Raw genomic sequence first — 144,179 nt, forward strand, 5'->3', positions numbered from 1 at the left:
CCTAACTTGGTACATACTTCGGAAATGTTTCTAGCGCTTGCTTTGGGGGTGGTGTGAGGGGCAGAACTTGAAAAAAAGCACTAGAATTCTTTTTTTAAAAAATCGTTTTATTAGGGGCCCATACAACTCTTATCACAATCCATACAGACATCAAATGTGTAAAGCACATCTGTACATTCATTGCCCTCATCATTCTCAAAACATTTGCTCTTCATATAAGCCCCTGACATCAGCTCCTCATATTCCCCCTCCCTCCCTGCTCCTCCCTCCCTGATGAGCCCTTGATAATTTATAAATTATTATTTTGTCATATCTTGCCCTCTTTAATGTCTCCCTTCACCCACTTTTCTGTTGTCCGTCCCCCAGGGAGGAGGTCACACGTAGATCCCTGTAATCGGTTCCCCCTATCCAACCTACCCTCCCTCTACCATGCCAGTATCGCGACTCAGATCACTGCCCTGGATTCCGTTTCCAGTTCCTATCTGTACCAGTACATCCTCTGGTCTAGCCAGACTTGCAAGGTAGAATTGGGAACGTCAACCATGGCTCATAACGGGTGACCTACGTGAGGTTGAAGCTGGGATCCTGGAGCCCCCAGTTGGCTTCCGCCACTGCTGAGAACCTGGGGGTGGGGAGCCTGTCTGTCAGCACAGGTAGCTGCATGCTTTACGGGCATCCACAGGGGCTGCTGGGTCCACACCTTCAGAGTGGGCCCTCTGTGCGGGGCTCCCATCCAGTGTTCACGTCATGGGACGGGGGTCCAGAGGGCGATCTGGAGCCCTCCCCCCACAAAGGGAGGTGTGTCAAGGACCTGTTCCCTCTGAAGGTTGCTACCAGGGGCCTTCCTCTCTCAGGGCGTGCTCCCTGAAGCTGTCATATTCTCACCAGGCACGCACTGTCCCTCCCCTTTGCCCTGCTCAAAGTCACCACCACCAAGAACCCAAGCAAAGACCCCGGCTCAGAGGCACCACGGTGCGCTTCCAGGATCTGGGAGGAAATGTCTAGTCTGGTGGCGCGTAATCCTTCAGCATGGACCTGTCTATCTTGGAAGAAGCAGAGCTCCTTAGAAGTGAGGATAGCCAGACTTCCTCTCACTTTGGACATGTTATCCAAAACCCACAAACAAACAAACAAACAAACAAACAAACAAACATGTCATCCAAACCCCAAAACAAACTCACTGCCACCAAGTCAATTCTAACTCACAGCGACCCCGACAGGACAGGACAGTGAAGCATTAGCCTGGTGGGTTTCCGAGACTCCAACTCTTGACTGGGAGTAGCAAACCTCACCTTTGCCCCCTTGGAGGGGCTGGTGGTTTCCAATTGCTGAGGGCTCCTTTGGATATGCTATCAGAAGGGACCAATCCCTGGAGAGGGATCAGCTGCAACGCAGGGATTGTGAGGATGCTGCAGGAACTGCAGGAACAGGGTTTTGTTCGGCTGCACACAGGGTCGTTATGAGTCAGAACCGACTTGCTGGCCCCTAACCCTCCCCAGCCAAACCCTCTAGAGGGGCTGCGACCCTGTTGTTTTCCCAGGAAAAGCCGGGTCACACTGCTTACTCCAAAGGAAGCAAACACTGCCTGGCCTGGGTTTTTCCTCCACACGGTCTGTGCCGAGGGTTGGGGAGAGAATGGACAGCAGTCTCAGGCTGTCTGCGGGGAGGACGGGGTGTCCCAGGAGGCCTGCTGGGCAACTTCTGCGGCCATGCAGAGCAGGGGGTGGTGTCCTGGCCGGGTCCTGGAGTCTGGAGCAGTAGCCTGGGGTGGGGTGTGACCCTGGTGTTGTGAAGTAGCCGTTTTCTGATTGGTCACGGCCTGATTCACAACACCAGCTGCCCCACCGCACCATGCCTGGAGGTCGAAGGTCATCTCAGCTTCCCGCTGCCTCTGCCAAGTGTGGGGAGAGGGAGGGGAGTGGGAGCAGGAGGGGGATGTCCGGAGAAGGAGAGAGAGCAGGAAAGGGTTAGAACCAGCGTGTAAGCCTGATCAATCATCTCGTTGCCCTCCCTTCCCATCCAGTAGAATTTGTCTCTTTAAAAAATTGTTTATTTAAAAAAAATTGTTTATTTAATATATATATACATACATACATATATGGGTGTGTGTATATATATATATATATGACATCTGCTGACTCAGCATCTGTCAAATGTACAATTTAGCAACGCCAAGTAAACTCCTCATGCTGCACAACCTCCCCCATCTTTGGTGCCAAATTTCCCATCATCAGAGACAGAAACCACCACGCAGGGAGCTCTCCTCTCCCCTCTCACTTGCGTGGGGCTAAGACAAAAGCTCCTCTGGGGATCTCTGTCCCTGTTGCCACTGTCCCTTGGCTCAGACCACCCCAAGCATTCACTTCTAGCTTCACCAGTGCAGGTGCTGTCCTGGCTCCACCCCAGGGAACTTTCTTCTGCCTCTGCTTCCATTCCCGCCCCCCACCCCCACTCCACCTGCCTCTGTAAAGCTGGGGCAACAATGCTGACCTCACGGAGTGACCCTTAGGATCCAGGGGACATACCTGATATCTCACAGCCAGAAAACAACAAGGCTGGCCCTAGTCTCTCTGATTTGAAGGCCCCTCTGTCCCCAACCAGTCACCCCCACCCCGCCCTGCCTGTAGAAGGGGCTCTGAGGCAGCTGGCTGGAGCAGGACATGCAATGGTCTTTGACCCCTGGAACCCTGAGCTGCCACCTGCTGACGGCACTCCCGGGAGCAGCCAGGAGAGATGCTTGCAGAAGGGGGTTCACATTCATCCAGGAGGAGAAAGGGCCCCCCACCTCACAGCCTTCCTCGCCTGGCTCAGATAAGAGAGGTGACTCAGGAAACGTGGACCTTAGGTGGCCAGAAGTGGAGAGTGTGATTTGGTGGCTGTTGGTGCTAGGTGCCATCGAGTTGGTTCCGATCCATGGCTACCCCGATGCACCACAGAACAAAAACACTGCCCGGTCCTGCGCCATCTCCACAGTGGTTCCTGTGCCCAAGCTCACTGCTGCAGCCACTGTGCTGCCCCATCTCCTGGATTTGTCTGGTAGCTAGGAATTGGGGAGATGTCCTCTTGGGAGCAGGGGTGTGTGTCGAATCTTGGGGTCACCTCTGGGAGAAAGCCTGCACCCAGCATGCACTGTATGCCCAACACCACGGGGTGTAGGGCAAGGGGTCATTGCAGTTGTCCTGGTAACACAGTTTTCCCTCCTGTCTGCAAACCAAGGATGCTCCACCACAGGGTCCTGGTGCTCCAAGCATTGTCATAGGGAGGCTTCCATGGTGCACTCTCCACAGGAATCTCAGTGTCATGGCCCTGAACTTGAAGAGGAGGGCAGGGCTTGGTCACATGGTGAAGGGGTGCTTGGAGTTAGGCAGGGTCTAGATTCAAGTCCCACCCCAGCATGTAAGTGACGCCAGGGCTTTGTCTAACCTCCAGGGGGCTGAGAATGAACTAGGGGAAGGGGCAGAGGAAGCTGCAGGGGTCACTGTCACAGTCCCTTTAAGGCTTAAAGGGGAAGGAAGGCCCTGGCTACTTTAAACATGCCTAGGACAAATATATTCATGGATTAAACCCAATCCCTCTGACTTGGGTCCCTATAGGATGCAAACACATCCCGGGCACACACTATGGCCGACCATCAAAGACTCAGTGGAGAGGGTGCATTACTTCTGCAAGTTAATGAAACCAACCAGCCCAGAGGCACCCCCCGTCCCCCCCACCCTCTCAGCTGTCCAGCATGGCCAGTCTGGAGTAGCCAACCCCAGCGGGAAAGCGACTATGGTTTCCCTTTCGGCATCTGCCTGGATGGTATCCCTGCGATGGGACCGAGTCGCCCATTTACATGAAAGTAGCATTTGGAGTTGAACCCCAGGTTTCAGGGGTGCCACCACTTTCAAATGAACTGAGTTTTCTGACCCCAATGGCTCCTACTGGCTGCAGAGTTCCCAGCCAGCCCAGCAAAGCGTCCTCTCCACTTTCCGCCAGTGGGAACGGCTTTACTTCAAGGACACCAGGGGGTGACGTCCCAGGCCTAGCCTGCCTGCCTGCGGGCTTGCAGGATCCAGGGGAGGAGGGGACCTTTGAGCAAGTCAGAGATTACACATTAGCAGTGTGCCCGGGAGACAGAACAGGCCTGGATTTTCCTATTTGCCATTAGCGGAGCCCTGCTGGGATGTTGGACCAAGTCTCCACACCGGGGCATCTGCAGTGAGCCAGAGAATTGCTATGCAGTAGGGGGTCTTTCTGCTCTGTCTTGGCCTCCCATCCCACGGAGCTGATGAAAGGTGCCCTCTGGGGTGGCATAGGCCAGTTAACAGCTGCTAGGTGCTGGGCCAAGACCTCACCCACTCCTTAAATCCTCATCCTCCCCACAAGCGGGGGTTTGCACAGAAGCAGGCACATGCCCTGTGCTAAGAGGGCTGACTGTGTCACTGGGTGGCAGAGTGGGGGGAGGTGAGGAGGCAGGCCAGAAAAGGAGCTGGAGGGGCAGCGAGGGGCCCCGGAAGGCAGAAGGGTGCAGGATGACTGGACAGTATATGGCAGAGCCGTACGCTGTGGCCCTACCTTTGGGATGAGGGGCCAAGGAAGGAGCAGTCCTGCCGGGGTCTGAGGGATGAGCTGATGCCCCGCCTTGTCCGGTAGCGGGAGCGGCTCCTGCAAGGCCTGTGGGAAGGAGGGATGGTGCGCCCTGGAGAAGTGTTCAGAGCATGGAGCATGGAGGGGGGCAGTCAAGGGTGAGGGGGCAGGCTGCTTCTCCCGGCAAACACTGTACACAAAAACAGAAAGGTCATTGGTTCCTCTTGAAACAATCATTCCTGCACTGGTGGGGTTGACGCAGAGCCAAGGAGCAGAATGGGCAATGCTGATAGGTTTGTGTGTGTGTGTGTGTGTGCATGTGTGTGTGCGTGCATGTGTGTGTGTGTGTGTGCGTGTTCATGGCCCCAGCCCCTCACCTGCTGCCCACGGGAGCACCAGTACACAGGCATGTGCTGGCTCAGCGTCCTCAGCTGGCGTGCCCCAGGCACCTTATGGACCTTCATTCTCTCCAGTTGAAGGGTGGATGGTCCTCTAGACAGTCCGAGGAATGCTCAGGCTTATGGGAAGAAGAAGAGAAATGTTGAGGCCGCTGTCTACCTGAGGTCACAGGAGCCCTGGTGGCATAGCGTGGGCTACACAGGAGGCTGCTAACCGCAAGGTCAGCTCTTCAAACCCACCAGCCACTCCTCCGAGGACAGATGAAGTCGTAGGCTCCCATAGACAGTGATCGTCTTGGAAACCCACCATAGCGCACAGCTGTCCTATAGGGTCGCTGTGAGTCGGAACAGCCTGGAGGCGTAGTGGTTCACACAACAGGCTGCTAACTTCAAGGTCGGCAGGTCAAGCCCACCAGCCACTCCTCAGAAGAGAGGTGAAGCTCTTGGACCCCGTAAAGATTTACAGTCTCAGAAACCCCGTGAAGCCATCCTACTCTGTCCTGCAGTGTCACTTTGAGGAAATCTGCTCTAGGGTCATGGGTGGGGGGGGGCGGGGTTTGGGGTTTTCTGTGTGCAGGGCACTGAGCAGAGTGGTCACATTCACTCTGCCACGATCAGCTCTCTGAGCCACTCCTCATTATCAGCACTGGCCACAGCTGTTCTGCTTTGACTGTTCTGGTTTGCAGGTGACAACCAGGTGGCAGCCTTGATGATCTCATTTGGAGGCACGATGGAGATAAATAGCTCACTTGAGGCCAGACCCACTCTCCCTGTTACACATTCCTGATGACAAGCCACATGGAGCTACACTGATGCAGCCAGTGCCCTGGAGCTGGAGGAGCCACGTGGAGACCCACGTCAGGACCGGGGTGCTTCCACCACCACTGGATCCACAAGACTTTCCACCCACTGGCCTGTGATCTTCCTGCATTTGGCATCATTGCATGGTTGTGTGAGTCTGAAGAGGATTTATGGACTAGTATTGATATATGGCTAATATCGGACTTATGGACTTCATCTGGGCTGGGCTTGTATATGTTTTCTCAATATACAATTGCTCTTTTATATAAAACCCTTATGCACATAGGTCTCCCTGGATTTGTTTCTGTAGTCCACCAGGACTAACACAATTATGTTTCCTGCTTCTTCTGAAAGAAGATGCCTGAGTCAGAAACACAGGGGAGGTGGTGGGGGGGGATGTCCCTCACCTGTCCCCCTCCTTCTCAGCCAGACTCATTGTGGGTCCTTCCCCACCCTCTCTAATGTCTGACATCATGTGGGGAGTCATGGTCCATGATCCCCCACAGCAGGTGGGTTAAGTGGCTTGGGAAAGCACAGATTCAGGGCCCCCACCCCACACTAAGGCCCTGACCGGTCAGTCTGGGAGTGGAACCCTCCCAGGCCTGGGCATGGCTGCTCTGAATCTGGAGCTCTGAGCAGGCTGCGGCACTGGGGGGTGATCCGAGAGCTTGTGAACATCTGCCAAGGAGACTGGAGCCGGACCAGGGCAGGTGCTGTTGATGCTGCCACCCAGGTTCCTACACTCAGGTGTGACTTTCACTTCAGGGGCTTCCTGGTCGGCAGCAGGAACAGGGGACTGGATATCAGGGAGTTCACACCCAACCAGTGAGGGGTGGGCGCTGCTGATCAGATAGCCTGGCTCTCTCCATGCTTGGGGCAGGGAGCACCCCCTCCCCCCACAATGGGTTGTACCCCTACACTCACTTTCCCCTGGCTGGAATCTCATCAGCAATGATCTGTATTGGCTCTCTCACCCACCTCACCTCCTCAGTCCCTGCTTCCGGGACCTCCTCCCACATAAACCACTGTTTCGTGCCATGGTGTCGCAGACTCAGTGACCCTCTAGGACTGAGGACAATGGCCCCTGAAGGTTTCCAAGGCTGCCAGTCTCTACAGAGGCAGACTGCCACAGCTTCACGGCCCCCCAGAGCAGCGGGTGATCTGTACCGCTAACCTTGAAGTCAGCAGCCAAGTGCTCAACCTCTGTGTTACCAAGGCCCCTTCCACAGGAAGTGACCTGAAATATTTTCTGTGGGAGCACCCACACAAAGCTGCCTGTTGGGGTGCATCAAATGAGGAGGACTTTCAGCAGGACAGGGCCAGGGGAAGGGGAGCCTGAGCTGGACAGGGACACCTGCTGAGATTTTACATCTGGAGTGTTTTGATTCCTAGGAAGGCCTGACTTTCAGGGACCCACCACCCCAAAACTCACACCGATGGCCATCGAGTCGATTCCAGTTCAGAGACCCTGTATGGGTTTCTGGGGCTGTAAGTTTTTCCAGGAGCTGGTGGATCCCAACCACTTGATCTTGCGGCTAACCCACAGCAGTCTAACCCACGGCACCACCAGGGGCTCCTTCCAGGGAACCAGAATACACAAATCCGGCAAAACCACCCCACCCACTCGGGGTTGGTATCTTCGGGAATGTGGATTTGTTGTGGGCTGGGCCTGCATTTCTTCATTGCTTTTCCAGAGGCAATGACACTCTGCAGGGGACCCTCTTGGCTCCACCATCCCGGGGCATTCAGTAGGCTCAGGAAGTCACTGCACGTCTGTGTGTGTTTGTGTGTGTGTGTGTGTGGGGGGCATTAAAGGTAGTCTTTCATGTTAAGAAGGCTGCAATCACCGGGGTGATTTGCGGCAATTTGTGAGCACCTTGGAGGGGCCTTTAAAAGAAACTTTGATGGCTGGCCCTGGGTGGATTCACATGGTTAATACATTTCCTGCTTTGGTCAGGGGGCCCATCAATTCAGTCACCTGTCAGCCACATCTCTATCCCTGGCAGGTAAATCCTGCCACACGCCTCTGCTGTGTGCATGCCATGCTGCGGCTCTGCCTGACAATGCACACTTTCTAATCTGGTTGTAGCAGCTTTGGGGGCCTGTCTGGTTCTTCCAATAGTGGAAAGACGGTGTCAAAGGGGTTCTGCCAAGACCTCTCTTCTCTCCTATTCTGCCACCTGCTTCCTTCCTTTTCAAACAAACAAACAAACAAACAAACAAACAAACAAACAAACAAACAAACAAAGTATCTAATCAATGAGGTGGTTTAAAAAGCAACCCATGTCTGAATACCTGCCATTGTCCTTGGAAAAAACTGCCAAGGAAGGGTCTCAGCAGTCCTGAATGCTCCCCTGCAGCCCCACCCAGCTGTCCCCGGAACATGCTGCGTGGAAAGGGGAGGACAGGGAGATCAGTCAGCGGCTCTTTCCCCAGTCTCCCTGCACTCAGAGGGCTTCGAGAAGACTGGACGGTGGACTCTCAGATCACCCTCGAGCTCTGGGGCCCTCTTCCGGGCTGTGGTTGGAGGGAGGGTGGAGGGGGTGCAAGTTGCTACAACTCCCCGGGTGCACTTTCTTCATCTGTGAAATGGACGAAAGCTCCACATGGCCCCAGAGGCTTGCTGTGGGAGGATTCGGTGAGCGACTGTCTGGCTGGCGCTCAGAAAGGGTGGGCACACACGGAGCAGGCTCTGGGCAGATGCGAGTGGATCTCAGGAGGGCTTAGCCCAAACCGCCACTGTTGGCAGATTACTGGGGTGTGTCGTACAATCCCACGTGTATCTTCCAGGGCCGTCAGGAGCAGACCCCACGGTCCTGCCTGCTAACTGCAGAGCTTTGGAGAGGGGCAGCCTCTTTCAGTTTTCTGCCCACTGGTCTCCCTGTTACCCTGGGCCACCCTGGGTGACTGTGAGCAACACCAGGGGTGGTTGGGGAGAGAGCGGCTGGGGCCTGGTGGCTGGGTGATGGGATGGGAGCAGAGTTGTGGGTACTGTGTGACTCAGGGCACTTCTCCGACCTCCCTTGAGATCCTGCGGGCCTGCGTGGGTGCTGGGAGAGGCGATTCTGCAGGGCATGGTTCTTGTGAGGACTCATTGCCAAGGTGCCTGGGCTTCCTGGTGCCACCCGCCTCTTCCCCCCCATCCCCCCCACCCCGCAGCCTGCAGAGAGCCCTGCGACAGTCATGGGCACAGGGCCTGGCTCCTAGTACAGGTGCTAACCCCGGGGGCTGCAGTGGTTCAGCGCGCTGCGTGTGCAGGGCTCGTGGGTCACGCAGAGAGCCTGGCCCTCGCTCCCTCCCCGGCCTCTCTGCGCAGCTCCAGGAGGCAGCCTGGGGAGACCTGTCAGTGGGTTCTAAGGGGCGATGCCCATGTGCAGATCTGAGTTAGTACCCAGCTGATTTGAGCACCTGGAAAGGCAGCCCTGGAAACGCAGCGGATGAGCCGTTTGGACCCACGAGCCGCCTGTGGGGAATCACTGTGCATTTCTGGAAAAAGCGGCAGCCTGGGAAATCCTATGGGGTGGGTCTACTGTGACCTTTGGCATCGTTAGGGGGCAGTGGGTTTGGTGTGGGGTCGAGGGCGAAAGGTTGGACTTCTTTAGTACTGGATGTATCGAGGTGTAATTGTTCGTTCTCCACGCAGAAGGTCTTTTGCTTCCTGGACAAGCAATGGGCTTGTCTGGGCCACCCACCCACCCTCTTCCTCGGACTTTTCCTGGATCATCATCAGGTGGGCCTACTTGATAGGCCCACTGTGTTGACATGAGATGATGTAACCACCACAGTTGCTATGAATCAGCATCAACTCTATAGCAGAGTGTGGCTTTTAATGGCAAAAACCCAAAAAACTTTTCAGTTGCGACTTAGGTAGGACACTAAGCATTTCTAAACTAACAATGCACCAGTGATTAGAAAAACCCCGTATCCTGAAGTCTTAAGAGCCTGTGTTTATCTGCAACAGAATCAGTTTGCAATGCTTCATGCGAATGAAGCACGACAGAATCGAGCTACCTGAGCAACGAGCAGTTCTGACCCGAGGCCTCTGAGCTCCAGCCAAGGACACGGAGGCACGCCTGGGGTGCTGCCTGGTGTCATGCTGGCTGCACAGGCCGTCCATCTCCTCGTCTTGAGAGAGCCAGGTTCACCCAGCAAAAGGTAAACATCTCTGAACTCTGCTTACTGGATGGAAGGCAGCATGAGCCCCCCAGTGCACTTCCTCCTGCAGAATCGATCACACATCTGAGGCTCCCTGAGGGTAATTAATCTGGGAAGGTGGAGCTCCTTGCCAAGGGCAGGCAGGGGAGAATAGAGGCTGGAAGCAGAGCCACCAGTGCCTGCTGGGAGCTTTCCAGGAGGCTGTGCTGAGCCACGGGGGCCCAGGGAGCTTGCTGGAGTGGTTGACTCCCAGTCAGATAATTCACTTTGGCCGCGACTGAGCACCAGGGAGCAAGTTTTCGGTTTCTTCTTTATCTGCTGTGTGGTCGTCTGCCTTCTTGGCCCCGTGCGTTTTTCTGAAGCCTTTGAAAGCTAGATCACAGTTAGCTCCGGCCCCAAGTCTACGGCAGTCCTGGGGATGCACTGGCCTCCATGGTCCTGCCCCAGGGCAGCTCGCTTGGGTCTGAACACCCAAAAGAGATCCACTTTGGGCTTTGCTTTCAGAAGCTCGGCTTTTTCCCCGTTCAATGTTGGAGTTGAGAGTGCTTTGAGGGGTGTTGCGTTTTCTTTCTGGACCCCCTTCCCTTCCGTGTGTGTGTGTGTGTGTGTGTGTGTCTGGTTGGGGTGGGATGGCTGGGAGTGACAAGAAGGAAGTGAAGGCCCTGAGGTAATTAGTTTAATGTGACAACCTGGCCGATAAACACATGTGGGGTTAATTGAAGTGGGGAGGGATAAATGGATCGCCTTTCGAGTTCTCAGGTCTCTTGCTTTGTGATGGTTGGACCAGGGTGCACCTGCCTTACCCAGTCCCCTGCAAGACATCCCCAAGGAAAAGCTACATGGACCTATCCTAATGCAGCCCTAGGTGCTGGAACAGCTGTGTGGAGACCCCTGCCAGCGCTGAGATGCTTACACACTCACTGATTCGACTTTCCTCCTGCAGTCGGCGTCATAGTGTGTTTTGTGAGATGGGGGAGGACTTTGTGGATTGGTGTTGGACACATGGGTTAATATTGGACTCGTGGGCTCGGGCAGCACTGGGTTGGGATCTTTTCTTGCTGTGCACTTCAGCTTTATCTAAAACTCTCTCTTATACATGAGTTTCTCTGAAGTACCAGACTAACAACAGACCCCACCGCATTCAGAGAGGGTGGAGTCATGAGGAGCTGAGAGCTTCCACAAGGATGCCAGCTCCCTGCCCTTCTGGAGTCATGCTGTTCCCCACCCACTGTTTTAAGAGCGGAGCCAAAGCCAGGTTTGCTTTCAGGAAATCCAGCTCAGGAGGCGACTTCTTCCTGGGGCTTCCCGGAGGAGAGCTGCTTTAAAGAGCAGGGTTCCCTGAATGGCAGCCAAAGTTGTCTTAGGGCAGTGGTTCTCAGCCCTCCTCGTGCCGTGACCCTTTCATACAGTGCCTCATGTGGTGGTGACCCCCAACCATACATTATTTTCGTTGCTAATTCATCACTGTCATTTTGCTACTGTTATGAATTGGGTGACCCCTGTGGAAGGGTCGTTAGACCCCCCCCCCAAGGGGTCTCGACCCACAGATGGAGAACTGCTGTCTTGGGGGATGGGCATGCTGTACAGAGAGGGTGTCTGCCTTCCTCCCTGAGAGGGGATTTCTGCGTCTTCATTTTCTCTCCAACACATAAAAGCCCTGTCAGGGCCGGGGCACCCCTAGGGTGACTGACTTCCTTGTCACACCACTGCTCAGGCTCTGGGGGCCACTTCTGGGCTAGCTGGGACTCCCCATTGGGGATCACAGGACTGGAGACAGTGGGGATGGGGCAGCGCAGACCAGCTGAACTATTCGTCTTTACCCCCTCCTGCCTGGGCTCCTGGGGGACAAGCTTTTGGTCAGAGGAACTGTGTCAGGGCGCCCTTGGTGGAGCAGGGTTTCTGATGGAGGAGGGGAAGGCGTAGTGCGCCAGGCCTGAGCAGCACTGAGACCTCAAAGGGCAGACTGAACTCTCCTGGTCCCGACAGCAGTACCCAGCCTGGCAGGTCCCCCGCCATCCTTACTGGCACAGAAGCTGTGGAATTCCCAGGGTATGTGTCTGGTCTCTGTGACCGGTCTGCATTGTCCAATCTAGGAAAGGGTCTTTTTACAAAATGGCTGTCAATCCAGGATGTCACCTTGCAGGGGAAGGAAAACCTTTACTGCGGCACGGTGGAACAGCGTCCCAAGGGCAGGGTGGGTCTGCTTTCTGAGCAGAATGTGTTCACCCCAGAACAACACAGAGAGCCCCGGGGATGCCGAGGGGCATGCACAGGGTCCGAGAACACGTGGGTCACGCCCATTGTACTGTGCCACACACTGGTACACACGTGCTCCTCTGTGAGGACTGGCTGCAGCCTCATGTTCCGTCTGTTAGCGGGACACCCGGCCATTATGCAGTGAAGTCACCATCAAAGCCAAGGGTGGCAAATCCCGGGGTCATCAGCTGGCTTCTTGGGGGTTGGGAGCAGTCACACACTGTGGGGGTCAGGGGAGCGCTCCCTACACTCTAGGTCTGGGCACATCCATTGACAGGGCTCTGTCCGTTATTACTGAAGCCGCCCCAGGGCCCACCACAGCTGGCAGCTGATGGACACACAGGTCAGCCGGGTGGGTGGGCTCCTCTGGAAGCCCGGCCCATGAACATGCTTCTGGGAGTCTTGGGAGGTGCCGTGGGGTCAGGGAGTGTCAAGCCTGGGGTATGTGTCTGTGTGTGTCTGTGTGTGTCTGTATGTACATGTACGGTGCTACTGGGAGGGATGAATGGGAAGAACAGGATGTTGGGGTTGGTCCAGGGAGAAGGCAGAATTCAGGGATCCCTGTGGTTTCCTTGGTGACACCAGATAATAAAAAACAAAACAAAAACACACCACCAATGGATGCTGCAGTTACTTGCCGTGGCAATGGAAGGAGGGAGGCTCAGAAAAATACTCCCAAGACTTTGCTCAGAACAAGAGACACGGTCGTCACCCCAGCACTGGGAGACAGGGCGCACGAAGCGGGTCCCAGGCCCCTCCCTGTGTGTGCGGAGCGGAGAGCCGTGTGGACACAGACAACAGCTTCACAGTCCAGAAGGACGCTCCTTCTCACGAGCTGCTTCTGCAGCCTCCACGCTGCCGCCCGCAGGCCCACCTGGAGCCGTGCCACCTGGCTTTCCTGGTGGCCGCAGCGGACACAGCGGCACCCCCGGGGGTTTCCAACTCAGACAGCATGCACCTGGCTCCATGGTCCCAAACATGGGCTTGGCGTGGTTTCATTTGCCTGGGAGTAGAAGTCAAACCCCGGCAGTCCCCAAGGTCAGAGCCCCATCACGGGGTGGCACAGAATAAAGTCTACTGACCTGTCTATGCTGCCAGCCTCTTCACGGTCCTTGTTCTGGGTGCCGAGGGGGCAGTCTGGCCTCCTCCTTCCTCCTGCAAGATATTTCCGGGAATTGGTCATCCTCGCCATCACCCCGAAGTCATCCAACGTTTTCAGGTTCAGCCAGGACCAGCCCGGGTCTCCGTGGAGACTCACGGACCTGTTCTCTTGGCGCTGGGCTGGGAGACTGCAGGTGCGGGTGGGTGGCCACAGGGAGGGCAGGATGGGAGGTGGGGAATTCTGCCAGCCTGGGCACCCGCTGCTGGAGGCTTCGTGGCACTTGCGCACGCGTTGACAAAGTGACAGGGCATGGGCTAACATTATCACAGCACCCGAAGTGCCTCTCAGCTCTCGTTTGACGCAATGCTCCCAGTGGGAACGGGTTTCTGCGGGCCTCTCAGCATGGGTGGGGAGAGAAGACCAAGTTTCCTGTTTTAGGGTCTGGGGTGCTCTGAAACTGGGTGGTCATGATACCAGCCCTCCTCACCTCCACCCCCACTCCTAGAAGGAAAACCACAGGCAGGGGCATGATTCAATACTCTTTAGACAAAGGATGGAGCCCACGATCTACCTGCTGTTTGTCCTTGAACCTCAGCACCCCTAGCTGCAGACCTGCAAAGGCAGCGAGGCCAAGGGCAGAGAGGGCTTTCCAGGTGGGCTACAGGGGAGTGTGGGCGGATAAGACACTCCACACTAAGTCTGCCTTCCCGGCTATGGCAGTGACATCATCTCCTGTCAACTTGTGAAGGGGTGGAGTCTAGCCTGTCAATCAGGCCATAGCCAATGAGGCCTCCGTGTGGGCATGGCCTTCTCCTGAGGATTCTGGGAACTCCTGCCTTTCTCCACACACTCTCTGTGTGAGACATTCCTGCTGTAAAGCTACATGGACCCATGCTGATGGAGCCAGAGCCCTGGAGCTGGAGGAGCCACCTGGAGACCTTCTACCGCCACTGGATCCACAAGACTTTCCACCCACTGGTCTGTGATCTTCCTGCATTTGGTGTCATTGCATGTGCTGCATGAGTCTGAAGAAGAATTTACAGACTAGTATCAGACACATGGGCTGATACTGGACCTACGTGCTTGAACTAGACTGGGCTGGGATATTTTCTCAATATACAGTTTCTCTTTGATATAAAGTTCTCTCTTACACATGAGTATCTCTGAATTTGTTTCTCTTGTCCACCTGGATTAACACACCCGCAGACGGCAGCTCTGACCTCCACAGGCGGGCAGGGACCACATGTGTTCGGGAAAAGTCATTAGCTTCCATTTAAAGCATAACGCTCTCTGTCTCACCGTGATGAACACTCTGTCTTTTCCTTATTCCTGATGTGGATTCAGAAAAGCAATGTGAAGGGGGACCAACAAGGCAGCTTCCCCATAGCATGGATTCACGGGGCAGGCAGGGATGTGCTGGTGGTGGCTGCCTGCACCTGCCAGGGCTTGGAGAGGAGGTGCCTCCCAGGACCACTAGGAAGACATTCCCGAGCACTGCTGTCTTGTTCCGTTGGAGCTTGGGTCACCTGTTAGTGGGCTCACAGGCCAGTTGAGGATGCATGTGAGGTTATAAATAAATAACCTTGCTTCTTCAAGAGGAAGCACTGGGCTCAGGAGGCAAAGCTTATTGTCCCTCCTCCAGCCAGAGCTTCAGCTGCATCACAGAGCCCAGGGAGCAGGGTCGTCATTCAACACAACAGCACGTGTGTGTGTGTGTGCGTGTGTATGTGTGAAGCTCTGCCAACTCCAAAGAGCTCCTCTCCTCCAAGCCTTGCCCACTGTGACACACTGCAGGGCCTAGATCTAAGAGTCACACCAAAAAGGGACATGGGGGGCTAGAGGCCGGAGGGGATGCTGACACAGACACCCCAGATGCCTGGGAGGAAAAAGGGCAGGCTCGGTGCAGCAAACTGCCAATAACAAACTGCAAGCTTCCTCCGCTGCCCAATGGGGATGATCACAGCACACATCCTCCCTGCTGGTTATGTATGAAAGTCGCTGCCACCATGTCGATTCTGCCGACTCACAGGGACCCTCCAGGGCACAGGAGAAGCACCACCCCTGCTGTTTGCTGAGCCTCTGAACGATCTCAGGAACAGAAAGCTTCATCATTCTCCAGTGAATGGCTGGGGTGGTTTGAACTGCTGACCTAAGGGCTAGTAGCCTACCAGGACTCCTCTCCTGCAGAATGGGGAAACCCTACAGAGCGCCTGGCACAGTGAGCACCGGGCACAGAAAAGGGGCGCAGCCAGTATTCACCGTCATCACCACCATCATCCGCTCACCAGCAGGTACCCCTCATACCCAGAAGGCACCCAAGTCAAGTCCAGAAGTAGGCAGTTCCCACGGCTCTCAGATGCGGGGAGCCCAGGGCACCCTGGGAACAGCCATTCTCAATGGGCTCAGGACAACATGTGCGTGGAATGCAGTTACCCACCCACCTCGCCCCCCAATGATCCAACACCAGAAAGGAAGGAAGAAACAACGAATGGGTCAAATTAGAGGTATCCGGTTGACCCACAGCCACGTGCTTAGACCCTTCGAGTAAACTCCAAGAAGTAGGATGGAGAAGAAATAGGTAACAAATGCAGCACTGAGAGAAGCATTCTGAAGCCATTAAAGAGACGTGAGGGAGTCTTACTGCCCCCGTGGGTCAGGCATCGGGTGCCAATCATGAAACCCACCAGTGACACATACACACACACACACACACACACACACACACACGACCACCACCACCACCACCAGGAGGCAGATGAAGCTCTCTGCTCTAGAGACTCTCTGTGAGCTGGGGTTGATCTGACAGCAGCGGGTAAGTGACTTGAAGGGTTAAATGTTGGCACCTGGCTGCCGTGCGGTGACTCCATCATCCCACTGAAATCAGAGAGTCCGTCTCCATGGCTGCTTCTCCTGCCCTCAAGCCCAGCCTACCGAGTTTGAGCCCCACAAAGGTTCCTGAACTTCTAGTAAGGCTTGTACTTCTCGGGGACTCAGTCAGGGAAGTGTTCTCCGGACCTCCCCGGGGTCAGGGTCAGGGTCAGGGTGTGAGTGTGCAGAACACGCGTGATACAGCCCGTGGTAGTAACACAATCTAGTGTCAATTTGCGGAAGGGTGGAGTCGAGCCTGTCAATCAGGTTGCAGCATGATAACCCCATTTGGAGGCGCCATGGAGATAAATAGCTCTCTGGAGGCTAGCTACACACAGACTCTCTGCTTCATCTTCCTGGTGACAAGACACATGGAGCTGCACTAGAGACCTGGAGCTGGAGGAGCCACATGGAAACCCACACCAGCACGGAGATGCTTCCACCACCACTGGGTCCACAAGACTTCCCACCTACCGGCCTGTGATCTTCCTGCATTTGATGGCATTGCATGTGTTCCGTGAGTCTGAAGAGGAATTTATGGATTTGTATTGGACGAATGGGCTAATATCGGATTTATGGATTTAATATGAACTGGGTTGGGATGTTTTCTCAATATGCAATTGCTTTTTGATATAAAACTCTTATACACATGAGTGCTTCTGAATTTGTTTCTCCAGTCAACCCAGACTAACCCCACTGCCCCACTCCAACATCCCTACCTCCCTAAACCTCTCATTCCCTCTGCATCACGATAAGGGAGTTCTAGAATCTACTTCAATGAATATAGAACATTGAATCCAACTGTCAGTCACCAATCATGCCAACTCGGAGAGTAGCTTTTAGCTCCTCAAGTTAACACATTACATTCAGACCCTCTCAGGCTGTCCTCTGTAGCATAATATCCTGGATCCATTCCCACACCCATTTCCCTGGCTTCTGCCAACTTAATCAGAAAGCGCATCTAATCTTTTGAGAGCAGGAGTCATCTCCTCTGGGACTAGACCTGGCCTCTCTGGAGTGGCTTAGAGTATGAACTACCTCCTCTTGGGTCAGACCTTGCGCTGGCCTACCTGAAGCAGCCTGAGCTGGAATTCCGATGATGGCTCTCGAGACAACGAGATCTGGCAGGAGAAGTCGACGCATCCGCTGTGAGGGCAGCAGTCCCAGGGGGCTTGTTTAGGGAGGGTCACGTCAGACGTGTGAGCCTCAGGGAGATCTGGGCGTTCAGGGTTTCCAGATTGATCCTATTTCTACTAGAAGTGCTCATCCCAAGAGCCAGGGTTCCATGCTCCCTCCAATCACAGGCTCGGCTATCCAATAAAACACTTGGGAAACCTATGAATCCCATGGTAGTGCATTCCCCACACCCCAATTCTGGTCTGATTTTCAGCTGGTTAAGCCCCACCGCTGTAAGAACTACTCTCTGTTTCTCTGTGCCAGTCAGCTCGGAGGTCAGAATTAGTTCATCTTTCTTTCTAGACATCTTCCAGTGAGTCAGAAGTGTCCACTCCGGACACGCCATCCTGGCCACCCCCAAGGGATGATGTGAGGAACCACGGTGTCAGCGTGTCACACGGATTCCGTGTCATGAGTTTCCTATTGGCCAGAGGCTCAGCACAGTGTCGCAGGTCACAAGACAATCAGACCAGTGTGCCAGGATCCCATCTTCGGGGTGAGTTTCCGGGGGAAACTTTTGGTACCCCCAGAACAGATGTTGAGCATTGCGTTTTCAGAACCTGGATGCTCAGAGGCAGGGCCTGTGTAGTGGGGGCTGAGACCTCTAGGGACCAGGTACCACCTGGGTAGTGAGGTCACTCCTTCAGGCCACTCTCAGGAGGCAGTTTTTCCCTAAGAGGGTGAGGCTGCCCCTCGGGGGCGCTAGAACAACTGAAGGACAGTGCTGCCAAAGCAGATACCTACACCTTATCCTGGACTAAGGGCAACAGTACAAAAGCATTTAATTGCCAGGGCAAGCGTTGAGCTTTTTAATTTTCTTCTTCCCCCAAAAGGGGGCTACAGTCGGCCCAATATGTTTGGGAACCTCCATCCTAAAGGAAGGCAGAGGCTGGAACCCACCACAGGTGCCGGGACAAAGCACAGTTGCTGGGTTCATGCGGACCACAGAAAGAAGGCCCCTCTCTCCTCACTCTGCTGGCGGGGCCCGGCAGGAAGCCCAGCATTCAGAAGACAGTTTGCTGCTCAGTGAGGTCAGGTTGGGGCTCACCCACAGAAGTGGTGCAGGGCTTGGATTCAGAGCAGGGGGGCTTTTATTGGCTCTTCAAACCGATGACTGTGGGGGCGGTTCCTGGTCACAGTGGCGGGCGGCACCCCCAGGTCAGGTCCGCTGCTCCCGGGGTTCGGCCTACAGGCTGTTCACGACCACCAAGAGGGCAGCCACTGCTCTTCGACCTTGAGTGCAGCCTCTGCACTGAGACCCCCCGACCATCTCACTGGGGTGGGGGCGGGGGCTGGCAAGGCAGGCAGGATGGCAGGAGAACAGCCCTGGAGATGGACTCTCTGAAATCTGTGAGGCTGATGGAGCCACAGCGTAGCCAGGTGCACGCAGGTAACCACCCAGCCAGGCTTCCAGGCCGAGTGCATTTGCTGCAAAGGCGCTTCCCCACGAAGCCACTCTGCCCAGAGAGTCACCTGAGAACGACAGGGAACAAAAACCCAGAGGTCTACACTCACTCACACCGAGCCAATGCCAACTCAGGTGGCCCAACGACACAGGGTCGATCTGCCCAGGGAGTTTCCGAGATGGCCCTTTCTTCACAGTAGAAAGCCCCATATTTTCCCCGAGGAGCAGTTGTGCTGGTAGTTTTGAACTGCTGACTTGGCAGTCAGTGCCCAACGTGAAACCACACGACACTACAGAGAGGTTAAGACCACCATCACAGCTTCCTGTTTACTGGGCAAAAGACACAGCTGATGAGTCAGGACAGAAAGGCAATAAAAGTTACTTAAAGTGGAGGGTAGAGAGGGTGTGTGCCCAATCGTATTAACAAACCAAGCCACCTACGGCACAACCAGGTATCATTTTGCACCGATCTCACTAGGAAAAAATAAAAATCAAGATTAAAAAAACCAAATGCGGATACGATTTAACAGAAGCAAGGCCGTCATTCGTTCTGGAAAGAGTGCACTGGGATGATTCAAGGGAGAAAACCACCTGACTGTTTCCATGTAGCAACAGAAAAATGGTCACCTCCCCTTGGACCCAATAACCAAACCCTTTAGAATTCATCAAGCCCCCAGACCCCAAATGCTATACAGAGCAAACTACTAGTAAGGAACCTGATGACTTAAAAAAAAATTTGGGTGGTGGAGTCGAGGAAACACAGCTGCCTGAAGAAAGGTGCTAATAGTCACTTCTAACTTGCCTTCTGGTTTGGAGAAATGTATGACGTGAAACCGAGAATCCCGGCCTCTTAGATCGGAGTTGATGCAGGTCTGTGCTTGTACCTGTGAAAGTGCTTGCCTCGATGTCTCTCCCTGCGAGTTAGCCCTTACTTAAGTCTTCCCCAAGCACTTTGCTCAAGCGCTGCACCAACAAACAACACCCCCCCCCCCCACGGCCATCCCGTCCATTCTGACTCACACGACTGCTCCCATGGTTTCTGGAGATGAGAGCGGTGAGAGGGCTGCCAGCACTTTCGTTGTCCCCCGCTGTGGCTTTCTCCTGGGGTCTCAGCAGGTGGGTTTGCAACACTGACCCGAGGTGAGCACCCCGATGCTTAACCCACTGCTCCACCAGCGCTGGCGATGCCAGTGTTGTCTGTTTCACCCTGCAAACCACTGCATCTCCACTCCCGCTCCCCCACCACGCTGGATGATAGGCTCCGGGGTCGGAAGGCCCCGCTCAGCAGTGGCGACCACGGGCTGAAACACGCCCACGATTGTGAAGATGGCCCAGGACCGGGCCGAAGTAGACACGCTCACATCACCCCATTTAAGCAGAACTGTCCTCAGAACACATTTCCCTGAGGGCATTTGCTCCGCCCCCTCTGACCAGCCTCTGCCTGACCGGAGGTCACCTGTTTTAACAAGAGATGCTGCAAGTCTTTCTCTCAGGGACAGGTGTGTTCATGTCCTTCCCCAGACTAGGAGGACAGGCTAGTGGTGAAATCCAGGATTGAGGATCATAAACCAAGGCGCCTGAAACTTTACCTAAATATGCTGTTGGTTTACTTCTGTCAATACCTCTTAGTGATCTATGCATTTTAACTGGCTTTCCTTCTGCTTTCTGTAGTCCACCTTCCCTGAATAATAGAAGAGAGGCTTGGCCAGGGAAGAGGGGCCTGCAGTCTGGAGGAAGTTCCCCTTGAGCATTTCTGCTGCAGCCCAGGCGCGCCTGATATTACAGACCTCGATAGTCTAATGGAACATTGCAGTGGTTTTCTTTCATCCGAACCAGCAACATGGACCCTCTTTCACGGTGTTGCATGCGATGTCACCTCGACTCAAGGCAGCTGATGGCGTCTTGTCCCAAAGGCTGAGCACACAGACCTCCCCCGGCTCTAAGTAGCTGCTCCTCGGCTTCCTATGGCGAGTTTTGCCTGCGCAGACAGCGCTTGGGAAACCCACATCACCGACAGAGGAGGCCAGTGCTTTGATTTTACTTTAACACCGAAAGCAAAGTCACTCACTGCCATCAAGTCGGTGCCAGTGCATAGTGACCCCCCTTATGGGACAGGGTCGAACTGCCCTTGAGAGTTTCCAAGGCGGGAGTAGGAAGGCCTGTCTCTTGGCGAGCTTTCCTCTGGCTTCCTTTGGACATGTCAGTGGGAAGCACTAGCTGATTGGCCATCATGTTTGGAACTGTGGAGGGTCCGCGAAGATGCCGGGGAGGGGGCCCTCGATGAGATGCAGTGACACCATGACGACACAGTTGTGAGGGTGACCCAGCATGGGGGGAGGCAGTCTTCCTCCCCCTACACTTACAGTTTCCCTGGATCGGAACCCACAGGAGAGCAACATACACCCCAAGACACAGCCAAGCAGGTCTCAGGATCTGACAACAGGGTGGTGGGTAGGGAGGGGGATCGAGTTCCAGGCTCAGTCCTGGGGGGTGAAGGCAGGTGCCCTCCGGCTACAGACAGCCATCTGGCCCCCTGCAACCCCCCCGGCAGGGCTTGTTGGGAAGCAGAGCCTACAGTCCTCAGCCCCCTTCCTGGTCTCTGCTGCTTTCCCAGCTTCCCCGCAGGTAGAGGGAGCCCTCCCACTGCAGTCTTGCTTTTGAAGCACCTGCTCACACCTTGCTTTCAGAGTCAGAAGGGTAACTGCTGGAGAGAGGCTGCAGAATTCCCGCTGAGCAGAGGCTTAGACCCCAGCAGGGCAGCTGCCTCCTAAACTGCCCTGAGCTCAAATACATGCTCCTCCAGGGGAACCTGGTTCTGGGAAATAATTTCTCTCTCTCTAATGCTTTGAGCCTATTCGCAACCAGATGGCAACTCCTGGTGGCTCCTTGCTTCCCAGAGTGATCCAGGGGCTTCCTCAGGCCATTTCAGCTGTTATCTGTTAGGGAAGCAGACCGCCAGCCCTTTCTTCAGCAGCCCAGTTGGGTAGATCCTGAATCACCACCTCCCTGTGGGGCCCAAAGGCATGACCATTGACTCTCACCCACAGCCACCCCATAGGACCAGGTAGGACTGTGAGTTTCCAACACTGTAACCCTTTCCGGGAGCAGATTCAGCTCCCATCCCTGCCCCGACCCTGCTTCTCTCCCGTGGAGCAGCGGATGGCTTCAGTCTGCTGACCTTGCAGTTGGCAGCCAGGCCAGGGCCCCTTTGCAGTGGGGTGGAGAGCCATACATACGTTGTTTGTGCCACGCAGGGGTCCTCTTAATGAACAACAAAGGGTCACTTATCCGCTTGGCACTCTGGTTTTGTTTAGGGTCCGCTTTCACAGTGGATGCTCATCTGTCTGTCACAAAGGGATGGCAAACAATCTCCCCCTCCCCCCTCCCCCTTCATTTCTCAGTCTCGCAGCTGAGATGGGATCAGGAAGCATGAGTGTGCCCTTACCCGGCATTCATCAAAACACTAGCCATTGTTCTCAGGCCAAGAGGTGGACATTACGTGGCATTTCATTGTCAGCTGTAGTGAAGACCCGCCTGACAAAACACATTAGGCCTAAGAGCCGCTACTGGCTGGGGAGGGGAGCTCTGCTTCCGGCTTTGCCCGTCTTCTCCGTTTCTTAAGCATAGGGAATGACACTTGCCCTCCCCTTCTCAGTCTCCCCGAGCTCACCAGCCCACCCTCACCGCACCACCACCCCAGAGACCTTCGTATTCCATTTCCCTTGGCGAGCACTGCCTGCACTATGACCACAGACATCTGGGCCAGCTGCACCCGGGCCCAAGAGCACAACAACAGGCCACTCCAACAACCTGTGCTTTCTTGTGGCGTGACCTATCTGGCTGGGGGATGGGTGGGCGGGATCTCCCTTGGGTAGGTGTGACTCAGCCTTCTAATCGAAAGCAGCCTGACCCCAATCGAGACCACCAGGTTCTCCTTCGCAGGAGTGAAGGGTGAGGAGGTTGTTCATGGCAGGGACACTGGGTGGGGACAAGAGAGTGATGTGCCCAGCCTATCAGTAAAAGGCTGGAGGTTTGGATCCACTCTGAGGACCCAAGCTCCAGGATCGAGCCTCCTCTCGGATGAGAGCCCTGGTGACCCACGTGGGGAAAACCAGCCGTTGAAGACGCCATTGAGCCCAGTTCCACTCGGCTGTGCGGTGGAGACAGACTCAGTCACTGGGTTGGCTTGGCTTTCTTGAGATAAAGCCTGGTGTGAGGGGATCACACCTTGTCCACTGAATAGGGACCCGGGGAGGAGAAACGGAGCAGACTTGTAAGGCTCCCAAGGAAGAGGGTGGGAAGGAAGCAGGTGGACATTAGGCACCTGTGAACACCTTAACTGGGCATGCTCAAATTCAGGGCCCCAGCCAGGTGGGCGTTACACATGGGTGGCCCAAACTAGGCCCAGGTGGACTTAATTCAGCCAATGGGGTCAACCAATACCTTCGACCATGCCTTCCCTGCCAGAGGGTTGAAATACACTGGTGGCAGCGGCGGGAAGGTCGGCCTCTTTTTACGCTGTTCCTGTGCCCATCTCACTGTGCCGCAGTCTCTCTGGCCCCAGGTCACCACGTGTGGGCACGCAGTCCCACAAGGTTGCCCTTGACCTGTGGTGAACCCCAATGCGGCTTCCGTGCGGTTCGGCACGCTTCCCTGAAGTAGTGTGCATTCTTCTGAGACTGTAAACCTGAAACTCCCTCCCGTCCATCATAAAAACTCATTTGGCCCACAAGCCAGGATTTGGGTGAATGCCTTCTCATGTGAAGCCAAGAACCGAGGTGTTACCCACCAGAGAAACCTCACCCGGTTGGCCAGTGCTGCCTTAGAAGGCGCTCTTCTGCCCGTCCCAACCGGAGGTCCTGGCATCCCCACTGCCCCCCAAGTCAAGGTCCTCACACTGGGCAAAGGAGGCAGAGTCCAGAGCTCCGGGGGAAGGGCCCACAGGAACCTCTTCACAGCTCAGCGAGCTTCACCAGCCTCCAAGAGCCTGTGGGCTCGGGGCCTGCTTGGGTGTCCTACTTCTGCCTCCCAGCCCTCCCCTAACGAGGGCCTTCAGTCAAGTTTCAGTGAAGACACATTTGGGTGGGTGATGGTTCAAAGGTGGTTGGTTGGAACCCAGCCACAGGCTCCTTGGAAGGCAAGTCTGCTTCTGCGATTTTCTTTTCCCCCATCATGCAGGATATGAAACCGACCAGACACTCTCCAGGAGCGAGGAAGGGGCCCATTTCAATAGCTGAGAGCAAGCGTCCTCAAGCTATGGCCCGAGGGCCACATGCGGCCCGCTGAGGACATTTATCCGGCCCTCCGGGTGTTTTTGCCCCATTTGGTTTTGTAACTTCAAAATAAGATATGTGCAGTGTGCATAGGAATTTGTTCATAGCTTTTTTTTTTAAAATATAGTCCGGCCCTTCAACGGGTCTGAGGGACAGTGAACTGGCCCCCTGTTTAAAAAGTTTGAGGACCCCTGGCTTAGAACCATTCCTCCTTCTCAAGCCGAATCCTGGGCTACCCGTAGGCACTGGGAATACTCACACTGAGCAGTCAAACTTCACTCCCACTGAGACTATTCCAAGGCTCAGCAATCCTATAGGACTGGGGTGTCTGAGACTGTCAGTCTTTACAGGAATAGTCTCATCACAGCATCTCCAGCTGGCCATCAGGAAGGAGCTCCTGGGGCCCTGAGGGCACCCTCTCCCCCAACACACACACACATACACTCATTCACTCACTCACTCACTCACTCACTCACTCACTCACTCACTCCCCCTAGATTCAGCCAGGGAGGAAAGAGGGCCAGGCCGACAGCTGGGCAGAGAAGAGGACATCCAGGCGAGACAGTGGACTGAGGATGCCAGGGGGAAGGCCCTGACCACTGTCCACTACCTTTCACCTTTGCCCCTCGGATTCTCATAGAAGCATCCTGGCTGCCTGGAATTAGGGTCTTCCTGGCCTGGCAGACTAGTTTATCACCGGACTCCCACTGGACACGTACTTCACGAGCTTGTCTGTCCTGTTCACTGAGGTTGTCTCTAGCAACAAGTGCCGAGCCTGGGACACAGGCGCTGCTCAATAACGGCTCGATGAATGAACGAGGGAATGCATGGGAAGCAACATCTCCCATCCACAGCACTGCCCTCTTTCCTCCCACTTCCAGTCCTGGAATGCGCACGGTCCCATGGCTTGGCACCCGTCCAAGAGAATAAGGATGCGGCTGAGGAGGTTCTCATGGAAGCCGCAGGAACCAGACTGAGAAGCCGGGCTCAGAATTATGGGAGGAATGAAAGGTACCAATCAGAGGTAAATGCCATGCATCCGGGTCAAAGAGCCCCTGGGACCTGGCATTGCAACTTGGAGACAGCAGCTATGTTTACTGTCTCCCCCTAATCCCCGGTCTGCATTTTCAAGATGGGAAATAATTTTCAAGAAGATGGGAAGGAGTGGGGGAGAAAGGAAAGCAAACATTGTATGCTTGCAGTACAAATCTGCAGGCTTGGAAATGGGCTGTGCAGAGGGGCTGAGATGGAGCATTGCATGGCAGGTACTCATTTTCAGAGGAGACCGGTGATTTCTTTAAGGACTCCCTCAGGGGCATGTGCAGTGAAGCACTCAGCTACCAACCCAAAGGCTGGCAGTTCAAACCCACCCAGGATGCGTGTGCGTGTGCATGCACGTGAGGGAGCATGTCCAGACTGGCAGAAAACCTCCAATGGTGAACCACTCAGGCCCTACGCAGCCTCTTCAGCTGAAGGACAGGACTTTATCTGAATAATTTTCTCTCTAGTTCCAATAGCTAGACAAACTTACCTACATGTACACACACTGCCCACAGAAACCTTCCCTACTGTGGCAGTTACATAATCTGTTGTCCACTTGAGACCTAAGAGTGAAGGGGTGGAGTCTAGCCTGTCAATCAGGTTGTGGCTTGATGACCTCATTTGGAGGCACTAAGGAGATAAATAGCTTTGTGGAGGTGGGGCACAGACACACTCCCTGCAAGATGTTCCTGCTGACAAGACACATGGAGCTACTTTAGAGCTGGAGGAGCCACATGGAGACCGCTGACGGCTCTGAGATGCTTACAACACCACTGGATCCACAAGACTTCCCACCCACTGACCTGTGATCTTCCTGTAGTCAGCATCATTGCATGTAATGCATGAATCTGAAGAGGAATTTATAGACTGGTTATCAGATATATGGGCTAGTATTGGACTTATGGACTTCATCTGGACTGGGCTAGGATGTTTTCTCAATATAGAATTGCTCTTTTATATAAAAGTCTTTCTTATACATGTATGAGTGTCTATGGTTTTTTTTTCTAGTTTGCATGGTTTAACACATCTAGTCTAACCTATCATTTAAAACCTGACGGGGGCGGGGGTGGATGAGCAAGAGCAGTGAACAGGCTACCCCTTGCGTTCACTAGACATTGAAACTAGATTCTCCTTTCAATTCACTTACTGATCTCTATAGACTGCTCGTGAAGCTTTCTTGCAATGACTGGTCCTTTCATGAACTGGCCAACTCTCCATGATTGCCAGCCAGTGCTATTCCTGGTCAACAACCACAAAACCAACCCGCTAACTTGCCACCGGTAATGGAAGGACACAGGTAGTCGGCACAGATATTCTTTGGCGGATAGATGGGGCTTTCTATCTCACGAGCCTTTACATCTCCAAAGAAGTGCTTCTATAAGGGAGCGAAAACCCAGGCTTCGACAACACAAAAGATGGCTCGTCTCATTCTGGAACGAGTCTCTTGCTGAATGTCACACCAGAGAGCGAGGCTAAAGTGCTCTCTCGCCACCCGGCACCTGGCCTGGCTGGATTGCCGACCACACCCACCAGGAGCCAGGCCTGGCCCAGCCACAGTGTGTGTGTGTGTGTGTGTGTATTAGGTAACTTCTAAGATGGTTGCTAATGACCCCCATCTCCTGGTGTTTACGCTTTTATGTCTGTCTAGGTCAGCGGTTCTCAATCTTTGGGGGCTGAATGACCTTTTCACGGGGTTCGTCGGAGACATAACAGTAGCAAAATGACAGTGATGAAGTAGCAATGAAAATAATTTGATGGTGGGGGGGTCACCACAACATGAGGGACTGTATGAAATGGTTGCGGCATGAGGAAGGTTGAGAACCACTGGTTCAGATCATTTCAAGTTACTTGCCTCTCATCAAGGGAAACTCAGCGGGCATGGTGGGCTGTCCCTGTGAGATCAGGCTACCAGGAGACTGGGCCTTCCATCGCTCCTGCTCCCTTGTTCAAAGAGAAGCCAGGATCCGTGTTGGGAGTGTGCCTGCACAGTAGCCCAGGGGGCGGGGTCAGAAGACGGGGCTTGAATCTGTTACCCAGCAAGGACCTGAGGTCGGCCAAGGTCATGTGGGTTGAGAGTGGATTTCCCCCCTGGCTGAGCCTTAAGATGATGATGGTCCTGTGGACATGTTAATTGGAGCTTGTGAGAGACTGAGACAAAGGACCCGGTTAAGTGACTATGGATTTCTGAGCAGCAGGCACCGGAGAAGGCTTACTTTAAGTTCAAAGTAATTTGGCAGTAATTTGTTACACAGCCATAGGCAACTAATAGAGAGAGAGAGAGACAGAGAAAAGAGAGTATATGGAGAACACCTGAGTACAATGTATATGAAAATTCACCATAATGTTGCAACTCCTCTATAAATTTTAATTATTTTATGTTTAAGATTTCATTTCTCTTTTGCATTTTTACATATTATTTGGAAATATTTCACCTACCAATATATGTAATCCTGCCCTCTCCCTTTCACCACCCCCCATTTTTTTAAAGGAGGCAGAAAAAAATTATTAAAATGAACTGCCATTAATGTGAACTTACTTGTCGTGTTATTTCTGGAGATGGCGCTATTATCTGTCCCCAGGAATCACTTTGTGTGCCACATCAGCTTAAAAGTGCTTCTTAATTTTCTCTGTGTGTGTGTGTTGGAAAAGCTGCCTGGGTGGGAAACCAGTATTTTCATTTTATATGAAATTGGTAAAATGGATGGGTTTGTACCTTTCTTCTAATAGTATCAAGTGGCATAAATTACACAAGGCCCTTCGGGCTTTTCAATGAAATCTGAACCAACGTTCCTAGAAGTTAGTTGGTTTTTCCCTTCTCTCGCCCTCGTTTGGTGAGTTTGGGGTCCCTAGAAAGCCTGCCTCTCTCTCCTACATGCTTAGCCACCATGTTCTTTAACCTTTCACCAGAAATGGGAACAGGAAATGCTGCTCGTTTGACATGAAAATGCCGGCTTCCATTCACATCGTAGACGATCTAAAGCCTATAAGCAAGCATATTTTGCTTGGCACTTGGCCTAAAAGTTCTAAAATTGTGTCATCTATTTTTGCTTCTTTCTCAGATTGGATTAGTTACTAGGCAACGGAAGTATTTAATTTCATTTGCTAATAGTGACAGTCTAATAGAAGCAGCTAGTGAGTGTGTGTGTGTGTGTGACCAGCGCTGTCCATGCAAACAAAGCCTGACCCCTAAATTCTGTCTGCTACTGCATACTCCTTGCTTACCCCCCTTACCTTTCATTGATTTGACTTGACATTTACAGGAAAAGGTACATCTCTTTTAGAATTATTGATAGAGCAAGTATTTTAGTAATTTGCTTTCCTCACCCCAAGAGCTACATTCTCCCCCCACTCTTCCCCCGCTCCCGGTAATATCTTAAATCCTTTTTTAGATTTCTGGTTCAAGATGGTAGACCAAACATATATGTATGTTTTATTCCCTGCCTTAAAAGACAAAAATAAATCCTTAGTCGCATTGCCAGGGCACCCTCGTGCCCCAGATATATTGATGAGTTTCTGGAGGACAGAAAGGAAGTGGGTCAGGCGGTAGAATCATGAGACCGGTGCAAACAGCTATCTAAAATAAAGGCCAGCAGTCAGCTCTGAGGATGTCACGCTGTCTTTCCAATAGCATGCCGACCAGACCACAACTGTGGGGAGAGAGGACAGACCACAGAGGCACTTGGCAGGGAAATTAGCTAAAAGATTTGTCTACAGACATCGGGGCCAATCTTCCCACAGGTGTGTCTAGACACAGTATGGGGTGCGTGTGCGTCCTATACAAAGGCTGGGGCTGGTCCAGGATGCTGAGTCTACAGCACCAGTCAGAGGATACTACAGCAGACAAAGTCAAGGGTCGGGAAAGGAAAAGAGAAACAATGTGTCCCCATAGAAGTAAGGGACCCTGCTCCACCGCAGGGCAGAGTCCCTTTGGGGCCACCTTGGGTGTCCCTAGTTAACTGAGCTGCTCTCTGCCTAGACACCCCAAAGGGGCATCTATTGTCATACCACCCAGCCACCAACTGACTATGGTTCTTAGTCATTTCTCCCACCTAGATGCAAGATCTGCAGTGGAAGCCAAGGGCACCGAGAGAACATTTAGGAGACGCATGACCGCTACCACGCCATCCCATACAGTGCTGCACTTACCAACATGGCCCGACCAGCGAGGATTACGTGCGAGGAAACCATTGGCACAAGGAACAGCACTGGATACCAAGGAAAGAGAAAGAGCAGAGAGCAACACACACACACACACACACACACACACACAGTTGCAATCTTCAGAGAGGGGTGCCATTGGTGAAACAAGACAAGGATCTTGTGAAAAGAGAGCAGGAGGAGGTGTGAAAGCCTTTTACGTAGAGGCTCAAAACATAAAAACATGCAAAGCTTTTGTCTTACGATGAAGATAGTTTACAGGTTCTCATTAAAATGATATTTTCCTGTCGATGACGAGAGTTTAATACTGCTTTAAACCACTCCGAGAAGACTAAGACACACAACTTCTAATGAATCCTAGGAAATTAAAGAAAAAGAAAATGTTTGGGGGTAGAGCAATAAAGAAAAGGGAACCAGAGAAAAGTCATCCTATACAAATATCAACAATCATTCACACACAGTCGCATCACATCAAATCTCATTCACATTCTCCTAGGAAAAGATAGACTTTCAAAAAAGACTTCACAGAGGAACAACATGAAAGAGAATGGATGTCAGAGAGCCGAAATGCAGGATTTGTATCAGGCTCATCATGAACTGAGGGCCAAAGCCAGGGGGAACATTTTATATCGAGTAAAGACACACACAGAACATAATAAAAGCATAAGTATAGTTCACATGCATGAACCCACAAAGCAAGTAACTATGTGGAAGTGTTAGAGATGAAAGGAGAAACTGATAAAATCTCAATCGCAGTGGGAAACTGTGCCAAATCTCTCTCATCAATTGACATGTCAAGTGTATTGTTTTTAAAAAATTAGGAATATAGATGATGTTAGCACAATCATCAAGTTGGATGAATTATATATTTAAATGCTCCCAAATAAAGCAGAAAACACACACGATTAAATGTCCTGGGAACAGTTATAAAAAGTGGCCAAGTATAAAGTCTATAAAATCCTCAAAGGAGGAATGGAATAGGCCTCTGGTAACTCTAACACTGGAGTTATTTGTAAGAGAAATTCGAAGCCGAAATTCACTTAGCAATGAACGACCATGAGACTCCTCAATTCAAAACGTGCAAGATGCATCCGGGAGGGGCCCTGGATTTCAAATGCGCTGGGGAAACAAGAATGACGGAGGAGCCCCTGAGCAACGAACACACACACACACACACACACACACACACACACACACACACACACACACCAGTTCACTCCATGGGGGGAAAATGTGAAAGGTATTCAAAGATCCTGGCTGTCTCTACCCCCATCCTACAAACAACCAGGTCCTAGGCCCAGATGGTTACACTACTTAGCACTTAAAAAAAATTAACAACCTTTAAAGTTTAAAGCATATATAATTCCTGTGCTAGACAGTTATAGAATATAGAAAAAAATGTAAAAGTTCTCGATTCTAGTATAACCTTGATTCCAAAAGTCGACAGGATGGCACGTGAGTAGCAAAGATGCTCAAGATGCCTACGGAAGTCAGGGAAGATAGTTCGTAGAAAGAAATAAGGAATTAAATACTAAATGGAAAATGTATCATGGATTTATTACAGTGCTCAGAAGGCAGAGTGGAGAATGGATAGCCCATCAGACTGAACTCAGTCAGGGCTTCCTGGGTATCAACTCCATTTCATTGAGAAACCGGAATTTCACTTCTGTTATATGGCAACGATGATGGTACCCACCCTAACCTCGAACCCCTAATTCCTACTGGAGTGATGACACAGAAGCTAGACAAACCAGATAGATGCACTCCATAAGATTCTGAGTCTCAAAACATAATAACCCCCCACACGTCCAGGTTTCAAACAAAATCAGTTTTCATATGAAGAACCAGGAAATATCTTGGGTTAATCAAGACCATTAATAGATGTCAGTCCCCAAATGATAGAGAGGGTAGAAGTACCTGGCCAGGATTTTAATGTGGCCATCATGAAAATGCATCAACAAGCAATTATAAACATGCTTTAAAACAAATGAGAAACATAGGCCAAGAAACAGAAAACATCAAGAGGAATCAAATGAAAATATTAGAGCTGCAAAATAACTGAGCTGAAAAACAAAAACTCTGCAAGAGACTGACAGCAGAATGGAAACAGAAGAGTCGAATTTGAAGTGAGAGCAAGAAAAATTGCTCAATATGAACCACAATAAAAATAGAAACAATTAACGAGATTTTTGTAATCTGTGGGATTATAACAAAAGATTTAACATTCACTTCATCAGAGTTCTGGAAGGAGAGGAGAAATAAGGCAGGGATGAAAAAATACTCAGAAGTAATGCTGGAAACGTCCCCAAATTTGGTCAGAGATTTAAACTCACAGTCAAGAGGCTGAGAAAATCCCTAATATGATATCTCCACAGTCATCCATGCTAAGCCACATTGCCATCAAATTCATGAAAACTACAGAAAACAACAAACCTTTAAAGTAGCAAGGGAGAAACAAACCTTTCTTAGGAAAAACTATTAGGATAGAAGGAAATAGCAATGGATTGACCATCAGAAATCATGGAGGCTAAAAGGAAACCACATCATTTCCCATGTTTTCCGAAGAAAAGAACAGCCACTTTCCGAATTTTATACCTATTACAAAGACTCTTCAGGAATGAAGGGAAAATGAAAGCATTCTCAGATGAAGAGAATTCGTTGGCAGTAAACCTGGCTCTAAGAGTTTCTCTGAACACAAGGGAAACGAATAAGGAAGAAACCCGAGACCATGAAGAAAAGAAGACTGAATGATGAAAGAATAGCAATATAGGCCCACACCTTTTATATCTCCTCTTGAATTTTCCAACTACTTGTCGTTGCGGAAGCAAAAACGATCACATGGTGTGACTCAGCTCAAGATGTATCCGTGGCCATGATAAGCAGGGGAGGATGAGCAGATAAAGCAGGTAAAGCTTCTAAACTCCTCAGATGGGGAAGGGGTCAGTACCAGTGGACCGATGCTTCATGTAAACATGTAATGTAATAACCTGGAGAAACCAGCACACACACGCACACACGCACACACACACACACACGCACGCCCTATACAAAGAGAGTCACTCGAAACGCTGTAGATAAATCAAAATGGACTTCTACACGCAAGTGATCCACCGAAAACCAAACTCACTGTTATCAAGCCATTCTGACTCACAGTGACTGAGATAGTTTAATGTGAATTAATTGAAGGGCGGAGAGATAAATGGCTCCACGAGCCTCACCTCTCTTGTCTCTTGCTCTTTGATCATCCGACCAGTGTGCGGCTGCCTTGCTTGTTCTGTGCCTCAGTTTGCAAGCTACACTACCTGTGGGGCACCTAACCCGTGGACTGTGTCACTGTGATTTGAGGTTCCTTCAAGACTTGCTTTGCCACACCATTAGAATTTACATCGCTTGAGCTGGGGACTGTCAGACCCTGTCATTGGGCTCACTGTTGGTGACCTGCCTTGCTGTTTGCTGCCTGTGCCCGGATAGCCTGAATTTCTCTACAGAGGACTGACTACCAGGCGGCCCTCAAGACTTGAATGACTGCCAGTGTTTTACGACTGTCTCACAGGAATGAGTTGCACTGAGCCATTTGTACTACTATATAATTTAACTGTTTATTTCTTATGTTATATATCTATCTGTATAAATATATAAAAAATTATTAGCATTCTGGTTTTGTTTCTCTAGAGAACCCTGTCTAACACAGTGATCCTATCTTATAGCGTAGAATTGGCCCTGCAGGCTTCCAAGGCTGTCACTCTTTGAGGAGGTGGACAGTCTTGTCCAATGCATATCCACGACCCCGCACGAAGGTGGACCAAAGACAGCAGCGAGGCGGTAGGCATTGGCAGCGGTGCCAACCAAGAAACCAAGCCAGCTGATGTTGAATCTACTGTGACTCACGGTGACCGTCCTGGAGTCAGAACAGAAGGGTGTCCCGCAGGACTTTCAGTGGCTGGTTTCCGGAAAGAAAGTTGTCGGGTCACTCCTGGGTAGATGAAAACCATCAGCTTTTCAGTTAGTAGTGAGTGTGGTAACTGTTTGCACCACCCCCAGGACCCCTCTGGCAGACTCAGGCTTCAACAGATCAGTAATTACATTAAATGTAAAAGGTAATGAAAAGACGTACCAATGAAAAGCCAGGTCGGTTAAGTGGATTATAACAAATCATGACCCAGGTAGATGCTGTCTATTATAAACACCCATCAAACACAAAGATGTAGATACATTCAAAGTAAAATGATAGCAATATATAAGTAGTATATAGGTCTATGTATGCATGTGTGTGTAAGTATATATATGTGTGTGTTTTTATATATATGCATACTACGTAATCATTAATCAGAATACAGCAGGATAGTTTTACTGATAGGAAATAAAGTAGATTTCATAGTAAAGAAAATTACTAGTGGTAAAAATGGGACATTACACAATGATAGAAAGGTCAGCCACCATAAACACCTAGTGATCCTAAATGTGTATGTACTAACTATAAGTCTATGTACTAAGTATAAGAGCTAGAAAATACGTAAACCCAAAATTGATAAAACTGAACAAATGAAATAGACAGATCTATTATAGTTAGCTCATCAGTATCACTATATATGAAAATTGATAGATCTAGACAGAAAATCAGCAAGGAGACAGAAGAACTCAATAATCTAATCAAGGAACAAACTCTGACATTTATAGAATGTTCCACCAAAATAGGAGAGTACACATTCCTTCCCGCCTTATAGCAAGTATCAAGAAAGACAAATCCTGAGCCATAAAATAAACCTCCACAACCTGAAAATTATTGAAGCCATATATAACATGCTGCCTGGGCCCCCAAGGGATTATACCAGAAATCAGTAATGGAAACAGAACAGACGATTCTTTTATGATGAAGAAACGAAACAGTAGATTTCTAAGTAATCCACAGGTCAAAGTGGAATTCTCCAGGAAAGCAAGAGAATGTGCAGAAATTAAATAAACAGGAAAATAAAATATATCAAAAGTGACGAGAAACAACCAGAGCAGTGGCCAGACCTTAGAAGAAAGGCTCAGGGAGGCAGAGTGGAGAGCCAGAGCCCATCCGTGGACAAGTGGACACCCTCACAGAAGGGTCACAAGGAAGGGATGAGCCAGCCAGGGTGCAGTACAGCACTGAGGAAACAACAACTTTCCTCTAGTTCAGCAGTTCTCAACCTGTGGGTCCTGATTCCTTTGGGGGTCAAACAACCCTTTCACAGGGGTCACCCGATTTATCACAGTAACAAAACGACAGTCAACAAAAATCATTTTATGGTTGGGGTCTTCACAACACGAGGAACTGTATGAAAGGGTTGTGGTGTTAGGAAGGTTGAAAACCACTGCTCCAGTTTTTTAATGCTTCCTCCCACCCCCCACTATCATGACTCCAATTCTTCCTTACAAATCAGATCAGACCAGAACATGCACGCTGCTACAGAAAAGAACCCACACACAGGGAATCCAGGACAGATAAACTACTCAGGACTAATAATGAGAGTAGTGAAACCAGGAGGGTAAAGGTAAGGTGGGGGGAGAAATGGGGAAGTGATCACATATAACCTCCTCCCAGGGGAACAGTCAACAGAAAAGTGGGTGAAGGGAGACATCGGTCAATGTAAGACATGAAAAAAAAAATATCAAGGGTTCGTGAGGGAGGGAGGGGGGGAATGAACAGCTGATACCAAGGGCTCAAGTAGAAAGCAAATGTTTTGAGAATGATGATGGTAACAAATGTACAAATGTGCTTGACACAATGGATGCATGTATGGATTGTGATAAGAGATGTATAAACCCCCAATAGAATGATTTAAAGAAAAAGGAAAAAAGAAAAAAAGTTTTCAATCAATAATCTAAGCGCTCACCTCAAGAATCGAGAGAAAGAAGAGCAAAATAAATCCAAAACAAGTAGAAGCAAGTAAGTTATAAAGAGTAGAAAGTGGTAAAATTGAGAGCAGAAAGACAAATAAAAGAAAAATAGATTCTTTGAAAAGAGATCAAGGAAAATTGTCAGTTCTCTAGAAAGGTGGGTAAAGAAAAAAAGGTTGGAGGGAGCGACACAAAGGACCAGTATTGGTAATTAAACAAAGCCTATCGTTGCAGGTCTTGTAGATTAAAAGGATAAAGCTGTGAGGGACACCATGGGTGGCGGTACACATGCAAATTTGGCAACTTAGATCGTCTGGATGCATCCCACAACACACTTACTATGACACAGGTGATCTAAAAACTCTGTAACTATTCAGGAAATAGAACCTAGGGAGAGAAATCTCCCCCCAAAAGAGAAGTCTTCCAGCCCAAACAGTCCTCTAGAGCTCTACCAAAGTAGTAACTTTTTCAGTAAATTGGAGAATACTTCCCTATTTCTTTAATGAAACTCATAGGACCCTAAGGGCTCAAACAGATGCAGCTAGTACCCCCACCTCAAAACACAAAACAAACAAACAAAACCTCACACCAATGTCTCTCAAAAACAAAAGCACAAAACCCCAGAAATTCAGCAATCTAGAGAAACAATTATACATATGACCAAATGAAGTTTATTCTGGTGAGCAAGGCTGATCTAATATTTAAAAAAATCATGCAAACCTATCATATGGCCAGGCTAGCTCAGAAAAATTATGATTATATTGGCTGGTGCAAAGGGAATGTCTGATAAAACTCAACAGTCATTTATGATAAACACTGAGAGAAATAGGAATAGAGGGAAACTGTACTTCAGTTGGATTTCCAAAACATACAGACATGTCTACAGTGGACATTGTGGTAAATGATGAAAGATGGCATGGTTTCTCCTGCTCCTGGGACAATTGGAGGATGCTGGCTGTCACCGCTCTTCTGCAGGACAGCACTGGGTGCTCAAGCCCGTGCAATACGCCAAGGAAACGGAATGAAAGGCATGCAGATCAGAAAGGCAGACACAAAACTCACCGTTGCCAGAGATTCAGAATCGACTTGTGCAGGCAATGAGCTCTCTGCAGATGATGTAATTATCGATGCAGAAAATCTATAAAAAAAACACAAACAAAAACTTCAAACCAACCAATCCAACAAACAAGACATCTAGAACTCATGAATTCATCAAGATTAAAGGCACAAGATAAACATACCAAAGTCAATTGCATTTTTTATATGTAAGCAATGGACCACGGGCATAAAATTGAAAAGTATGCGATACAATTTACAATTGCTCAAGAATAGCTGCAAACCTAACACAATTTGTACAGGACCTGGATGCTGAAAGCTATGAAACGGTGCTGAACAAAGTCAAAGAAGTAAATAAATAGTAACATACCACGTTCGTTAATTGGAAGGCTCAGCCTAGTACAGATGCCAGCATTCCCTAGGCTAACATATAGGTTTAAGGCATTTTGTTAAAATTCCAACAGGATATTTCATATAGACGTGACAGTTCTAGGATTTTTATGCAAAGAAACTAGGAGAGTGAAAGCAATTTAGTAGAAGAATAAAGCGGGAGGAATCACTTTACCAGATATTAAAGCTTATTGTGTAGCCACTGTCATCAAGATAGTGTGATATTCTGGCAGGAGATCAAACATATCTGTCTTGGGAAAAGTACAGTCAAATGCTCCTTGAAATTGAAGATGAGATGAGAAGGCTTCATCCCACGTACTTCAGACATGCTACCAGGAGATTCAAGTTCCCGTCAAAGGATACCCAGGATACAGGAGAGGGTCAGTGAAAAAGGAGGGAGGTGGGGCGGATGCTCCTTGACTCGATGGATTGGCAGTGGCTGTAGCAATGGGTGCAAACCTAGAAACAACCGGAGAATGGCTCAGGGCCGGGAAGAGTTTTCTTCTTATAGAGGGTTGCTATGAATCAGAACCGACACGACAGGACAAAAACAGTAAGAACAACAATGTAATTTTATTCATGTCTAGTCTTGGAGACGTCTTATGATACCGTGTTGTTTTGAGGAGTGTGTCATGTATTCTATCAGGCATGACACTGGCAAAAATCATAGTGCTGCACCTGATAGCATTTGTGGGTAGTTGACTATTTCTAGCTGAGGGGGAATTGCTAGACTGTATCGTGTGGTACTGGTTGACTATAAACCAGGCAGCAGAAAGAGCCGGGTGAACCGAGAATATCTGTTCTCTATTTGGAGGGATTTTGTTCTCTGCGTTCTGGTTTGTAAACTTGGGCTTGTGCCTGCACATTTCAGTTCTCCTGTGTGTGAATGACTATATGTATTTCACCAATGAGATCTATGAGAAGAATCAGAGAAGAAACAAATGTGAACATGGTTTGAAAACTACACACTGGATATTCTCTAACAGAAGCAGGTGAGGGACTAGCACCATAACTAGTCTCAATAACACTTTGCTAAAAGTGACATTTTCTGCTCAGCTACATATGCATGGTGAAATGAAACTGCTTTTTATTTTTCTTAGAAAACAGCAACAACAACAACAACTTATTTTTAAAAGATATCTGGTATTGGTGATCTACGTGATAGATCCATGGAACACAATGAAGAATCATACAAAGACTGACATAAATACAGCCAACAGTGTGTCATGGAAGGACGCTCTTTGGGAAATTTCTACATTTCTGAATAATTTAAGTATGAAACTATTCTAAAATAGTCTACCAAAATATTATTTTCTTAAAAATAAATCCTCATGACTTTTGACAAAAATGCAAATGCCAGTTCAAGAGTGACGATTTTTTTGGGTTTGTTGTCAGATAAACACACAGTATTAATGTCAAACCTAAAGGCTTTGAGACATCTTCATCCTGTAAGATGTATCCAGTTGGCATAACTGGACCAAGCTGGCCTCTCTGCGATATCTTTGTAACTTCATGTGACTTTGTAATGATTTCAAAGTAAAAAGGTTCTTGTTTGTTTTTTAAGTGGCTAAACACTAGAAGAGGAGAAAGACTGGGGTTTCTATTCCTGTAAACAGTTTAATCTCCGAAACCCACAGTGGTTGCTATGAGCCGGCAGTGACTGGGTGGCAGTGAGTGAAATACTAGAAGACAAGGATTTTAGGTCAGGCACCTGGCCTATCCTTCAGTGTTGTGTCCTTAGCACCTAAGTAGTGCCCTGCACATAGTAGGCGTTTTAATTTTTGGCCGTTGGATGAATGGCCGGTGTTTGGCTTTGCCCTTAAATGTGGATGATTATGCGTAAGCAATGGCTGGATTGGAAATATGTGGTGAATGCTGGTTTGTCTCCAAAGATAGCATACAGATAGGAGCAGATGAAGTTGGGAGATGGTGAAGAGAAGATCACAAATCCAGTTAACCTCAAAATAACTTTTAAGAATTCAAGCAATCATGAGGGTAGGGGGATGGTTGGGGAGGGGGGCGGGGGACGGAGGGGGAACCCATCACAAGATTGGATATATAGCCTCCCCACTCCAAGGGGGTAAATAACAGGAAGTGAAAGGAGACAACGGATAGTGTTAGATACAAAATAATGATAATATATAATTGGTCAAAGATTCACGAGGGTGGGAGGGTGGAAGAGGGAGGGGGAAAAGAGGAGCTTATACCAAGGCTCAAGTAGAAAATGTTTTGGAAATGATGATGGCAACATATGTACAAATACGTTTGATACAATTGATGTATGGAATAAGAGCTGTAAGGGTCCGCAAATGATTTTAAAAATATGAAGGGCTTAAACAGAAAGCAAAGTTTTGAGAACGATGAGGGCAACAAATGTATAAATGTGCTTGACATACAATGGATAGATGTATGGATTGTGATAAGAGTTGTATGAGCTCCCAATAAAATGAGTTTTTTAAAGTTAAATTAAAATGTCCATTCCAAAAAAAATAAGAAGAAATTGAACAATGTATTGCATTGAGTAAAAAACCAAAAATTTCAGCAGACACTATTTTCCTATAAATTATAGCTACCGATTTGAGACTCTCTTCCCCTTCCTTGCTTATCCCTAAAGAGATGAGCCAAGGTGTTTTTGAAGCACCATCTTGCAGGGTGGTAGCCCTTCCAGCCAAATAGTTGCTCTCTGCAGGTGGTGATGCAAACTCCCCTTGCCACCGGGAAAAACCGCTGAGGTGCTGTGGGTGACATTATCAATTTCCCTCTCCACGCCTGCTCTTCCGGTAGAGTACATCTTGAATGCATGTATTTTTGGGACACTTGTACCCCTGTGCAGAAAAGCCACCGCAGTGAAGCCTTTATGCGTAACATTTAAAGCGTACATTGTACCACAGAGCGCTGTAGGCTTGTCAGGGTGCCTTCCTCTGAAACGGCATGACTGACAGCCCTGCGAGGTAGGCAGGACCCACACAATCTAAGCCACGAGCTATCATACGTGACCCTGGATCAGTCAGAATGTGAGGTTTCTGCCTCTCAGGGCACTGCTGGCTGCAAGCAGGGCCGTTCCTCATGGCCGAGTGGAAGAAACTTGAGGGTCTGGGGTGTGTGTATGTGGGGGGGGGGGCTACAATCTTTCTAGGAGATCACTGATAGAGCCTTCTCCCCTAGGACCCTGAGTCTGAACCGCCAACTTTTGGTCAGCAGCTCAGTGTTTAACTACCAGGCCCCCACGGGTCTTTCTACAGCCCACGGTTGGGGAAGGTAAGCTCGTTTACAGAGTCACATGAACCACATGTTCCAGAGCCTTAGAGCAGGTTCTGATTCAGTGGCCCCAGGCGTGTCAGAGCAGGAACGCACGCCACGGGGTTTTCACCGGCCGGTCTTTCGGGAGAAGACTGCCAGCCCTTTCTTCCAGGGGGCTTTTGGGTGGATCCAACACTAACCGTAAAGGAGGTGCTGAGGACAACGACGGAGACTTCATTTTGTTCTTTCCCGATTCACTTAGCAGCCTGATGTCACACCTCTTCTTGGGAAAAGAAAATTGAGGAGGGGTAAAAAAGGTCTACTCAAATAACTTAGGGAGTCGAGCATTTGCGTTGTGAAAGGGTTCGCAGACACACTGCAGACACACTGCAGGACACACTTCCTGCAGACACACTGCAAGGAGAATTCAAGAAGAAATGCATCTCAGGGTGGCCATGCGTCCGAACTGACTCGATGGCAGTGACTCGTTTTTTTGGTTTTTGTGAGCCCAGAGGCAGAAGTCATCCTTACGTTTTAAGCACAAAACGATCGTTTTTCTCAAAAGCAGAACTAAAGCACACCTTTCCTTAAACAAACAAACTTGGCGAAGTACAAGGAAACGACTTCAATGAAATCCTGACGTGGCGCACCTGCTGTTCAGAGACAGCGGGTTTTCTGTCTGCAGCAAAAAGCCCGGGGCGACAGGCAGCTCAGAGTTCCAAACCACCTTCCAGGTGAGAAACAGGCCCACTGGGAGCTGTGCCTGGATGGCTGTGCTGGCCGTGGCATTGCAAAACGGAGACCCAGAACAAAATCATACCTGAGGTGAATGGGGTGGGGGCATGGAGACCCAATGCCCATCTGTGTACAATTGGACATCCCCCTGCAGAGGGTCACAGGGAAGAGATGAGTCAGTCAGGGTGCAGTATAGCACCGATGAAACACAACTTTCCTCTAGTTCCTTAATGCTTCCTTCTCCCCACTATCATGACCTCAATTCTACCTTACAAATTGGATTAGACCAGAGCATGCACACTGCTAGGACAAGAGCCTGCAACACAGGGAACCCAGGATAGAGAAATCCCTCAGGGCCAACAATGAGAGTAGAGATACCAGGAGGATTACGGGAGGGTGGGGGGAGAACGTGGGAACCGATCACAAGGATCAATCTATAACCCCCTCCCAGGGGAACGAACAACAGAAAAGTGGGCTTGGGATGACAGAGGACGATGTAAGATATGGAAAACATAATCTATAACTTATTGAGGGTTTTTGAGGGAGGGCAGGTGGGGGCGGGAGGGGGAAGAAATAGGGAGCTGATATCAGGGGCTCAAGTGGGAAGAGATGCTTTGAAAATGATGATGGTGACGTATGTGCAAATGTGCTTGACACAATGGATGAATGGATGGATTGTGATAAGAGCTGTATAAGCCCAGTAAAAGTATATAATAAAAAAGCAAAGAAACAATAATAACTTATAATTTATCAAGGGGCCACGAGGGAGGGATAGGTGGGAGGGGGGCAGGAAGAGGAGCTGACACCAAGGGCTCAATCAAATATAAATGTCTAGAAAATAATGCTGGCAACAATATGTACAAATTTGCTTGATACAATGGATGTATGGCTTGTTACAGGAGCTGTAAGAGCCCCCGATAAAATATTTAAGAAAAGAAAAGAAACATCTGTGGTTAAAAGCAGGGAAACAGTAACCTGGAGACACTGCTGGGAAAAAGGGGACAAGGAGTCAGGCAGGACGACTGGGAATGAAGCATTCTCAAACCTGGAGGTACAAACCATGGGACCATGTGAGCGGTTTATGCAAAACGCTGCTGGCTGCGTCTAGCCTGTACGGGAGTCAATTCAATTGGTCTGGTGAGTGCTTGGGAGAGGGATTTTATAAAAAGCCCCTTGAGAAGCCTGGTTTGCGCCTCTGAGGTGGCGTAGTGGGTTATGAGTAGGTCACAAGGTCACTGTTGGCCACAAGGTCAGCAGTTCAAAACCACCAGTCCTGTAGGGTTACCATGAAAGCGCTGAAATCTACTTGATGGCTGTGAGTCTGTTGTTTTGTTTTTTCAGTGAGCCCTAGACACTACAGATTCCCACTGCCGACCTCCCCACCCTCCACCTTGAGCATCCTGTGCCTGGCCTTCAGGTTACCAGGGATGGCGGGTCCTTGGATACTTGATAAGAGTTAGCTGCTGCATTCAAGATGATCCTGTCCCCTCCCACCTCTGCAGGTGAAATCCCTTGTGGAACCCCTTGGGGATGGCGCTGGCTTCTTGCAGCTAGCGCTCAGGGTAGCGTTCAGCGTGCCTCCTGCATCTCCGAGGCATCCACCTCCCATCCCGAGGGAACAGAGGAAGCAGGGCAGGCCCACTATGCTTGAGAGCTGCCAGGGGCACGGCACCGTGGGGAAGGAGCTAGAGGTGAGATGCTCCTGATTGCTGGAGGCTTTTTAGAGGCCTCCCTTTTCAATTTACCTTTTCAAGTCACGGGAAGATTTGCTGCTAAGGGTTAGCTGGAGGGGCCTTATTACCCCCCCTCGGGATTTGAGAAAACTAGCTTCATAGTGAACCAGCCAAGAACGACACTTTCCCACGTTAACCAGACAAACATATTTCCAGCCTCCCCACCCAGAAACCTTTTCGTTAAATTCCCAGTGCTTCTGATGACTCCATAACGCCACTCGAGGGGAGTGAACGACAGCCTCATATGTGAATGGATATTCAGGATGGTTTAAGAGGTGGTAAAAAAAAAACACAACCCCAATAAGGGTTCCTGGGGTGGGGGCAAACGAGGGAGGAAGGGGGAGTCAAGTTCAAGCAGAAAGAAAATGTTTTGAAACGGACTGTGACAGCCATTGTACATGGCTGATGGATGTGATTGAACTATGGGATGCCATGAGAGCTGTAAGAGCTCCCAATAAAATGATTTAAAAAATCACAGCGCTTAGGACAGCGGTTCTCCACCTGTGGGTTGCGATCCCGCCCGATTCATGACAGTAACAAAACGACAGTGATGAAGTAGCAACGAAAATAATGTTATGGTTGGGTGAGGTGGGGGAGGTCACCACAGCATGAGGAACTGTATGACAGGGTTGCTGCATGAGGAAGGTTGAGAACCGCGGGCCCAGGACGAAGGGAGGAGACCCACATCGGACTCAGTGCCTGTGAGTCGAGCCTGACTCAGGCCACCCGGCAGGACAGGACAGGCCAGGACTGCCCATGAGGGTGTTCGAGGATGTCACTCTTTGCAGGAGTCGAGAGCCTCGTCTTTCTCTCGAGGAGAAGCGGGTGGTTTCAAACTGCTGACCGAAGACCCCTTTCCTCTTGCTAGCCCTACTGTAGCAGGTTTGACCCCTTGGTCTCCGCAGCCCAATAGCACACGCCTCAGCACCGGATGAGGCGCTGTGAGCCGGACAGGGCTGGAGAGAAGAGGAAGGAAGAGGGAGAAGGGCCAATGAAGGGTGGCAGTGATTCACACAAGGCTACTGGGAAAGCAGCCCCTGCGGGGGGTGGGGGGGATGTTAGGAACTGTGTCCCCTTCACAAGACGATGCTTGAATCCTGGTTCCGGGAGCCTCTCTCTTTGGGAGAGAGGTGAGGCGTTCTTCTCCCGTAAAGAGTGACCGTCTCGGGAGCCCCGAGTAGGTGAAAGCCCCCTACTTAGGTGGGTGATGCAAAGATGAAGTGTTGCTAGCTACAATCTTGGCAGCTGACACCCACTGAGGGGCTCTGAGGGAGAGCCCCCGACCATCTGTCCCACAAAGATGACCGCCTGGGAGACCTTGCAGGTGTGGGGGTGGGGGTGGGGGCAGGTCTGCTCTGTCACCTGGGGTCGCCAGGTTGTTATTGCTGGGCATGGCAAAGTCATAGCTGGTGAATGGCGAGCCTACGTCCCACGGAATGAAACACATACCATCCCCCCAGCTCCCCCCGGCCCGCGCCGCCCACACCATCTATCCTGCCACTTGTTCTTACGTTTGGCCCATGGTTGTGGCCACGGTGCCCACCCATCTTTTTGGAGGGCCACCGCCACACAGGGGAACCAAGGGCACCTAATGACCGCATAGCTGTGGGTCAGCCTCGGTCTGGAGACGGGATTTTCTTGGTCCGGTGAATCAGGTCCGATCTGGGCCTGGTGTGTTCTGAACTCCACCAGCAAGGGCACAGAGGCCCGAAGGGCTAACCGGAAGAGGGATATGCCTCCGAAGGGCCCACAGGGGACTCGGGGGAAGGGGACTGGAGGAGGTGAAGATCTTCCCACGAATGTCTCTGTTCCTTGTAAAGTCACCTGCATGTGGCACTCCTGTTAGGGCAACAAAGCTGGGGGAGGGCACGGAGATCTCCTCTGGCCTGGCCCAAAGGGGGCGGGCGGGCGGTGGCTGCAAGGGGCAGGAGCTGTGCGGCATGGCCTGCAGCCACCATCGGACTCCATCCTCTCCAAGGGACGTGAAATCAGACATCACCCAAGTGTGTTCTCTCTCTCTCTCTCTCTCTCTCTCTCTCTCTCTCTCTCTCTCCCCTGCTGAACCCCTTTCCTTCTCCCCTGGCAGCTGATCACAGACAATTCCAGAAACACCGGGGCTGGCAGCTTGGGAGCTGCCTTCCAGTCCCCATGCACACCTCTCTAACTCACTCTGCGTCCAGAAGGAGCCCGTGCACGTCAGCATGGCTCTTCCAATGTCCCCACCCCCTGCTAATAGACTTTGCAGAAACCTCGGAGTTAATCCTAGGCAAGACGAGTTATACCGCCCAGGGAAGGATTAAATGTTTCAGCAGAGAACATGGTTAAAAAAAAAAGGAAACTATTTTAGGTTCTCTGCACATTCAAGGAGATGAGCAGAAAATAGAAAGCGGTTTGTGCTGGGCAAAGCAGATCCAAGTTCACTGTTTTTGGTGAAAGTTTTAAGAGTGTGCAGAGCGACGGGGGACATTCATGGGTGTCGGTACAGTCTGGGGCCTGCTCCTGCAGAGGGAGCGACCCTGGGCTTGGCTTGTGGGGAGGTGTGGGGGGTGGGGGGTAGGAGGGTAGGGCATTGAACCACGTGGATGCCCTTAGGTGTGAAAAGAAATCAAGATGTGAACCATGAAAATCCATCGCTTCCCTTCCGTCCACATAAAGTAAGAGAAAAACAAAACCTTCACTCTTGGCAGTGGGCTCTGCGGTCTGACGCCCTGGGGCAGGGTCCTAGCCCCCTGGGTGGGTGACCAATGGTGGCCTCTCAGCACCTGCTGCCATTGATCTGGAAGCGGGAGGCACCTGCAGGGCCGGAGGCGGTGAGATGACGGCGGTCTAATCATGAAAGCGACTGAACCTGGAGATGTTCAGTCCCCGGCAGAACTACAGGGAGGGAAAGCCCTCTCCCCGTGGGCCACGGAAAGCAGGTCGCTGTCAAAAGGCTGTAATCATTTTTCTATCCTGGGCTTTTACCGTCCAATTGATTGCGCTGCTCCTCACAGCTGTCCTCAGAGCCCACCAATTACAGCTAAACCATCGGAGCTGGGATGGGGCAGCACGTCCAAGGATTTACGTATTTACGGCTCGCCTCAAAGAGGCACAGCCAACGGGGCATCATTTGTTTTAATGCCCTCTGCCTGCGTTTCCTGGGGCTCCCACACTGCCGGCTTCTGCGCACTCCTGCCTGTGGCCAGGTACACAGCGTGGGCTCTGGCGAGTGAGCCAGACCCTCCGTGCTGTCACCGTCACCTGTGGCTGTCCTGCCCTGAAGGCCCAGAGGGGGCAGTGCAGCTCTGAAAGGTGCATGCACCCCCACAGGGCCGTGCGGGTTTAGAGGTGGGCCTGGCCTGTATTAAGTCTGCGGGTGTCCCCGGGACTCAGAGTGATCGTCCCACCTCACTGAAGCGCCAGCCTGGCAATGAGCTACTGAATGCAGTGTGCTCCCTGGGGTAGCGCCACAGTGCCCACCGTGGCTTGGACGAGGTCGCAGGTGGCGGGTGGGTCTAACGACGGGCAGTTCAAACTCAGATGGTGGCACCACGGGAGAAATGTTGGGCAGTGTGTGTCCATCAAGACAGCAGCCAAGAAAAACCCGGTGGGGCTGCCCGGCTCCGTGGCACACGTGACACAGAGGCTGCCATGCCTGGCTCCGTGCAAGGCTGAGTGGGAGTGGCAGACTTTCTGCCAGGTCACCTGGAGTGCAAATCGCCACCCTGTGACCCAGGAATCCCGAACTTGTTCTGCGTGGTAATGCTCAGCGGGTGGGAGGAAACCATCCAGGAGAGGACGGAATGACAATGGACACCGGTGTATGGAGGCTGCGTGGGCCAGTGAACGCCCAAACCTGTATTTCAAGGAGAATGCTCTCGAAGGAGCAGTGGAACGGAGTGTGTGTGTGTGGAGGGGTGGAGGGGGGGTTGTGGACGGCTTGGGGCTTTCCTACTTCACAGACCTTGATTTTCAAAATAAATGATATCTAGAGCGGAATGACAGCTCAGGCCCTCGGCAGGCCATCCCCGAAGTGAACTGCAGGTAATAAGCGGAAAGGGGAGACCCTGGGCGGTTCACACTGTTTACCTGCTCGGCTGCAAAGCCAAAGGTTGGTGGTTCGAGCCTGCCCAGTCTCGGGAGGAAGGGCTGGCCATCTGCTTCAGAAAAACCAGCCACAGAAAGCTCTCTGCAGCACAGTTCAGGGGAATGGGGGGTGGGGAGAGGGGAACAGAGGCAGCCCACCCACCGACAGACTGTCCCACCGTCTGTCCAGCTGGCTGACTCTTTGCCGAGAGGAGGCTCTTCAAAGGGGGAGGGGGGCTGAGAACTCATCCTCAGATGCCCAGGGGCGGGGTCGCAGCCCTCAGCAGTCAGAGTAAGAACCTCAAGGCTGGGACGCCCTTACGTGCTGGAGGCAGTCTGAGGGCACGGTGTTGAGGTGTGTGCCTTCATCCCTGGACTCAGTCACCGGGGAGGGAGGCCACCACCTCTCTCAAGTGTGTGCGTGCATGTGTTTTAAATGTTGGGGTGAACTAGAGAGCTATTTCAAGATGACAGAGTTTAGCTGCCCCCAGGGGCTGTGAAAAGAAAACATCCTTCCGACAACGGCCAATCTGCTTCCGATGGCACCACCAGGAACAGGCAATTTACCGTGTGGAGGAAGGGCCGGTCCCCAGCAGCATCTGTGTTCACTGCACAGTGGTTGGTACCAGCGTAGAGCATCTCTTGGGCCTGCAGCGACCACAGCCATGGAGGCAGGGGGAGCTCACAGCTGCAGGACGTGCTTCACAGAGATGCTCAGCACCAGGGGTGGGTGAGCGGGGCGCAGTGTTCTATACCTGAGATCTTCGGGCTGCTCTCCCAATCACCAGCCTACACTTCACTTGCCAGACCCCTGACCTTGACATTCCTCTCAGACCCACCCACTGGGGTCAGGATGCCTCGCCTCACCCCTGCCTCAGTCTTCCCCAGTCTTGTACTCATAGCCTCCTCTTCACCTCATTCTTTAGATTCGCCACCCCCCAAATATCACTCGGTGCCCTTCTACACACCCTCCTGCACAAAGAAACACCAACAGAGGCCCCACCGCATCTGCTGCAGAGCACAGTGCTGCACACAGAAGGGCCCAAAGAGGCAAAGTCAGATTCTGTCTATAACCAAACAAAATGAGCTGCTGTTGGTTCCAAACTGCCGACCCTGGGGATCTCGGCCCAACAAGTAACCACCACACCACTGACTGCCAAGCAGCTCGTCCTCAGACCAACTCTTATCAGGCACATTCAAAGCCCTGCCCACATCCTGTGGCACTTGCTGGGGCCACCCATGGCTTCTTGCCACCAGCCTGGAGTCTCTGCCTGAGGGACTGCCTGTGACAAGGAGTACGCAGCAGCCCCAGGAGGGTCCCCAACATAGCACAAAGTGCGTTGGGTGAATGCCCCCTCTGTTTCTCTCATCCCTCCTCCCCCCAGGCCTGTGGCTTCCCTCACCACGCCACTGCACCAGCAACACCTGAGACCACCTCCCAGATGAACCTGAATCCTGTCTAGGGGTCTGCTGTGGCGGAGTCTAGATCAAGACCCTTGTAACCACCTGCCAACACTCACACAGACCCTGTTTGGGGAAACCATCATTGACCTGACATGGTGATGGACCTCCAGGGATGCAGATCTGAGAATAGAGGGCTCCTGGATTGTGGTAGTTACAGCATCTGGTGTCAATTTGAAAGGATTAAGAGCAAAGGGGTGGAGTCTAGTCTATCAATCAGGTCATAGCCAATGAAGCCTCTGTGTGGACATGGCCTCCCCCCTAAGAATTCTGGGAACTCCTGTTTTTCCTCCTTGTAGGCAGGAGACACTTCTCTCTCTCTGCTCACTCCCTGAGATGACACTCTACTGACAAGACACATGGCGCTACACCCTGGGAGCTGGAGAAGCCACGTGGACCTACCCTGATGCAAACAGGTCTCTGGAGCTGGACAAGCCACACAGAGAGCCCTGCCAGCACAGAAATGCTTACAATACCACTGGATCCACAAGAGTTCCAGCCCACTGGCCTGTGATCCTCCTGCACTCAGGATCATTGCATGTATTTCGTGAGTCTGAAGAGGACTTTATAGATCGGTATTGGACATACAGGCTAATATCTGACTAATGGGCTTGGACTGAACTGGTTTGGGATGTTTTGTTAATGTAAAATTACTCTTTATATAAAACTCTTATGTGAGTTTTTATGGATTTGTTTCTCTAGTCTACCCAGACTAACACATGGCCCTTCTGACCCCTCTGGGCTTATGATGGACAATGGTCAAGCAAAACTCACTGCCATTGGGTCATTTCTGACTCCCGGCGGCCATATCCAAGGATGGCCCTGGCCGCATCCACGGTCCCTGCTCTGAGCAGTCGTGCACCAACCCCAGCCTCCGTTGGGGTTCGGATGGAGAGACACCGGCGGCTCTCTCTCTGTCTCCCCACAGGGGTGTCGCGGAGCTCTGATGGAGATTGAGGTCTTCACTGCTGCCAGAGCTTGGCCTTCCTGGCTCCACAGGTCACTGAAATCACCCCTGCCCTGGCTCCTTTGGTCGATTACCCACGTCCTCAAACATGAGGATAGCCATGCCCGTAGCACAAGACACCCGCGTGCACACCTACGCGTGCACCACACAGCCCTTCCATGGGCTTGCAGGAATCTGAAGCCTCCTTGTGAGCCAGGAAGAGGCCTGGGCTGTCGTGCTGGGGCCTTGTGCGGGGGTCCGAGGAGCGACACAACAGGAAGTCAGGCCCTGGAGACTCTGCCCTCAGGTCTCCCTCTTCCAATGAGAAAGACAAGCCCCGTCCGAAAAATGGCTCCATGGTGGGGACCATGATGACTGAGAGGGGAACCATCAGCCCCGCCCCAGGAGGGCTGTGGTGGGACCAGGGAGGTCCCCCAGAGACACCAGAAACTGGGTCTGACACACCATGGAGGAGTTCTTTGTAGGGGGTCAGGGGGCAGGCACACAAGAGAAAGGCACCATGCGGAGGGGCATTTCCTGGCTGGACAGGCAGGGTGGGCTCTGGCGGGGGCTTTTGAAGTAGCAGGCAGAGATCTGAACCCTCAATCCCACAGGCCAGCCATGCGAAGTCGAGCGATCGGTTCCTATTGGAACCCTCTGTCTTCTCCCCTGTGGAAGGGTGACTTCAAACAGGATCTCACGTAACACACACCACCAAGAGCTTTGGGGTGCTGGTTGGCTCCGTGTTAAGAATTCTCCCTCCTCTCCAGGCAGGAGACTCAGCCAAGGCTGGCTCCTCATAGACACCTCCCAACCACCTCTCTGTGGAGGGCCGTGCATGGTCGTCAGGCAGAACAGGTTCCAGCCGAGCTGCCGGCCTAGGAGAAACTAGGAAGAAAGGCCTGGTGGTCTCCTTCTGAAAACCAGCCAATTAAAGCCTCCATAGATCATGACGGGGCTGGTGCAGCACCAGGCAAGGTGGTGGTGACCTGCTGCATGCCGATTCGTTGCGAGCTGCATGCCAAGGCGGCTACCAACACCACCCAGAGCTTAGTTCACCCCAGGCTCGATTCAACAAAACTGTGTATGCAAATGGCTCAGGGAGGGGGCAGACACCATGGCTGGGCTGGAGCACCGGATGGAAGAGGACCCTTCGTGTTTGGTGGCAGACCATCAGGAACAGCTGCTGCGCTGCCACCAGCAGGCAGGAGGCACAGGCAGGGCCCAGTGGGAACAAGGGCCCGCTGGGGGGCACACAGCCCAGGAGTTCCAGAGTGGCAGTCCCGTGATAGCCCTGGAGTTGGCCGAGCTTCCGCAAAGCACGTTCCCAATTCTGTCTTCCTGTAGAGTCTCGGGGCCTTGAAAACAGCTGGCCTTTTGCTTAATGGCCGCACCACCAGGGCCCCTCCATGGACCCATGACTTAAACGGTTCCATCCTCTTAAGGAAGTGATGGTGTGGAGAGAGAGGGGTGGTTGGCTTGAGGGAGAAAGGGAAGGCCCCCACCCGACAACAGACAGAGGCAAGAAGCGGGGGGGGGGGGCCCAGAGGACCCACAAACAAACCGCCAATCCACAGAGCCGCCTCCCGGACCAGCACGTGCCTCTTGGTGCCGGGGCACTTCTTAGACTCTTTTTCCTGGGTGTATTTAAGCCTCTACTTCTGAAAAGCAGTCCTGGACATGCTTCTATGCTCCTTGCTGTGGGTCACCAGGAGCAGGGCATGACTGGCTGGTCCAGAGAGGACGAGGGACAGGAGAACAGAGGGGCCAGGCTGACTCCGACCAAGACCTGCCTGGAGGTGCAGGGCCACCCAGGTGCTACAGCTGGGAGTAGGGGACCGGCTGAGCCTGGCCCCATGAGACCCCTCTGCAGACCTACAGATATGGTACAGCCATCACTAACCAGTGCGGGAGCCTTGGAGGTGGCAGCTGGCGTCGGCCCCACTCAGGGTCCTCTGGGAAGCGACTTGACTTCAGCAGGCAGGTGACAGGCATGCACAGAGAGCATGGGAGAGCAGCGTCAGGCTGGTCAGAGATGGTCGTGGACTCCCTCCAGCGTTGGGATGGGATCCTTCTGCCGGACTCCAGCCCCCATTTCCCATTCTGATACACAACACAAAAGCCTGTAAAGGCTTTCCCACATCCCGTGCCTTTGGCCCAGGTCTTTCACACCTCCATAAACATGCTAGAGCCACGTAAAGACCTGGGGCCTCTGCTTACTCAGGGGCAAAGAGGAGAAGCTTAACTCTTGGCCCAAGGCCCTGGCATGGGCTCCGGAGTTCATAGCATCCTCGGAGGGAAGCAGGAGGGAGAGGAGGCACGACACCTGGCCTGGTTGGAGAAGCAAGACCCTGGCGGTAGAGAATTCCCTGTCAATCCAACTCCTTGCCATGGCAGAGCCCGGTTTGGGTCTGAATCCAACTCCGCCTCTTTCTGCTTGTGCTACTTTCCCGGGCCTCAGTTTCCTCAACATAAAAACTGAGGGTTCACTGTCAGAGTTCGAGCTAAGACACGGAGTTGCCACAATCTGCCAGCACACAGACTGCACCATCTGCGAGGGTGCAGATAGTTCTCTGCACAAAGACGTTGGGTTAAGGGGTCCGGTGGGGCTGAAACCCATCCTGGACTCCACAGGCCAAGCCTGACCCCACCAGGGGGCCTGTTGCTGCTGCCCAGAGGGGCCCCGATTTCTAACTCACACACAGGAGACGTGGCAGCCCGGATGGAAGAGAGAGAGATTCGCTCTGAGACTTCTTCGGAGGACAGTGACCAAGCATTACTGGACTCAATGGCCTGCCAATGACTAGAAGGGGCGTCTGCGGATGCTGACTCAGGGAGGAACCTCGTGCATGAGACCAGGAATGGCCCCACCTGGTTTTCCAGGGCTGACCTTCCAAAAGAAGACTGCCAGGACCTTTGAGTTAGCAACAGCACACATGAACCACATGCCCCACCCAGGGACCCCCCGTGAACAACAACCGGATTTTGCAAAAGGCAGGCGGAGGGCAGTTCGTTTTCCCGTCAGCTTGAAGGCTGCGATTCAGCAGGTCTGAGGTTCTAAGACCTTGGCAGCTGTCCTTGTGACCATCATCCTAGGTGGAGGCCACATCCCCCAATGAGGGTGAGGGGGGCAGGGTGACACCTTCCTTGCCCCAGGCCTGGACATGCTGCAGCCAAGATCAGATCAAACACACCAAGCAATGAACCAACCAGAGACAAGCCCCAGGAGTTCAAGTTCAGATCTCAAGTTTCAAGCCCAGAAATAACCACCCCTTCCAGCCCCCTTGTGTCTTGTTAACAAGCGTTCGGTTCAGCGGGGCCTCCCAGTAGCTGGGCTGGGCAAGGGGGTATAGGGCCGAGGGGGCAGCGCAGGAAGTGCCCGGGTCTCTGACAAGGCGCCCGCCCCTGCAGCACACTAATGATGAGAAAGCAAGCAGCCACCAAAGGCAATCACGGGGATGAGGCCCTGGCACGAGCCAGCGAGCTACAGGGGGGTGCAGGGATCTTATTAGCCCTCTGTCTTGCTTAATAGGAGTTAATCGCTGGAAGGGAATAAAGAGTGGTGTGTGAAGCTGAGTGCCAATACAGTCTCATACACATGCGACGTTATTATTTCAGAGGATAAAGGCCCAAATTTTATACTGAAAACAAATGTTAAAAACTAATTATAAAGAAGACACCAGAGGGCCCGGAGCCTGTTCCCTGGGTGACTGATTAAATGCCTGCCTCATTTAGACTGGTCTAAACCCAATCTCTTGGAAGAAAGCCAATGCGATTTGCCAGCGTCCAAAGAGACTCTCCAAGAAAATGATCCTGGTGCCAGGAAAGAGAAAAACACTGTCACCTCGGCTGCCCGGAGCCAGCCATCCCACCGCCACCTCGGAAGGTATGCAAGGTCAGAGAGGGTCAAGGGTGTCCTTGAGAACTTAGGGCCGATCCACTCACTGCCAGGAGTCAAGACTGACGCAGCACTCTAGGACAGGGTGGGGCTGCCCTGTAACGGGGTGTCGGAAATCCCGTCTTTTTCCGGAGGAGCAGTTTGGGGGGCTGTGGCCTCACCAGGAATCACTGTGTCACCAGAGCTACACTGCCAAGATGGCCCAGATGTGGCCCAGATGTCCCCTTCTTTATGTAACAATTAGGGGTGATGGGCCTTCTGCTCCCTGGGTTTTGTCTGGTTCCAGAGGATGCCTTCTCTATGCTCAGGTTTTAGAGCTAGGAAGTCGGCTCCATTGTCTTTTGAATTTTAAAATTCTGCTTTGTCGGCCAGACACCATGTTCCTTGCTAGACTCACACGGAGAGATAACTGCCCCCGCCCTCCGCAAGGCTGGCATTCCCTTCCATATTTCCTACAGCCTCCGCTCTCCTCCCCAAGACCCTCCATCTCTGCTCTTTCTTCTCGACTCAAAGAGAACTGTGATCAGCAGACTGGGGAGGGGTCCACCCACCCAGAAAGAACATACACGGTGGTTGGGCGTAGGGCTCGCCCACGGCTGATAACCTGCTGGGCATACTTTTCTGCTACTCCCGTTTTCCATTCAATAACATGCCAGTGGTAGCATATTATCTCAATACACAGAGACAAGTATTCCATGCGCAACAGGAAAAGGTCAAGGTTTCTTGGATTAATGTTTGCTGTTATTGTTAGGTACTGCTTTGGAGTGAACCACAGTGTGTTAGCATGGGTGGACTAGAGAAGCAAATTCAGAGACACTCATCTGTGTATCAGAAAGAGTTTTACATCAAAGAGTCATTATAGATTAAGAAAACATCCCAGCCCAGTGCAGATCAAGTCCATAAGTCTGATATTAGCCCCTATGTCCATACCAGTCTATAAATTCCTCTTCAGACTCATATAACACCTGCAATAACACTGAATGAGGGAAGATCATAGGCCAGTGGGTGGAAAGTCTTGTGGATCCAGTGGTGGTAGAAGCATTTCCAGGACTCTGGCTGCCAGCACCCTGGCTCCATGTGGCTTGTCATCAGGAAGATGAAGCCAAAAGAGTGTATGTCCCACTTTCAGGGAGGAAGGCAGGAGTTCCCACAATCCTCAGGAGAAGGCCATGCCTACACAGAGGCCTCATTGGCTATGGCCTGATTGACAGGCTAGACTCCACCCCTTCACTCAAGTTGACCATAGATGATGTCACTGCCACACACAGCTATCCTGTCAATCCAGCTCATGAATGTCTTCTCTTTTTCGCTGGTCTTCTACCCAGCACGGAGACCTTCTCCAGAGTCTCGTCACCCCTGAGAATGTGTCCCCAGTAGATGCGACAACACCTTTCCTCTCTTGTAAGTTGCATCCTGGCTGTACATCCTCCAAGACAGACGTGCTCTTTCTTCTGACAGTCGGTCGTTCACTGCGCTTTGCCAACCCCATAGTTCAATGCCTCGATTCTTCTCCAGTCTACCTTATTCACCACCCAACTTTCTCATGTACTTGAGACAACTGGAACTGCCGTGGTTCGGGTCAGGCGCCCCCTAACCTTCACGTAGCGACAACTTTACTCTCAAATGGTTTTCAGGGGTCGTGTGCAGCTGTTCATCATGAGACCTTCACCGGTGCTTCCTACCTTCCCTCCAGCCTCTGTGGTCCCTTCCACTTTGGGGAATTCCAGCCCCAAGTCAATCAGAGCCCTGTGCCGTTTCCCACGAGGGTGGGCATTTCTCTTGGCAGTCCCGGCTCCACTCACCTTTTCAGATCAGCCCCTCGCTGGTGGTCATTGCATCCTCCCCAGGACTGTGTGTGCCCGCTGCAGGGGTCTCTTAGCACTTCTGCTGGGCATTTGCATAACTGAAAGGCTAAACTCCTCTTTCCTTTTCATGACTGAGTTCCTTGAGGGTAGGAATATGTATGGGGGAGTCAGTAGATGGCTCCACAACGTTTTTTGTTGAATGAAAAAACCAAAAGAGTAACATCTTGCTGATTCTCTACACTGATGCTAGGGACGCAGGATGGGGGAGATCAGCTAGAAGAGGTTGGAGTGCGGCCATCATGGTTTCTCCCATCTGTGCCTACTACTTCTTCCCACCTGCTAGGGACTGTCATGTCTAGAGCCCACACCTGTGTACATGACCAGTTTGGACATGAGAACTTTTAAGATCTGATCAGGAAAGTTAACATGAAGTTGTATCAGAGTGTGGGTGAGGGTCCTCATCCTAGATGATTGGTGTGCTTTATGAGGGGGTACCCCTCCCCCCCAAAAAAACAAAAAAAAATTTCAAAGCTATGTATCTGATTTATTTTACAAAACAACCTTATCACCTTCAAAGTACTCTCCATGACACTTACTATATCTGTCAAATCTGTGATTCCATTCTTGGGAATATTTTTCAAAGTCTTCTGTTTGGGTCGCTGGCAGCACCTCCCTTGTTTTTGTCTTCACCTCTTCTATGGCATCAAATTGCTGTCCTTTTAGGTCCCTCTTCATTTGTGGAGACAAAATGAAGTCACATGGAGTGAGGTCAGGTGCGTTAGGTGTGTGGGGCAAGAGAGGCATGCTGTTTTTTGCAAAAAACTGGAGCACTGAGGTGGCTGTGTGAGCAGGTGCATTGTCGTGGTGGCAAAACCAGTCCCGTCTGCCACAAATCAGGCCTTTTTTTGGTCACACACTGTTATGCAATCTTTTCAGAACCTCTAAATAGAAAGCAAATGACCCAAGACGATAGATGATGTACAGAAGAACGCAGCTGAAAACTGGAGGAAGACCGATGGACGGCTCCTGAGATGCAGATGAACGCAACTTGGTTTGTTAAAAGTGAAGAGGACTTAGCACTTCTTGATGAAGACGGAAGTCTAAGTACGGATTATATGTATCATGATACGTCCACAGGAAAGAAAATAAACATCCTCCCACTGGACCCATCAGCAGAGCAAACCTTCCCATCATCGACAGACAGGGGCGCCACGGTCAAGATATCAAATGATGCACTGCATTGGGCCAAGGAGCTCTCCCAAGTGCTGAAAAGCAAAGAGGTGTGTGTGTGTGTGTGGTGGGGGGGACTAAAGGCACTGGAGTCAAGCCCTGGTATTTGCAGTGGCCTGAGGGTTAGACAATGAGAAAGGCCAGAGAGCTGAAGTCTTTGAAGCATTGTGTTGGTGAGGGATACTGACAGTCCCAGTGACTGTGAGAAGAATAAATACATGCGTCTAGAACAGTGATTCTCAACCTGTGGGTCGCGACCCCTTTGGGGAGGTGTCAAACGAATCTTTCATAGGGGTTGCCTAAGACCATAGGAAAACTCAGCTCTTAGGAACCAAGACACCACTCCTCTATCTCCACGTTGGCTTTTTACGCATACTGTCGCACAATGTAGCAATGTAGTTTACTGTTGTTAAGACTGTGACCCATGCTACCCCATGCTTCAAGACAAATTTCATTTGTCATTAAAAATAAATATTTTATAATATATAATGACATATTGCTTTTGTGATGAATCACTATGCTTTCATGATGTTCCATTTGTAACTTGGGCAGGAGCGGCAGACAGGGAAGGGCGTCGTGCTTGGTAACGTAGAGGAAGACCCTGCATGAGAGGGTCCCACACAGTGGTTGCAGCAGCCGTGATGGTGAGGATCCTGGGGGACTAGGTGCTCCGTTACTCATGGTGCCACTGTGAGTGGGGCCGATGCCAGGCTCACCCCGGCCACCGTACCTCCTCTGAGTTCCGGCATGCACAGCTTGTTCTCTGCCTTCAAGAGTTCCCCGTCCGCCCCCGGGCAGCGTCGCCATTTGCCACACAGAGCTGAGACCGCCTCCTTCCTCATCTGTCTTCCTGGAAGCGAGTGAACGAACTCCCAGAGAGCTAGAGGCAGGAGACAGCGTGGGCTAAGGGGAGCGTGCAGGGCTCCCCTGGGGAAGCCAGGCTGTGGCGCTCTGCTCTGTGCACCGGCTGCAGAGGCAGACTGAGCTGAACAAGCAAGCAGGCCTCTGCTGCTGTCTTTTCCATCCTCTCCTGGGGTGGGGAAGACTTTGTCCCTGCTTCCCACGGGCCTTCTCTGCCTCTCAGAAGTGGCCCTGTCCTCACAGACAACGGTGACTGCAGGTAGAATCTGTCTGCTACCCCAGTTCCTACGTTGTTCCCACAGTCACTTTTGGAAGACAAGCTTTGAAAAAACATTCCTGCCTATTAACATCCTTAGAGCCATTTTGTGGTCTCTAGATTGCTTTGTTGTTGTTTGCTTCATCTTTATATATATATATATATATATATATATATATATATATATATATAATTTTATTGGGGTTCATACAACTCTTATCACAATCCATCCATTCATTGTGTCATGCACATTTGCACATAGGTTGTCATTCTCCTTTTTAGAATATTTTCCTTCTACTTGAGCCCTTGGTATCAGCTCCTCTTTTTCCCAGCCTCCCCAATCTTTTTTTTTTTTTACCACCTCCCACTCATTTCCTCTGTGGCTCATGCGCCTACTTCGTCTAATCCTTCTCCTGCTCCTGGGGCTCCCCTCCCCTGGCCTGGAGCTTTGTTCTCAGCATCACAGCAGAGCCAGGCTTCTTGTCCAAGTGGACCGTCCAGTGTCGACCAGGGCTATCTGTCTGTCTTCCTTTTGTAATGCTGTTGTTTCTCACACTCTGGAGGACGGAAGTCCAAGGCCAGGTCTCAGCCGAGTTCATTCCTCCCGAGGTCTCCTCTCTTGCCAGAAATCCTGGATGTGCTTTATTGATGGGTCCTCACAGGGCATCTAGCCATCTGTTCTTTATGTAAGACACCCTCCAGAAGGGATTAGGTTTAGGCCCCAGTGACTATGGCCAGGAGTCCTGGTGGTATATGGTGGTGTAGTGGTTAGGCTTTGTGCTGCAGTTGTAAACAACCAGCCGCACCAGGGTAGAGAGACGAGGCTTTCTCCTCCCACAAAGAATTACAGTCTCAGAAACTCATGGGGGCAGTTCTACCCTGGCCTATGGGATCACTAGGAATCAGACCGGATGGCAGTTAGTGTTTGTTTTTTTTTAAACTATGGTATGATTCATTAACATAATGAAAGAGACCCTCTCGTTCCAAAGAGGGTCATTTTTAGAGATACAGGGATTAAGGGTTCAACATAACTTTTTGTGGGAACACAGTTCGGCTGGCAGCACACCAAGAATACGCTGCCTCTGTGCCCCCTGCCGGCTCTGCTACAGGCTGGCAGCGCCACAGCTGGGGGTCTGGGCTGGCTGAGCCTGCCCGCAGATCCAGCCAAAGTCTCCGGCAATTTTTAATACATAATTTCCAGGAATACAGTCAATATGTTTTTGACAAGCACATACCTGAGAGGCAGTCTTGGGAGCTAACTGGGCAAGAATCAACCCTTTAAAGGATTGAAGGCAGCACAAATGAGCCCTCTCGGAAGTTACAGTGGGCAGAGCTGGCAAACAGGTATGCCAGATTGAACACCAAGAGAAAAATGGATTCTGGTCAGTTTTGTTTCTCAGTGACTGAGCAAATACAGGCACCACCACTCACAACAACAACAATACAAAAAGAGCAACGGTTCAGATAGCACATGCAATTTGTTAAATGGGTCGAGCAGTATAAAGTAGCCCGTCGTTTGACGGTGACAAACTGAAGTGAAAATCTGTCTAGGAGGGGCTGTGAAGGGAGCAACACTCCTGTGGAGCTTTTCCCGGGGAAAGAGAGGCGGCTTCTCCACTTTTCCCCTTTTAACCAAAAGCATTACAATTCCCCGGTGAATTGTAAAGTGAATGGACTCTTCTGATTTTTATTCCACACGAACGAAAACACCTTACAAAGCTACTCTGAACTTGATGTGAAGAAGCACACAAAAAGTTGCCAGCTTCCATGCCCACATGGAAGCAAACCAAGAAGGAAAAAGAGAAAGGGACAGCTGGTCTAGACCCCATATCGACAGCCACGTTTTGCCCTGGGCCTCCACCGTTATCACTCCAGTGACTGTGCTTACATGTCAGCTACTAGGAATGCTGGCGCTTCCTACTGAGAGGCCAGGTCACCCCGAGCAGCACCAGTGTATCCCAGCAGCCTGTGCGGGCATTGGCCTCAGCAACCTTGGCTTCAATAGGCACCCACCCCTCCCCTTTAAATGCAACACTCAACCAACCGGCCTTCACAAAGGTCAAGTACCATCCAGGAACTTGGCGACGAGGAGAACTGGAGCGCCCATAAGTGCCTGAACTGCAAGTGTCACTTAAGCTGCTGGACATAAGTCCAGCACCAAAGGACCCATGGCGTCGCGGTCCCGCATGGAAGGAACATCGCGCTCTCTCTCTGTCAGCTCAAATATCTGAACCGGGCGAACATGGACAGATACCAGTGCTCATCGGTCATTGCCGGGGGCGGTGGCAGAGGAGAAAAAGGGGGGTGCTGGCTGTGGGGCGTTTCTGTTAGCGATGGCAGAATAATGTATCAACAGGCCGAGGTGATGGTGGCAAAACTTGGTGGAAAAAACCAAGGACAGTGAATGACAGGTGTTAAGAACAAACAAACAAACAAAACCCGAGCTGGCAAATAGTTTGTTGGACATATTCTCACCACTGAACAGCGAAACTAGCCACACAATGAAGTCAAGGAACACGCTGATCGATCCCGGCAAGTTTAAACCTCAAGCTCCCCCGGTGTCACAATCTGCTCCTGTCTCTACAAAATCATCTCACGAGGACCCCCATTTCTACTGTGGGTGGTGGGTGGAGGGGCTCCCGCATGTGCCAGCACCCTGTGAAGCGTCTGCCCAAGGGTCCCCAGTCCTGCTTGTGTTGGTGGGGAAGAAAGAGAGCGAAGTGCGGTTCGCATCCTGCTCAGGTCTGCGGGACAGGCCCGCACACCGCAGCCGCGCACCCCAGGGTCCCCTCTCCTCCTGCTCTCTTTGCTCCCCGTTCCCCAAGTCCATGGTTTCACCCGAGCGCTCTTTGCCCAAGTGTGAATCAGCCTTCTCAACTTTTCTGTGTGCTTCTAAATTAGAAACCCCAAATGTCACTCTCCTCAGATATGAAACACTCTCAGGGTCAATGTAAAAGAAGGAGCAATTAACTCCCTGGGAAAATTGCAGTAGAGCGTTGAAAAAACAAAAAACAAACCAAAAATAACCCCCCAAAACCTCACCGTACCTGAAAGAGTGGTTACAAAGGGAAATCTTCTCTAGGAGATCGACATCCCTTGCTTAAGAGCCGTGTGATGAATGGGTTCCCCGAGGCTCCCTCCACATGCACAACCAGGCGGGGGTCCGCGTCGCCTCCTTTCGCCAGCTGGAGACGAGCCTCTGTTTTTATGCTGCTGGGCGTTTTCGGAGGCAGATCTTCCGCTTGTTTCTTTGCTTTCCTTCCTCTTCTCCCCCTCGGATGCCTTCTTTCAAGCTCCCTCAGGACACACATCCCATTTCTGAATTTCCAGCAAAGATACTCTGGTCTACCAACTAAAGCAGTGACGGGCCCAGCGCAGTTCTGTGGCGCAGTCTGGCAATCATGACGAAGCGGAGCTGGAGGGAAGCACAACAAAGGCGCCCAGGCACAAGGTACCAGCTAGCAGCTCCGAGGGGAACGCCTTTTGTTTCTTCTCTGTCCAGGTTTGACTCAAAACGAGGCTGAAAACTGCCTCTTTTGCCACACGACCCGATGAGATGGATGGCCCCTGCTTCTGCCACCTTCTGATCCAAGATTCTGTAGGAGAATGCTGGCCCCCAGGAGGAACCCCCAGAGCAGAGTTTCAAATGCTCATGGAATCCAGAGTGTACGGAGCTAAGGAGGCTGAATAGCACCCCCTCCCCGATACACGACTGTCCTGGGTTATCTTGATATCGGAAGCCGAAATCACCCCTTGCAGCCATCTTTAAATCAAACTGTCCCAACCCACTGCCACGGAGTCTATCCAGACACAGAGTGACCCCACGCATGGTCTCCCAGGCTGTCCACATCTTTAAGGGCCGTCCACATCCTCAGCGTGGCTAGGGGGTTTGAACCACCAACCTGGCAGTTAGCAGCCTAGCCCCTACCAGGCAGCGCTCCTTAAACGGAACCATAGCTTAGCTCAGTCAGGAAAGACGTCTATTTTGAGCATTGTCCCCCTTTAAAGAATCACCCCAGTGTATCAAATGGACAATAGCAAGTTCGCCCCTCCGCGAAGCTCGGCGGGTGGGCATTGAGTGCCATGGTGGCAGAACTGGTTTGGAAAAGGCGGGTGGGAATAAATGGGTGACTCAAAGAGTCACCAGCGCCACTGGATGGCATGCGGAGAAGTGGAGAGCTCACAAAGGGCATGCTTTGCTGTGTCTGTTTCCACCCCCCCCCCCCCCCGACAAAAAAATCATGGGGTTTAAAACATGCTGTCTCTTAACCTCTGCAGAAGTAAAAATAACAGTGTGCGTTTGTTTGCGCTGCTCATGATGGTTTGGAGAGATGCAGAAACTTGCTTGCCGCATCTGCCTGACTTCCCAAAGCACAGCTCGGCAGCTGGGGAGGCCCACCCTGCAGCTCCCTTAATGGCAGGCGGCCTTCACAGTTGTCCCCATACGGAATTCCCTAAACACTGCTCAGGGACCCTGCAGGTAAAATAACTTGACCTGAGACTAGAAAGTAGCAGGTAAGGAATGGCCGTGTACCATGGAACCCTTTAGGAAACAGCTGGGGATTAAGTAATCCGTAGCCAAACCAGCTGCCAGGGGGTTGTGCATGACTTGCGGCACCCCCATGTGTATGGGGGAGGAACTGCATGCCGTATGGTTTTCCAATGGCTGACTTCTGAGTTTGTTTGTTTAGACAGCGGGATTTAGGTAAAGGCACAGGGGCATGCTTAACAGAGGCTTTCTGGTGCCTCCAGTCAGTTATTGGGTGGCCAGGAGACTTGGGGTGGTGTGGTGACAGTGGGGATGGGTACACACAGACCTATAATAGCTTCGGCAGCAGCTCGCCTTCCCAAGCACTTCTGGGAGTTCCACCTCTTCCCCATGGCTTGTACCCCCAATCCCTCCCATCAAGTCAGTCACATTTCCATCACTCCCCAAGCATGTCTCCCACCAAATCTCTTTCTCTTTCACATACATGTACGCACGTACACACACACACACCTATCAAATCTCTCCCATTCTTCTTCCGACCCAGCTGGCAGATAGAGACCCCAGCGCCTGTATCAGCTCTGACGATTCCCCAACGTTCTCACAAAGCTAGGGGTGCTGCAAACCCCCTGGCTTTGCCGAAGTCAAGTTCTCATCTCCTGCTCCACCCGCCGTACCTGCTTCTCCTCCATCCTGAGCAGACTGGCCACCCCGGAGGCCGCGGGGCTGCAGCGTCTGAGGGTGCTGGCTGGTGTGGGGGCCCCCTCTTCCTGCAGTGCTCGGGTGCTGTGCAGGCACTTCTCTGGTTTCCCGCAGCCCCTGCTGCCTGGCTGAGCTGGGAGGGATGTGGAAGGAGGAATGAACAGCCTTTCATAGTGCAAGCCCAGCCGGCAAGTAAAACCCTCAGGCATTAAGGGGCCCAGCGGGTGCAGTGAGCTGGGGCTTTGTGGGCAGTGGGTGGGTGGGGGGCTGAGGAATGGGGATGTGCAAACATGCCCCACGAGCCCCTGCTGGGCCCAAAGTGAAAGTTAATGGGGACCCTGTGCCCAGACTATACACCCAACCCAACCCTGCACCCGGTGTTCTCAAAGGCCCATTCCCTGTTGAGTCATTCAATTCTTCCCCAAAACTCTTTCATGCCTTTTATCCGCCACTAATGTTCTCATTGTTGGGGTGCTGGTAGGTGCGAGATGTTCCAACAGACTCGGGGGTGGGAGCATGCACACACACACACACACACACATACACACGTGGTCTTGAAAAGCACATTTGTCTCGCTCACAAACAAACAGAAACACTGCACCTGCCTGCTTTACAGCGCTGCCCCCTGGACGAACTGCCTAACTCTGACGCTGGAGCTCTGGGCATCTGCCTACCCCGGGATGGGGCCTGCTTCTCTCACAGCAGTACCTTGCACGTGGACCACCGCCCACCCCTTGGCAGTGGTGGAGGCAGTAGCAGTAGCAGGGAGAAGATGGGACCACATCCAGGCCTAGCTGGCTGAGCCAGCTTCCTGGGGCCACGTCTGGGGTGAAGACAGCAAGGGAGCAAGACAGAGAGATAGGGCAGGGGCGGGAGGGCAAGTGCTGGGGTGGGCAGAATGAGGTTACTGAAGTGGGGGGTTGCTAAGGAAACCCAGTGGGGAGGGGGATCGGGGAGAGCTCCCTGGTGGAGGTGGCTCTTGGGCTGTGCTACATGGGGGTGGGGAGGACACCCAGGCTTCAGGCCCCACGGTAGAGGCCCAGGGCCAGCAGGTGTGTAGCTGGGCACTGTCCCCACAGAGACGGGACTGGTATACCTTCCCGAGACTTCCTCTGGAGGTGAGGGGAGAACACAGTACCAACAGCTGTTACGTCCAGTCTGACTGTCAGACAAGCCTGTGTCTTGTGCAGGTTTGTCACCCAAACGACTCTGCTTCATGGAGTCAGAAAAATCTCCCTAACAAAATGCAGCTAGTCTGGACGACTCTCCCTAATGAATGCAGCCTCGATGGGATTTTTCCAACGTGCCTCCATGGCTGCAAAGCAGGCAGGTGGGGTGCAGAAGCCCTCTAAAAGAACCGGATAATGCTAAGAGTCTTCTCTTGGTTACCTGGGATGGCAAAAAGCTAGGCTCTGCTACCTAGTCAGTCAATAAAGACATCCTGAGAGTGACCTAAGGCTTAAAGAACCTCATTGTCCCGTTTGCTTGCTTGTGGTCCCCAGCTGTTCATCTCTCGTGGTTAACCGGAGACCTGAGTGGGTGTGAAACACCCCCCCCCACGTGATTCCACAAAGTGTCCTTTCCAAAGCTAAAGATATCTGTCTATTCTCTACATGTTCTGGTTTCCAACAGAACACCGTAAAGGCAGGCTGTGTTGCACGGCTGTGGTCTCCTGGTTCAGATAGCTTCCAAATAGAACTCTTTTTTTCCCCCTCAGAGGGATCCCTAGTAGCATAGTGGTCATTTGTTGGGCCGCTCACCACAGGGTTGGCAGTTCAAAACCACCAACCGCTGTGCAGTAAAAAGATGAGGCTTTCTACCCCTGCAAAGAGCTGTAAATCCTGCTAGACTGGAGCATGTACACTGGTACAGATAAGAGCTCTTGACACACGGAATCCAGGACAGATAACTCCCTCAGGAACAGTAATTGGAGTAGCGATACCATGAGGAAGGGGGAAGGTAGGAGGAGAAGGGAGATATAGGGAGAACCGATCGAAACGATCAATGTTTAACCCTCCCTGAGGGGGATAAATAACAGGAACAGGGGTGAAGGGAGACAGCAGACGGTGTAAGATATGAAAATATGAATCATATATAATTTATCAAGGGTTCTCAAGGGGAGAAGGTGGGGGAGGGAGGGAAAAAAGTTGATACCAAGGGCTCAAGCAGAAAGAAAATGTTTTGAAAATGACTATGGCAACCTACGTACAAGTGTGTTTGATATAGTTGATGTGTGGATGGTTATAAGGCTGTAAGGGTCCCCCTCAACATGGTTTATGAATTTAAAAAAAGAGTGACAGTCTCAGAAACCCACAGGGCAGTTCTTCCCTGGCCCACAGGGTCACTGTGAGTCAGCACGGACTCGGCAGCCTTGAGTTTGGTTAGGCTTTCTCCCCCGACTTGGTGTGGGTAGATCAGCGGCACCGCTCCAGGGTGAACCCGCCCCCCCCCCCCCCCCCCGTTTCAGAGAACAGACTGCCAGGCCTCTCCCCCCAGGTGCTTCTGGGTAGGCTCGAACCTCCAACCCTGGCTGTTTGCATCCCCCCTTCCCCAGAGACCCCTCAGGGAAACGGCCCTCTAGGGCAGTGGAGAACTGCCCCTGCTGGTTTCTGAGGCAGTCACTCCTGATGGGAGGGGAAAGCTTTCTTTTGCTCCAATGGGAGTGCTACCTTTGTGGCATTGGGGGGTAGGTGGAGGGCATGGGGGTGGGCAGTGAGAGGCCTGGGGCACAAAGGTACAGCCGGCTGCCCCCGCTCCTGGAGGGGCTAGCGTGCGTGTGTGTGTGTGTGTGTGTGTGTGTTGGTGGTGGTGGTGGTGGTGGTGGTGATGGTGGTAGGAGGTGTTTGTGGGGCAGGCAGGAGGCCCAGAGAAGCCGTCCTGGTACAGAGCCGGGTTTCTCCAGGTCCTGGCCACCAGCCGCCCACGCCCCCGCCCCAAGGCTGACTGGTCAGCGCTGATGAAGAGGCTGAAGTCCCCCAGGGCAGACAACAGGGCGTCCTCACATGCGCTGAGGTTTAAAAGCATCCCTGCGTCAGAGGTGAGATGGAAGCAAAGCGTATTTGCTGCAGTCAAGACATGGAGGGGAGCACAAAGAGGCAGTTCTAAGAGCAAAACACAGCCTAGACTCCCCAAGGGTTCTTCAAGCAGCCAGGGAGGAGCGGGAGCATCCCACACTTGGGGAAACTGGTCTTACCATCACTGGGGGAAGAATGATGCCGTCCTGCAGGACTCGGGGGTATTAGGGAAGCGGGGCCTGTCTTCCGGGAGTATCGGGCGCTTACAGACAGTATTTCTAGATGAATTTGATGATGCTATTAATATTCCTGGGTCCTTAGCAAAAAAGGCACTTTGGAAATCAGACATGCCCACGGCCTGTTCTCTCACCACAGCCAGACATGCCCCCAGTCACAGCCCTGAGTCCATTTTACAGCTACACCTCAGACAAATTCTCCCGGAACCCTGAGGGTTACCCAAAAGATCAGTGGAGCCCTGGGGCTCAAGGCCTGCTGCTGTCCTCAGTGTCCCGGTGAGGTGACAGAGTTGCCACGGTGTGGCTGTGCGGCAGTGGACAGCCCTCTCCCATGAGAAACCCCACAGTCAAGATACCAGGTAATGTCTACAAAATGCAAGGTCCAACTTTTTGTCCTCGGGTGAGAGATGGCACTTTAGAAGGAGGAAAACACATGGAATATTCCAAATACGTGATTCCTGGCACTGGCGGAGCGGGCTGTCAGCTGACTCAGTCGGCTTGTCCTCTTTTCCAGAAAGAACTTGGAGAGAAATGGGTAACAGAGCCCAATTTCACTTTTTAGGATGGGGAACCCCCAAACAATAACCCACTGCCATCAAGTCAGCTCACAGAGCCCCTAGATAGAGTTTTCAGGGCTAGAAATCTTTATGGGAGCAGACTGTTTCAGCTTTCTCCCGTGGAGTGACTGGTGGACTTGAACCGCTGACCCTGGGGTTGGCAGTCCAACACACACTCGGCAGCACCTCCAGGGCTCTGTGGTTTCCAGAACACACACAGACTTATAAGCAGAAATGCTTCGCCCATCCTATCAAGTCCATACAGCTACGGGGTGCTCTACCTGGGGTTACTATACCTGCGTTTGGTACTGTTTGTCTCTAAGAAGCAACAATGGTTAGCTGGAACATGCCAAGACTCTAGCCCCAGGTGCAGTTCATTGAATACTGAGGGAGTTCTGAGAAAATTTACCTGCCTATCAAGAGGGAGAATGAAGTTTCATTCACAGAAAGTCCCTTTGAATCTTCTGACACAGATGAAAATAATTGGTTTGATTTTGTCAACCACTTCATGGAGTTTTTCCTGTCTCCTTCCGTCACCAAAACCCCCTCCACGACATTTTACGGTATTGGACTTTTACGGTGTTGAGGGGGTTTCGAAACGTGACAAAACCATCAACCAAACAAAAAAAATGTAAGAGACAAAACAAAACAAGAATATAACAGTTCACAAAACCAAGGTCCACACTGAGGAATTGAACCCCCATTGTGGTTTTGCACGGGATCGTTTGGTTTTACAACGAAGCTTTGGGTTGTCTCGTGTTACAATGACATTCGGCTTCACAGTCCATCTCTGGGCGCAGAGGGTAAGAGTCTTCTGTCCTGCCTCTCTGGCCCCAGTGCCTTTTATACAGGCTGCATGCGGTCACCCTTGTGATGAATGAACAACAGAGTCAATGAACGGCTGAGTTTGTCTACTGCAGCGCTGGGGTGCGGGGAGGGGGGTGGCTCTGTGTCTCCCTTTTGTACAGCCACAGAGATTTTTGGGGAGTCAGGGAGATGGGTGGGAAGATTTAGAAGACATTGCTCAGGAAGGATGGCCTGAAGCATTCCTGCCCCTTCCTGTGTCCTTGGCAGACATCATTAATCAATTACAGGACTCTCTCCCTGAGCTTGATTAGGTCTCAGATTTCCTCTCTGAAGCCAAGCCCAATCCATCAGTCATGGCTTCCCTAAGTGTTGTGTAGAGACGGCTCTAGTTGCCTTCTCTGTGTTAGATTATTTTTTTAAGTAACACTTTATTAGAAGAAGAAAAAATAAAACAGAACAGGGCGATTGCTCTTGCTTTAATGTCACCTCTTTTATTTTTAAACCTTTCCTTCCTGCCCTGATTTCCGCCACACACCATCCCCCCTGCGTTCTACTTCATCCTGCTTAAATGAAACCCTGTCTGATAATTGACTCAACTTCCCTGCGGATGAGAGAAAGACGAGGTTTTCTATTCCCGTAAAGAGCTGCAGTCTCAGAAACCCATGGGGGGAGTTCTACTGTGTCATATAGGGTCACTCTGAGTTGGCAGCCCGTCAGTGGATTCCCTCTGTTCCTGGATGCTGCCACGTGAGACCTTACACAACTACTGTACCCCACTCTGGGCAGATTCCTACCAGCAGGGAGCTAGCTACACTTCACACCGAGCCTCAGTGCTCTCGCTGAAGTGCCTCAGGCTTCATCCAACCATGGTGTCTCCTCCAGTCCAGGATTTGACGGAGACAAAGGTGCCTAGCTAGACTCTTGGCCACTTCCATGTCTACAGTCACTCCCATGATCCCTTCTGCTCCCCTTTCTCCTGGAAGCAAGCCGGGAGTGGGTCGTATGGGGATCTACCTTGACTCTTCCTGGGTGGCTCCTCTCAAGTATGGAAGTTCCCAATATATGACAGCTGCTGTCAGTCACTGCTGTATGTGAGGCCCACTATCCTGTCCCCAGCCCTCACAGGACAGAGCAGGCAGTCTCATGACACCATGGCTCAATGACAGCATTACCTTGGCCCCTCGCCTTGCCACCTGGACCACGAAAGCATGAGACAGTATCTGAGTTCCCTGCTCATGGGGGACAGCTTGGGGCAGGCTGAGGCTTCCGTGGCATACCGGGAGATTTGGGGGGATGTTTCATCTTTAAAACCAAGAGGGACCAAAGAGCTAGCCGGGACTGGGAGGTGTGCATCTCAGGGGCTTGAACAAGCCCAGGAGGAGCTGAGAAGGCTCCTGCGTGTGATGGGTCCTGTTCCTGAGCCTGATGGAGGAGCCCTGGGGGTGGAGGCTGAGCTCTCAGGGTTGTTTCCATGGGACCTACCAGGCAGATCTGAGTACCTGGCCGGGTGTGGAGGGAGAGGATGGCAGTGATGCATCGCTGGGCCACCAGCTCATGGTGGTACGCACTACTGCAGTGACCAAACAGCCGGCGTGCCCTCGGGGGGTGGGTGGCTGGGGGAGCCCCTCCTCCAGTGGCACACTGGGCCTTTTGACCTATCTGCCAGCAGAGGCACAAAGGCAGGCTTATTCTGTCTTTCTAACGGGCCCATTCATGATCTTTGGTGGCCTCCTCATTGAGGCTCTCTTCAGGGCACTATTTAATAATAAACAAACACCCATGTGTTTAATTAGAAAAACAAGACAGCGGGTTTCTTGCACACTGGTGTCAGGGAACAACTCTGAGCTTGGTCCAAGTAGGTAACCCACAGCACACAGGGGCCTGAGGCCAGGAGGGGACTGGGGTGGAATGCCCTGTGTGGGGGGGGGGCGTCACTTTAGGGAGGCAAGCTTGGACTTCAACTCCCAGCAACCCTATCAGGACCCTCTAGGACAGAGTGAAGCTGCCCCATAGGCTGTAACTTGATGGGAGCCGACTGCCACCTCTTCCTCCTGCAGAGCAGCTGCTGGGTTGCAGCCTTTTGGGTATCAGCCCAGCGCTTCACTGGCTGTGCCACTAGAGATATTTCGCCACCTTCAAGTCCTGCTATTCAAAGACGGGGCTGGGGCTGGGGTGGGGGGGAGGTGACTGCCATTCTGCAGCACCGGCCACATGCCAAGCATACATAAGATACCAGTACAAAGCAGGTGCCAGACATTTAACATGAACTGCCAAGATCCTGGGCAGAGGTCTTGCTGTCCCCGGTTGCCAGGTAAGGAGCCCCAGGGGCATGCTGGGTAATGCACTGAGCTCGGCGCTCCACCAGGGGGCCGGGGAAGGGTATTGGTGTAAGATCAAGACTAGCCAGCCCCTGGCCTCCCCGCAGGCAGCTGTATCCCAGCTGGGGAACTGGGGTCCTGGTCCCATTGCCATAGCAGAGAATCAGCAGGGACCCGGCAGGAAGGGTCTGCAAACCACCTGGCCAAACTGGGCCAAGGGTGGCGTGAGCGGATGGGGAGTCTTGGGTTCCCACCGTGGCCGGTGGGACTGGGATGGAAGTTGCTCCATCTGGTTTCACGATGTCTCTGGGGCACTTGGGCATGCAGGTTGCACCCCCTTGCTGGACAGACACTGCTCTGGGTGTGGGGAGGCAGGCCCCAGGCGCAGCAGCTTGGAGCCCAGCCTGAACTGGGAGCTCTTCCTGGGCCCCAATCACCCTCAACCACAAATGCAAACGTTTCCCCCGAGAGCATGTGCTCGCAGACTAAACTCATCAGGATCAACAAAGGCCTCAGGTTTCCCCTCCCTGGGTGTCCTGCGGTCACAGTTTCCCCTCTCTCCAGGCTATCAGGAACGCTGATCCATTGGACCAAGGGTTCCCCATCAGTAGAGTCCTGCGAACAGAGGAGGGGGGCGGCGGGTGTCACAGGTCCTTGTGTGGGCTCCTCTCCAGCCCACACAGCCTCTTCTTGGACAAGGACAGGGAACCCAAGACACTTGACTGCTCCATGTGGCCTGGCACGCCCCAGCCTGGTGGTTCCCAACCTTCCTAACTCCAGGACCCTCTCATACAGTTCCTCATGTGGGTGCTCGCTTCGGCACACATATACTAAAATTGGAACGATACAGTTCCTCAGGTGGTGGTGACCCCCCCTAACCGTAACATTATTTTCGTTCACTGTCATTTGGCTACTGTGATGAATCGAACGACCCCTGTGGAAGGGTCGAAAGGAGTTGAGACCCACAGGTTAAGATCTGTTGCCCTAACCGGAAGGCTTCCCTTCTACCGCTCAGTCCCCAACGGAAACCGTCACTCTGGAGTGACTGCAAGTGTGTTATCGACGGGGTCGGTGGTGCTGTAGTGGTTATATGCCAGGCTGCTAACGACAAGGTTGACAGTTCGAAACCTTGGGGGGAAAAGACAGGACTTTCTACTCCTGTAAAGAGTTACAGTCTGGGAAGCCCACGGGGCAGTTCTACCCTGTCCTATAGGGCCACTGTGAGTCAGCATCGACTCAATGGCGGAGAGTTTTTTTTTTTTTTCGGTGATTTCTCTGAGACCCAGAAAACACAAGATTTTACACTAAAAAAGGAGTGGTGGTGATGTACTGGGGAATGTGCTGTGCTGCTCATGACCAGGTCAGCGGTTCAAAACCAGCAGCCGCCCCAAGAGAGAAAGCTGGGGCAGCCTCCTCTTATTGTGGAGATCTACGGCCCCAGACCCAGGGGCAATTCTACTCTGTCCTAGGGGGTCACTGTGAATCAGAATTGACTTGATGGCAGTGAGTTTGGTTTGACCCTAAAAACAAACCAAACAAATCAAGCCAAACCCTAATTTTATTTTGGATCATGCTTCTGTGGGTAAAGCGTGGGTAGGGATCAGCCAGGCAAGCTTTAAAGCTGGCCTGAGACCTCACACGCTGTGGAGTCTTACTGCGGCAAGCGCACACGGGCAGACCCAGAGCCGCAGAGCACGCCGGCGTGCACAGCTGCAGAGGCCCAGGGCCCTCAGCCTCCCGTGGACAGTGGGGAGTCTGTGGAGGCATGCTCTCTCGGACCCTGACCGGGACCTCCCAGCACTTGTCCTTTGTGCCGGCTGGCCAGGGTGGGATGAGCAGCCCGTCAGAGCTGGAGATGTCTGAGGACATCGAATGACTGATTCAGAGTCAGCCGCAGCTCAAAGGAGAGCTCTTTGTGATGGTCCTATCCCTGGAGCAGGGGAAGAAGGACCAGGGATGAAGGGCCCGTTTCAATCCAACAAAACCGTACTATGCAGGCCCTGCCAGGTGCGGGGGGCCCTCACAGAAGCAAAGACAGACGCCGGTCAGTGGTTGACACTCAGCCGAGTGCCTGGCATCACCCTGCCCCAAGAGGACAGAGGGCTTCTCTGCACACCACCGCCCAGTGAGTCAGATCCTGGGCGCAGTCAGAGAAGCGATGTACCGAGAGAGTCGAGGCACCTTTATGAAAAAAAACTAACTCTCTGTTCAGGATGGCCTACTGGGGATCATCTTGAGGTGACTCAATGCGGATACTGCAGGAAGGTACCAGACCCCCAAAGATGCCTGAGTCTCCCACTGATGCCCTCTTTCTCTTCCATGCTCAGCTCCCGAGTTCCCGGGGCCCCAGTGATTTCCGGGGACCCCAGAGTGTGCCCGCTGCAACACCCTCTGGCCATGAGCCCCAAGTTTCCCCAGATGCGTCTTGTCGGCATCGTGACAGGTGGGTTTCAGAATGCAGCTAGGGTTAGCTCTTTGAAATGGGAAGAAGCAGTCCCCTGCTGGAGAGTGACATGGCCCTTAGAATATGACGGCTGGAAAGTGACACGAGTTTGTCACTACAAATCCCTTTAAAGGGAGGAACAGTCTTTTCCATACCGGAGCCAAGAGGGGCTTTCTAAGGTCTAAAAATAACCTTGGCAAGGGAATAAATGAAAGGTATCGACTTAGTTCATGAAAGGACCCCAAAGGTCTTTAAACACTTGGTAAAGGCACGAGGGGGCCAAAATCACAAATGAAATTTCATCCCCAAACCAGATCCTCTGATCAAAATGAACCCCACAAGAAGAGTTCTGCTGAGCATCCCGTAGGGCCAGCCCCCAAATGTGAGGCCAACCGGTTCTAACATAAGCAAAGGACCGGGACAGCATCCCAGGGCTGGCGTTGGCTTCCTCTGCAGTAAAGCGCTTCTCTCTGAGAGAGGGAGTTCTGTGGGCAACGAAGCCTACATCAGAGGCCACAGTTCTCCCCCAGAGCAGAAATGAATTCAAGTACCCGCGTGGAGGCAGGCTAGGGAAACGACCTTGGACAGGCAGGACGAACACAGTTGCCATTCCTCAAGGAAAGAAGAAATTGCTTTGGTCCGACACCGCTCAGAGTTCAGCCCAAGCGATCTTCAGGCGTGCCCTAACAGAAGCCCACAGGGGTGGTGGAGTAAGACAGAGGTTGATTGTGGGAGACAAATGGATAGCAGGCGACTGGGGCAGACATGACTGATCGATCGGATGTAAACTCAGCCCTAACACCAACCTCAGGCAATGACCTACTGTGGCATGACAGGTAAAGGTCCCCCTCCGGTGACCCACCCCCTCCCTTTTCAGACCTATACATTTCCTGATCTGCCGTTTCTGGAGCTCGCTGGCAGCGTTCGGCTACCCCACAGGAGAAAGAGGTGGCAGCCTGCTTTCGTCAAGAGTCACAGCCTTGGAAATGCATCCGGGACGCTCTACTGCAGGGTCCTGTAGGGTCGCTGAGTCAGAATCAACTCCACCGACGTGGGTGTTGAGACCACAAGCCTTGAGTCACCACTCAAGGCAAGGGATTACAAAAGCCTTGTGTTTAAAGGTAGCATTCAGAGACCCACCAGCACTCCTATTTAGAATTCCAAGAATGGGCTGGTATGAAGAAGACTGGGCGCAGGGAAACTTGGTAAAAAATACCAACTGAACCCAGCACACTGGGCCCTTTGTGGACTGGGCTGTTCACGGAGAATTGTTCTAATTCACAAGTATGTACAAAGGGCTCAGAAGGCCATTCACCCATTTCCTCTTGTAGAGCTGCGAGCTGATTAGCCAAGGCCTAGCCATTAGAGAGGGCTGAGAACACCTGGCTTCCTTGGAAGCCTGAACCTTCCAGTCTAATTCATCCCAAAGACAACTGAGAAGTCCTGCAGGGGTGGGCTGGCTGGAGCCCGGCTCAGGAGCACAAGGAGGCAGTCTGCTTCCACACATGGCCCAGCCTGGGAGGCTCCTTGGGGAGTGCAGTCCTACTTACCCTGCCTTACAGGATCACCAGGAGTCGGGGTCCACTTGATGGCAGGTTCTCTGTTTCTTTCAGCTGAAGACAATACTGGAGGATAAGCTGCAAGCATCCAGAGAGGTTCTTCCAGCTCCCAAGCCCTCTGACGACGACGTGGTTGCGTAGCATTTACCAGATGCTCTGAGATCCGCACCGTCCATAGTGGGAAACCACCAGCAGCTTCTCAGGAGAAAGATTGGACTTGCTACTCCTGTCCATAGTCATGTTCTCGGAAGCCCAACAGTGGGCGCGCATTGACTCGACGGAAGTGATTGCAATTTGGGTTTTGGTCTACCTCCCAGGTGTTGGCAGAAAACAGCGCCTCTGCTGAAGAAGGTCTGCATACACACCTGACCAATCACCCAATAGCCTACAGCACTGATTCTCCACCCTCCTCATGCTGTGACCCTTTCAGACAGTTCCTCATGTTGGGGTGACCCCCCCAGCCATAAAATTATTTTTGTTGCTATTTCATCACTGTCATTTTGCTACTGTGATGAATCGGGCCACATCTGTGAAAGGGTCATTCGACCCGCAAAGGGGTCTCGACCCGCAGGTTGAGAACTGCTGGCCTACAGGAAGTGCAATGGTGGGGTACAGGGCAGGTATGCACACCTCCAACAGCATCTTTCTTTAGAAACAATATTTTATTGTGTTTTTGGTGAAAATGCTTGCATAGTGAATTAGGTTCCCACACACATTAGGTTGGTCTTTACCAACGACTACCGCACACCTTGGTTACATCTCCTACAACCGCTTCAGCACTCTCATGAATTCCATCCCGGCTGTTTCCGTCCTGTCATCTGGTTGCCTCAGCCCTTCCCCTTCCCATTTTGCTTCGCCCTTGCAGAGACAAGTTTGCAAAGGCGTGCGGTGCGCAGAGGCTGAGAGGTGGCTAAAAGGTGGCTCCGGGAGGTAGTTGGGGATCAAGGTCAGATCAAGTATCTGAGGAGGTGCTCTCTTCTCAGCCAATCTAGTAACTGGACTTCTTAAGAATCTGAGGTTCCCGGCCCTGTCTCGCCCCTTCTATAAGGAGTCATCATCTACCACGGGCCTGCTCAGAAGAGTTACTTGTGGTAGCCGGGCACTGTCTAGTTATTCTGGTGTCTGGCACCATGAGGCAGTGGCTCCCATAGACTGTTGCGTCTCTGAGTTTTTAGTTTCCTTCTTTCCTTCCACCTGGGACAGAGGGAGGGAGGGATTGACTTCTTACATGCTTGGGACCGTCCACTACCATTGGGTCAATTCCAACACACCGTGCCCCCAAACAAGGCGACCGGGCTTTCTGGAAGCAGACAGCCTCATCTTTCTCCTGCGGAGCAGCTGATGGGTTTGAACCAGCGACCTTGTACTTGATAGTGCAACATGTGTCCTGGCAGGACTCCCACAGATGATGAAAGATGCCTTCTTTTAAAGAGCTCACCAGAGCAGTGAGGAAGAAAGGTGGCCAAAGAAGTCAATGCAAAGGGTGTGAATCAACTGTGAGGGGTGAAGGGGAATTGGTCAGCCCTGTGAACAGGAGAGTGATGGAGAGGCCACAAGTTCAAAACTCTTAGTGACGAGCGCAGAATGCTCAGGTGACAAGGGGTCACACCATTTTCATTTCATCCTGCTGCCGGGAAGAAGGCACAAGTTGACATCAGGTGGGACACCAGTGTCTTCTTCCACGTGTTCTGGAACCACAGCTAGATCCAAAACACTAACAAGACCCTAGGCAAAGTGAGAGCGGGGAACGTCCCGAAATAACTGACCAGCACAGATAGAGTCACAGCATTTTTGGTCCTAGATGGAAAGATCCCCAAATCCCAAATTGGCACTAATGGGGCAGAGGCCCATACTGATCGATTAGGAGGAGGTCTGGCCACGAGAGTGGTGTCTGGCTCAAGCGACCTGGACGCGGCACTCACTTCATGATGAGCTGGTGCACTGGCCACGAGGGCTGGTGGTCTGGGTGGGGGCAAGTCAGAGAGGCTCTGCTCCTGGTGAGCATGATAACCAACCCCCAGCACGAGGAGCTAGGGCTGCCTACAAAGGTCTCGGTGGACAGAAACACCTCATTGACTAAGATTTCTCCAGAAGGATGGCTGCCAGCCCGAAGGGACGCATCTTGTGCTGTTACACGCAGGGAACTAAAGAGAAACCTCGTACCAGCCCACCAAGCGGGCTTCCACTGTTTCCCCTCACCACCTCCCGGAGCTCAGAGATTGCAGTTCTAACAGATGGACATCTTAGGGGGTCAAAACGCTTTTGAGTCAAGAAGGCCTCTCTTGGCAAGCCATCCGAAGAGACAGTTCACCGAAGGGCACATTCAAGTGGCCCCTCCACACGCGGAAGGGTGCCCAGTCTTAAGGGCTGTCAGGGAAATGTAAAGCACAGAGAACCATGAGCTGTCACGTATCACTCTTCCATTTTTAGCCGTCTGGGGCTGAGAGGAAGCCCTGCAGCCAGTGGGACAGGCTCAGCATCCCTGGTGGGAAGGGAAATTCAGTCAACCTTTTGAGTGGAGCAGTCATCTGACTACAGGGATGGCATTGCCCTGACCGCCACTCTCCCTCTTGGCAGCATCTTTTCCGTGGTAGGCCCGGTTGGGTTGGCTTTCTCCTTGGCATGGACTTGCCTATTCCTCTTTCTAAGGGAGCCCTGGTTTTCCTTGGGGAGCCCCAACAATTCACTTTAAGGGCCTGCTTGGGCGAAGAGCAGCCCCCACCTGCCTGTGATGGGCTCCGGACGGGACCTGGAACCGACACCTGGGCCAGGGGACTTTCTGGTTCCTCTGTTCTCATCAGAGATCCCGGAAGCCCGCCGGTCTCACGACGTGTACAGTCTGATCGAGAAGCGCACCTACGGAGGCGACCAGGAGAGACGGATGGGGGTCCTGCCTGGTGGAGCCACATCTGGGTGCCACTCTGGCCGGCAGAGTCCTTTCGCTGGGTTTCTCTGTAATGCCCTGGTGATTTAAACACAGAGGAAAGCACGGACATGAAGGAGAAGATGTCCCGGTGCCCACGGCTGAGATTTCACTTGCGTTCGCGTGTGGCCAGAGGGTCCGTTCTGTGGGCCAAGTCCACTGCACAGGCACATTCCGAGCCCCTCGGCAGCTTTTCCCACCCGTTCCTCCTGTGCCAAGGACAGTCACTGCTTCCCTGGCCAATTGTCTTCTTCGTCTTCCTTTTCTGATCATTTTATTGGGGTCCCTCACAGCTCTTATCACAATCCATCCACCCATCCCTATATTTGTACACAGGCTGCCATCATCCATTTCAAAACATTTTCTTTTCTACTTGAGCCCTTGGTATCAGCTCATTCCCCCCCCCTCCATGAACCCTAATTTATTAATTTTTTTTTCATGTCTTAACACCGATGGCTGTCTCCCTTCACGCCCTTTTTTGCTGTCGGTCCCCCTGGGAGGGGCCAAGTCTCTTCTGATGCCTTGGTTACATGTGAAATACACAGAGCCATAGCAACTGGCCAACAGCATCCCTTTAAAATTTTATTTATTTTTTATTAAACCCTCTGCTCTGGAGTTGATTCTGACTCAGAGAAGTGACAGGACAGGGCAGAATCCAACTGCCCCTCACCGTGTTTCTGAGGCTGTGAATCTTTACAGATCGGACTGCTACATTGTTTCCCCCACGGAGATGCAGGGGTGGGGTGGAGGGTTCGAACTACCATCCTTTCAGTTAACTCACATCCCAGCACTTAACTCCCTGCACCACCAGGACTCCGTGATTGGGTAACTGTTATAGTTCAACATAACACGTGTGTGTGTGCGCACGTATGAAGGGGTCCTCTCTCTATCGCTATACATGTATAGATATAAATGATATCAGTGTACAACTAACATAGACTCCCTGGGTGATGGCAAACAAAGGCCCTGCTGGGTGACTCTCTGTGGAGACACCTCGGAAGAAAAGGCCTGAAGAACTCTTCAGCCCCTGGAAGCTCCGTGGGGCACACAATTCAACACATGCAGGGAAGGTGCCATGGGTCAAAGTGGGGGCTCATGTGGACCAGCTCTTTTGGAAAATTAGTCTTCCCGCAGCTGGGCATGGTGATGTGGACCTCCTCCCCGCTTCCTCCCCCTCTCTTTGCCATCTTGCAGCATCATTCTGAGAGACTTGGAGTATCTCAGGGGCCTACATCAAGAGAACTCACAAGCAGATCTCTGTAAATCACATGGGTGGTGGGAGGGAAAGTTGGCTGCCAGGCCAGCCAAGGCCCACAAGAATAACCCACAGCAGCAACATATCTCTCTCACACACTTAAAAAAAAAATCAAGGTTTATGTTTGGGCGTCTTTGCACTCATGGAATCATCTTGTACCTAGAGGTTGCAAGTGTGCCGTCGGAATGCAATTGAACTTGGCCAGCAAACTCTGTGAGAGACTTAGTGGTTGAATAGTGCCTGTTGCTTGGCTGTCTATTTCTTTCTCCTGCTACATTACTGTGGCTAGCACTGATATACCAAAAGGGAAGCGGATGCCCTCTTCAATAAGTGGCGCTGGAAAAAAATGGATATCTACCTGCAGAAAAAGGAAGCAAGACCCCTACCTCACTCCATGCACAAGAATAAACTCAAGGTGGATCACAGACCTTGAGGTAAAACCCCAAACTATTAGGACCATCAATGATGGAACTGGGAAAAACCTGAGCACCTTGGTGCAGGGAATACAATGGCTATCGGAGATAGAGAAGGATACAAATACAGAGGAGTCACAAATTGACGAGTGGGATATAGAGAAGATAATTCACCTGTGTACATCTAAGGAATTCACCAAGAGAGTAATAGGAGAGCCCACTGACTGGGAAAACATCTTTAGCAACGACCCAGCGGACAAAGGCCTGATTGCAATGGCTAACTGCGGGAACTCCATGCCAGAGAGGAGGCGGAAGCGGGCATCTCTGCCTCACTTCTGCAACTCACTTTGAACCATTCAGCAGAATGGAGGTTCCCGATGGGTGTTTGGTGATGCCCTTTATCAGCCTGTCTATTCCTGGCGGCCTACTGTCTACTGGTCAAGGGGAGCAGTTAGAAACAGCCAGCCATGCAGTGCACTGTTTCTGTAGGTGCTTTGTAGACACTCACTCGCTCCCCTCCCAGCCTGCTGTGGTTACATCGCTATCATCATCCCCATTCGCTCACAGAGAAGATACGGGAGAGGAGCTGAGAGGCACCGGCACTCAGCAGCCAGTCAGAGCCCAGCCTCTGCTACCCCAGCTTGACTGGCCCAGAGAGGACCCAAGCACCTTGGGAAATTGGCATCCCCCTGGGCACTCATGGGCCTCGGGCTGGAAGGAGAATGTCCTTGGGATGCCCTTCCAGCAGGTCATACTTCAGTTAACCTGTTCTGCTGAGGAAACTGTGAACTCTGTCCTCTCTTCTGCCCTTGTCTGCTCATCCAGGGTAGACTGAGGCATGCTGGTGCCGGGGGCGAATCCACGGGCTGCTACCTATTTAGAGAAAGGCTTTCCAAGCCACTTGGGCATTCTGTGGAGGCAAGGAGGGAGTTTGGGGGCCAGTGTGAGCGGCAGGGCTCAGCACCCACCCCAGGGTCCCAGACTACAGCCCAGTATCAGCACAACCCATCGCTTTCCCTGTTCAGGAGCCCCGAGGAGCTTCCCTCGCTCACCTGCTCATCACCTGTTCACCTAAGAACCATCTGCATGCCTACTTTTTAATTATTTTTGAGGGGGGGGGGCTGTTTCCAATTAGATTCTACTGTATTAGTTCTGTAGTTTTCCTATTAAAATCATTTTATTGGTGGCTTGTACAGCTCTTATCACAATCCATCCATCCATCCATCCATCCATCCATCCATCCATCCATCCATCCATCCATCCATTGTGCCAAGTACCTTTGAACATAGACTGCCATCCTTTTAAAAACGTTTTCTTTCTACTTGAGCCCTTGGTATCAGCTCCTTCTTGTTCCCTCTCCCTCCCAACCCTCCCTTGATAATTTATAAACTATTATTATTTTTTCATGTCTAATACCGACCGCTGCTTCCCTTCACCCACTTTTCTGTTGTCCGCCGGCCCTGGGAAGGGGTTATATATAGATCATTGTGATTGTTTCTCCTTTCGCCCCCACCTTTCCCTTTCCCTCCTGGGTTCTCTACTCTCATTATTGGTCCTGAGGGGTCTATCTGTCCTGGATTCCCTGTGTTTCCAGCACTACTCTGTACCTGTGTACATGCTCTGGCCTAGCCAGATTTGAAAGGTAGAATTTGGGGGGGGGTATCATGATAGTGGGGGTGGAGAGGAAGCATTAAAGAACTAGAGGGAAGTTGTATGTTTCATTGGTACTATACTACACACTGACTGGCTTGTCTCTTCCTGTGACCCTTCTATGAGGGGATGTCCAATGGTCTGCAGATGGGCTTTGGGTCTCCTCATCCCTACTTGATGGAAGACGCCCTCGCCCAAATGAGGTAACTTTCCCAGGCAGGGTGCAGATGGCCCTGTGGCCACACAGCACGGCCCCAAATGCTTGTGAACCCAGCAAGCCAGAGCCCTGGAATCCCCTGGACCACAGGTCACCCATAGCCCGCTGCAGCTCTAGTCTGTTTCCGTGGGGTGGGGGTGGGATGCCTCACCCCACCCAACCCCAAATGGCTGATCCAAGAATTCCTTCCAACCACACTCTGTGCGGGGAGTTCCGGGTGAGATCAAGGTCTCTATCTTATTAAACTTCACAGTGCTGGGTCTTCCCTCCTCTCTCTGTGTCCCCAAGAGGCAGCTGGGACCTCTGCTCTGACCACCACACCCCGCATGTCTCCGCTGACCGCACGGTCAGCAGAGACCATCCCTGGTGCTGGAAGGCAGGCCCATTTGGGGCTCAGCGTCCTCTTCACAAACTGGGCACGTTCGGCAAGAGGGCCGGGAGGTTCCTCCTGCTGCCCGCATCTAAATGGGGTGCCTTTCCTGAGGTTCCCTCTCCTCAGGCACTGGCAACTGAAGGGAGCCGGAGACAACGTGTGAACCGGCTGTCACAAGGCATCCCAGGAACAGAAGGAGGAAGTGGGAGTCAGGGGGAGGGGCGCCCGTGGGTGGGCCCCCTGCTCTCACTCAGATGACAGCCCTGGGGCAGAACAAGCAGAGCGGGAGCAGGAGGCAAGGAACCCCAGAGAGAGGCAGTACCAGCCCGTGGGCCCCCTGTAAAAGTGAGCAGCCACCAGGAGAGTGCGCACGGCCCATTAGCGCAATCCGGGGCTGGATTGAAGGGGCAAGCCCACACAAGTCCCATTTGGTGGTGGTGGTGGTAGTGGTGGTGGTGGTGGGGTGTGTGTGTGTGTGTGTGTGTGTGTGTGTGTGTGTGTGTGTGTGTGTGTGTGTGTTGGGATCCTGGTTTAGCAAAGAGGTTTTATTTTTAATCATCTAAGAGACAACACCACCCAGAGCCGACGCTCTCGGGGCTGGCCACAGCGGGTTCTAATTCTGACTGCCTCGACTGGCCGGGGGACCCTGGACAGCCTCTGCTACAAGCCAGGCATCTGCATTATCTCAGCTAGGTAGGGGATGTGGGCAGCGGTGTCTGCATCACCAGATGGAATGAGGTCACACGTGAAGAGCCCCCCGTAACCGCCTGTGTTTGAACACCCGAGGCGCAAACCACCTAACGCCACACTCATTTATAGGGAACGGGAGAGAGCCAGTTTCGAACTGACACCACCCCCCCACCGCCTTCAAGCTGAGTTAGAAGTTCGGCCTCACAAGTCAGGAACGTGGTCCAGCCTTGGATTTGGCAGGACACATGGGTGCGCCCACACAGGAAGATGTCCATCAGGGATGCGCGTGTTTACCTGTGTGCACACCTCTATTTGGCACGCAACAGGTGTGTGGGAGGACACCCACGATGCACCAAACACCTGCATCTCAAACACAGACAGATTGCAGAGAGCAGCCGAGGGTCACACTGGACATTGGGGGCAGGGATGTTACCCCTAGGGCAGCGGTTCTCAACCTGTGGGTCGCAACTCCTTTGGGGGTCAAATGACCCTTTTGCAGGGGTTGCCTGATTCCTAACAGTAGCAAAAGTACAGTGATGAAGTAGCAATGAATATAGTTTTATGGTTGAGCCGGTCACCACCACACGAGGAACTGTATTGAAGGGTCCGGACATTAGGGAGGTTGAGAACCACTGCCCCAGGGGAATGCAGCCCCTGCGAACATGTCTGGTGTGTGCTATTCACGGTCACTTCTCTCTTGCCCCCGCCATCTCCTACCCCCGCCGCAGTCTATTTTGAAAATAATATCGATGACTTAGAAAAGGCAAAAAACAGACCAAACCCCAAGTTGCTGGTGTTGATTCCAGCTCATCATGAACCACATGTGTCGAGAGTCCACTGGGCTCGACAGGGGTTTCCAATAGCTGGTTTCGGAAGTAGAGCGGTGAGCCTTTCTTCTGAGGAGTCTGAGGGGGGATCTGGTCTCCAACTTTCCTGGTAGCCAACAAGGGCACCCAGGGATAGCCCCAAGCTTCTATGAAAACCAAAGCAAGGTTCACAGCCATCAAGTCAAAGCTGACTCACAGTGACCTGAGAGGATGGGGTAGAACTGCCCCTTGTGAGTTTCTGAGACTATAACTCTATGGGAGTAGAAAGCCTCATCTTTCCTCCACAGAGTGGCTGGTGATTTCGAACTACCAACCTTGAAGGTAGCATCCAGATGAGTGACCACTACCACACCACCAGGATTCCTCAGGGAAGTAAAATATTGGTACAGTAAAATCTGGCTTGGGGATCAGCGGCATATTCAAACTTAAGACCATGTGGATTTGAATGCACCTGCTTCTCAATTTTTCAGGATCGTTTCCAAGCCAGGTTACCATTTGGGATAGGAGCACCTTTTAAGTAGTTGGTCTGTATTCATCGAATGAGTGAAAAATAAAAGTTCCAGGGGGAGACACACAGGGTCTCCTGACTTGTGAGTTTATCAGTGAGGATTGGCACAGCAACGCCACTGACTGCAGTGAAAACCAGACACCGCTTAGAGCCTCCAGCAGTTAGGTGACTACATTAGACCACTTCAGACACCGCCACACAGTAGAACACTGTTTAGCTCCTTAATATTATGTTTTCGGAGGATCATTGGATGTCATGAGAGTGTGCTCAAAATAAAATGGGGTGCGGAGCAAACAGGAAATGAGGCTGTGGAAGGAAGAATTCCAAGGTAGGCGCTCCCATCTGCAGGTCGGCGAGTTCCAGGAAAACGTGCTATCATTTGCTATCGCTGGGGCCCATGACAGTGACTGCAGGTTATTTTCCCTGTGTTTTCCAAATGATCTACAATGAGCACACAAGGCTTTTAAATTGGAGAAAAACTCAGGAAAAAGCCCCAAAGGCAGGCCACCCAAGTAACAGTCACAAGAGGTATGGATTCAGGAAACCGGGCATAGCCTGGGGACGGCAGGACTCCGGGGTGTGGAGGCTGGGGCAGGCCAGGCAAGCTTCTCGAAAGCCTTCCCCAGAGAAAACAGAGCCTTCCAATCCCACTCCCAAGACTGAGAAGCTGGGCGTCCTGCTTGAAGCCTATCAAAACACCTGATTGATATTTCTGGATGCTTTGATTCTATCGAAGAACGAAGACCAAAAGGGGGAAGAGAGTGGAACAGAACTGCTAATTCTCTTGGAATCCAGACAGCTACAGAAGATGGATGAACCTTAAGATCCTCTTTAAACCTTAAACCCCAAAAGACACCCCACCGCACCCCCATACCCAGAAGCCACCTTAGAGCCCTGGTAGCCTGGTTGATGCTACCTGCTGAACTACTGACCGGAGGTCCAGCAGTGAAAGCACCAGCCTCTCTGCCAGAGAAAGATGGGAGTGTTTCTATTCCCATAAAGAGTTACCGTCTCGGATACGCACACGAGGGGCAGTTCAGCCCTGTCCTATAGGGTCTCAGTGAGTTAGAACCGACTCGATAGATAGCCGGGAGACCCGCCTTGAAACCAGCTTCGCTTCCGCTTCCCGAGTGAAGGATTCTTTGCCTTGCAGGACCTGCTGTGTTCAAGGAATGTCCAGGTCCTCGAAAGTTAGATGGGAAGCCTCAGGGGCGGAGCGCAGGAGGCTGGGAAAGGAGGGCGAGGAAGGCTGCAGAGGCCCAAGGACATCATCCGTGTCACCAACTTGCACCCGGAGGGACAGGTTTTGTTGCGTGTGTGTTCACAACAACCATGGCAAGCTGATACCAAGGACTCGAGTGGAAAGAAAACATTTTGAAAATGATGATGGCAACCTAGGTACAAATGTGCGTGACACATGGGTGGATTGTGCCAAGAGCTGTTAGAGCCCCCGATCAAATGATTTAATAAGAATAAAATCAGCAACCGCTGACAAAAGGCCCACTGAATCGTTTCTGTAATCTGACTGGGAAATGAGGGGCAACAAGGAAAACAGGAGAAGCCCTTAGGAAGACACTTGAGAGTTTCCACCCTTAGAGCACAAGAAGGTCCCATCTGGAAGACCTTGTTCTAGAAGGACTGATGCGTCCTACGGCTACATTGTTTCCCAGGCCAGGAATTCAAACCAAGGGAAATGGCAGTTCTATCCCAGGAAAAAAAGAGTATCATGTCACTGCGATTATAAGCACTTGCATGGCGTGGGGTTTGTAAGTTCATATCTTTGAACGGTGTGTATATATATATATATATATATATATATATATATATATATATATATATATATAATTATCTCTATCTCAGACTTCATCTCAGACTCACTGCTTCAAAAAGACGCCGTTATGGAGTAATGCTCGCTGGGCCTGCCCACGGTCTACAGGTAGGAAGCTGGACCAGTGAGGAGAGAGCAAGGCCTGCGCTGGAGCAGGGCTGAGCAGATGGCCTGAGAGACAGATGCTGGAGAAGAGGCAGGAGGGTGGGCTCTGGGCAGCGGCAGGGGAAAGGCAAGGACGATGCCAACATTTCTGATGCAGGTGGCCAGGTGACTTCCTGGGCTGTTTGTAGAGATAGGGACTAGGCACGAGGGAGTGGAGCTGGGGAGCAGACCATGAGTTCGGCATTAGAAAGGCCAGAGCTTGGATGGAACATACGTGAAGTTCCTTAATCATTCTAACAACAGTAATGTCTTATTATTGAGAGGTCACAAGAAGATTACCCGAGACTTGTTTTCTGCCCCTGGCTGTATTTTTCCTTCTTCTATCCATCTACTTATTTATATTTATCCATCCATCCATCCATCCATCCATCCATCCATCCACCCACCCATCCATCCATCCATCGCCCTGAAACACCCACCGCACCAGGCAGCTACTCTGTGCCTGGCACTGTGATGAGTGCTGGGGATCTAGCAGTGAATAGATGGCATCTTGACCTCATGTAACTTTGCGTACGTCCCTGGGCAGTTCCAAGTAGGGCCATCAAGAAGACTCCCTTGCAAAAGTATCTTTTGACTTGAGATCTGAAGAATGAGACTAGAAAGCGGGAGGGCATGCAATTTAAGACAAGTATCCTGAGCTGGGGGGACGCATGCTGCATTTTCAGACAAGAAGGCTGACAGAGCTTGCAAGTAACAGAAATGGACAAGGAAGGGACTGCTGGTGTACCGCCCAAGGAAGGGCTTTAGTCTTCACTTGAAGGGTAGATGGTAGGACTCACTCAGCCTGCTTAGGAGGCAGGCAGGCAGGCAGGCAGGCAGGCAGGCAGGCAGGGGTGACACAGGGAAGGCACAGCCTTGCTGCTTGCTGGGCTAGCAGGGCTCAGAGATGCCACACATCTTTTAGGAAGGGTTTTTCAGGTTAAAGTGTGGACCTTTCTGGCCAGTATTACCTTAAGGCTTATCTGAAAAGTGGCAGAAATCACACAGACATTATTCAATCCTTGGATCAGACCTCAGTGTAGTCCTCACCTCAAGAAAGTTGGGAAAACATGTCTCTGAAGTGTCCCAAGCACTGGGCCCTCAACACAGACCTGTGGTGTGATGAGTAGATGGGTGGATGGGTAGATGGATGGATGGATGCATGGGTGAAAGGACAGATGGATGGACGGGTGGAAGGATGGGAGGGAAGGAGGTGCTAATTGAGGCAGGAAGGAAGGCCTTTCACAGCGTTTTGATGTGGGCAGATGAAGGCTGAGAATGGGATCCCACTGGGAATGAAATCTTTTTAGCCCCCTGGAGCCTGTAGCCAAGACTTATCACCCCTCTGCCTGCTACCCCCACCTCTCACCCCAAGTCTAGGAGGAGGAGCAGAAACTCCTTGAGAAGGAGGGTGAAACTGACACCCCTCCAAACGCAGCCCAGCCTAGTCTGTCCACGTCATAGTTCCCAGAGTCCTTCCCACACAGCCTTTCAGCTCCTGTCACCCCCTCTGTGGAGCACAGGCCAATGCCCCCCGCCCCTCTGCAGGGGTGTGGGGGCCAAAGGTGGCAGAAGCATTCTATGCAAGGGCTGCTGGCGCAGTCACTGCAAAGGGTGCCCAAAGGCACAGGCCCCAAGCCCCACCTGCACACCTACTGGGGAGGTGTGGTCAGAGGATCTGAAAGGCTAGTAATTGCCCCGAGGTGATGCCAACACAGCTGTAGTTAGGACCATTAGGTCCCTGGATGAAGCCCAAGGTCAGCAGTTCGAACCCACTAGCTGCTCCTCAGGGGAAAAAGGACCCTTTGTAATCCCACAAGAGTTAAGAGTCTTGGAAACCCATGGGTCGGGGATGGGTGGGTGGGCAGGGGAGTTCTACCCTGTCCTGTAGTGTCGCCATGAGTCGGAACCTGCCCGACGGCAGTGGGTTTGGGCTTTGGGTTTCACCCCATGGTGAGAGTCGTAGCTTCCCTTTCTGGTATTCCTGCCTCTCCTTTCTTCCAGGTTTTCAGGGACATGAGAAAATATGACTCACTCCACCACCAACAACAGACAGAGCAAAAGACCTGAGACATCCAGTTTCGTTCTCCCTTGGAGTTTAAAGACACAGGGGAATTTCTTCTAAGAAGACAGAGGCTGGAGTCACCAATCAGCTGGAGCTTTTAAAGCCCAGGAGAGGGGAGGAGCTGGCCAGGTCTCTGGGAGATCTTCAGATGACACCACACAGGGCCTGCACCTCTGAAGGTGTTGATCGCTTTGCCTGGAGCTGTTGACAGGTGCGCACATGGCACCATGCGGACTTTTGCAGAATGAAAAGGAGGATGAAAAACACAAAACAAAAACAAAAAAACTCCCATTTGAAAAACCTGACTTGATGTGTTAATGAGTAAGAGTGTAAAGGAATCATGAGGGAGATTTTAAAGAGAGTAAATGGGGGGTGGGGTGGCGGGACGGGACACACACATACTTCAGAACATAGTCAACAGATTCCTCTACATAGGAGGCAGTGGGGTATTTTGATCTGTAGGATTTAATGAGGCTCAACTAAAACACAAAAACAGAATGATCTGGTTAACTCTTTCCTGGACACAGTGGTTTACCTGGAAGAAGCAAATTAGCCCTTCTGGATGCTTAGGTTCAATCAAGACAGCTGGCAGACTGGTTCTGGGAGTCTGACTTGGTTTTGGATGAAGAAACCCAAAGGAATAGGAGACACGAAGGCCTGTCTGACCCGTGCCCATGCCAGGGGTCCACCTTTTCACAGGGAGGGTCTGACAAGAGAAGTAACTTTGCTTTCAATCTCAGTTGTTTGTGCCTGATTGTTGCCTTTTGTTCTTTGGGGTTGTGAATGCCACTGAATCAGAGACAGACTTACTGGAGATGGTTGATTGCTGGGAAGCAGATGACCAGGCCTTGGGGGGCTTGCGTTTGGCAGGGGGGGGAGGGGATGAGAAGGAGGGGAAGGAAAGACAATGGCACCCCCGGTTTCCTTCCCTCCTGTGAATCCATCTTCTCTGGCTTCCAGAGGTGTGAGGAGAGGCCAGAAATCTTCCCTGCGCTCAGAGGTACAACCGGGAAGACGTGGCCCTGTCCTGGATCTGTCCGAGCCCAGCCCAGCCCCTGTCCGTGTTCACAGCAGCGGCTGTAAAGGGAAGAGGTCAGCACTCCGCTGACATCTGCAGGGTGGCCGCTGCACTTTGCAAGTGTCTCACAGAATAACGACAACGTCCCTGAGATGGGGCTGCTGGGAAGATGGATGAGGACTGGGGCTGCCTGGCTGGTACCAGTTCCTCGCTGCACAGGCAAAGTGGAAGGGATGAAGAATCCCCCCAGGGGATACATTGTATGCACAATGTATATAGCACCGGAAGACTACCAGGAAGGTTGGGCATCAGGACCTGGCACAAAAGACAGTGGGGGAGCGGGGTTGGAAATGGCACTCTCAACTGTGGACCCGGATCCCATAGAGGGTGCACACAGCTCTCCCTGGCAGGAGGTCCGCCCCTGCAGTGGTGACAAGCCATGCAGGGAAGAAGGGCCTCGTCCATGGTCACCAGGAAATGGAAATGACTTACACCAGGAAGTCAAAAGCATGAAATGAACGCCAAACTCACTTCCACTGGGTCAACGATGACTCACAGAGACCCTACAGGACAGGGCAGAATTGCCCCTGTGTGCTTCCGAGGCCATAACTCTTTTACTTTTAATTTAATTAATTATTTTTAAATCATTTTATTGGGGGCTCGTACAGCTCCTATCACAATCCATGCATGCATGCATCCATCCATCCATCCATCCATCCATACCATCCATTATCTATTCATTGTGTCAAACACATTTTCTATCATCCTTTTAAAAACAATTTTCTTTCTACTTGAGCCCTTTGGTATCGGCTCCTCATTTTTCCCCTCCCTCATGAACCCTTGATAATTGATCAATTATTATTATTTTTTCCATGTCTTACACTGACCAATGTCTCTCTTCATCCACTTTTCTGTTGTCTGTCCCCCTGGGAGAGGGTTATATGTAGATCATTGTGATCGGTTCTCCCCACCTTCCCCTTCCCCTCCTGGTATGGCTACCCACATTATTGGTCCTAAGGGGTTTATCTGTCCTGGATTCCCTGTGCGTTCAGCTCTTATCTGTACTCATGTATGTGCTCTGGTCTAGCCAGATTTGTAAGGTAGAATTGGGGTCATGATAGTGAGGGTGGGGAGAGGAAGCATTAAAGAACTAGAGGAAAGTTGTATGTTTCATTGCTACACTGCACCCAGACTGGCTCGTCTCCTCCCCATGGCTCTTCTGTAAGGGGATGTCCAGTTGCCTATAGATGGGCTTTGTGTCTCCACTCTGCACTCCCCCTCATTCACATTGATATGATTTTTTTTTTGTTCTGGGTCTTTGATGCCTGATACCTGATCCCATCAACACCTCATGATCACACATGCTGGTGTGATTCTTCCATGTGGGCTTTGTTGCTTCTGAGCTAGATGGCCGCTTGTTTATCTTCAAGCCTTTAGGACCATAGATGCTATATCTTTTCATAGCCTGGCACCATCAGCTTTCTTCACCACTTTTGCTCATGCACCCATTTGTCTTCGAGGATCGTGTGGGGAAGCTGAGCAACACGGAGACTGTCACACTTGGCGAGGGTGGAAAGCCTCCTCTTTTGCCCCTGAAGAGGCTGCTGCTTCCCACGTGCTGACCTGGAGGCTGGCAGCCTAACCTGTAACCCGCTGTGCTTCCAGAGCCCCTTGGAGGCACCAAAGAGCTGGTGAATTCTAGGAATGACTGGCTGGGGGTGGGGTGGGGCAGCCTGGAAGCCCTGAATGAGCTCCAGGAAGGCAGGCAGGTGGGGGGCAGATAGGCAGGGGCTAGCGGCTGGAGGGTCTCCCAGAAAGCCCAGGCAAAGAGCCTGGCTTTCCTTCTAAGTGCACCAAGAAACCAGCGAGACATTTGCGGGCAGAGGAATTGCAGGAGCTGGCTGAAGAGTGCGATCAGAAACAGGGGGCTGAGTAACCACACACACACACACACACACACACACACACACACACACACACTGCTGGACCAGGAGGAAGACGGAACCCCACCTCTGGAGGCACGGCAGGAGGTACCTCTTCTCTTCCTGCATAGGAAGCGCCGGGTTACTCAAGCTCTGCCAACGTGCCGTAGGTTCCCACCATCTACCACCCTGACTGCCCAGCACAGTGAGGGTGGAGAGCACGCCGCATCCCGCCCCCCCCAGGGCCCCCCTAGCTCTCCGAGCTCCTGATCCTTCAGAGCAGGAGTAGGAGGTCAGCCGTGAGCACAGTGTCTGGTCAGTGTGTCTGCCCCCCACGGTGCTGAGCCCCCATCTGGACAGCGGCCCTGTAGTTAAGCACAAGGCACAGAGGTCAAAGGTTGAGCCCAAGTTAGAGCGTGGTGCAGATTAGCACAGAATCCTCTCTCCCTACCTGTCCACGGTCCGCCTGGAGGCAAACATATGGTAACATTCTGGAGAAGTTTATCTCTGGGCTGGGTAACTACACCCAGGACCCAGTGCCTGCCATGCAGTTTTAAATATTCCACCGGCTACCATCATGCCCTGTCTACCACCCACCACCTACCCCTGCCTTAAAAAAACTCATACAGACTTGTCATTTCACCCTTGGCAATTCAGTCATGTGTATCACATTCACCACGCTGGACCAGCATCACCACCTCGATCTATTTTCAAAGGTTTTTTTTTTAATTTTAAAAATCACTCTGGACAGAAACATCATCCCCACTTAAGCAGTTCAGTCTCCAACTTCCAGCACGCTTCATTTCAAAAACCCGCCTGTGCTCCTCAGAGTGCATGCAGGGCCAGGTCAGCCCCTCACCCACCTGGAGACCCTTTGGGAGAAATCCCACCAGGGGGTGGAAGTGGGGCAACTTCTTTCTCAACCAAATCCACACCAATGATTGTTGAATCGTCAGCCAGCAAAGCACTGCATTTGGGATAAAACTGAAGACAGAGCAAGAGCCTTCCATTCTCGGGTTGACGCAGTTAGAAACTAGTTACTGGGGGCCTGAGGGGCTTCCGAGAGCTGCTCTGAATTTATTCTTCCTCAAGACACGTCGGGTTGATTAACATGGGTCAATCAACGAGGGTGGTAAACTAGGCCACTGGCCTGAAATACAGTGCTTAAAATATATGAATTATAATAAGACAAAACCACTAAGGTTTTCTGCTGTCTCCCTGGAACTGAGTTCCATAAACTGACACAAAAACCAAGTCCCTTTCAAGTATACAGATGCCGGAGTTCTTTTGGGGGTGGGGGAAGATACAGTGTCCTGACCCACAAAGCCATCAGGTGGAAGTGAGTCACCAAAGCAAGTGCTGGCCACCAACAGAGGCCAGTCTTAGTGCAGGCTGGTCTTCTCCCCCCGACCGTTTCTCAGGGAAGCCAAGGATATCACAGGAGGGTAACTGGCATGCCTCAATTTCCAGTGCCCAGAAGGCCAGCATGGGCCACTCAAAGATCCCCAGCCTGTCTTGATACACCTTCACAAAAGGAATCCACAGGTTTTCCTGTTGAGAAGTATCTACATAAATACTTTCTAATCCTGTCTAGTAATTTCATCTCACCAACATCGAGAGAGAGAGCGAGAGGCAGAGATAAACTAGTTGCCCAGTGGAAAAGCATTTTCCCTGTGGGATTGGTCCACAACAGACCAAAAGATGACAACATTATGCCCAAACACACGGGATCTTAGAGTCAACAGGTCACTTCCGTTTTTCACCAGGATGAAGGAAATGCTGATTTTTGTTTTCATTTGATTTGAGTGGCTATTTTACCAACAAAATGGGATTGTGTGTGTGTGTGTGTAAAATGGCTCTGATACTGAGGGATATTTCACTTTGGTTTTTGCTGGGGGTTTTTTTTGTTGCAGAAACCGAAGCAATCAAGCAAACAAACAAATGAAAACCTCTTTTAATGATCACGAGTCTCTTGCCCAGAAAAGGCTATATATATAGTTTAGGCTAGAAGAGAGTCACGCTAAGTGATCAGTAGGGTCGCTGGTTGTCGTGGGGGTTGCAAAATGTTCCCTCAGAGCTTCTGAAAGGGGGACCCTTACACATGTACTCACAAGGGCCACTATTTGACGAGCGTGTTCCTGCGCACGTGTGCATGTGCGTGTACTTCACATGGGCGCACGAGACAATTCAGACCAGCGGCAAAAGATCCTATAGATCATAATCTTCCCGGTGCATCCGCGCCAGCCCTGGGCACAATAAACAAAGGCCACGTAGCGACAGTGGCACTCAAGGCGGCATGGGGGTTAAGAGGGGGCTAAAACTGCTCACTCAGAAAGACACATTTCAGGGCATTCTATCTCTGCTGTGCAGGGGGTGGGGGTGGGGGGGAGGACACATCACTTACACACCTCCTCCCCCTTCTATTCTCCGTGGTTGTTTCCACTCCCCACCAGACCTGGGAAAGATCCATGGACTGCTTACGACGCTGAATGTGTTATTGCCGTGAGAAGTCGTTACCCACGCCTGGTTTGTGCGACACATCAGAGCAGCCGGTACATCCGTGTGGGGGGCTCGCAGACAAAGGTGCCGTGCCGCCCATAAAACAGGCACAAAGACACGCCGAGCACGCTCTGCGTCCTCATGTCAGGCTTTGCAAACCATCACCTTCCTCAGATCCACTCCCTCCTGCTGCCCGTAAAGCCCACCCCGCGCCATCTTCATGCAATCGATTCTGCAGATGATCAGGGCATCTGCAAACACTTGTTGTCTGCACGGGAAATAAAAAGGGCACAGGCCCCAGTCACGGTTCTGTCTTCTGGTCTTTACAAGGTCTCCCTAACACCAATACAAGGCCTCTGGGGAAAGCCAGCCAAAGGGGAGGCTTTCCGGGTCTCTTTTCATGCCGGTTACTTACAAATGATTGATCTGGGATGGGTTTTCTCTGGATCTTTCTCACACTGGCAGGGGCTGGATAACTCTTGCCCAATGGCTGTCATTTTCTACCCAAGGGGTACAGCGCAATGAAATCACCTGTGTATGCACCCAGGTTATCTTCAGCTATTTGATACACACACCAGAAAAGGCAGTCTATTAAAAAGTCAGTGTGTGTTTTTTTAAGTGCTAGAGGTGTATCAAGCCGAATACAAAATAAGTTTACAGAAGAGATAAGCCCCAAACAACCGTGGCCCCACTTTACTTGCTAGACATAAAAACGGGTCCCTGCAGTTTGCAGAGTAGCAATTTATTTGGCCACAGCTGTACCCTTAGATCAGCGGTCCCCATAAAGAAAATGTGGAAAGATTGATTGTAACAATATAATGCTTCCTGTTAGGAGGACCTGGCACACTGATTAAGAACTCAATTGGCTTGAATGGGCTTTTAAAAAAAATGTATCTTTTAAGTCCTGAACCTCAAAACAGGTCTCTCTGGATCTGTGAGGTGAGCTTTGCTCTGTGTTCACTGATCCAAAAAAAAAAAAAATCCTTAAAAAACAATTTAGGTCATTTGGCTGAAGGGGTTCTTAAGCAAATATCTACCGACCCACAGGCGGTAACTCTCTGTATGCCAGGTGACTTCCAAAATTAGCCATGCAACTCAGGCTAGAGGGATAGACATGACCAGTCCCCGAAAAACACCAATGGAGGTTATTCCACCCACCCACCCCTCTTTTTAAAGGATGGGGTTGTGGACGGCTGGTCTAAGAGTAGGGAGCTGGGGAGATGAACCCCAACGCTGAGTACGATAAAGGCATAGGAAAACTGAGTACGATAAAGGCATAGGAAAAGGCCGTTGAAGGAATGCTTCCCTGTGCTCTGCAGTCGCCTTTGTAATCCAAAGACAACATTTATTTCCCTGCACCTTTGCTAGGGACTGGCTGAGACGGGTCCCCAAACTAGCAGGATCCCAGAACTCCCCTTCCACAGAAGCACACCACACCGTCCACTCCCTGCCACACACCCCGGGAGCAGCTACTTGTTAAAAACGCCTGGATTTTAAATAGCTTTATGAGCACCGGTATTTAATCCAGCGGTTCGTCTGTGGGGGAAGAAAAATGCCATTCCTAGTTAGCATTCCATAAATCGGTAGCTAGGAAATGAGAGGGGGCGGGGTCGAACCGTGGCAACTCGGTGGTTCATACCCCCAGCCACCCTCATGAATTCGGGATCGCCTAATGCAAAATGAAACCCAGCTTATTCATAAATCGATAAATCAGCCTGCGATGGCAAGGCAGGCAGCTGGTTACTAGACCAAAAATGAATATGCATGAGCGTCTCCGGGCCTGGGCCAGATCAAGCATTCCGAAAGGGCAGCCCCAAGAAGGTGGCTCCGGCATGGCTGGGTGGAGTAGACTCACCATTTACCTGCATAGGGAATGCCCTGAACAGAAGTCCCGGGGGGAGGGCGCGCTCCGTGTGCAGAAGACTCCTTACCTAGGGGAGAGCGGGCCGTGGGAAGCCGGAGCCCGGCGCGGTGCAGCAACCCGTGCCCCGCGCAGCCCGTGCGCTATCGGCCCGGAGCGCAGGGGCGCCGGCGAGGCCGGAGGAGCGCGCAGCCCGGCGGCGGCGGGAGGGCTCGGCGACGCGCGACTCCGCTACTCACCCCATCTGCGTTATTAATAGATGTTAATGGCTCCGCCGGATCCAGAAGCCTCGGTCTCTCTGTCATCTAGAAATTCCAAGTTTACAAAAAAAAAAAAAAAATGGCCAAGCAGGAGCGGGCTCCCGGTTCCGCGGCTGCTGAGTCTACCCTCCGCCGCCGCCGCACCGGGCACCTTCACGATCCTGCCAGCCCCCAACTTCCTGCCGCGGGGGCTGAAAATCAATGGGATGCCTGCGAGCAGGGAGCGAACGGTCGGGCGCGCAGGCAGACAAAGACATCCTGCCCGGGCAGGGCCGGAGTCTGGCTCGGCTTTGAAGGCAGTCACCTGCAAGTAGCATCCGAAGAAAGGGTTCCCCGCTCCGCGTTTCTCTGAGGAATCCCCAAGCACCATCCTCAAAGTACTTAGGATCCCTTACTTCTGCCAGACGCCCTAGGCAGACCCACTGGGTCTCAGAATCAGCTCCAACACCCCTGCAGTGCCCCCGCAAGTGCTTGGGCCTCCTAGGACCCCCAACCTCAGGAACCCCCTCATTCTTTCCTAACCTCATTCCACACTGCATTTAGATGCCACCCCCCCCCCCCCCCCGGGCGGGAGAGCTTGGGGATGGAAGGACAGGACAACGCAAGGAGACTTGATTTACAACCAATGAATTCTTCCCGCTCTTTGTCTCAAAGCAAACCGTTTTACTAAATGGGTGGGGGAGTTATTCTTTTAAGTCTTGAGCCAGGCCATTTGTCCAGGATATACTTTAGCAGGGGAAGTACCAAGTGGGATTGTGCAGTGTCTTTGTCTGGGTCTCAAGGGACCCAGGCCATAAAAGTGGGGTCACAAGACTTACCAAATACCCTGCGAGGTGAACTGGGTAGGTGCCTGGCTGACTCAGGGTGCTGGATTCACGTTGCTGTTGGGACGTGAAGTGGGACTCCACTGGGAGTTTCCTGGGGTTGAAATCAGTGAATGAAAAATCCCAGAAGGCCGAGGCCCGTGGGAGGCGAGGGCGTGGACTTTGCTTCTCCTTGGGTCGTTGGTATCTTCTATGGGGTGGACACCTATACGAATGGCCTCAGCTTCTAAAGAGGTAGCTTCCAGATCTGAGTCCTGGAATTGATTTTCCAAGGAACTGCTGTCATTATCAACACGCTATCTCCTGCCAAACCTGGCAGTGAGGAATTTTAATTATTTTAATGGATTCTCTTTTTCCCTTCATATGCAGTTGTCACTTCGCTTCTTCCTCAAAAGGAACATGATTGTCCGTGACGACGAATTGGACACGTTTAGATGGTGCTGAGAACAAGAGTGAGCAGGAAGTTGGGGATGCCACCAGGACCTCAGCATGGTCTCCCCAAATCCTCAGCCACCCCACCCCCCGCAGGACAAAATGGGAGTTTCAGGATGATGGCTACCTGGAGAGAGACAGGTATATTTGGCAACAGCCAGTTTTTGTTGCTGCTGCTGTTGGTTGGTTGGTTATCTTTTCCACTGGCTTCTGATGAGTGGCCATAGAGGCCAGCCACCGTCTATCTGCTAACCAACTCTAGGGTCTGCCCTGGGAGCCCCGGCCAACGGGGAGCATGCAGTCAGACAATAAAGCAATGTGCCCCAGCAGCTGCCACGTGGGAGGTGCCCTGGTGGGGACAGGAGTGGGGAGAGCAAGGTACATTGAAAGTCACCTTCTTCTCTGTGCTGACACGGGCTTTTCTTCTTGAGAAGTGGGGGGTGGTGGTGTGGTGCCATTACTACTTTCAGGGCAAAGGCAAGCAACTGGCTTTGTTGCTGTTTCCCTCCCCCTCTCCCTCCCTCCCCCCTCCCCTCTCCCTCCTCCTGGGCAGCTCTAGAGAAAGGCGGCAGCAAGATTGTAGCGGCTGTGATGGAATCAGCCTAGCTGGGTTGGAAGCATCCCAGGCAATACCGGGCTCCCCTCTCCGCTCTCCCACTCTCCAGTTATTTATCCAGATCCAGCCTGACTGCTGGAAAATCAGCTCTCATCAGGAGGTAACGGAGCTGAAAGGTTCTTTTCACGGAGAGCTCACAGACGGGTGGCTGGCACAGAGCCTACAGGCCAGTGTGCCCTTGTGTGGGTGGTGTCATGGAAGACATCTCCAGGGCCACACCACTTTCCTCACGCGTTCTAGAGAAAGCTTCAACTCGGGTTCAGAAGGATCAATGAGAAGAGTCTCTCTGGGCGCAGGAAAGGCACAAATATGCCCCCCCCTCCGAAGATATTATTCTTCACATTAATATCATGAAAGGAGGCAAGGCGGCATGCTGAGACTGTTGGTGTTTTGTAGCTAGGGCGTCTGTCTGTTCTAAGTCCCTGGATGCAGACAAAGACGCTGCTCCATTGTTCCCACTTACACGGGGGCCTGTTCTTGCGAGCAAGACTCCTGAAAACAGAGAATGCGCAGGCACCGTGGATGCTCTAATATGCTCTTCTAGAAACGGAAAACCCACCTGCACCCTGGACCGCAAGCTCACTCTCCTCCACAAACAGCCAGCGGAGTCCTGACTCAGCAGGATGAAAGATTAAAAAGAGGCCCAGTTTCAATCCATCAATCAATCAATATCACTCTATTTGTCTGTTTTTTTTAAAGCCTCGTTAGAAGGAATACTTCCTTAAATGCCTCCCACTTTCTGATTTGCTTGCCTAGGACTGTAAAACTGGTAGCACACACGCACATTTGTAACGTGTCAGGCAGCTTCCGATTCCTTGATTTTTCTTTCTCCCCATTAAGCGCAGATCAACATGGCTGCCAGTGAGGACCGTGGTGAAGGCGTGGGTGAGGTGCACACCCACCAGCCCTCCGCTACCTGTGCTCTCGGGGAGGGGTGTGTGTGTGTGTGTGTGTGAGACAGCCTTGTCCAACAAACACGAGCTAGGTTTAGGGAGACAATAGATGTTCCGGGGGTTGGCATTTCAAACGAGGTGTCGTGTTTATTCTAACATTAAAATGAATGTGTGTTCTTCGCAGATCCAGCCACCCCTTAATAGTACAGCCGAGGATCCTCTTCCCCGTTTCCTGGTCAGGACTGGAATTAACAATCTGCTATGGTCCAGTAATGGAAGACTTAAACACAAAATCAAACCGCAAATAAACCTATCTTGTATCAGAGTTCTCTTTTTTTCTGTAACGGACGTCCTAACTGAGAGCCTGAGAAGCTGCTCAGCACACTGGCATTTGTAAGCCAGTCATCGGGTTTCGAGCAGGAAACATTTGCCTCCGTATTACAGCTTCTCCTTGCAAGGGAAAGGGGAGTCCTTCAACTCATTAGCAGCTAGTATGAATTTGCTCCAAGTCTATATCGAGCTTTCTCTTCGATAACCACAGAAGTGCATCAAGCATTTCGCAGAACAAAACATTCGGAGGAGTCATGCCTATTTCCAGTATAAAAACCACTGCTTGAAATGGTCTTGTGAAGAGCCCTCGTGGAGGACTGGGTTATGCGTAGGGTTGCTAACCACAAGGTCAGCAGTTCCAAACCACCAGCTGCTTGCTCCGTGGGAGAAAGATGGAGCTTTCTACTCCATAAAGATTTACAGCCCCCAGAAACCCACAGGGGCAGCTGGCTCTACGCTGTCCGAGGGCCGCTATGAGCTGGAAGACGCTCAGTGGCAGTGAGTTTGGCTTGGACGGGGTCTTACATGATGGGCAGATTCAGCTGTGTGGGGAGAGAGCTAGTGGCACGGCATCTGTTTGATAGGCAGGGATAGGATAATTCATACTAAATTAATATTCACTGGGAGAAGAGATATTAGAAATTATCTCCTCTTTGGATTTTAGAAAATGTTTGATGGAATATAGAGGAATCCCCCCACTCACTCGCCCCCATTTCTAGCGGGGGCGGGAATAGCAATCCCATTGCAGGCACCACTCAGTGCTCAAATTTAGGATGCCTCATAGCCTTTAGAAAGATGTGTATGGTAGTGATTAGAGATTTTTCTCGCCCCCCCCCCCTGCCTATATTTCTGAGGATGTTGGGGACATTTTCACTGCTGGTAGGATTTGCAGCTGTCTAAACATTGTGAGCTTTTTGTCGCCACGGCATCTGGCTCGGCTCACGCCCAAATCAGCTGCCTTGTCCCCCGGACTGCAGGAAAAAGCTCTGCGTTCCTTCCCAGGGCTCATTAGTGATCCCAAAGCTAGCTCTCCCCTCTTTAGTCTATATCTAACAGCAGGAAATATATAATTATTGGGGGGCTGACCTTGGCCCAAAGCCCAAAAGCAAACAGACCAAGACAGCATCACCTCTGCAATGGCAAGTGGGGAGCTGACGGACTTTATGACTGACTTGCCTGGGATGCAGAGATGGAGGAGAGGGTCATTGGCCACACTGGGGCAGGCCTGTGGCTCTCCCCCAGGGACATTCTTGGAGAGTTGTGGCCACTTGGAGCAGCTCATCTCACGTCCCAGGGTCCCCTGGCTCCCTGCCTGTCCAGCAGCCCTTGGAAGTCCACTTCCTTGGCCTTGGGGCTTGTCATTCTGGGCAAGTGTGAGCCTCACGTTGGTGTGGAGGTGGTCGATGGACCACGCGTCCTTTCTGAGTCTCCCGGGAGTTGCCGCAGGCTAAGTCATCATGATATAAACCAGCGTACGCCAACCTCATCTCACGGCTTTTGCAGGGAATGCGCTTTCGTGCTTTTGTAAGCGGAGGCCTTGTAGGACCCCGCGTCGAGCAAGTCTACTGGGGCCACTCTGCCAACAGAATTTCAAAAACGCCACTGCACATGCTAACAGACTACCAAACCGAAACCAAACTTGCTGCCGTCGGGTACATTCGGACTCACAGTGAAGCGACCGGACAGGGTAGAACTAACGGCCCCCTGTGGGATTCCCTGACTGTCACTGGGGATGGGAGTAGAGGCTTCATCCTCCTCCCAGAACAGACCACAGGATACCGTCAACATAACATTTATATGCCCTTGCTTTACCAGTGACTCCCTTGACTGTGGTGGTTTGGCACGGAACCTACCCTTTCTCCAAGGCGTGCCTGCGTTACCCTAAAGAGTCCCAGTGGCTAAGTCACTATGTCAAACTCAGGTGCCCCGAATGCACTTTGCAGGTACAGGGGGTAGGGTGACAGGTCTATATTGCAGAAGAGGCAAAGTGACAGGGATGAGGTGACACAGTTGTGTCTACTGATCTCAGGGGGCTCCATAGTACCTGAAGGTGACTATCATGTTGGCTGTGTGACCCTCTGACCATCCAGCTAATATCAGGGTGGGATTATCCCGAGGCCCCTTCTGGGGAGCAAGGTTGGGTCCTCTACAGGTCAACCTGTTCCCCACCAGAGCCGCACCCCGATGCACCCTCACTCCAGACCCCATGGTGAGCCCTGGGTGCTGCCAGCATGTAGCTTGACTTTTCCACAGAAAAGCAGACTGAGGTGGCCCAGGGTGCCACCCCGGGCCTGGGCGGCCACCATGTGGCGAGGCCGGGGGCTCTAGTCTGCCTGAGCAACGCCGGCCTGGCCCGCAGGGAGAGAGCACTGAGATGTCAGGCTGAGGACATCTCAGAAGCTGGCACCCTCCTGCCCTACAATTTGGAAGGAAAGGGGTGGGGGTCAAGATGTAGAATTCTTGTCAAAGGGAAGGATAAGATTCCTTTCTGCCTAGCGTTAGGTCTGTGATGACAAGTGGCTGATTGAGAGAACCCCAGGGGCCGGCAGAGTGTCCTGGGTGGTGTGGGGTCCTCTCCAGCTGCTCTCCGGTCTTCCCACCCTGGCGGGGAGGACGCGATGGACGGCATCCATGCTGGCTTCCTGGGGGTGGAGGAAGAGAAGGCCAGCGCGTACAGTGGTTCAAGGGCAGAAATTCGGGTTTTGTCTCTGGCCAAGGCACCTCATGTCCGGTCAACCCCCACCCCCCCACCGAGCAGATGTCTGCAGGCTGTGATGACGTGCAACCCTGGGTTACAGATGAGTTCCCCAGCCTGAGCTGGACTAGGAAGGCAGGCCTGGTGATGGAGTTGTGAAAGCCCTACGGATCGCAGGGTCCACACCATCACCAATCTCAGACACACGCCTGTGTAGGACCAGGCCACATGCTGCCCCACGGGGTGGTGAAACTGACTCTGTGGAACTCCACCCCCTTGCCCCCCCACCGCCCCATGAGGAGTGCTGAGAGCAGGGCCCTGCAGCCACAGCGACCCTGGGTTGAGCCCCAGCTCTGCTATCTGGAGTCCATGTTCCTCTCCCCCTTAAGAAGGAAGACTGGAGAGAAAGAAGAAGGGAGGGGGCAGGAGGAGATCAGAGAGAAGGAAGGAAGAAAAAAATCCAAGTGATATTCCCTATCACACAGAGCCATCTGTCTCAGGGGTCCCAGAAGACCTGGCTCAGCTCCCGGGGCGTGGTGCACAGCAGGTGACCTCTGAACATTGGTTCCTGTGCTCTTTCTGCCCCTGACAGTGGGGTGTGCGGAGTGGGAAAAGAATGCTCAGTGGGGTGTGCAGAGTGAGGAAGGAATGGGGAACGCTCAAGGCTGACAGGATGAGAACTTTCAGCCTCGGCCTGCAGGGAGCATGACCGTGGCTGCGAAGATCCGAAATGCTGCTACCGACCGGGCTTCACACCCCTCCTGCCAAGCGCAGCAAGGAAAGGGGTGCAGACCCCACCAGGTGAGTGACATCAGAGAGGGTGACAACAAAGGCGCTGGTTATAACATTTCAGTGTCAGGTTTCAGCCAGAATGTGCTGTTTATCAACCCCTCCTGGCCCTGGTCCTAACAAGGAGAAACCATAAGCCCAGCTTATGTGTAGCCATATATCTACCAGGCTACAACACTGTGCTAGTTTTTTGAAACTTCTAACAAGGTTGGCTGTCCTGATTACCCAATGATAACAGTGGTGGGGTGGGTTAGGTTTTTGGGAGCTAAACACAAGATCAGGAGTTCGGAACCACCAGCAGCTCTGTAGGAGAAAGAGAAGGCTTTTTTTTTACTGCCTGAAAGAGTTACCATCTCAGAAACCCACCACAAGGGCAGCAGTGAGTTTTTTAGTTTAGACAATGACACTTTGAATCATGTGGCTTCATCGGCTTTTATAATTGCTGGTTTGATCTTCATAAAGTCATGGTTTTGTCAGATTTTATGGTGTGTTAGCTACAATATCATGCATGGAAAGTAGTATCTGCCTGTAAACCTATCATCAATAACTATTTGGAGAATGAAGACATAATTCAAGGAAACAAACCAAAACAGCAACAATGAAAAACTCACTGCCAGTGAGCCGATGGTGACTCATAGCGACCCCAAAGGACAGCTTTCTGAGACTGCAACCATTCACAGGAGTAGAAAGCCCCGCTTTGCTCCCTTGGAGAGGTTGGTGGTTTCGAACTACTGACCTTGCAGTTAGCAGCAACAACTTGAATCCACGGCACCACCAGGGCTCCTACCTCAAGGAAAAGAGGGAGAAAAGTTAAAAAAAAAAAAAAAAGATCATCTGCTAGTTCCTAATAATGTTGGAACAAATAATGCTGTCATTCCATGTAGAAAAATCTCCCGAAACAGTGTTGCCGTTAGTATTCATTTACTCTTAAGAAATAACCCATCAGAGCAAAGACAACTCCAAGCACTTGTCATGTAAATACCCTAAGATGAAAGCGAATGGTGGACATTACGAAGGATCCTGTGTGGCCTGGTATGGGAGGAGGCCCGTGGTGGGGTGACAATGTGGGTTACTGCACTGGTTGATGCCACGGGGTGTGACATGGGGTGCAAGCCATTTCACCTGGAGGAGGAGGTGAGGCTCTGTGCGGTGACATGCTAACCAAGGTCTAGGTGTTCATGTGCACACTGCCTCACCAGGCACCAGTTTCAGGTCCAAATACCCCACCCCTGATTCTGACGGTGGCTGTCCTTGTGCCTCCACCATCTCACGACCTTCCTGTCATGGCCTGGCTCTTTCAGCTGCCCCTACTGCCCCACTTAGCAACTCAAATCTTCTGCTGTCCATCCCGTCGGGGGGGGACAGTGGGTCCACTGTCCTCCCAGCTCTGCCATTTGTCTCCTGACACTCCCCTGCACCACTCTACCTGGAAATGGCCACCCGCTCACTGACTTCCTCATTGGACCTTGGAGCTGCGGCACACTGCTATCACTGAGCGGCTCTTTCCCTTGGCATAAACCACACAGTCCCCAGATTCTTCAGCTAACAACTGTCCCCCTGGCTCAGCAGACCCTCGGTGTATTTGATACCTTTCCCCCGGGAGCTCCCATCCTAGCTGCGGCTAAAGGTGGGCTGATCTCATGAAGAGAGGCAGGTGGGCTTGAGCAGTTGATTCTTGCTGGTAGGGCGGTCTGGCTCAGGCGACCCTGTCTGACAGGGAAGGGTGGAGAATGCAGTGTGTGGCCTCTGAGCCTTGATGTCTTTACCATCAGGGGGGCCCACCTCACAAAATTCTGGTAGAGTTAAACCGCGGGAAATCTGGCACCAGAGGTTCATCTTCTTTTAAAAAGAAGGAAAGCAAGCAAGCAAGCCTGTTGCCATCGAGTTTGTTCTAACCTACAGTGCCCCCGGAGTGTCAAAATAGCAATGCACATCACACTGGTTTTTTTTGGTCGTGGATCGCTAGATCTTCCTTCTGACGCTCAAACATTCCAACCTTTCGAGGTTCAAACATCCAACCTTGGGGTCAAGTGTGTCAACTCTTTGCACCACACACTGCCACCACGTGGATTCCACCCCATGGCAGCCCTGCAGAGGGTTTCTGAGGCTGTAAATCTTTTCAGCAGCAGACAGCCTCAACTTTCTCCCACAGAGCCGCTGGTGGGTTTGAAGCACCAATCTTGTAGTTAGTAGTTCAATGCCTACCCAACAGCGCCATCAAGGGCATCACCCAGGGATGGCTCGTCTTCCCTAAGCTACTCAATAGCCTACTCACCAGGAGACCTGGGTGTGAGAAATGGCTCTGCTGTTCACGTGACTTCCAGCAATACCGCCACCTTGTTTGCTCTTGGGGAGAGAAGAACTTTGTCCTCTGGGCCCCTCGGCCTGGTTGCGGGGTGCGTGCGTGTGTGTCCTGAGCTGGCTTTCAGAGGCAGAAATGGCAGGTGAGGACGCTGAGGGGATTATTGCCAGCACCTGCTTCATCAGCCCAATTACCTCCAGCAGGTCCCCTGTGGCTTCTTAGCAGATGGATTCGCAAACACGCCTTTGTTGATACATCTTCCTGGGCGGGTGTATCTGTACACACCAGTGAGACATTACTGTCATGCGTGCCCAGGTGCTGGGATTCAGAGGTGAGTGACCTGGACTTAAGCCTGCCCTTGTATCTCTTACAATGTCATGGGAGAAAGAGGTACGAAACATACACGCACGCACACACACGCTCACACAAAACAGGTATGAGAGAGTGTTACAAAGGCATGCAGACAGAGGGAAGAGGGGAGGCAGGGGCGTCGCAAATGAGAAGCACCATGTTTCTCCAGACACCCTGGCTGCCTTAGGGCTGGGGGCAGGGATGTATGCTGGGAGACCAGACTGAGGCTGGGGTGGGGCCAGAGGAGAGAGGGGGTAGCTCTTACGTGGGGGTAGTTGTGGGGATGTGAACATGGGTGCGAGCGAGACGGAGGTGGCAGCGATGACAGTGAGTTGGGGCTCTCACAGTTTGGGGCTCTGCTGGGATTCCCGGTGCCTGGCAACTACGGGGGTGGTGGCTGTTGCCCTGAAATGCACCCACATTCCAGCTCTGAGGCCCAGAAGTTTCACAGGAGAAAGCTAGAGCAGAGGAAGCTGGGTGGGGCTCCTGAACCATATCCCTGCTGACACACCCTCCGGGCCCGCATCCAGCGGATGGCAGAAGGCCCCAGAGACACCTGACTGACTCCCCAACAACACAGCCAGCCTCGCAGGGGTGCACTGCGGCACAAGGCCTTCGTTTGCAAACACAGATGCGACAAGAGCCGTGTCCGCCAGGGGCCTTTGGAAAACACAGAGAAGTACACACCATTCACTCCAGGGGACAAAGAGGTGGCAGTCTGCTTTCATAAAGGTGATTGTTGTGACGCGTGGACGAGTCTGTTCCAACTTACAGTGGCCTCCTGTGTAACAGAACAAAGCACCGTCTGGCCCGGTGCCATCCCCACAGTCATTTCTATGTTGGAGACCATTCTTACCGCCACGGTGCCAGCTCGTCCCTCTGAGGTTGTTCTCCTGTTTCTAGGGCCCTTTGCTCGACGGAGCGTGATGCCCTTCTCCAGAGGCGGGTCTCTCAGTCGCCCATCCGAAGTGAGGGAGGTGAAGTCTCACTGTGTTCTCTTCTGAGGAGCGCTCTGACCGAACTTCTTCTGAGACAGATCTGTTCACTCTTCTGGTAGTCCATGGCCTGTGTTATACGAGAGCACCCCACCCCCAACCAAATATAAAAAAACAACCATGCAATTTTTTCAAAGCTATGTATTTAATTTTTTTTAAACAAAACAACCTTATCGCCCTCAAAGCATTCTCTGCAACCCTTAATACAGTTGTCAAATCTGCAGTTCCATTCTTGGAAACACTTTTCAAATTCATCTGCTGGGATGGTCGACAGCACCTCCCTCGGTTGTTTTTTCTTTTCTTTCTTCGCTTCTTCTACATCATCAAATCGTTGTCCTTTTGTGTTCCTCTGCATTCTCGGAAACAAAAAGAAGTCCCACGGAGCAAGGCCAGGTGAGTCCGGTGTGTGGGGTCAGAGAGGCATGCTGTGTTTTTACCAAAAACTGGTGCACTAGGATGGCTGTGTGAGCAGGCGCATTGTCGTGGTGGCAAAACCAGTCCCCCGTCTGGCACAAATCAGGCCTTTTTTGGTTACATATTATTAAGCAATCTTTTCAGAACCTCTAAATAGAAAGTTGTATTAACAGTCTGACCTGGTGGAATGAACTCCAAATGCTTTACAAGCCGACATTTTCGTCCATTTGGGAAGTTGACAGACATCGGAATGAGGTTTGTCATGAATCGACATTTCACCTTTTTTGAAATGGGAAGATCACTCGTACACTTGAGTTTTCCCTATTGCGCTGCCCTTGTAGGCTGTGTTCCACATCACAACAGTTTCTGTGGCATTTTTCCCGAGGGAGAAACAAAATTCCACATAGACGCGATGTTCTCTTAAGTCTGCCATCACAAACAAACGAGGTTCCACTGAAATTGCCTTCATGGAAAAAGTCACTGTGACCAGAGAGAGCCTCCCTGGGTGACGCTGCTGGGTGCACTGACTCAGAGCGAGTTCCTGGATGTGTGCCTCGTTTTGGGGATACCCTTTGTATGTTCCTTATAAATGCCACACTTCAAGTGCAACCATTCCTCTTCCATCTCAATCACTAACCAGCTTTCACATGTGTACAAGGGTTTTGAACATACCACGCTCGGTTCAGGTGCACCACGGTCCTCCAGGTGACGTTTTTTATCACGTTAACAAGGTCTTTTGCTGTAGATTTGCCCATCATTTGAGGTCTTGATGGCTGCGTCTGCGAGCCTTGATTGTGGATCTAGGTGAAATGAAATGTCGAGCAAGTTCACCCTTTCCGTTGTTTATCACGATGCTGTTCCTCGGTGCAGTTGTGGGGATGTTAGCTTGCCTTGGATTGCGGTGTGCTCCACACCGAATGGTGTGGTCTGCGATCTTCTTTGATATGTGCTTCAAGTCCTCTTGGCGCTCAGCAAGTAAGGTTGTGTCTACTGCCCGTTGAAGGATGTTCGTGTTCTCTTCGGATGCTACTTTCTTCTTCACGGAGACCAGCTTTTTGGGTTACTTGCTCAGCACACAGACCGAAGAAGTACAGGCGGGAAAGTGTATGACCCAGACACACGCCTTTCCTCATTCAAACCATGCGGGATCCCTGTTCCGTTCAAACCGCTGCATCTTGGTCTATGGACAGGTTTCATGGGTGCAGAATTAAGCGTTCTGGAATCACTGTTCTTTGCAAAGTTATCACTAGTTTGCTAGGATCCACATAGTCGGAGGCCTTTGTGCAACCAATGAAACATTAACAGACATCATTCTGGTATTCTGTACTTTTTAGGGAAGACCCACCCGACACCAGCAAGGAGGGTCCTTGCTCTAAGTCCTCTCCAGAATCTGGCTCAAATGCTGGCAGTACCCCGTTTCTGTAAGTTCTTAAATTACCTTCAGAGAAATCTTAACGGCATGTAAAACGAATGCTATTGTTCAATAATTTGCTTGGCTGTATCACCTTTCTTCTTTGGGACAAGCATATATATAGAACCTTTCCAATCAGTGGGCAGCTTTCTTCCAAATTTATGTGCACTGACAAGGGAGTGAGCGTGTCCAATGTCACCTGTGTTTGTTGACACGTCTCAGCCGGTATTCAGTCAATTCCTGGCGCCTTGGTTTTTGTGGGTCAACGCCTTCAATGCAGCTGAGATTTCTTCCTTCAACACTACCGGCTCTTGATCGTATGCTGCCTCCTGAAAAGATTGACCAGTTCCATCTGGCCTAGTGACTCCTGCACTCCTTCCATCTTCTTTTGGCGCTTCCTACATGGTTCATATCTTGCCCATGGACTCCTTTAATAGTGCAACTCTAGGCTGGAATGTCTTCATCAGTTCATTCCGCTTCAGAAATGACACGAGTTCTCCCCTTTCGGTTTCTAGCTTGAGGTCTTTGTACATTTCATTATAACACTTTGTCTTTTTCGTGGGAGCCCTGGTGGCGTAGTGGTTGTGATCTATATTGGGCTGGGATCCGCATGGTTGGTAAGTTCAAAACCACCAGCAGCTAGCTCCCTGGGCTTTCTACTCCCAGCTACCGTCTCAGAAACCCACAAGGGGGTCGCTGTGGGTCAGCACCAACTGACGGCAGTTGGGTTTTTTCTGTCTCAAGGTACCTTTTGAAGTCTTCTGTTCTTTACTTCATCATTCTATCTGCTTTTGCTCTTCCATGTGTGAGAGCAAGTGCATGGCCTCTTCTGACATCCATGTGGTCTTCCCCCCCTAGCTTCTTAACGGCCCTTTGCTTTCTCTACGGATGATATCCCTTGATGTCATCCCATGACTCATCTGGCTTCAATCTTTAGTGGTCAATGCTTCACATCCATTCTCGAGAAGGTCTCTAAAGTCAAGTGGGACATGCTCAAGGTGACACTTTGGTGTTAAGGTTCTCATTTCAATGTTCTTCAGCTTCAATGGTAACTTGCATTCAAGCCAGTGATAGTCTGTTCCTTACTTGGCTCCCTGGCTTTGTTTGCACTGATGAGACCTACCATGCGTCTATACCCTCTCTTTCCACAGATGTAGTTGACTTGAGTCCTGGATGGTTCAGTGGGTGAGGTTCACACATATAGTCATCATTGATGTTTCCTGTCATAAAGTTTACAGCTTTGGAAGCCTTATGGGGGCAGTTCTGCCTGTCCTAAAGGGTCAGTATGATTCAGAATCGACCCTACACAGGGCAGGGAGACAAATGCTTCATGCCCCCACTTGTTCCTGCCAGGCCTCAGGAGTCAAACACAAAAGCCATTGAGGTAATTAGTTTATTGTGCCAACCTGGCTGATAAACACATGTGGGGTTGATTGAAGGGCAGAGGGATAAATGGCTCAGTGAGCCTCGCCTTTCTAGGTCTCAGGTATCTTGCTTTGTGATGTTGGACTAGGGTGCAGCTGTCTTAGCCAGTTCTCTGCTTAGGTTGGCAAAGCTCACTTCCTGCAAGACATCCCCAAGGAGAAGCCACATGGACCTACTCTGATGCAGCCCTGGGTGCTGAAGCAGCCATGTGGAGCCCCCTGCCAGTGCTGAGATGCTTACATGTTCACGGACTCGGCTTTCCTCCTGCAGTTGGCATCATTGTGTATGTTTTGTGAGATGGAGGAGGGCTTTGTGGATTGGTGTCGGACATATGGGCTAATGTTGGACTTGTGGGCTTGGGCAGCACTGGGTTGAGATGTTTTCTTGATGTGCACTTACCCTTTATATTAAACTCTCTCTTATACACAAGTGTCTGTGGATTTGTTTCTCTAAAGTACCCAGACTGACACAGTCATTCAACAAATACAAGGAAATACCCAAGGAACAGAGTCGCTCTGGTTAGGCCAGCCCTGCACCCAACATGGGGCATTCCCTGCACACATCTTACTCACCTCAAGATGCAGCAGGACACGGAGAAGAAGCTGACGGAGATAACAGCAGAGCGGGGTGGAACCCAGCATGATGGAAACCAGTTAATTTACAACCATCACGTTGAGTCCCGGCGGTCTTAGAAGTGGGCCTCTCTGAGGTGGTCAGCTCTCTCTCTGTGCAACTAGGACTATTATGGACCAGCTAGAGATGACTCCCAGTCATTCATTCATTCTGGGAAGAACCTGCTGTGTCCTGCCACCAATGAGATGGAGCCCGTAGCAGACACAGAGCACAGTTCTCAGTACGCACACGCACACACATCTTCATGGAGTGGCATCACCATTTTATATTTTCAGAAACAGATAAGACAGAGAGGTTCTGCAATCTAGCCAGAGGCACACGCAGCAAGCAAGTGGCATAGCCAGGATTTGAACCCTTGCTTTCAGAGCTCCAAACTGCTATGCTCCCTCTGCTGCGCTTGAATGATGGGCCTTGAGACCTCAACCCTGCGTGGAGGCTCTCGGCCTCTCATCTGCCTCCCTTCTCTCTCCCAAGCCTGTGCTCTTCCTCCTGCTATCAAGTGTACTGGGGACCTCTGCCCCACCCTACCCCACCCTCGGCATGACAGAGCCCTCGTCCTGCTGAGCCCAGACACAATTCCCCACCAGCTTGTCTCTGGCTGAGATTTAGGTCTCCCTGAGGTGACTAAGTGGGATGAAAGACCCTGGGTGGACCCTCTACTCCAGACAGAACCCCCCACCCCGGGGGTGACAGCATACAGTGACACATCTCGCTGGGAGAGAAGTAGAACCCCAAAATGAAAGAATCGCATGAGCCTCTGAACACATTCCCCAACCCGATCTGCAGAGGCAGGTCCAAGTGACTGCACAGAAACCTTTTCCTGCAGGATGTCTTAGAAGGGGTGTCAACCCCAAAGGGGGCGGGAGTGGGGAGCTGAGAAAATAGCGCATGGAGGGGAGGGAGAATAGACCACTGGGTGGATTATCAAGGCCTCCAGGGGCCCAGCTGGGAGGAGGAGGAGGTGGCTGGCAGAAGCTGAGTAGTCTCTGACTTGTAGGCTCATGACTCAGAACTTGGGGCAGTAGGTGAGAAGGGCCCCTGAGCTTCCAGTGGAGGCGAAGTGCAGCTGAGGGAGGCAGCAAAATGTCCGGGAGGTCTGCCTCCCACCTCTCTGGGCGAGTTCCCTCCTTTGGAAAATGGTGGAAGGGGGCCTCCTACCAGGAGGTGACATAGAAGGACGGAGAACACCCAGGCCCAGTGCTGCGCTCAGGAAACACTATGAGGTAAGCATGAACATCATCCACAAGGGCAAGGGATAAAGTGGGTGTGTAGGGGGGGCGGCTATCAATCCTCTGTGCCCTGGATCACAGCGCTGAGGGTCCAGGTTGCCACCTCAGGCCCAGTGCTGAGAGAGGAGAGCGGGAATCCGGGCAGTCTCCCTTTACATGATGTTTCCAGATGGGACCACCCCAGACCCTGACTCCAGACTCCAGTGGCAGAGCCCCGGAGGGTCAGGAAGAGTAGCCTGACCTTTAGGTGGAGGGGGGTGGGGTGAGGGGAGGTGTGGTCAGGGGGTTCCCTGGGCTCTCTCTGGGTGCTCCTGCAGGATGGACTGCCTCGCACCCTCTGCCCTGGAGCAGGAAGACAACTCCCTCAGCCAACGGCCCCTGTGAGACGTTCTGGGGCGTGTGTATGTGCGTGTGTGTGCGTTCACGCGTGTGCTAACTACCTGAACTACAAATAACCAGGCAGGGCTCTGGTTTTCACTGCACCATGTCGTCAACAAGCCCCGGTTTCTCTCGGGTCTTTGAGAGTCAGGTGTTTGAGTGGGGTGAGGACGGGCGCCCCACTCCCCGCCCAGGCAGTGGAATCATTCTGCAGAGCGTGCTGCGCAGGGCTTGGCCTGGGGTCTCAGGGCCTGTATCCACCAGGCCTCAGCCCACCAGACCATGTATGCCAAAGGAAGGCACTGCCAGGCAGAGGGACCCTACAGCCCATGCCAGCAGGCACGCCGAGCGGCCGCCCACCCTGCAAATGGCACCCCAGCTGCTGGCCGGGGCTGCAGCGACAATGGGCCCACTCAGTGTGCCATGAACGAGAGGGACTCAACACCCTGCCTAAAGCAGGACACCATCCGACCGCTCTGCCCTCAGGCCCCGCTGTCAACAAAGGCATAAAGGGCGCTCCTGTGGCCTGTCCCAGGCATCAAAGGCTGTCTCTGTCAGACTGCCGTTTCTCGATGGCTTGTCAGTGTGTGTGTGTGTGTGTGTGTGTGTGTGTGCGCGCGCGCGCGTGCACGCGCTGGGCGTGGTGGTGGTGACAGCAAAGCAGAGGAGAAGCGAGCTTCCTCTCAGAGGCACTGGCATGCCCGTGGGGTGGCTCTCACTGCAGGGCACCGGTCGCCAGACCTGGGAAGGCAGTGGGCCACATACAGAGCTCGAGGGATCCCTAGCACTGGAAAACCTTGGGGGGGGGGTGTAGGGAGGCCAGCCAGAGGCCCCCACCTGCTGAAGTTGCGAAAGGGATGAGATCCTGAGGACCAAGGATGGAATTTGCTGCTGCTTGTTCCACAGGGACAGCGTGGCTGGCCTTTTCGGCTGCCTCCCCTCTGGGGTTGGCTCTCCTGTGCCAGCTGTGGCTGAAGGCTAAGGGCAAGGCTATCAGAGAGTCAGGTACTAACCAGAGGGCAGAGTGCCCACCCCAGCCCTGCCAGGGGGCAGGCCAGCCTCAGCTGCTACTCACCTCAGCCTTGGGCCTTGGGGTGGTGGCAGGCCCCGCTCAGGTGTGAGCGTGGCATGCCCGCGGGGAGCTAGTCAGCCCGGAGCACCCGTGTCCTTGGACCCAGGAGGCTGAGGGAGGTGGACCCTGAGGAAGCTGGCCGTGCCCAACTGTCAGGGCTCTCCCTCTGCTCACATGATCCAACCTGAGTCTCCAAAGAGCCAAGCCCACAGTGCCCGTCTCTCCCGGCCCCACCTCCACTTCCAGCCCACAAGCAAATACTTGACATGCTTACAGTGCCTAGCACAAGCCTTGCCTTCTCTCCTTTCCTCAGACCTCTCACTGTGTCCACACAGAAGTCTCCAGGCCCCCAGCACGCCCTCTTCTCCTCCTTCACCCAGACTGACTCTGGGAACACCCCAGCCCCGCCTGGGGGACAAGCCCCTGGGCAAGCTGGCTCCACTCCCTCCAGCACATCTGTCTCGCCATCTGTAGGGATGCCCTGCACCGCGTCCTGTCTCCACACCGGGCAAAGCCTGCTCCCCACACTGTCCCCGAGGGATTGATTGCCAGGGAAGGAATGGGGGTCTGCCCTTCAGGGCTGAAGCCGGCCCAACAGGCCTGGCTTGAAGCAGCCCAGAACGAAGCTCAGGGTGAAGGTACAATTGGCCAAACTAGCTGGACGCACCCGCAAGACAGGGAGGCTCAACTGCGGCTGTGGAGAGATTGGGGGAGGGTCCTGACATCCTTTCCCCTGTCCTCTGCAGATACGCTCCATCCCGGGCTCCTCGAGCCAAGAAGGGTGGGGTGAGGGTGAAAGTGTTTGTCAACAGAAGCCCCCAGTCCTAGAGGCCTCAGCTACCGGCCTGGATTATCTGGACAACAAGACTTAAGAAGCTGAGGCAGGAAGGCCGTCTCTCTCAGCTGGTCAGCAGCATGTGTGAGAAGGCCCCCCGCCTCTCCAGAGCTTGAAAAGCCTCCCAGTCATTCTCACGGTGGAGACAGACTGATGGTGGAGACAGATTTGCAGGTGAGGCCAGGAATTTATTGCTTGGTATTTTTACAGGATTCTTCTTGGTAAACCCGGAGGCTTGGCCTGTTTGGGGGTTCATGAGTCTTAGGTGACATGCTGGGATGGAAGCTGTGAGCTACCCACTAGTGTGAGGCTGATCCCTCCTCCCACGTACGCCGAGTGCCAGGGGTCACCCCACACAACCAGGAAGGGGATGGTCTCTGATGGGAGGCAGGCTTTCTCTTCTGCATACCTGTGCATAAAGTCTTTGGATGATGAGGCAGAAGAAATAAATGCCCCCACCTCTCATCAGTTCACTCCCCCAAGGACTCTCCAACCACCCGTCCCCAGCTGTGGTCACCTCACACCAGGGGAGGTGCTAATGGTATTCACGTGGAAGGACCCAGCTGGCCTGAGAGAGGGCTGTGGTCTGTGACCGGGTTGCTAAAACTGCTTAGTCAGGTGGTGACTCAACGGAGCCGACCAGTACCTAGGTTTTTGGGCACGCTGTGGGTGAAATCCTTTTGGACACACAGCTCCAAGTACACCAACCCTGCACAGCACTTGACAATGTGACAAAAGGGAGATGCAACAATGGTGGAGGGCCTTTCTGGCAGGGCAAATCTCTCGATCGACTTTGGTCTCCGAACCCTTTCTCCCACGTCGCCAACAGGTGACTTTGGATCTTCTAAAATAAATTAAGTCACTCTGTTCTTCTGTCACGCCTGTCACAGTTCAAGCACCCAGTGGGTACAGGAAGCTGGTGGCTTCATGATTCACAGCCACGTGCCACGGTGTTGTCGGGGATCCAATGTACGGCAAGGCTGCCGGCGCTCCACCAGCCCCACCACCACCACGGCTGCTCTGCGGGAAACCACTGCTGCAGCTGCCCGGGGGAGCATTTCCGTCATTTTCACCCACCTTCTACTTTACCAAGCGTGCCCTTCTCCAGGGCCTGGTGGCCCTCCTGATAAAATGCCTGACATCGGCGAGACGGCGTCTCTCCATCCGCGCTTCTAAGGGCCGTCTAGCTGTACTTCTTCTGAGACAGATTGGTTCATTCTCCTGGGGATGCACAGGACAGTCGAGGCTCTTGGTCAGCGCTGAAGTTCGGGTACCTCAGCTCGTCTTCCATCATCCTCATGGCTCACTGTGTCAAAGCAAGTCTAGAAATCTCCATCGCTGCAGAAAGACTTGATGGAGAGCACCGCTGTCCGAGACCGGCTCCAACACGAAGCTGGTTTGCTTCGCTTTCACATATAACGAGGCAAGAAGCTGTGTCCTCGTGGTACCAGCTGCCGCCGCGGCAGCACCAAGCAGCTACAGTACAGGCAGGAGAGAGGCACACATGCGCGCCCTGGAAGCGACTGCCTTCGCTGGACTGACATCGCCAAAGAAACCGTTGCAGTTCTCACGTCGGCGCATGCTCACCTGGGGCTGACTCTGTTGTTGTTTTTGTTTTCCAACCTAAATTGCGATCCTTACCTTCCGAGGCTACCTGCCGATCTGTTTGCTCGGCAAATACTAGGCTAAGCTACGTCTCCAGAGGACGGCTCGGGAGGCTTTTGTAGCTAGAGCTTCCTCCACACCTAACAGCCAGGCCTGTAAAGTTATCCAAGGATTATATTTAGAAGGACTGCCAGATACTAGGGGTCTGTAGCAGGTTCTTAAAAAAAAAAAAGAAGAACTTGGAAGTCTCATCTTGAACTCTGTAACCTTTTATTTTTAACAGTTAAGAGAGAAAGATGATTTTCCAGATCCTGTGAAAAAGTCCAAGCGCACTCAGGAATTCTAAACATTGCACTTCCGCGAGGGCTGGGACGCTGAATGCTCAAATCCCTGGGGATGGACTTCATAGGAAGGGCACCCTGACTTTGCAAGGCAGCGACAACATCAAGTCAATCAGCTGTTTTCATGTGGATAGGCACCCCGATAGTGCGGTCCAGAGCAGGGCGGTCCAAGAGACTGCGGTCACAGCATTCGGGGAGTACACTGCACCCGAGAGGGCTGCTCATCTGCTTTTCTCAAAAATAAGACCCTCTTTCTCTCCTTTATGTAAAACCAACAGCCTCCATCTGCCACAGCACACACACACACCGTCTTGTCACCCTAGCGTATCTGCTTCTCAGTAAAGGAAGACAACCATGTTTTGTGGCCACGTGGTTCTGCAATAAGATCGAGGAGCAGAAATAGCCCAGATGTAGTTTTGTAAGGCCTGGGTCTTCTGCTCAGCTGGCCATGGAGGGTTGGAGGTTTGAACCCCACCCAGTGTCTCTATGGGACGCACCTGGCCATCGGATCCCTTAAGGCGACAGCCAAGGAAACCGAGTCAGGCAGTTTTACTCCGACGCGTGGTGTGGCTGTGAGTGGGAATTGGCCCGACAGCACCTAACACAACACTTTCTCTGTGTTGGGTCTCTGGTTAAACTAGACTCGTGGAAGCTCATTTCCAAAGGTGTGGACAGCGACGGCTGCCCTCCTGAGAGTGACCCCAAGATTTCCCTTTGGGCTGACGGCCTGCTGGTGACCTTTTATATAAGAAGCCTGGTGGCAATGTCTGCTGGGTTTCGGGCAAGGGCAGCAGCTCAAAGCCAGGAACAGCTCCTCGGTGTCCGCTCTCAAACCGATTTACAGCCTCGGAAACCTTCCTGGACAGGGTCGCTGTGAATGGGGAATGACTCAGTGGCAGTGGGGTATTTGTTTGTTTGGATGGTTTTTAGACGGAGGTTGTAGCTTTTTAAAGGGGGTGGGGGAAGGGTGCATTAGAGGCCTTTTCCTCATGACAGTAATCCCCCCTTTACAGAAACTAACTCACAGAAGGCTTACTTGGCAGTTATATACCGTCCACAAATTATCTGTTGATTTTTCCCCTTAGTGGGAGCAATTAAACCTAAAAAGAAAACGTTTTATGAAAGAGAAGGCTGGATTTATTCAACGTAATCTATACCAAACTACGACTTGGCTGATAATTAAATTAGTATGGTGTAATTTTTCTTTACTTTGCCTGAATGTGTTTTTTATGAAAGTGAAAAACACACATAATGTTTTTAAAAAGCATTATTATCTTTAATCCAGTTCATCTACCTAGTTATTATTTTGAATCATCATTGAAGGAAAAAGTAGTCCCACAGCTATTCTTCTACTAAATAGCTGTAACTGTAAGTACACTTCACCGTGAAAGAGAGCGAGAGAGAGCGCGCACACGAGCGAGCGGTTTGCCTTTCCGGGTTCTCTCTGTCTGCAGCAGTTGAAGGAAACAAAAAAAAAAAACCACCCAGTTTCCATTTTCCCCTAATCCTCATTCTTCATACATCAAAACCAAGCCCCAGAAATTAATAGCATTCATTTCTATGAAACGGGTGCAAATTCAACTCCAGCTTTCAAAACGTGTGCAGAAAAAAGACTTTAACGATACATTTAAAACGTTGTCGCAGGAACCTGGTGTACCTAGTGGTGGATTCAGTTCCATGGGTAAGCTCTAGAAGATGTGCACATCAACCGTTTCTGTCTTTCAGTGTTCTCACTGTCAGGTGTTACAGACGGCGTAGAACTCAGTCTCTAAAGGTTAGGTGTTTATTATCAGAACACAAACACCCTGAACTAAAATACCTTCTTTGATGGCTGTTCATCAGAAAACACTTTGGGGAACGTCTGCTTCATTCACCTTGCTTGGTTTTTCTTCCTTGACTTTATTAAAATAAATTCATAAAACGAGCAAAAATTTCACATAACAACATAGCCTAGAAGTGCAGGTTTCAGACCATGATTTCATCTGGAGATTTTTTTTCTTTTTCCTTTTCAATATTTCCCCTTTTGTTAGCCACACCTGACAAGACCCACTTGTGACAAGTGCGTAGAGACATTTCTCTGCAGGTTAAAAGGAAGGAAGCTCATCCAAATAACAAAGCCCCGAGTTTAACGTTCTAATAGAACACCTAGCTTCTGCTAACATCTCAACAAGAGGACACATAGTGCTCCCTGGAACAGCCCTGCAGTCCCAATGCCAGTGCTTTGCTTTTGTTCCGAATAGTCAATTGGTTTTCCAGCTGGAACAAACAGAAGACGGTGCTTATCATCGACCGTCTTACTACACTTAGCTCTGCTCGGCTCACACGCGGTGAAACCTCAGCAACTAACTGCCTCGCACATCATCCCATTTCCACAGCAAACGGCATTTTCTCTGACCGTTCCTCAGAGCTCCGGTGACACAGTAGGTTACACGTTGGGCTGCTAACCTCAAGGTCAGCAGTTTGAGACCAGCAGCCGCTTTGAGGGATAAAGACAAGGCTTTCCACTCCCATGGAGAGTTCCAGCCTCAGCACCCCACAGGGGAAGCTCTATTCTGTCCTATGGGATCGCTAGGAGTTGGCATCAACTCGATGGCAGTGAGTTCTTTGTCTGTTCTTAGGGTTAATCAGAAACCTGAGAGGAGAAATCGGAAACATTTCAATGCTGAAGAGGAAAGCAGATGGCACTTCCCCAGACTCCACGGAAACCCCATCAGCATGAAGAGGGCCGACCACACAGCCTCTGGATCTTAATAGCTCACTTGTGCAGCTGGACACCCTCTTCGGGTGATAAGTAGACCCTTCAGGTTACTGGAAATGATCCGAGGCTAAAAAAGTAAAAGTTCTGCCAAAATAAATTTTTTAAAAATCTTGAATATGATACACGAATGGGAGAAGAGATTTTCCCATGGTGTGATTTTTTGGGGAGGGGTCGGGGGGAGGAAAAGGCATATCAAAAGCTGATGATCAAAACACCTATTGAAGAGAGAGAGACTCCAGTTCCCATAGAGGAGAGAATCCAAGACGGAAATTGGCTGTATCCCACTCAGAGGACTGGAAAGGAGTGAGGTTCCCCACACAGTCCCCGGACCTTAGTGTTGGGGGGTTGGTACAGAAGGACAGCTCACAGGACACTCCACGTTCCTCTGAGGCAGATTCCACCCAAACCATCATGTTCCCAGGGATACCGACCATCATAACCACAGCTCCATCAGGAAAATCCAGTTTTCAAAGCATCCCACTTAACATTTTAAAAGCCAGGTCCCTGCTCTGCAAATCCAAATGCCCGGCTATTCCTCTACTCTGTCGTTCTTAAAAATAAATTCTGTAAAGCAAGCTTTCCTCTAAATATACCGCGCACGCCCATATACACACAGCTCAAGATATTTGCATACACCGGGTGTAGGCACGGATACACACATGGTAAAAACCTTAAAAGAAAAAGCCGGGTTGCATAAATCAGGAGCTGGTTGTAAATGTGCACCAACTTTAAAACAGATTTGTTTGGGCTTCTTCGAATCCCCCAGGTAGAAAAGCTCTTTCTTGCTGGCCGTGGTTCTGGAAGACTCTGGCTGCTAGGACGCATGCCTCTGTGTAACAAAGAAAGGCGGGGGCTCATGGTATTCTGCCCTGCCTCTGCTATTAAACCTCTGCCCGACGGATGTGCAGGCGGCCGGCGGGATCAGGCTGTCATGCTACAGTAAACACGATATTTGGTGTGCTGCCCAAGACATTTTTTTCCTCATGAATATAACTCGCCTGCCATTTTTTATGAGGTTCCCCACCCCGATTGACACCCCATTATGTATATTCAGTCAAGCTCAAACGAGATTTCAAGTGATCAATATACTATTTGTGCTGAAAGTCTATTAGCAGCACTGGCAATAAATTCGGAGGAGAAACTGAAAAAGAGCGAAAGAGTTGGTGAACTGTATTACACGGACACCCATGTTTTGGCGGTGGGGGGTGGGGGGGTGGAGCTGGGGGCAGGGAGACAGAGGGGGCAAAATGCGAGGGACACGAAAGAGGAGGGGAGATGCTTTTTCTAATATAAGCCCACTCTCTAGAGCCTGGCCAATCTTGAGATACATGAAATGCTTATGAATTTTTCAAAAAATATCTTAAATGATCTTTTGAGGTCACTAAAGACACAGAGGGTGTCCCGGAGGCATTCCCTGAGTGGTGCAGGCTGCTGACGGGAATGGCTAGAGACTGAAAGGTCAGCGGTCCGAGGCTACCCTGCGGTTCCTGGGGAGAGAATTGTGGTGATCTACCTCCCAGAGATCAGCGGTTGAGCACCACACAGGGATCTGTCCTCCCCTGGACACACACTGGGTCTCCACGCAAGAACTGGACGACAGCTGGCTAACAGAAGTAGCAAGGAGATCTGATGCAGCCCTTGGTCCCTTTCAGAGAACACACAGACCTGTCCTGAGAGAGGCCCCACGTGGAAGTACTCGATGTTCGTAACCATGAGAAATGGGCTCACCTTGTGAAAATCTGCATGCTCCCCCATCATCCCATGTCTTTGTGTGATCTAACAATGTCCTCCTGGGTTCCTCAATAGTTGTCACCGTATAAATGAAAATTAGCAGATCCTAAGAGAACCTCACCTTCACCAGCTGCCCGAAGGAGGCATCCTAGCCCATGGCCGTGGGGGAAAGGTAGTTCTGTAGTAGCCAGGGGAAAAGATGAGGCTTTCTACTCCACAAAACAGGGACACTCTCGGAAATTCACAGGGCCAGTTCTACCCTGTCCTGCAGAGTCACAGGTGTCCGCACTGACTTCAGGCTGTGAGTTTGGTCTGGGTTATGGTACCCAGGGGGGTCTTTCTAGCATAGCGGAACATGGGCTGGCTGTGTCTACATGTTGGAATCTGTCTGCTGGAACCCGGAGGAGAGCAGGATAGGTAGTCACCCAGAGAGAAGTCTCTAGTCAACAGTATCCCTTCACTCAGTCTCTGTCATGGAGTCATTTCCAACTCACAGTGACCTGATAGGACAGAGCAGAACCCCCGTGGGTTTCTGAGACTGCAAGTCTTCACGGAAACTGAGAACCTAATCTTTCTCTCACCCAGTGGCTAGTGGGTTCGAACCGACGGTTAGCAGCCCAGCGTGCAAGCCAGTACGTCACAGAGGTCTTCCAGCATTATCCAGACACTGAAAACAGAGAGGCTATGACCATGAACACAGGAGCCCTGGTGACGTAGTGGCCATGCATTTGGCTGCCATCCAAAAGATCAGCAGTTCGAAACCACCAGCCGCTCCGTGGGAGAAAGACAGGGCTTTCTGCTCTCGTAAAGAGCGACCGTCTCAGAAATCGACAGGGGCACTTCGTTCTACTCCGGTTGACGTCGACTAGGTGGCAGTGAGTGAGGGGTAACCAGGAAACACAATCAACCTTGGGGAGGTGGTACAAGGGTGAATGCCAGTCAGTGGCTGTCACGGTTGGTCCTTTAAACACACAGACACTGTGCGGTATGCCTGTGTTGGGCCAAGGTACTTTCTCCCAACAAAAGACCATCTGCCCTCCTCCTAAGACCCAAAGTGTTGCCATCGGATCGGTTCTAACTCACAGTGAGCCCTATAGGGCTGAGTAGTATTTCGCAGGGTTTCCAAGGCTGTATCCCAGGGCTCTCCCACGAACAGGTGGCGGGTTCAAACCACCAACCTTTGGGCTAGCAGCCGGGCACATACCCAGGGCAGCGTTGGGGCTTTCCCCGCCTCTAGACGCGTCTTTGTTGGCCTCGCCTCTCGGGTAGAAAGAATGAACATCATTACTCTGCGCAGAGAGCTTTCATTATTTGGTTCTGCACTTACATTTTGGACTCTTCTCCGGCAGACATGCAGAATTGCCATCAGCTGTATCAGAGGCACGGCACCTGGAAGACCAACATATTTTCACCATTAGCAGTCTGGAGAGTTCAACGGGTAGCAAAGATGATTTACAATAATTCCATAAAGGGTCACTCATTCCAAGCTGCCCTTGGACAGAAGTGATTCCTGGTGACATTTCTGGTTCTGAGAACTAGAGCTTGGCTGTTTCTAAATGGGCAGTCTAACGGAAGACACAACTGCACAAAAAACTAAGTATTTTACTTAATTATAAAAAGAATTGTATTTGTGCTTTGCATCCGGTACCCGTGCGCAGCAGCATCCAAGTCCGACGTCCGCCACAAGAGAAACCAGAATCCCCTAAACAAGGAATCGCACCATCTGAAATCACCCTTCTGACGTGTGTCAGTCGCATGCGCACCAGAAAGACACTCTTTGATGCTGTGCATATGTGCTTGCAAGTATTCGATGTCAGATCAGTTTACAAGTTGGAATTCCCAAATGGTTGTGCTAAAGGGGCTACTCCCTACCACCCCAACCTGATACTCAAACCGCCCCCAAGCCCTATTAATATATTCATTTTAAATGCTTAAAGCCATTGAAACCTGACATTACTAACCCTGTCAATCCCTGCGTACTTTACAACATGCGGAACCTGACATGCGCAAAAGGAGGAGCTTCTTGAAGGCCACTTCCAAGAGACATCAGACGCCCCGCCCCTCTCCACCCTCCATGGCTCTCTCAGCCTCCCATCCCTACAAGCCCCTCCCTGCCCCCTGCCCCACCCCTCAAGCTCAGTGTACATTAGCACCCCGGGCTTCGGTATAAAAAACTGCAATATGCTAGTGGGTGACAGTCGTCCAGGTGTTACTGTACCAGCACACGGACCTCACTGGAATGTGCCTCGCACCGCGCTGTGCGCCTGTTTCTGACCGAATTTAGGGAGGTGCTGTCCTGGAGTCTTCTCCCACTGCAATTACTGTGCAAGCGGGCAGGGCTGACGTCCACAAAATTGTCATGGCACATCTTGGGGGAAAAAAAGACTCTTTGAAAGCGGGCTGCCAGAGTGTGGGTGTCTGCGCCACGCACCTACCATTTTGATTCTGAAAGCCCACTTTGAAATCTGTTTTGATCTTAGTGAGACCTGCAATCACAGGCAATTTACCTGGTGGTGTGTTCCTGGTGAAATCTCAGAGCCTTCTAGGTGTTAGAATGTGTAAGTGTGGTTTATGGATTTAAAACAAAACAAAAAAAGCAGGAGGGAGGGTAAAGAGTATAAAAGAAAAAAATCAGGGGTGGTGGGAGAAAGAGGTTTGAGCAGCTCTGAGCTCACATCAGTTCAGAGGAAAAGACGCAATTTGCATGTGGAGTGTCCGTTGAGATGCGGTGGGAAAGTCTCCACTTCCCGTCTTGGAAAGGCGCAGACCCACGCCAGCCATCAGCAACGCTGATCAGTTTTCCTCCTTTACAAGGTTTATTTGCTTAAAAAAAAAATGGAGTGGTGATCTCAAGTGGGCCTCTGTCTGAGGGTTTAAAAAAAAAAAGTGGGGAGGAAGGAGAAAAATATTTTCCTATGGTTTTCTCTCAGCGTCAGACCCCCGGGTCTGCAGCAGACAATGCAGCTTAGCATGGCCAAGATAATGACCTAGTGATACCGCCCTTTCTCCTGAGCAGCTCCGAACACGTCTTTCCCACAGATCTGAAACCAGATTAGACATCTTCGTGCCACATGAGAGCCCCGGCCTTCCTTTCATCTGACTGTGACATGACTGGGTTCTATGTGAAGGGCCAGAGCAGCAAAAGGTACACCCGTTCATCTGTTTCCTGCTGCAATTATAAGGCCTGGCTGTTCTCACTCTCAAGCCAGGGGCTTGTCTATCCCACTGGTTTATTCTACGCCTTGCCTGAAAACGAACCCTCCAACTCCCACAGAAAATGTATATCTTCTTATTTAATGACAATTTCTCTGGGATACCAGAGCAAAAAGGAACTCTTTTTGGCCTCTACTACACACGCTTCGGGATTTGTCCTGTTCTCATCGTGTGTTTTAGCCTCAGCCCCTGAAAACTTGGAAGCAACTCCTGTGTCATTCCCCTGGCAAAATAAATCCCCTTAAGTGAAATGGCCAGTAAAACCCCACATTCCCAGCTCGACCCAGGCTGACAGCCCATCTTCCAGAATGGTCATCGTTATTGAAATAAACCCAACACCCGAGCCTCGAGGCTTGCCTGTCTGCACCACTGCTACCGTTCAATTCTTTTCCTGGCCTTTCATGCAGATGCAGAGAAACAGGGTGGGGCTCCCCGACCTAGACCTCGCAGGCAAGTTGAGGGAGGCAGTACTGCAAAGAAGATCCAAGGGATCCTTCCCAGCTCCTCCCCAAATGCCTTCTGCTCGAACCATCTTGTTAAGGGCGCTTGCTGTCTCTCAGGTTAAGCTTTGGATGGAATTCTTGGCAACAGACCACAGGCCTTGCGCACAGGCATGGATGACAGGTACCGAAATGAAGGTGACAGGGAAGGAATTGCAAAAGGCTCCCTGAAAAAGGCATTGAGGAGAAGAAAGGCTTTTCTGCCTAAGGATGTATCGGATGACGTTGTGCTCTCTCTCTCTCTCTCTCTCTCTCTCTCTCTCAAACAGATGACTGTTCTTTGGAGTCTTGAAGTAAAATTCAACCCTGCTAAACCCTGCTGGCCCCTTTATGAGTCAGCAGACCACTGAGCAGGAGACATGGTGCAATCCAGAGCTGTCTTTGGACACACCCATCTGGCGAATCCTGACTCTGATTTCTTAAAAACCATCTTTGGAGACTTGGTATCTGACCTTGGAACTTGCATCCTCAAACTGCACCCCTCCACCGTCATCAAAGAGCCTACCATCTGCAACTCAGAACCATTAGCTTTCTGCTGTTTTACTTTATGGGGTGCAATCGGATGAGGGGTAATTTCTTCCTCCCTGGACAACTCCCGTTTCTTTTCCCCTCTAGTCTGCATGTGATCAGCTTGACATTCCCTTCAGTGGCATGTGCCAGATCGAATTGGCCATCATTGCATTCAACAGAGGAGGATGTTGTCTATCTCCAAGGGCTGTTTCCTCCCTCCTTTTACAACTGGGGCATGCCCCACACAAATAAATCTTTTTTTTTTTAAAGAAGGAGAGAGGATTGCAAAGGTGGCAAGAGATCTTAAATGTCTCCAGCATCATTAAGAGAAAGACAGCCCATAATCATGAAGCCAAGACAAGTCACAAAATTCAAGGAACGTTCACCTCTTCCTATCAGCATGCACCCCCCAATGCAGGTTATCATTAGCTTCGAAAAACTTGACCTCAAATGAAGTATATTATTTTCTCCCTGTCTTTTTTGGGGGTGTGTGTGCATGATTCAGCACTCTTTAGACTAATTTCTACCAAGGTTTTTTTTTTTTAAGATAAAAGGAATCTTTTGGGAGTACCTTAAAATACCACGCACTTTCCTGAACCGTGGCACTCCTACTATGGGGGCTTATCAGGAATACTGGGGTCACCAGGGACCACCTCGGAAGAGCCCAGTTTCTCTCCCAGGCATCAAAGTGGCTTTTGAGGACGGAAGGACCGGCCAGTCTACGCCCCATCTCGGGCCTCGCTTCGCCCCTGAGCCGCCGAGAGCAGCCACTCTCCTGTACACCTGTCTAAAAGCCCCCCGGCAGCGGCACGTCCCCACCGGACGCGTCCTTTACAAAGTCCGGAAGACCACCTCCCCCACCCCTAGCCCCCCCACGCATCGAAACTCCAACCCGAGCCCGGGATCCGCAGCCAGGGCTGGCGAGACCCCTCCTGGCTCGCTGGGCGAAGTTCACCTGCGCCCGAAACCCGAGGTAGCGGAGCGGCGACTCACCTGGCGGGAGCGAGCCGCGCGCACTCAGCGGCCCAGCCCGCAGCCGGACCCCGGCCGGGAAGCCTGCGCGCCGGGCGGCGGGGACCACGGGCGACCCGGGCCGGCGGCGCAAAGCCCGGAGCCGGCGAGAAGAGTGCGCTCGGGCGGGTCCCCGCCGAGCTCCAGCGAGCGGCGCGGGAGGGGCCATTTGTAAGCGAGCAGACGCTACCACCGCCCCTACTCGCAGGGGGCGGGGGGCGGCGGTCAGGTGACGGCGGCCCACCCTCCGTCACCGAGCCCGGTGGTTCCTGCCCGGGAGGAGCCCCCCTGGCGCGCTCTGATTGGAACTCGGGCCGCAGTGGCGGGGGAGGGGAGCACGTGACCGTCCGGCCCCCGCGGCCCGGAGCGCCCCACCCCGTCGGGCACCCCCCCTCCCACTTTCCCGCTGGAAAAGCCAAGGGACGCAGGGAGGGCGGGGGCAGCACAGAAGGCCGGGCAGCCCCCACCCGCCACCCGCCGCTCTTAGACGCAGCGCGGGGAGCTCCCCCCCACCCCCACCCCAGCACTGTGTGCTAGCGCTCCGGCCGCAGTACCCAACCTCCCCCGCCCCCCAGCCCCAGAGACTGGGGGCTCAGGGTCGACCACCGCCACTCAGAGGATGCCAGCGCCCCTTGGGGTGGGTTCTCCCCACGCCCATGCCTACCCGCACGTAGTACCACGGAAGAGCCCCCAGGGCGGGGCATTGCAGTGGTCGCCCAAATGCCAGGTCTGGGGGACCCCTCCCCCCAGGACCACGCCCGGGAATACCAGAGGCTCGGGGCTGGTTCTAGGGAGGGGGTGAGGGTGGGGGAGGAGATGGCGCCACGATTGCAGCAGCCCCCAGCTTTTCCCAGGAAGAGGTGCTCACGGAGTTTGGGGCTCCCGGGAGCTCGTGGCTAATAAAGGACGTAAACCGGTAGGGCTGCCCGGAACGCGTCCCTCGGTCGCGGGAAGGCCAGCGATGAGTCACAGACCCAGAGCACTGCTTTTCCTATCCAGGAGCAGGGGCTGGCGGAGATGGGGGATGTGCTCAGCCCCCCAAATTCCCTGAACCAGGGACTTCATGGCCGCCTCCCCCACCTCTGGGGTGCATGCCCCTGAATAGCAGGAGTCGGGAGAAAATGCGGTGTCACTCAGCCTCGGACCTAAGGACCGTCCACGCAGCGCCAGCAACACGTGGGTCAGCGAGTCTGGGCGTGGGCGATTCACTTGGGTGGCTTAGGGGCTTATTGATGTGATTAATTTGTTCCTATTAGATTGGACGGAGAAGCCCGTCTCTGCACTGGTTGTGTCCAACTTCGGTCCAGGAGGATTTTGTACTTTGGGCGGGGACACAGCAGTTTGCAGCCAAGCCCGCGGATGGCCGCAGTACTGCGGCTAGTGGCGGCGGAGGGCGGGGTGGGGTGGGGGCTGAGGGGGAACCCGGGTGGTCGGGCGTCTGGACCTCCAATCCCCTCTTCGGTCAGCAAGACAACCAGTCCTCGCCTCTGAGGAGGCCCTTTCAACCAGAGACCCTCTGGCAGTATTGAAGCCCTTTCCCACCTGGGCATGGTGGGGCGTGGTTTGATAAGAGAAGGTCCATTTTACCAGGCATGGAGGTTTGGCAAGCTGGTACCAACGCTAATCAGGGGACGACGCTCAGGGAAGTTGAGCATCTAACAGTTATAAACTGAGCGGTAGAGGCGTCTGTGATTTAAACCCACGAGATTAATAAAGAGCATCTAATTCTCCGACTGGACGGGCACACCCTATTGCACACCCTCAACACGCGCCATTTCTCCAAACCACAAAGGTTTGACGGGGCTCATCGATAAACTGAGAGTCCGGGCAGCAGGCGAGGGTGGGCAGGAGACGAGAAATAAAAATATTAAAAAGGAAAGCAAAATCTCTTTAATGCGGAGGTTCCCTCTGGGTGTTTCCGCATGTGCATACATAAAATTGGAAGACTGGTGGCGAGAGACGCTCAGAGATTTTTTTTTCAGGGTCAAAAATAAAGAAAAAATTATTTTCAGGGTATCCACGGTGGCTACTTTGGCAAGGATGAGAGGAGGCAGGAGAGGGGCGAGAGGCTGCAGATCCACCCAGCTCCTCCTGAACTGCGGCAGGGCCACTTGGGGCACTAAGAGAGGAGACAGTTTTTCAGCGGATCTGGAGGGGCTTCAAAGTTAAGATCCCTGCTCCGGGAAGTACATGCTCCAGAAGAAGGCAGCAAGTACCTACTCTGTTTTGTTTGGGTTTGGTTTTTAACGTTAGCCCCAGGACCATCTTTGCTTGAAACGCTTTGTTTTGCAGGTCTGGGAACTGCTTGTTGCGGATAAATATATCACACACACACATAAACAGACACACACACATACATGTACATACACAGGCACACATACACACATTACCCCTGCAGGGAGTCTGGGGACAGCGTCTCTGGCTTTGGGAAGTAGAAAGTGGTGGCCACAGTGTGGTGCCACAGCCAGTCAGGTACCTCAGAAAGAGCCTCCCCACCTCTGCTGGGGGTGGAGAACAGAAGACTAAGGTTCCAGGGTGATCTCTATCTCTATATATGGAAGGTTGGGGGTTCGAATCCACCAGCCGCTCTAGCTACAGAGGAGAAAAAATGTTTCCAGACACATTAGAGCCTTGGAAACCCTAAGGGTCAGTTCTACTCTTATTTTAATAGGGTCGTTATGCGTCAGAATCGACTGGACAGGTAACTGGGCCCGTGAAGGGCAGAGGGACCGGACCCCGCGCAGGCAGAGACGGCAGGACAGGAAGGCTCACCAACCTCGGAGTGCACCTGTGTATTGGTTCACGTCCACGGAGAAAAGGCGCAGTATCCGACGGGGGGAGACAGGGATGCTGACTAAGTGCCCACGAGAGGCCAACTCCCACCCGACCCCCACCCAATCCGGGCGAGGACGAAACAGAAGCGCGGTCCATAGCACACTCGGTTTGGCCAGGGTGTCCCGGCAGCAGGCCCAGCGCCATCCGGCGAGCCCACGGCTTCCACGCCGGCGGCTGCGGAGCCTGTGCCTTCAGCCTTCTCTGGTGGCGTCGTCTGGAGCAGAAGGCACATGCAGCTCGCTGTGGGTTTGACATGGCTACGCTTGCCCCGTGGGCACTGGGAGTCGGGATGGTTCACAAAATGAAGAATGTGTACGCCCCCACCCCCATCCCCAATCCCATCCTAATTCCTGCAGTGGTTCTCAACCCTCATAATGCAGTTAATATAACCCGTTAATACAATTCATGTGGTGGTGACCCGCCAACCATAAAATTACTTTCGTTGCTACTTCGTCACTGTCATTCTGCTACTGTGATGAATCGGGCGACTCCTGTGAAAGGGTCCTTGAAACCCCCAGGGGTCGCGACCCACAGGTTGAGAACCACCTCCCTAGCTTGACGCTGGTAGTAGGGAGCGCAGAGTCCCTAGTGGGAACAGAGTGGGAAGCCTCTGCCCCAAGAAATGCGGTGAAGCCTCTGCCCCAAGAAATGCGGTGGACTCGCCCCTGGCTTCAGGCAAGCTCGGGAAACGCCCCGGGGAGGACTGACCACCAGAGCCGTGTCCCGGGCCCGCAGGCTCACCCACCCGCCCGCATTAGGACAGCAGGCCTGGGTCCCCTGATCCTTGGCCCGCTGCCCAATGGCTCCGTTCCGCCGGGAACCCGCCAAAATGGGCCCGCCCTGCCCCCGCCCGTGGACACGAGCTCTCCTTTCTGCTGGTGAACGCCAGCAGAGACTGCAGTGCGGCCGGCGCCCCACTCTCCGCCCCCGCCCCTATGCTGACTGTGGGGAGGCTGCGACAGTGGGGCCGGCTTCTGGAAAGCCTCTCGCCCCCACTCCTGCAGCCACACCTTCAGCCCCCACTTCCCCCCCCCCCCCACCGCTCCCGCCTCCTTGCGGCGCGCTCCCGGCGCCCAGGCCGCCTGGGGCGGGTCCCAATCGGGTCGAGTGTGCGTGGGCCACCGGGAAGCCTCTCCCCGACTTCTGCACCCAACTCCGGGGCCCCACCCATGGGCAACGCGCTAGCCCTCCCTCCCCGCCCCCCGCGCGCGAGCGAGTTCTGGGCGCCCGCAGTCCTGGCGCGACCGTGCGCGCAACTCCCGGAGGCTCGCCCCCATCCTCTAAGCTTGGCCACCGACCCTGGTTCGTGCCAGTCTCCCCCGCCGGCCAGCGCCCGGCCCTGCGGGGAGCCCCTGCGTCCCCCGCCTGCATCCCCTGCCGCCCCTGACAAAGCCAGCCGGTCTTCCACCCGGGAGCAGGGCAGCCCCGGAGCCGGGAGGAGATGCGTGCGGGGAGCGAGCTCCTACGGGTGCCGGGCGCCGCCGCTCCCTGCCCGGTGCTCCCACTCTCCGCTGGGTGCCAGTCCCGGGCTGCGGGCGAACCCGCTATCGGGGCTGGCACCTGGCCGCAGGTCCCAGCCGCCCGGATCCCCCACTGCCCGGGCGCTGCAGGAAGGAGGCCCTGCGGCGCCGGCTCCCCCACACCCACGTGCCGCTGGTGTGCGCGCCCCCGGCCTGCAGATGCCACCCGGCTGGCGCCGCCGGGATTTCCGGGCGGCCCCACCCTCCCCGGCCAAGGCTGCCTTGCTCCCGGCATTCGGAGTCTCCTTGGCGTCCCCGCCGCCGCGTGCAAGGCCGGACCCCGCCTGGCGAGCCGGGCTGCCTTGCTCACCCGCGGGTTTCTGATCCAGGCGGGACCTCCGCCCGGCAGCTGCCGCCCCACACTCACCTTCTCGTGGACCGTGGGTCCTCTCGCCGCTCCGGGGCAACCCAGCCACCGCCCACGTCCCCCTGGACGGTGCCGCTGGAAGACGTGCTGGAGGCTCCCGCACCCTCCTGGGGTCTCAAACACTTGCAGGATTTCAGCAAAGCACCTTCAGCAGGTCTCTTCCACCTTCTGTCTGTAGGGTAGGGTACATAATTCTAGCTTTCCCGGCTCTACACACGGCCCTGCTCTACACACACACACACACGCACACACACACACACACACACACACACACACACCCTGATCATTGCTAGGCCTTGCTACACACACACACACACACACACACACACACACACCCCTGATCATTGCTAGGCCTTGCTACACACACACACACACACACACACACACACACACACACCCCTGAGCATTGCGAGGCCTGGGCTAGTGTCTCCCTCTGGAATTCCCAATTCCAACACTATGCAGCACACACCTAGTCTCTTGACAGGCAAGATGAGGGAGGGAGTAACACTTGTGGGTTAAGTGGTTTCGAAAAAATTTTGAGCATTTCCTCCTGCTTCTGGTCTTTGTGTTCTTCAGAAGGGGGCACAGCTTTGTTTTATTACCTAGCCAAAGAGCCCTCACATGCACACAAGACAAATCCAGCTATTTTTATTGAGATAATTGCATAGTTGTTCAGACCCAAGGGTGTGTGTCTTCTTAAGCCGGCTTTCCTAAATAGGAACAGTCTCTGCAGTAACTGTAGTACAATATCAAACCAGGATATCGACATTCCCGGGATTTACGTGGACTACTTTCTCCTCTGTGTGTGTGCCTGTCTGTTGTATCCCTGTAGGTCCCTACAGCCACTATCACAGTTCCATCAACCACCTCACAAGAAGCCCTTAGGCTGGCCTTTTATAACCATATCCATCGCCCTCCCACCCTCTAAACCCTTGACAGCCACTCATCAGTGTCTCATGTCTAGAACTGCATCCGTTCAAGAACATAGTATGAAAGGAATAATACTCATACTGCAGCATCGTCTTTTGGGGACCGCCTTTATTCGCTCAGCATGCTTCTCTTGAGATTCATCCAAGTCACCGCGCGCACCAGTCGTGCATTATTTCTTAATCCTGAGTATGTATGGGCCGCAGTTTATTCGCCAGTTAAAGGACACCTGGATTGTTTCTTATTTGGGGCGATGACAGATAAAGCTGCTACGGACATTTGTGCGCAGGCTTTGTGTGAGCCAAAGTTCTCATTTTTCTGGGATACGCGTCTGAGAGCCCAATTGCCGGCTCCTATGGTAACTGCATGCTCGTGAACTTCAAACTGCTTCCCGAGTGGCTGAGTGATTGTACCTCCTCATCGGCCGTGTTATGAATGACTCAGTTCCTCTCCATTTTTGTCAGCCTTTAATGTTGTCACCAGCCTTATTTTGGCCCTGCGGGTAGATGTGATAATATCTCATTATGGTTTTAGTTTGTATTTCTCTGATGCTTAATGACAGTTGAACTTCTTGACACACACTTATTTATCCCCGGTCTTCTTTTGTGCCGTGTTTGTTCATATCTTTTGTCTGTTTTCCAGTTGGATTTCCCCCCATTGAGTGTGAGAGTTCTGTATACTAGATTCCAGTTCTTTTTCTGTGCTGTGGTTTGCAAATATTGATCTCAAGCTGTAGCTTGTCTTTCCTTCACAGGGCCTTCGAGCTAGAGCTTTTAATTTGATGAGGTCTAAGTCATTAATGGTTCCTTTTAGGGATCCAACTTTGGGTGTCGAGTCTAGGAACTACTACTCACCCCAGATACTGAGGATTTCTTCCTATTTTTTTACCTAAAAGTTTGATACTTTCACATTCTGCATTACGTTTATGATGCATTGCTAGCTCATTTTTATACAAACTGTGAAGTCTGCAATGAGGTTCATTTTTAAAATTATGCATGTCCATTTGTTCCAGAGCCATTTGTTGAAATCTGTCTTTATTCCATTGAATTGCTTTGGTGTGTCTGTCAAAAATCAGTGAGTATATTTATGTGCATGTATTACAGTGTCCCACCACTTGTCTGTCAGCGTGGTGTCATACTGTGGCGGCCTATGTGCTGCTGTCATGCTGAAAGCTATCTCACTGGTATTTCAAACCCCAGCAGAGTCACCCCAAGTGAGCATGCTTCAGCGGAGCTTCTGGAGGAAGAACAGACTCCCCAGAAGGAACAACTGTCCACTTCAAAGGAATCAGCCGCTGAAAACCTTCTGATTACATCAAAACATGGTCAGTTACTGAACAACCCAATGGATAGAAGCAGAACATTGTCAGAGAGCGTGGCAGAAGATAAACCCCTTAGGTTGGAAGGCACTCAAAATACGACTGAGGAAGAGCTGCTTCCTCAAAGGAGAGTCCACCTTGATGATGGGGATGCAGGAAAGGCTGTGGGAGGAAAGCCTTTGAGACTTTCATTTGCTGCTGGGGCCTGCCTCCAAATGAGAAAAAACAACTCGAAACATCAGCTAACCATTGGAACTTGGAAAGTATGAGGTATGAATCTAGGAAAATTGCAAGTCATTAACAAGGAACATGCATAACGTGGTATCCTAGGTGTTGGTGAGCGGAAATGGACTGGTATTAACCATTTTGAATCAGAACATCATATGGTTTACGCTGGGAATGGCACAATCACGAGGAATGGCATTGTATTCATCCCCAAAAAGGGCATTTCAAGATCTTACTTGAAGTATACTTCTGTCTGTGATAGGATGATGTCTATTTGGATATAAGGAAATCCAATAAAAATATTGTTCAAATTTATGCATCAACCTCAAGTTCTCCTAAAACAAACAAAAACATATTTCCCATATGGACTCGTGTATAAACCGAGTTTTTCAGCACATTTTTAAAGCAGTTTTTGTGGTAAAACCAGGTGCCTTGGCTGATATTTCAGTCTGCTTATACTGGAGTATATACGGTATGCACCAACCATTCAAGCTAGTGAGGCAGAAGTTGAAGAATTCTATCACGGTCTTTAGTCTGAAATTGGTCAAATATGCAATCAAGATGCATTGATAATTATTGGTGATTGGAAAACAAAAGTTGGAAACAAAAAGGAAGGAACAGTAGTTGGAAAATATAGTCTTGGCGATAAAAAAAAATGAAGCTGGAGATCCTGTGATAGAATTTTGCAAGACCAACAACTTGTTCATAGCAAATACCACTTTATAACAACAAAAATGGCCACTGACCTCTACTCAAACACTCCCTCAATGCATGAATACCTTCTTTTATTAAATTGGAACTCTATGATGCTCACTCTCCCAACACAACGGCTGGAGCCAAAGTGGGTGAACAAGTAAATGTGGTGAAGAAAGCTGATGGTGCCCGGCTATCAAAAGAGATAGTGACTGGGGTCTTAAAGGCTTGAAGATAAACAAGCGGCCATCTAGCTCAGAAGCAACAAAGTCCACATGGAAGAACACACCAGCCTGTGTGATCGAGTGGTCCCAAAGGGATCAGTTACCAGGCATCAAAGAACAAAAAATCATATCATTGACTGCACACCTCCATGATAGGATCGCTGAAGACAAATGGGTGCATAGCAAATGTGGTGAAGAAAGCTGATGGTGCCCGGCTATCAAAAGAGATAGTGTCTGGGGTCTTAAAGGCTTGAAGGTGAACAAGCGGCCATCTAGCTCAGAAGCAAATAAGTCCACATGGAAGAAGCACACCGGCCAGTGCGATCACGAGGTGCCCAAGGGACCAGGTATAAGGCATCATGCAAAAAAAAAAGATATAACTGTGTGTATGTATGTGTATATATGTGTATATGTATATATGTATGTATATATATATCATATTAAATGAAGGGGGAAGTGCAGAGTGAAGACCCAAGGCCCAAGTGTCGGCCAATGGAGATCCCCTCATAGAGGGGTTTAGGAGAGGAGATGGGTTAATTAGGGTGTGAGGTAGTATCGATGAAGAACACAGCTTTCCCCCAGATCCTGGATGCTTCCTCCCCCAACTACCATGATCCGAATTCTACCTTGCAGGGCTGGATAGGACAGAGGCTGTACACTGGTACATATGAGGGTTGGAGGTACAGGGAATCCAGGGTGGATGATACCTTCAGGACCAAGGGTGTGAGGGACGATGCTGGGAGAGTGGAGGGTGAGTGGGTTGGAAAGGGGGACCTGATTACAAGGATCCACATGTGACCTCTTCCCTGGGAGAGGGACAGCAGAGAAGGGGGGAAGGGAGACTCCGGATAGGGCAAGATATGACAAAATAACGAGGTATAAATTACCAAGGGCATATGAGGGAGGGGGGAATGGGGAGGGAGGGGGGGGGAAAGAGGACCTGATGCAAGGGGCTTAAGTGGAGAGCAAATGCCTTGAGAATGATTGGGGCAGGGAATGTATGGATGTGCTTTATACAATTGATGTATGTATATGTATGGATTGTGGTAAGAGTTGTTTGAGTCCCTAATAAAATGTAAAAGAAGAAAAGAGAAAAAAATGATTAGGGCAAAGACTGTACAGATGTGCTTTATACAATTGATGTATGTATATGTATGAACTGTGAAAAGAATTGTATCAGCCCCAATAAATTGTTAAAATAAAAAAATTTTTTAAAAAATGGCCACTGAAACTGTGTACATCTCCAGACAAAATACACAGAAGTCAATTTGAGTACATCTGTGGAAAGAGATGATGGAGAAACTCAATACCAGCAGCTAAAACCAGTCCAAGGTCTGGCTGTGAAACAGACCATCAATTGCTTTGTCTTTCATATTTTGGACATGTTGTCAGAAGAAAGCAGTCCCTGGAGAAGAACATCATGCTTGGTAAAGGAAAGGGGCAGCAATCAAGAGGAAGGTCCTCAATGAGATGGACTGACACAGTGGCTGCAGCAATCGGCTCAAGCTTAGGACAATTGTGAGGATGGTGCAGGACTAGGCACTGTTCTGTTCTGCACAGGGGTAGCTATGGATCAGAACTGACTGACTCCATGTCCTAAACAACAACAAGAAACTAAGGTTGACATTGAAGAAAATTAAAACAAGTTCATGTGAGCAAATCCAATATTTGATCTTGAGCATATCCCACCTAAAATCGGAAACCATTTCAATAACAGATTTGATGCATTAAATAGGAATGGCAGAAGACTCAGTGAGCTGTGGGAAGACATCAAGAACATCATACAGGAAGAGAGCACAATATCATCATAAAGACAGGAAAGAAAAAAAAGAGATCAAAATGGATATCAGAAGAGACTCTGAAACTTGATCTTAGCTAAGACAAATGGAAGAAATGATGATGCTAAAGAGCTGAACTGAAAATTCCAAAGGGCAGCTTGAGGAGATAAAGTCAAATATTATAACGAAATGTGCAAAAGTCCTAGAGTTAGAAAACCAAAAGGAAGAACATGCACACTATATCTTAAATAGAAAGAACTTAAGAACAAATTAAAGCCTCCCGTTACAATATTGAAATATTCTGTGGCCAACATATTGAATAATGCAGGAAACATCAAAAGAAGGTGGAAAGAATGCATTTGTCACTGTGCCCAAAAGAACTAACCTGCATTCTTTCATTGCAAGAGGTAGCATATGAGCGGGAACCAATGGCACCTTAGGGAACCAATGGCACCAAGATGCACTGAAAGCATTAGCCAAAAACAAGGCTTCAGGAACTGATGGACACCAACATTGATATGTTGCAGAAAGCTGACACAGTACTGGAAGCAGTCACCCATCTATGCCAGGAAGTTTGGAAGACAACTACTTGGCTAACTGACTGGAAGAGATCCATATTTGTTCCTACTCCAAAGAAAGGTGACCCAAGAGACAAATTATAGAACAAGACCATTGATATCACATGCAAATACAATGTTGCTGAAGATCATCCAACAATGGTTTCAACAGTACATTGACAGAGAGCTGATAGAGGTCCAGGCCAGATTCAGCAGAGGACATGGAATTGTGCATATCATTGCTGATGTCAGATGGATCTTGGCTCCAATCAGGGAGTACCAGAAAGAGGTTTACCTGTGTTTTATAGACTTTCTAAAGGAATTATTTTGACTGTGTGGATAATAATAAATTATGGATACCATTCAGAAAAGTGGGAATTCCAGAATACTTCATTGTGCTCACAAGAAACTTGTACATGGATCAAGAAGCAGTTGTACTGTCAGAACAAGGGCATACTGCCTGGTTTCAACAGGAAAGGTGTGCATCTGGGTTGTATCCTCCCACCATATTTATACAATCTGCATGCTGAGCAAATCATCAGAATAACTGGCTGATCTGAAGAAGAATGTGACATCAGGATTGGAGGAAGGTTTACTAACAAACTGAAATATGCACTTGACATAACCTTGCTTGCTAAACGTGAGGAGGACTTGAAACACTTGCTGATGAAGATGAAGGATTTCAGCCTTCAGTATGGATTACATCCGTATGTACATATGGATGACATATGTTCCATCAATGTAAAGAAGACTCAACCCTCACGACTGGACCAATAGGTAGCATCATGATAAATGGTGAAAAGGTTGCGGCTGTCATGGCTTCGGTCTTGCTTGGATCCACAATCAAAGGTCATGGCAGCAGCAGTCTAGAGATCAAATGATTCATTGCACGAGGTAACTCTCCTGCACAGACCTCTCTAAAGTTTTGAAAAACAAGGATGTTATTCTGAGGACTAAGATGCGGCCGATCCAAGTCATAGTATTTTCATTCACCGCCTATGCACATGAGGTTGCACACTGAATAAGGACGACATCAGAAAAATTGGTGCACTGAAACTATGGTATTGACAAAGAATATTTAAAGTTCCACAGGCTGCCAAAAGAACAAACATGTCTGTCTTGGCAGAAGTATAGCCAGAATGCTCCTTAGAGACGAGGATGCCAGGCTTTGTCACATGTCCTTTGGACATGTTATCAGGAGAGAAAAATCCCTGGAAGAAGACATCATGCTGGGTAAAACAGAGGGGTAGAAAGAAAGAGAAAGACCCCTGACGAGATGGATTGACACAGTGGCTGCAACAGCGGGCTCAAACACAAGAACAATTGTGAGGATGGCAAAGGACCATCCAGTGTTGGTAGGATCGCCATGTGTCAGAACCGACTCACAGCACCTAACAACAATAACATTACTGTGTCCTCTCTTCTGTTACATCGACTTGCGTCCTTGTTCCTTCACATGTGGACACACTGTCTTGATTACAGTAACTCTATAGTAAACCTCAATATTAAGTTGATATCAAATGATTCTTAACAGAACCAAGTGATTCCTCCCACTTCCTTCCTTTTTCCCGCTACTGTTTTAGCTATGCTAGGGTTCATGTCACCGCATGTAAATTTGAGAATAAGTTTTCATATGCCTACAAAAACACCTGCTGGGATTTTTCCAGGAATTGCATTAAACCTATAAATCAACTTGGAAAGCATCAACATGTTCACTATGTTGAGTTTCCCAGGTCCGTGAACATAGTATGCCTCTTCATTCTCTAGATCAGCGGTTCTCAACCTGTGGGTCGTGACCCCTTGCGGGGTGGTGTTGAATGACCCTTTCACAGAGGTCACCCGATTCATAAGAGTAGCAAAATGACAGTGATGAAGTAACAACAAAAATAATTTTATGGTTGGGGGGGTCACCACAACATGAGGAACTGTAGTAAAGGGTAGCGGTGTTAGGAAGGTTGAGAACCACTGCTCTAGATCTTCATTGATTTCCTTTATTAGCATGTTACAATGCCCAGCATGCATGTTCACTCCGTGTTTATTAGAGTTCAACCTAAGTGTTTCATTTTCTTTTGCATAATTATAAATTACATCATATTTTTGTATCTAGCTCCACATGATCATTAATAAAATGTAGAAATAGGATTCATCCTTTCTTTCTTGGTCTTCTAGCCTGTGGTCTTGCTGGACTTACTCATTAGTGCTATGAGTTTGGGGTATGTTCCTTGAACTTTGTTGCCTAGACAATCAAGCCATCCGCACAGCCCATGCCCATTGCCAACTAGCTGGTTTGGATTTATAGTGACCTTAAACTGCTCCACAGGCAGCTCGGGACCATTCGCCTCCTTTCTTTATTTCCAATCTGTGTGCCTTTTTCCTTGTCTTATTTCAGTGGCTAGAAATTCCAGGATGATGTGGAATAAAGGTAGTGATAGCAAATCTTCTTCCCTTGTTCCTGATCTGAGGGAGGACAACATTTAATCTTCCAGTGTCCAGTAAGATGCTAGCTGTAGGTTCTCTGGAGATCTGTCACACTGGTCATTTCAATGAGTATCCAGTTCCACAATGCCCTAGGTTCTTACGTGGGAAGTGAACCTTTAGGGTGTGAAATGGCTCCAGAAATTTAAAATACCATTATTTATTATTGTTTTGCGAAACTCCAACAACAACAATATTTTTAAAAATGACCTCATCAAAAGGAGAGAATGAGGGGAGATTATAGGATCTTCAGGTAGCTTCTGTGGCTTCTCTCTCTCTCTCTCTCTCTCTCTCTCTCTCTCTCTCTTTCCTTACCTTTCTCGCGTGTGAACAACTCAGTAGGGAATTCGATGTCTAGAAACCATAATCGTGGTTATCCTCTTCTGATATTGTATAGATGTATAGCAGATCATCGCGGGTTTCCCAAGGCAGAAAAACCATTAATGAGGAGCTTTCCAGCATACTTGGTTTTACATGGCCAATGGATTTCTTACCCCTTAAAAAAGACAGCCAACTGCATTGTTGGGAGGTGACTTGTAATTTACATGCTCCAGAGAATTTGCACTGAATCCTTTTGCACAACAAAGAATTATTCTTATAAAGCGACAATCAATTAATTAACGAATCAATTAATTCAATGGCCTCCCAACATGACTGATGTGAAAACCAGGGCCGTGGACACATGGCGTTCTGTGAGTGAGCGGGGACTGAAGGCTCCTTCTCTTCCTTCACAGCTCCAGAAAGTGCAGCGGAAGGCAGGAGGGTACAAGGAGGACATCGATGGTCTTGGTGAATAGTCCCGATACCTACTTGAATGGAAAGCATTTTCCTGAGCGAGGAAAGTCGGCAGGACCCAGAGTCTTCCCTGGAACGAATGCAGCTGTGACAAGGTGAGCTCTGTTCAGGAGACTCCTGGGGCAACGGAACACGAACTCAGTGAAAGTTGCAGAAAGCCAGTCAGCTGGGGTCAGGTGAGGGCCCCCAGGATGGCGCGCAGCTGTGACACACTCTGCCGCTGACCAAAAGCTTGGCAGTTCGGTTCCATCTGGAGCACCTTGGGACCAGGTCTGCTGAGTGGCTTTTGAGAGGTCGCGCCACTGAAAACCCGGTGGACACTCTGCTGCTCTGCACACCAGCCTGAATTGACTGGATAGCCCTGATTTGGTTTCATCAGGTGGGGGGTGGGTGAGGGGCTGTTGTGGGGGGGGGGTCCCAGGTCATCGAGGGCATGGCTTTGAAACCGCGACAGACTGCACCAGGAAAACGAGTCTGAGACCCTGCCCTTGGAAGCAACTGGGGGGCCAGGCTTCCTTCTCAGCAGTTCTCAACCTGGGGGTGGCGACCCCTTTGGGGTTCGAATGACACTGTCACAGGGGTCGCCCGATTTATTACAGTAGCAAAATGACAGTGATGAAGTAGCAACGAAAATAATTTTATGGTGGGGGGAGGCGGCTACCACCCACAACATGAGGAACTGTATGAAAGAGTCAAGGCATTGGGAAGGTTGAGAACCATCTAAATGGGGAGCTGCTCTTGGTGCTGCCTTCCTTAAAGTGTGCAGTGTGTGTGTGTGTGTGTGTGTGTGTGTGTGTCTGAGAGAGAGAGAGAGAGAGAGAGAGAGAGAGAGAGAGAGAGAGAGAGAGAGAGAGAGAGAGAGCTACCCTTGCTCTGCGTGTCGTCTCTTCTCTCCACATTCTTCCATGGTCAGAAAGGGGTGGGCTGCCCCCTTTCTTTTCTGTGTGCACATTTCCCCTGGGAGCCCAGCCAGCTAAGACTGTCAGAGTGTCTTGTCGCCACTAGGAGAGAGCGTGTGGAATTTAGCTCTCAGAGCAGGGCCATCGGTAGTGTAAATGGAATCTGAAGGACCTCAACGAATGTCCTCTGAGGGCAACCGCCAGGGGGGCCATGGGCTAGGAACAAACGTCACGGCTTGATCACTTTGTGTCCCTTTTGTACCATATGATCCTCCTGTGATTCTTTGCCTCACGGTGGGGCAAGATTCGATTACATTTAGTTTATTTGGGCCGATGGTGACCCCAGGATCCACCAACACAGGAGAGGGGCGTGAGCATGTGGTGGGGAAAGGCAGGCGGTGAGGAGTATACAATGGTTAAACTGAGACACTTGGTGGACGGCACTCAACTGTTAGCTGAAAGGTCAACAGTTTGATTCCATCCGTAGCTCTCGGGGGGAGATATGGCTATCTCCTGCCATAGAGATTACAGCCTCGGAAAGCCTGTGGGCAGTTCCTGTCCATCTATCAGAACCAAAGGGACGGCAGTGGGCTTGCTGTGGAACAGTTAAGTGGTAAGGTTAGCAGTCTGCACCCATCCAGTGTCTCCGCAGGAGAAAGGACATGCTCCCAGAAGGATCACAGTCCAGAAAACCCACAGGGACAGTTCTGGTCTGTCCCTTGGGGACCAATATGCATTGGAATCAACTTGACAGCACCCAGGAACAGCCAAGAAGTCACTGCTGCAGCCGCTGGGACGTACCCTTCTAGATGCGGCGAGAGCCCGTGAAGAACACACTTACGAGGCGTCCCATTTAAGGCACAAGTGAACTTCAGGATCGATGGGTTCAAGGGCTGCCGATAAGGGGTGTTACTCCCCCACAGAACCCTGCTCAACTCCGATTCGTGTCGAGTAACAAAGAGTCAAAAATCAACCAGAAGGCAACTTGTCTGGCTGTTTCCTTTATGATTTGCTGTGTGGATGCCAACGAGGATTGTAGATCAGAAATAGCTGCCCAGACACAGCTGCCTCTTAGGGCGGTTAGATGCTGAGCAGCCAGTACTGGTAGAAAGGGTATGGGGATAGGAGGGAGATGTGGAAGTATCTGCTGTGTGTTTCTACTCTTTCCTGATTGTGGGGCATCTTTGCTGTTCAGGACACAGTCAGTCAATTAGCATGCAGGAGCCCAATCCAGCTCACCTCCTGCTTTTCGTAAATAAAGTTTTATAGGAACACTTCTGCTCGGGCAGAGGTATAAAGTAGAGAGGCTCAGGGTACAAGGCTCATTACCCTGATGGAGGAGACTCTGTGCTTCACTGAGAAGCTAACCTTTATATTAGGTCATATACATATAATTCATTTTCACGGGGGCCCTTACAGCTCTTATAAGAATCCACACGTCATTTGTATTGATCACATTTGTACATATATTACTATCATCATTTTCAAAACATTTTCTTTCTACTTGAGCCCTTAGTATCAGCTCCTCTTTATCCCCTCACTCCCACCTCCTCCACCCCATGTGACCCTTTGAATAATTATAAATTATTTCATGTCTTACGCCATCTGCTGTCTCCCTTCACCCATGTTTCTGTTGTTTATTCCCCTTGGGGGGGGGTGTTATATGTCAATCATTGTGATCAGTTCCTCCTTTCTCCACCCACCTCCCCCCAACCTTCATGGTATTGTTACTCCCATGATTGTTCTTAAGGAGTTTACCTTTCCTGGATTGCCGTGTGTCAAGAGCGCTTCTCTGTACCAGTGTACACGCTCCAGTCTAGCTGGATTTGTAAGGTAGAACTGGGCTCAGGATATTGGGGATCCCAGATATTTAGGAGGCAGCATTAATGAATTAGAGGAATGTTTTATGTTTCATCGGTGCTATAGTACACCCAGGCTGGCTCGCCCCTTCCTTGTGACCCTTCTATGAAGGGATGTCCCAATTGTCTGCAGATGGGCTTTGGGTCTGCACTCTGACCCTCCTCATTCACATTGACATTATTATTTGTTTTGGGTCTTCTGATGCCTTCTATCTGATCCTGTTGATACCTCGTGATCACACAGGTTGGTATACTTCTTCCATGTGGGCTTTGTTGCCTTGGGCAGGACTGACATCTTTATTATATTGAGTATTCTGATCCATGAGCATGGGATAGTCTTCCATTTGTTGGGGCCACTCTAGGTTTCTTGTAATAGTGTTCTGTAGTTTTCCTCATGCAAATCTTTTGGGGGTTTTTGGTTAGGAATGTCCCTAGATATTTCAATTTGTGCTTAGCTATTGTGAAGGGTACTACCTTTCTGATCTCCTCTTCCATGGTCCGTTCGATGTATATAGCAGTCTGATAGATTTCTGTTTGTTGATCCTGTATCCTGCCACTCTGCCATATTCCCCTATTGTTTCCAGCACTCCTCTTGTGGAGCTTTTGGGATTTTCCACCCATGAAATGATATCATCTGTGAATAATAGTAGTTTCACCTCTTCTTTCCCCTGATGAATACCTTTGCTGTCTTTCGTTTGCCTTATGTTGTTAGTTAAGACCTTCCGTGGGATGTTAAATAAAACTGGGATAAAGGACATCCTGGTCTGGTCCCCTTTTTCAGTGGGATTGTTTTTGTCTTTTCTATATCGACTACGATGTTGGCTGTTGGTTTTTCATATGTAGCGTGTATTATATTGGGGGGATTTTCCTTCCATTCCTATCCTCTTGCGTGTCTTAAACAGGAATAGGTATTGGGTGTTGTCGAATGCTTTTTCTGCATATATTGATATTATCATGTGGTTCTTATCCTTTTTCATGGCAATGTGGCGAGTACTGCTGATGGAATTTTGGATGTTGAACCATCCCTGCATCCCTGGTATGAATCCCACTTGGTCATTGTGAATTATTTGTTTTATATACTTTGTATTCTATTGGCCAGCATTTTATTAAAGATGTTTGTGTCTTAAGAGGTGAGTAGAAAGTTGGGATTTGGGTAGGAGATGAGCAGGAATGTTAAGGCAGAGTGTCTGGGCACAAACGCATGAAGGCCTGAAATTATATAGACTAAATGGGAAACTCCAATAATTGGGCCTAGCTCCAGGGTGTAGGGGCAAAGAGAAGATACAGGAAAGAATGCTGGGATTAAATTTTACGCAGCATAAAATATTAAGCATACCTTGTGGACTAAACTCCTATATTATCCTTGATAATTACATATGAAATAAAATCGGTGGTAAATCAAAATCCATATCTGCCTGGATAATAAGAGCATGATTGATGAAGCAGGCACTATGAGTAGTCCCCAAAATATAAAAGACTAATGAAAAAATGATCAATGCAGAAACGATACCCTAAATGTTTGTCCAGCAGCAAAACAGCCTACAACACTCAAGGAAATGGTTAATAAAGCAAACAAATGGAATAGGTTTGCAAAGTTTTTTGTACCATAAATCAGAAACAAGTAGAATCATGGAAATAAGCAAACAAAACCAAAACATCAGTTGTTGAACGTACACGGAAAATGGACTAACCAATGGAAGAGATGCAGCCTGGAAATGGAGCTGAAAGTCAGAATCCAGGAATTCTTCCTGAACACAACACAGGGACAAGACATTGAAAGGCCGAAAGGAAAGATAGAGATATCCAAGCACTTCAATATTTATCTAATAGGATTTCTAGAAAGAGGAAATGAAAGAATACATTCCCAGAATGGCAAAAAGAATGGAGTCTTCCTATGGAATAAAGGACCCATCAAATGTGAAGGAGGATTAATGAAACACACACACACACACACACACCTCCCAACCAACCTACGGTCATCGATTCAGTTTTGACTAATAGAGACCCTGTATTGTTCCCAAGGTTTTATAAATCTTTAGAGCAGCAGACAGCCATATTTTCTCCAAAGAGCAGCTGAGGGATTTGAACCACTGACCTTGTGACTAACAGTCCAGTGCTTAACCTATAGTGCCACCAGGGCACCTTTACACACAAACCAAGACATGTTATAAATGAAATGTCAGAAAACCCACAACAAAACTCTCCTAGTGACCCTTTAGGACAGAGTCGAACTGCCTCTGTGGGTTTCCAAGACTGTCAGTCTTCACCGGAGTAGATAAACCTCGTGTTTCTCCACAGGGGCTGCTGCGATCAGTCTCTAACTACTGACCTTGTGATGAAGTAGCCTAATGTGTAGCTCACTACACCACCAGGGTTGAGTCAGAGTGAGCCCAATGGCAAAGAGCTTGAATTTGGGGGTCTGAAAAGGAAACAGAACCCTCAAATGTCCTGAGATCTTAGCTCCAAAGGAATTGACATCAGACTTCTTTCAGGCCCCCCGAGGTCACAAGAAGACAGGGAGTAATGTCCTTGAAGACCCCAATTCAGAATGCCAGACTCTCAAGTCGAGTTTACCAGCTTCTGGTGCTCCCTGAAAGAAGTGCTGCAATTGTCACCTTACACGAGAGAAAAATGAATCTAAGAGAAAGAAGTAGGAGACAAAAAGCAATAGGGATAAGCCCCCCCCCGTAAATGTTATCGTTAGGGCTACGTAACGATCAACTGTGAAGACAATGGTCTAGGCCTGTACTTCTGGGTGATGTCAGCATGGGGGATAAATCAGGGGACGGGAAAGAGGCTTAAGAATTGGTAATATGCCAAATGTTTTGTCTTCTTGGGATGAGGATGTGGAATGTAAATGTTTCTGACAAGTATTATACAAATACAAGTTTAAGGGTGTGAGACAATGTAAGACGATTTAATTAAGACAATATCAGCTGAAGTGTGGCGTTAGAGGCTAAAAGAGTAATCACTAGGAAAAGAGTACGCGACGTCGTCAAGATTGCTAGGAAAAGACTGGACGGAGAAAATTCAAGCAAGAGGGAAACACAAAAACATGCAAGGAAAGAGAAAATACAGAGTAAGACAAAATGTGTCCAAGAACATCGGTATTCAAAACAGCCGTACGTGGCTTAAATTCACTTGTTTACAAATTAATGGGCTTTCAAAGATCAAAATCAGACAGATGTTATTTATAAGAGATACACGTAAAACAAACAATGTGGGAAAGTTGGCAGTAAAAATGCCCAATATGAAACCTATAAAAAAAACCCAGAAAACACCCAAATTGTGCAATTCAAGGCAAGCCCACTCCCACCCTGCCAAAACATTCTCAAACCCCCAAACATAAGGAAAAGAGCAGCAACACAGACCAGGAATGAGCGTGGTGTTCCTGTCCAGCAGACGCAGGAAGAACCGCTTGTGATGGGTGGCCATGTGCTGTGTTGGGTGTCATGAAATCAGGGTTGATTCCTAGCAATCCTAGGCACCCAGTCCTGCCCCCTTCTCCCATGGGTCTTAAAGCGTCTAAGGTGCAACAATCGGTTTCTTTCCATTACTGCAATGAAGAACGAAGAAAACCAAAGATGCATGGAGAAAGTTCGTTCAAAGTACTGAGGGACAGCACGGGTCATTCTCCATGACCCTGCGACCAGAAGTCCAGAGAGTGTCTAGTTTCGATCGCTGAGCTCTTTGCAAAGGCCCAGTCCTGCATGGACCTCCGAATTGTTACGTCTGAGCCCATTGTTGCAGCCACTGTGTCAACCCCACTCATTAAGGACCATCCTCCTCTTTTCTGATCCTCTACTTTACCAAACAGGATGTTCTTTTCCAAGGACAGGCACATCCTGATAGGATATCCAACGTATGTGAGACGAAGTCTCACCATCCTTGCCTCTAAGGAGCATGACGTATTCTGACTATGCTTCTTCCAAGACAGAGGTGTTTGTTCTTCTGGAAGTCCATGATCTATTCAATATTCTTTGTCAGTATTAAAATCCAGATGCCACCGGGTCTTCTTCAGCCATCCTTACGCATTGTCCAGCTTTCATGAGCACACAAGGCGGTTGAAAATACCATGGGTTAGGTCATGACCCTACTCTTTAAAATGCAGACATATTTTCTCTTTAACACTTTTAAAGAGGTCTTTTGCAGCAGATTTGATTTCTCGACTATTCCTTCTATGGTCTTAAAGGATTTTGAGTGACCATTAGTGATAGTTACATAATCTAGTGCCAATTTGAGAGGATTACAATGAAGGGGTGGAGGCTGGCGTGTCAGTCAAGGTATAATCAATGAAGCCTCTTTGTAGGCATGGCCTTCCTGTGAGAATTCTGGGAACTCATTGGAGACGGGAGACACGTCTCTCTCTCTCTCTGCTGACTCCCTGGAGAGATGCTCTACTGACAAGATACATGGCACTAGGCTGATAGACCCCCTGCCCTGTGAACTGGAGGAGCCACGTGGAGACCCCTGCCAGTGCTGAGATGCTTCTAACCACCACTGGATCCACAAAACTTTGCACCCACTGGCCTGTATTCTTCCTGCATTCAGCATCATTGCATGTGTTTCGTGCGTCTGAAGAGGACTTTATAGATTGGTATCAGACACATGGGCTAATAGTGAACTTAAGAACTTGATCTGGACTGGGCTGGGACGTTTTCTCAATATTCAATTGCTCTTGTATATAAAATTGTTTCTTATACACATATGCATGTCTCTGGATTCGTCTCTCTAGTCTACCCAGACTAGCACACCACTTAAGGAACAGCTATGGGTCTCTTCCCATCAGAGCAATGAGGAATGCAACAATTAGTCTAAGTACTAATAGATCCCACAGTCCTCAGCCTCCATGGCACTGTGACCAGAAGAACTAGATGGTGCCCAACTGCCACTAGAAACCACTCTAAAAATGGGTCATGTTAGGAGGCCCTGGACAGAGTGGGAGAAAAATCTGGAACAAAATTCAAAAGAATGAAATACACGAGGTGTACTGATGTGATCATGACCAATGAAGTCCCAGAGGCCACGGCCCTCAGAACACCTTCAAGGGTGGAACTCAACTCATCCTGTGGCTTAACTTTCAGCCAAACCACAGA

General features: G+C 51.2%; 1 long non-coding RNA gene across 1 annotated transcript; it reads right to left on the bottom strand.

Moving 5' to 3' along the window:
- Positions 1-4,952: 4,952 nt before the first annotated feature.
- On the bottom strand, positions 4,953-118,768 carry LOC142454192 (uncharacterized). Its single transcript, XR_012785690.1, has 4 exons — positions 118,705-118,768; positions 36,130-36,205; positions 13,262-13,334; positions 4,953-5,086 (listed from the first exon to the last, which is right to left on the bottom strand). It is a non-coding gene; the product is annotated as an uncharacterized LOC142454192 (long non-coding RNA).
- Positions 118,769-144,179: the final 25,411 nt, after the last annotated feature.

Source organism: Tenrec ecaudatus, chromosome 8, assembly GCF_050624435.1.
Source record: "Tenrec ecaudatus isolate mTenEca1 chromosome 8, mTenEca1.hap1, whole genome shotgun sequence".
NCBI classification, from domain to species: domain Eukaryota; kingdom Metazoa; phylum Chordata; class Mammalia; order Afrosoricida; family Tenrecidae; genus Tenrec; species Tenrec ecaudatus.